Source organism: Oncorhynchus nerka, linkage group LG1 (assembly GCF_034236695.1).
Source record: "Oncorhynchus nerka isolate Pitt River linkage group LG1, Oner_Uvic_2.0, whole genome shotgun sequence".
Classification (NCBI taxonomy): domain Eukaryota; kingdom Metazoa; phylum Chordata; class Actinopteri; order Salmoniformes; family Salmonidae; genus Oncorhynchus; species Oncorhynchus nerka.
Window position 1 is genome coordinate 11879316 of NC_088396.1, and position 118625 is coordinate 11997940.

The 118625-nt window shown below is 42.8% G+C and overlaps 1 protein-coding gene across 2 annotated transcripts; it reads left to right on the forward strand.

Moving 5' to 3' along the window:
- Positions 1–17531: 17531 nt before the first annotated feature.
- Positions 17532–96157, forward strand: LOC115140396 (polypeptide N-acetylgalactosaminyltransferase 13). 2 transcript variants are annotated; one of them, XM_029678761.2, is made up of 13 exons: positions 17532–18008; positions 25767–26025; positions 43644–43812; positions 48032–48198; positions 48646–48853; positions 51694–51864; positions 52941–53058; positions 53210–53390; positions 73667–73806; positions 74811–74909; positions 75112–75246; positions 78526–78740; positions 91156–91242. In XM_029678761.2, exons 2-12 carry the CDS (start codon positions 25884–25886, stop codon positions 78709–78711), a joined length of 1716 nt encoding a protein of 571 aa, XP_029534621.1. In that variant the 5' UTR covers positions 17532–18008; positions 25767–25883; the 3' UTR covers positions 78712–78740; positions 91156–91242. The 2 variants fall into 2 exon arrangements, with proteins under 2 accessions (XP_029534621.1, XP_029534690.1); XM_029678830.2 differs by lacking the exon at positions 78526–78740 and having other exon boundaries at positions 91156–96157.
- Positions 96158–118625: the final 22468 nt, after the last annotated feature.

Sequence of the window (118625 nt, forward strand, 5' to 3'; positions counted from 1 at the left end):
GGAGCTCTTAACCACAAGACACTTTGCTCAAATGGCAAATCAAAGTGTCTATGCTATAGCCTTTGTACTGTTGGCATGGTGTGCAGTGCCTTCGGAAAGTATTCAGACCCCTTGACTTTTCCCACATTTTGTTACGTTACCGCCTTATTCTAAAAGGGATTAAATAAAACAATAAAACAACAATCTACACACAATACCCCATGATGACAAAACAAAAATCCAGGAATATCGTATTTACATAAATATTCAGACCCTTTGTTATGCGACTCGAAATTGAGCTCAGGTGCGTCCTGTTTCCGTTGATCGTCCTTGAGATGTTTCTACATCTCTACATGGTAAATTAAATTGATTGGCATGATTTGGAAAGGCACACACCTGTCTATATAAGGTCCCACCGTTGACAGTGCATGTCAGAGCAAAAACCATGCCATGAGGTCAAAGGAATTGTCTGTAGAGCTCCGAGACAGGATTGTGTCGAGGCACAGATCTGGGGAAGGGTACCAAAACATTTCTGTAGCACTGAAGGTCCCCAAGAACACAGTTGCCTCCATCATTCTTAAATGGAAGAAGTTTGGAACCACCAAGACCCTTCCTAGAGCTGGCCGCCCAGCCAAACTGAGCAATTGGGAGAGAAGGGCCTTGGTCAGGGAGGTGACCAAGAACCCAATGGTCACTCTGACATAGCTTTAGAGTTCCTCTGTGGAGATGGGAGAACCTTCCAGAAGGACAACCATCTCTGCAGCACACCACCAATCAGGCCTTTATGGTAGAGTGGCCAAACGGAAGCCACTCCTCAGTAAAAGGCACATGACAGCACACTTGGAGTTTGCCAAAAGGCACCTAAAGACTCTCAGGCCATGAAAAACAAGATTATCTTGTCTGATAAAACCAAGAGTGAACTCTTTGGCCTGAATGCCAAGCGTAACGTCTGGTGGAAACCTGGCATCATCGCTACGGTGAGCATGATGCTGGCACCATCATGCCGTAGGGCTGTTTTTCAGCGGCAGGATCGAGACAAATATGAATGGAGCAAAGTACAGAGAGATTCTTGATGAAAACCTGCTCCAAAGCATTCAGGACCTGAATGCTCATTATGGGGTAATTGTGTGTAGATTGATGAGGGGAAAAAACGATTTCATCAATGTTAGAATACGGCTGTAACCTACCAAAATGTGGGAAAAGTCAACGGGTCTGATTACTTTCCGAAGGCACTGTACGTTGACAACTTCTTATTTTTGCCCCTGTTGAGCTGCTGCCTGTAGCCACACCCTACTGGAGCCCTATAAGTATTATGGGTAATACTTTCATATCAAGTACATATGTATAATGCTTTACAACGTACTTTATGACTATGTATCATCTTTTGCAATTATTTTCTCCCTTATACTAACATGTAAATGGTTATTATTTGGGTGCAGCATGACACCAACCATATCAATTGAGACTACAATCTCCTGACTGAATCTGAACTGTAAACCGATCCAGTTTTCTAGCTTTTTGCCAAATTTACCTAACTTGTTCTTAACTGGCCTACCTGGTTAAATTAAGGTAAAATAAATCAAAAATGTTCACCGAATATAGGGTACTGAAAGCAGTGAGTCTGACGTGTTTTTAAATGTTCGGAGTCCAACTGTTGTCCTCTTAGGAGGTTAGGTTTTTGCCAAAGGTTGCATATTACTTGTACAGTGTGCTGAGTGCAGCTGACAGCTGGGGACCACTGGAGTGCACTGAAGAGCCAGCCAGGACACCGTTGGTTTTCAGCCAGGTCCGATCTGTCACTAGAGATTTCCAAGGCGAGGTCTGAGCAGAACACAATTCGTTATTGTAACATTGCTCATCCTTGAGTTCATTGGCGGCGATGTGTGGAAATATGACATTTTAGTCTTTTTTCGGGATCAAGCTGTTACTAATGTTTATTACACTTTGTTTCTGGTTCTGTTGACTTGTTTTGTTTGTCCTGGTTTGACTCCTGTCTGAGTTCAGCCACGCTTGTGAACCACCTGTTTGTGGTTCATAAGAAATGCATCACAGACAATGGATTCATACTGTGCAGGTTGTTTATATGCCATGGGCTGTTACACTGTGCTGAGAGATTTATACAGTAATGCGCATTGCATTATACTATACGCTATACGGAAGACCTTATACATTGTTACACACAGCTGGCTCATAGCACTATCCTTTGCACATTGTTCTTTCAGTTACAAATATAATATCCATGAGCAAGAATCAAAACAACATTTCGAATGTTAGATGGACAGCATGGAATAACAATGGTCATCTACAATACCTTTATAGGTAATATAATGTCTAGGCACAGTATGTATTTTACCTGAAAGAGATGCTTCTGTGAAAGGACTAATGTATTCTAGGACCTGCAGCATCTTTAGTAACGTTTCACCTTACGCTGAACTGATCGGAGTGTCTTTTGCTAGGAAAAAAAAAAAGTTTTCCTTCTGTCTAGACAGGGGCTGGATGGATGACATGTGGTGCGTGAGTGAGTTCTGCATTTCTGATGCCACGATGCACCTGTAGATGAATGAAGGTCTCCTGGAGGGGCCTCATCACTGCTACCCAGACTGAGATGGCCCTGTCAGAGCACCACTGTGCTCGGCACAGAGTGAGCTCCAGGCAGTACCAGTACCATCTCAGAGCGGAGCCTTTTGAACCGTTTGCTAAAAAAAATCCATGTTCCCAACACACTTGCGTCATGGTGACAGCTCGGAAGTCGATGAGCGAGAGAGAGAGGGAGACGGGGAGGCAAGGATAGAAAGAAAGAGGAGGGAGGGACTTCAGGCCTGCCCAAGTAACAGTCATCTTGGCTTGACCATAGTTTGTAAAAATAACTACTGTATTGGAACAAAATGTATTTTATCAGCTCCCAGTTGTAAAGTTTATGCACTGAAATGTGTTGGAGTACGTGCTAGCACAGGATTGGGTCAGAGAAGGGATTGCTTTCCATGGAATCCCTCTCCTGAGAGAGAATAGAATGCCTGAAGTCCTACTACTGGGTCTGCAGTATACCCCCACCAACACAACAGGTTAATTATACTGTCAGGTCCAAAATGTTTCCCACCCTTGATAAAGATGAGCAAAAAAGAAAAATCGTAATAAAACACAAATATTAATAGAAACATTTTGGGGGGAAATACATTTTTTCACAAATTTAGTGCATTGGACTTTTATTAGCAGACCAATTTATTTATTTAACTAGGCAAGTCAGTTAAGAACAAATTCTTATTTACAATGACGGCCTACCCTGACCAAACCCAGAAGACACTGGGCCAATTGTGCGCCGCCCTATGGGACTCCCAATCACGGCTGGTTGTGATACAGCCTGGAGTCACACCAGGGTCTGTAGTGACCCCTCTAGCACTGAGATGCAGTGCCTTAGACCGCTCCGCCATTCGGGAACCAGACATCTGTAACGCAAGTTTAAAAAAATGTTTGCTGCTTTGGCAGGAAAGGTACTTGTATAGTTTAGAACAGTATCTTGCAGGATTCAATAGTCGGAATTGTAAGAGCTGTTGCCCTGTCCTTTTCTCTGTGATCTTCATTCTAATGGAATCTAGAAAGAACAAAACCCTGTCCTTTTCTCTGTGATCTTCATTCTAATATGTAATTCATGCTCAAAAGAATGAAAGGAAACATTTCAGTTTTCACATAGAAATAAGTTCCATTTGCAAAGTATTTCCAGAAGCTGGAAAATGTATATCAAGCAAGTATTTTTTATATTACACAAGTATTATCAGATTAACTGTTTTGTACAGATAATTATCAGACTCAAGTTACAAATGCTCCCCTTTTGCGAACCTGTATGTGGGACAATTCGAGGAAGCCCTCATTTACAAAACAGAGACATACCCCCTACTTTCTAAAATCCCACAATGGAAGAGAAACATCTATTTATTTAACCTTTATTTAACTAGGCAAGTCAGTTAAGAACACATTCTTATTTACAATGACAGCCTAAAAATGTACATAGATGTTGTCTTTGTGCTCTGGGGAGGAAGTCAGCAGGAACGAAAAGAATTCCAAACTCTACTCAACGAGAGGTCTGAATATCTCAAATTCACCATGCAGACTGATGAGAGAAAAACAAATGGACTTATGGATCATCACAGAGAATGACGCGTTACACACAGACTTATACACAAAGCCCACAGACCGACCGCAACACCCTGCATAATATATGAGAATAATATTCATCCCCTTCCCCTCAAGAATGGTCTACCATATAGCCAGTTATGCAGGGTTAAACAAATCTGTGGCCACCAGTCAGACTGACAGCAATGCTAAGAAAATGACAGATCAATTCAAAATGAGAGGCTACAAGGACAAAACTCTTAACGCTGCGATGACGGCAATATCTCAAAAACCAAGAGAGGAATTGCTAAAAACTAAACCAAAGAATAAAAAACAACGCAACAGTGTTTTGCACTTATTAGTACACCGAGTGTTCAGAGAAAATGAAAGCAATCCTGAAAAAGCACTGCCATATTCTGCAAAATAATTGCCCACCTCTTCAAGGAGCCCCCACTGGTGGTCTATAAGCATGGTCGCAATATTGGGGATAGCTTAGTGAGATCTGACCTGCCCCCTGAGCCCACTCAGACACTCTTGACACCCATTCCAAATGGGAACTACAAATGTGGCTCATGCGCACAGTGCAATAGCACTACAAAAACATCTTTCTTCAGACACCTACATACAGGTTTTTAAAAAATCCCTGTTTTGGGTATCATTTCATGCAAGACCATGGGAGTAATCTATCTGTTCCACCTGTTCATGTGGAAAAGCCTTCGTCAGACAAACGAAAAGACAATTAAAACAACGCATAGCTGAACACCACAGCTCAATCAGGTGCAAGAACACAGACTATCCAATCGCAACTCACTTTGTTGAAGCTAACCATCCCATCTCCTCCTTCAAATACACAGGCATTGAGCATGTTGCTCTACCAAGGAGAGGAGGTAACATTGAGATCCTACTACTACAAAGGGAGGCGTACTGGATATCCTATTTTAAAAAATGGACCCCTAGTGGTCTGAATATTGACTTTGATCTCAGGCCGTTCTTAGGACCAATTCTATTATCTGTGATCAGGTCTTGTAAATGAAGATATTCTTTCTACAGCATATCAGAGTACACCCAATATGTTCCCCCAGTTGATGATGCTTATTATGCATTATGGTTGAACCAAAAGATGTAACAAAAGTGTTTAATGAAATTGGAAATATTTAAATATATAGGTTCAAATTAAAAGAAAGAATAATGTATGTTGACGCTAACGTTATGCTAATGCTAACGATAACAATGGCATAATATGTTCAATGTGCTGTGGGCTATTGTCTTTTAACAGTTTCGCTCAATTCTTTCTGATCAACCTACGTAGCAATTACGACACACCCTCACTATTGTCATTGGTTGCACTAATTGCACTGTTTGTCTACATAACCTGGTTCAACATTCATGACATTACCCTGAAGAAGGCACAGTGATGCCGAAACATTTTTTTTTTTTTACCAAATAAGTTATTGGGAGGTTATATTATATGGAGTTAGCGACTCTCTTCGTTTTTATAGCTTACACTCAAATATAAACTTTTTTCCAAAAATGTATTTTTCCAACAGCGCCCCACCCCCTCCCCCTTCTCTGAGCAAATGTATTAGTAAAAAAGTATAGATTTGTCCCAAAAAATGTTGCGTACAATAGAGCTCAAAACAAATTTGTTGGGAAGAGATTTTTGAAATACTGTACCGATTCCATGGCGCATTGTTTATGAACTGATACGCAAAATGACCATGGATTCCAAACTTATTATTCAAAATTCTTGCAACCAATAGAATGTTATTTACAGTTGAAGTCGGAAGTTTACATACACCTCAGCCAAATACCTTCTCAGTTTCACAATTCCTGACATTTCATCCTAGTAAAAATTCCCTGTCTTAGGTCAGTTAGGATCAACCACTTTATTTTAAGAATGTGAAATGTCAGAATAATAGTAGAGAGAAATATTTTATAACCCTAACCCTGTTTGGTAAAAGACCAAGTCCATATTATGTCAAGAACAGCTCAAAGAAGCAAAGGGAAACGACAGTCCATCATTACTTTAAGGCATGAAGGTCAGTCAATACGGAACATTTCAAGAACTTTTCAAATTTCTTAAAGTGCATTCGCTAAAACCATCAAGCGTTATGATGAAACTGGCTCTCGTGAGGGCTGCCACAGGAATGGAAGTCCCAGAGTTACCTCTTCTGCAGAGAGTAAGTTCATTAGAGTTACCAGCCTCAGAAATTGCAGCCCAAATAAATGCTTCACATAGTTCAAGTAACAGACACATCTCATCATCAACCGTTTAGAAGAGAATGTTTGAATCAGGCCTTCATGGTTGAATTGCTGCAAAGAAACCAGTACTAAAGGACACCAATAATAAGAAGAGACTTGCTTGTGCCAAGAAACACGAGCAATGGACATTAGACCAGTGGAAATGTGTCCTTTGGTCTGGAGTCCAAATTGGAGATTTTTGGTTCCAACCACTGTGTCTTTGTGAGACGCGGTGTGGGTGAACGGATGTTCTCTGCATGTGTATTTCCCACCGTAAAGCATGTAGGAGGTGTTATGGTGTAGGGGTGCTTTGCTGGTGACACTGTCTGATTTATTTAGAATTCAAGGCACACTTTAACCAGCATGGCTACCACAGCATTCTGCAGTGATACGCCATCCCATCTGGTTTGGGCTTAATGGAGCTATCATTTGTTTTTAAACAGGACAATGACCCAACACACCTTCAGGCTGTGAAAGGCTATTTGATGAAGGAGAGTGATGGAGTGCTGCATCAGATGACCAGCCACAATCCCTCGACCTCAATCAAATTGAGATGGTTTGGGATGAGTCGGACCGCAGAGTGAAGGAAAAGAGGCCAATAAGTGCTCCGCATATGTGGGAACTCCTTGGAAAAGCATTCCAGGTGAAGCTGGTTGAGAGAATGCCAAGAGTGTGCAAAGCTGTCCTCAAGGCAAAGGGTGGCTATTTAAAGAATACAAAATATAAAATAAATTTGTATTTGTTTAAAACTTTTTTGGGCTACTACATGATTCCATATGTGTTATTTAATAGTTTTGATGTCTTATTCTATAATGTCGAAAATAGTAAAAAATAAAGAAAAACCCTTGAAAGAGTAGGTGTTCTAAAACTGTTGACCGGTAGTGTATATATATGCATGTATTTATATGTGTATGTAAATGTGTGTATGAATGTATGTGTATATTTGAAAAATAAATAAATATATATATTTGCAAAAAAATATATGGGGGATTGGAAGTTATGCAGACAATTTAATTGATGGAAGCTACAATCTATCTACAATATTAAAGCTGATTTACCCCCTAAGAAATAACAAAATAAAAACATGGCTCAGTATTTGTATTATTCATTTTATACATCATTTTTTACTTATCTTTATCAAGGGCGCCAATAATGTTGGACCCGCTACGCTTCTTAGGTGTTGGACAATACAGGTGATTAAATATAAATGAGCGAATGTATAAACAGTAGAAAGACGATGATCATGTGCACTGAAACAAGCCGTGGATAAATAATTCATATTTCTATTAAACACCTTGTTTGATGAGGATTCCCTCAGTCACACCATTTATTATTGATGCCGCTACTGTTGGTAAAACCCCAAAAGGGATCGCAAACCGAAGCTTTTCTGTTCAATCATTGTTCTATTGTGTAACTCTAGATCAGTAAAATGATGGATTTTTATAGAAGTATTATGAACGTCATGGAAAATCTGTAGAAGTAGACTATGCGTAAACAGTGCTCCGGTGTTCCCTAAAAACTATAAACACGTTAGTGTTTAGACAGAATAAACACTGCTATGCATTCAATCAACTGGGTGGCCTCCATGTTCAAAAAGGGGTTTCAAAAGTTTAGCTGAAGATCATCAGCAAGCGAAGAGGCTGTAGATCCTCTCAAACTGCCAGCTGTGCTCAAAGTTATGTCCGGAAAAGGAGATACTTTAAAGCTGTGTCCGGAAAAGGAATTACTATGTAGAAGTGTTTATCTCAAAGCAAGAGTAGTAGAATATAGCAATAATTCATTCTCTGTGATGAGTTTATGATAAAAGTGAAAACTAACTGGCACAGAGTTGGATGATCATCATGAGATCGATACACCCACAAACACTCTTACTCTAGAATTGAAATGGATTTCAAGATCAATATCGCATTGGCATAATAGAACAGACTTTTAAAGCAACATGCACTGATTGCTGTGTGTGATATAGTGAGGAATGGGTGGTATACTGCATAGTACGCACTGTAAATGGGGTGGGGGGGGGGGTGCTGAGAATGTTTTGGAGGGTGCTGATTGTTCAGGGGTTGCTGCAGCACCCTCGGCTCCCTTACTTCCCGTGGCTATGCTTAAGGACGGTTTCCCGGGCACAGTTTCAGTCCATCGGAAATGATTTTGAGTCTATGAGGACTAGGCTTGATCTGTGTCTGTGAAACAGACTTGAAAAGGGATATCTGTATAGCTCCGCAAAAATCTACATGGAGTGCAATCACGTTGTATCTATGAACTTCAGTAGGCTACAGTATTATTATTTTGAATGCTTCCATGGGTGAAATGCATTATTTTCAATATTCTACGCTAGTCAATTTCATTTTTTCTAATTTTGTGACACCTAAGACCAAGAAGTTACACACACTAAATCCCTTTGATATTTCGGTGGGAAACAATGTGGGAAACAATCCTCCCATCGCTGGCACCCAGCTGAGATGAGATATAATGGAATTGCCCAAAAGCCAGTCCAAAGGGATTTGTCACCCTCGCCCACAATTACTGATGTTGGTGAATCATTACGCAAGGAGGCAAGGAGACATTACCCAGTGCTTATTTTAGACTTAGGTTAGATTACTCGTTGGATATTACTGCATTGTCGGAACTAGAAGCACAAGCATTTCACTACACTCGCATTAACATCTGCTAACCATGTGTATGTGACAAATTCAATTTGATTTAATTTGACTCACTACCTTGTCTCCGTGTGACAGGAGTCTCTGTGTGTTTCTTTCTTCGACTCAGACTCAGACTCATGATATGGCCTTTTGAAGTTAGTGGGAGAAGGGGATCCACTGCCAATTAGGTGGAAGGAGTGAACAGGGGAGATGATTGTGTCTGTCTTGCCGCAATTTGGAGCTGTCAGTGGCGATCGAGATCATTGACTACCTCCACCAATCATCAGAGCTCTGCACCAATCAGCAGGTCTATTGCAGGCTCAGACCTGAGGCATTTTTTTTTTTGCCATAATCAACACCCTGGAGATGCCCTGTCCCTCAACACTAGTCATGGGCTGCGTCCCAAATGGCTCCCTATTCCCCTCAAATTGAACTCTGAACCTCGAAGCCAGTTCCACTGCTTTTTTTCATTGTTCACCTCTCACCGGGGACTGGTTTAGACGTGGGACACCAGTTGGGTGCAATTAATTATTGGGTAGAACAGAGATTACAGCTGGCTCCAGACATCGTAGGATAAGAGTTGAATACCCCTGCCCTATACTGTATACTGTATACTGTATACATCAGCAGCAGCTGTACATTAAGGTCTGGGAGGGGCACTTTGGTGATTTGATGTACAACACCATGGGCTATAAATAGCTCTCTGAAACCAGACTGGGGATTCACTGTTTCTGGGTGTAAAGGCGTCAGTCATTGATTCCTATTGCTGCAATTCTTCATGGCAATGTTTTTTTTTGACAGACAGCCAGGCCGTGAAGCAAGAATCCTTAATGTGCATGGATTCTACATTTTGCTCTGTGTATACCACCATACCATCAGATCCTCCATAAACCACTGTCTCAAAACAGAAAACTGTCAGAGATTCAGGATGAGATGGGATGCTCTCATGCCACGCTCCAGAGTATTGCTGTACTCCAGAGTATAGCTGTAACAATTCAACATGTCATTTCATCAAATCATGATCTACAAGACAACCAATACTCAGTACGATTATCTGTAGCTACTATCCTTCTGTTAATGATGATCATCACCACCCTATAATTATGAATTATCACCGAACACATTACAATTATTAGTTGCATTTCTAGCCCGAATCAGTCTTTGTGAATGAAACCATCAAATGTGTCGGCAAAAGTATAGTACTACAGACCGTCTGCAACACAGTGTGAGATCCCCCCACTAGCTCAGTGACATCATTACAGTGGTGCTTCAGCAGACTGAAAATTGTTCTCTGCTGGATATTAAACTGCTCCACAACATTCTCCTGCGAGCGATTCACAGCAACTCGTTCATGAAACAATCACACTGCGCTGAAGGGGAGGTTCAGTATTATATCCAGAAAAACATACGGCCTACTATTGTGATCTAAATTAGACATCTCAACAAAGTCGCCGCATGATTATGTTTTTTTGTTGGAGGAATGAGGCTCCTCTAAAATGGTGTGTGTGTGTGTGGATGTGTTTAACTATACTATTATAGTAAACAAACAAATGTGATCAACTGGGGACATTTTGTTAGTCCCCACAAGGTCAAATGCTATTTTGTAGGGGGTTTAAGGTTAAGGTTAGAATTAGGTTTAGGGTAAGGAGCTAGGCTTAGGGTTAGGTTAAGGGTTAGGGAAAATATGATTTTGAATAGGACTGAATTGTGTGTCCCCACAAGGTTAGTTATACAAGACTGTGTGTGTGTGTGTGAGAGAGAGAGAGAGAGAGAGAGAGAGAGAGAGAGAGAGAGAGAGAGAGAGAGAGAGAGAGAGAGAGAGAGAGTGCGCACGCATGTCTGTGTGAGATGCGGTTAATTCAAGGATTGGACTATAAAGCCACACTAAGACTCGTCAATAGGCAGAAATGGAACGTATTATCAAAAGCAATGGACTACCTTAATCAAGTAGGTAAACATCTAGGTGTGCTTTTAGTTTCTTTAGTGGAAAGTCAGGTATAGCAGGGGCACTATTCAATCAAAACCGGCACCCGGTAATTGCCGTTTTCCCATTAATTATATTTTTCTCATGACTCATGATCTACAATTTGAATGTGGCTCCTCACCAATTAGTTATTCAGTGGGAGCTTTACACACACACACACACACACACTTTCAAAGGCAGTTATAAATAGGTGTGGCGTACTACAGCTGCCTTTTCTTTAATCAACCCAGTCTGTTGAGCCAGTACCTTACCTATTCTCAGCCCTACAAGTTACAGATGCATACGCCCCAATTTATAAAGGAAATGACCAAGTATTGCAATCATTCAAATAAATGAAATAAATGTTTAATAATGCAATAAATGATTAGAATACAATACAATTAAATACAGGAAGAGAGAAGATGCTTTGATGAAAGTAACAAAAATGATACAATCTTAAATCCGCTTTAATAACTGGATGATGCTAAACATAGTTTAGGTTATATCAGTTTTCACAACTCATAGTCTACCACAAATGTATTCAGGGTAATCTAATCATCCATCTCTATACTACTGGCTGACCATTTCAACTAATGGGTAACACTTCATTGGGTTAACTCAACTTCATTGAGTTACTCAGAGTATAGTGTTGAATGTATACTCACATTCAACCAAATTGACACTTATGTATGAGATACTATTAACATTTTTGTGCTTAGAAGATTTTATCTAGGGAAAATGGCAATATCATGAATTTCTCTGTAATGACTGCCCATAAAATGCTTAATGACATATTATTAGTTTTAAAGACCATTTAACAAACAAAATGTCCTATTTGTAATTAATATGTGAGATAGTGGCTGGGGACTTTGGCCGGAGACGCGTCCCGTAGGCTAAGCTGCCGTCCATCAATCATAACACATCATAATGGGCCATGTCAAATGCAATTCAGTTAACTCTGATGGGTCGCCAGATTGATTTGTCCTCAACCACCAGGCAGGCAGGAAGCATGATTTTGGAGGAAGTAAAACGACTGTAGTCGCTTTTTAGTTTTAACTCTGTCCATAGAGCACAGGGACACAGGTGGCCTATCAGAATGCAGCAGATTGTGCTGTGGCTTCGTCCTCCTTGGTCTGGGTTGACAAGACAAATCATTTTGTGGAGGTGCTGTTTGGTTCCCCCTGGGGAGCTGGGGGTGGTGCTGATGCCCAGATGAGGTGAGCCAGGAGCAGAACAACAGATGCTTTCACTGAGGGGAGAGAAGCCGCACAATGGTCTATACAGGAACAACTTTATAATGCAGACAGAAAATGAGAAAATGTCAGTCACTGCAGTGCAATAAATAATAGTGTGCGTAAAATTACATGTATTTTAAAACATCTACACATGTATGTTTATATAATGAATGTAAATAATGTGCATATATGCCTATGTCTAAGACAGTAAGACTAATAAAAAAATATCAGTCCATCACTTCAGAGAGAATGAATTGACCAAAGCATGATAAGTCCTAGCGGATTAACACCATACATTTGTCAACTGATCATGTTTAAGGTCCCCAGACAAATGGTGGTCTAAATTCTAATTTTGGTCATAATGCATATCCTACACCCTACGAATAGTTGGGTTGCTTTTTAACCCAGCATTTAGAGTGTATATATTTCCTGAGCATCTGATATGGAACAAACACAGTCAGGCAGGTTTCCATTAAAACCCAGAATGATCAATGGGACCAGGACGTCACACATCAATTGTGGAAAAACCAACCCTTATCATCACATTGGTTTCAGTGGTCTACCATTAGGCTGCAAGACAACAAGGTGCAAATGTCACACATTCTCTTTCAATGTGCCCTGTCAAATGAATGCCATTTGCACACTTTGAATAAGATATATAAAAATGTTTAGTTTGCGATATGAGAATAATAAATAATATATATATTTTTTTTTATATATGTTGGTGTTGAAGAATTGTTATATTTTGAAAGGCTTTGTAATAAGAATGACCTCAATTCAATTTAGCAGATGCTTTTATCCAACTTAGCCATACATGCATACATTTTACGAATAGGTGGTCCCGGGAAACGAACCCACTACCTTAGCATTACAAGCGCCACGCTCTAACAACTAGCCCTACTGTAGCCATGATTTTCATAAATTAACACTGAGAATAGATTGATGGAAATACTGAATCAATCAAAATGAAAAAATCTTGAACATAATTAGGTGATTCATTTATTCTAATAAACAAAGCTAGTGTTGTTGTTGTATTGTTATATCTCAAACGTTCATACATTTAACCAATCATTATCTACAATTGTTCAATAGGAAACGAGTTAGGCACTCTGATCAAATCATTATACTGTCTTGCATGTATGCAAAAAAACATACAATATGCATTTTTCAAACATTCATTTATCCCCATTGCTTTAGCAATATGAGACAGTATTTGAAGTTTAAAAAAATGATTGTCACTTTGACAAAAGGGCTATAACAATTAGAGAGCGTCTAGATATTAAATTACGTGAGTGTTTGTCAAAAAAGTGAGAGCTAATTTCTTCTAATTATTGGAGATGTGCGTGTCTACAGTGTCTAAGTATAGGCCTGTTCTGTCCTACATTTTCGCAAACTGTCGAGAACAGAACAATAGAAACTGGTTCTTATGTGGATACTTGACCATTCATGTATCTCTGTCCCTGTCTCTGCTGTTGGTGAAAAGTGGATTCATCATCTGGGCATCAGTGGTAGGACAAGTCATTTTGACAAAGTCTCCCAAGGCGCCCTTTAGGCTACTAATATGCCCCAATAATGCCTGCTTCTACCTCTTTGGATGGTCTTCTGTCCGTCACCAAAAAGTTGATCATTCCCTCCGACTTGATGAGAAGATTGCAGCCCAAAAAGAAAATACCGAAAACCACCGTGAGCGATAACACGCACATAACTGCTATCTGGACAACTCTCATGAGAAAGAGACTTCTCTCATCCGGAGTCGCCGCCACGAAGCCATTATCAGTCACCACTGATGAAAAGTTACAGCAAAATATATCTTCAGTCTTATTGAAAAGTCCTGCACTGTCCGTTTGATTGAAAGCGGTAGAATTCATCTCCACTTTTTAATTTTCAGTTGGCACAACCAAAAAGAGCCAAAAGAGCACTTGATTTAAAAAAATCCAGAGAAATTCCCCACAACTGCAGAAAAATATGGTTAGTGAGTAAACACCTTTAAATCAGGTAGGACTATATTTGTTCTGGTGTCTATCAGTCTGCTTTGGCGTCGCATTACTAGACGTTTCCAAGTTCCCTCTTCACAGCCTCAGTGCATTTATGATGTTACTTACAGCAACCCGTGGTTATTATACCTGGTTGGGTGAAACCATTTCAGAAAGCACAGGAGACTGCTGTTTTACAAGAGCATACAGCAATAGCGCCGCCATGAGCATGAACCATGCGTAATTGTATGGCTGAAAACCATTTATTTAAAAAGAATGTAACTAGGCAAGTCAGTTAAGAAAACATTCTTATTTACAATGAGGGCCTATCCCGGAAGACGCTGGGCCAATTGTGGGTCGCCCAATCACGGCTGGATGTGATACAGCCTGGATTCGAACCAGGGACTGTAGTGACACCACTGAGATGCAGTGCCTTAGACCGCTGTGGCACTCGGGAGCCCATGCAACTACCCATCCCATCCATCCCATTCAGGGAAAAAGACATGCAATTTGGTGAAAACTTGAACCTTTGGATTACATTTCCAATAGCACTATGATTTTTCACAATGTAGTTGAGCAAATATTTATTGTTGCCTACCATCACAGTCTTTACCACTGTCGAACCCGCATTCTTAAACTCTAATTTCAGATGTGGGTACAATGTGCTTGAACTAGCTCGCACGACGCGTCGGGTAGTCAGGGTTGCTTTTATTTCGGAATCATTCCATTGGTCCTAATGGACGTGAAGGCCAAACTCTGTCGTCCCCGCACTTTTGGCACGCTAAATCAAGTGCACGTTATATTCAATACTTTTATTGACATCTAGTGGATGTCATGTAGGATATCTAACATCAATTAATTAATTAAATGTATAAATGTAAATGATTTATAAATCATTTAAGGATTATATGCATGCATTTTCGTTTTCCAATTACATCCAAACGCATCAATTCAAATCAAATCAAATAAATCAAATAGTTATTTGTCACATGCCCCGAATACAACAGGTGTAGAGGGGTATAGACCTTACAGTGAAATTCTTACTTACAAGCCCTTAACCAACAATGCAGTTTTTAAGAAAAATAAGAGTTAAGAAAGTATTTACTAAAATAAACTGAGGTAAAATAATAAATAAAAAAAAGAATAATAATAAAAAGAAGCAAATAGAAAAATAACAAATAATTAAAGAGCAACAATAAAATAACAGTAAAGAGGTCATATACAGGAACTGGCATGTAGGTAAAGTTACTATGCATAGAAAATAAAAAGAGAGTAGAAGCAGTGTAAAAAGGGGGGGGGGGCAGATAGTCCGGGCAGCCACCTGACCAGCTGTTCAGGAGTCTTAGGGGGGGGGGGGGGGGAGAGAAGCTGTTAAGAAGCCTTTTGGACCTAGACTTGGCGCTCCGGTACCACTTGCCATGCGGTAGCAGAGAGAACTGTCTATGACTAGGGTGGCTGGAGTCTGGCAATTTTTAGGGCCTTCCTCTGACAATGCCTGGTATTGAGGTCCTGAATGGCAGGAAACTTGGCCCCAGTGATGTACTGGGCTGTACGCACTACCTACTGTAGTGCCTTGTGGGCGGAGGCCTAGCAGTTGCCATATCAGGCGGTGATGCAACAGGTCAGGATGCTCACGATGGTCCAGCTGTCAAACTTTTTGAGGATCTGGGGACCCATGCCAAATCTTTTCAGTCTCCTGAGGGGGAATAGGCTTTGTTGTGCCCTCTTCACAACTGTCTTGGTGTGTTTGGACCATGATAGTTCGCTGGTGATGTGGACACCAAGGAACTTGAAGCTCTCAACCTGCTGCACTACAGCCCCATCGATGAGAATGGGGGCTCGCTCTGCCCTCCTTTTCCTGTAGTCCATGATCATCTCATTTGTCTTGATCACATTGAGGGAGAGGTTGTTATCCTGGCACCACACTGCCACGTCTCTGACCTCCTCCCTGTAGGCTGTCTCATTGTTGTTAGTGATCAGGCCAACCACAGTTGTGTCGTCAGCAAACTTAATGATGGTGTTGGAGTTGTGCGTGGCCATGCAGTCATGTGTGAACAGGGAGTACAGGAGGGGACTGAGCACGCACCCCTGAGGGGCCTCCATTTTGAGGATCAGCATGGCAGATGTGTTGTTACCTACCCTTACCACCTGGGGGGCGGTCCGTCAGGAAGTCAAGGATCCAGTTGCAGAGGGAGGTGTTTAATCCTAGGGTCCATAGCTTAGTGATGAGCTTTGTGGGCACTATGGTGTTGAATGCTGAGCTGTAGTCAATGAATAGAATTCTAAAGTAGGTGTTCCTTTTGTCCAGGTGGTAAAGTGCAGTGTGGAGTGCAATAGAGATTGCGTTATCTGTGAATCTGTTGGGGCGGTATGCAAATTGGAGTGGGTCTAGGGTTTCTGGGATAATGGTGTTGATCAGCCTTTCAAAGCACTTCATGGCTACAGATGTGAGTGCTACGGGTTGACAGCCATTTAGGCAGGTTACCTTGGTGTTCTTGGGCAAAGGGACCATTCTGGTCTGGGCTATGCATATCTTTTAAATTATTATTATGCCCAATGTTTGGACAGAACTATAGCTCTAAGACCTAGCCTACTGTACATTTCCTGTATTGATATGAATGCCTAACTTTTAAAATACTTATAAATGTAATGCGTTTCGGAAGCTGAAAGATTACTAAATGTTCCATTATTGGGATAATAGACATGAACATTATTAGGCATATTTTAGGCTACACCTCTGGCCATCCCTGGCTCGCAACTACCGGTAAATCATCAGCAGATGGCAGTGTTTTATACTATTTGATGTAGAAAAGTGACACCACTGTTTGTGAACAGAGCTGTGCCAAGAAAGTCTAGGTTGCAAAGCTGGCATACTCAACACATTATCTGTGTATCAGTTCAGTTTGGTTGTGATCATAATCAATGCCAGCATGAGAAATTATTAATTATTCTGGGTAATATTGGTTTGTAATGTACAAAATGTGTTATATTTATCTAGGTTGAACTGGCATATAATAATTAATATTATTATTCATATAGGGTATATTGACCCGTTACTCAGGAAGCACCAAACTACAGTCACACAATTTCAACCAACGGGTTATAACTATTTATTCATGATTTACACAGCCTACATTTTTACAAATAATGAACTGTGTAAAAACTACAGTACTTACATTGTCATATAGCCAACATATCATTCATATTAAACTCAAAATTAGGAAGGTGTATGTACAGTATTTGAGTATTGTGCGTAGGCTATTTCCCATGTGATGGACACGGAGAAAAATACATTTACCATACGCCCTTGGTGCTATGAGCATGGCTTTATGATCGACAAGACTTACAGCCAACCACGGATGAGAAAAATTACATTTGCCTGTACTGCTTTCACGTTAGATTGTACCAGAACGTATCGCTTGTTCGTCTGCGGTTACCCGGCTATATATGATTCTTTCGGAGAATAGGTGGATCCAAAGACATCATTTGCGCTGCATATCAAATAGAATGCAAGGGAACTCGTTTACAATGTATCGGTACGGGTCGGGTCGTGACTACTGCAATGCATTCTGAAGAGGGACCAGGAGAAACGTTAATAGGTATCACGCAATAACGGTTGCCAACCAGCAACATCATAGGGACGTGAAATTATGCTCTTCGTTCATATATAGGTTTCCTGTCTGCGGGACCTTTGGATTGATTCTTTGATGTAAATAGAATAATATCGAAGTAGCCTAATAGGCCGATCATTTCAAGCAATCAAACATTATTTGTGAATTAGGCTATTAGTATTGTTAACCCAATGCAACATGTTGTTGGCAGTAGAGACTTCCATCATTGCATTTATTGATTCACAGAATACGTATTTTCTGTAAGTATTGAAGTTTTGTTATTTCTACTGTAGCCTACAAAATTACATTTTATGAATGACGTGTTTTCATCTTTCAGCATTCGTTTGGGACAGTGTTCCATTTATATATTCAGTCTAGACTGTCTATTAGATATTACAAGACATGTAGGTATTCTTGTTTGATTGAATACTAATACATATTTACAACATTTGTTGTAATATTGTTACTAGCATTCCAATTAGAATATCTTAGTCTTGGCAGAGAAAGCAGGCCAAAGTTGTAGCCTGGATATAGGCTACACCTTTACTTCTGCAGCGTTTTGAAGTCAATAGCCTACTCATCCATCATAATGACTGGATTATCGTGGAGGTCAGATATCATGGATAAAATGTAGTCATACAATATGGTAGTATTTTACCTCTAGAGATATAGGTGTGACTTAGGGTTGGGGTCCATTTGAAGTCAGGCAATTCAAGAAGTGATTTGAATTTTAAAACCCGAAAATGGAAAAATCTTGAACATACAGCGCTTCTCTTTTTGAGCTTATTGAACAGTAATTGAAAGTATATGGCCTTTAATTATTTAATTGGAATTTCAGTTTACTTCCTGAATAGACTGCCTTGTATTAACATTGAACCAAACCCCCTTGAGGCATTGGTAACAGTAAAGGAGTTGCAGAGCCGGCGCCAGAACGAATCAGTTGGATGGACATTTGATTTCTATGGGCAGGCATGTATTCTTCAAGTGACCTCTTATGTGTCTCACATTTTTTTATGTGTGTTATGGTAAAGACTCAAAGCGGCTCTTGAGTTTCAAGTTTGGGGAAGCTTACAATTTATCCTACCATTTATACCTATCTGCATGCCAGTTATGATTATATTCATATGCGCATTTCTGTGGAACAGTTTCATTTCATTAATAACATTTTCCGTTCTCAAAATCATTGTCACGTGGTGAATCATAAAAATCTGAATTAAAATTATACAAATCTGAAGGTTAAAATTCAACTAATGTAAGAGCACCAGCCTCTACCATATTGATATACCCTGATCCATTGGCGACAAAAGAAATGAGCGCCTGGAACTCAGAGATAGCCTATAGCCCAGGCCAATACAGCAGTAGGCCTATAACTTAGTCAACTAAGCAAAATACACAGGCCTAAAGCAGACAAATAAAAACAGTAGAAAATATCCTGATGAAAATGAAGGTTCTTTCAATCGCATTAATCTCTCTACTCCGCCTGTCTGCCTCCCTTTCTGTCGGGTTTCTTGAGCTAGCACTATGTGAAGTGCTACATTGTATCAACCAGCCTATTTTTGTTCCTCAGAGTTTCCTGCGCCAGTGAGCTCGGGACAGACAGCTGTTTTTTTTACGACGTTCCACTGAATATAAAGAGACTTCATTGACTTACTGTGCGAGTTGAAGAAAACATCCATGAGAAGCAAAGCATATTAGTTATGGACGTGGTGAGTTAATTAAGACAATCAGGAACCAAATCAAAACTCGTAAATTATGGTTATGAATAAACCCTTCAAACAGCATTTCCACTCCGAGAATGAGAATGGTAACATTAAATGACTGTCATTAATACATGTATCAACATAAATTAGTGGAACCAAATTATGGAGATTAATGGTACATTTAGTAAGCCTACTGGTGACATATGTAATGGGGAATTGATCAAAAATAAACAATCAAGGGGCAAACGATTCACACAATGAATGCTCAAGAATTGGTGGGAGACAGCTGAGACAATTCTGGAGAGCTGAGTGCATGCAATCTGGAGAGAGACAGGCCATATCCTTTTCTTCTTGTCTCAACATTTAAAATTAAATTCAAAGACACATTATCTTCACACATTAGAGATGCTTTTCACTGACAGCAGCAACTCAATAATCAGCTAGACATATTGCCACGCACACTGCCCAAATTGCATGCTTCCCAAATAGGCATAGACCTATGCACTTGTGATTTGAAACAATACATAGCAAAAAAACAAACATTTGTATTTAAAAAAAATGTCTCTCCAATTTTGATCTTGCCTCATCGTTGTAACTCTTGTAACTCCCCAAGAGGTGAAGGTCAAGTCATGCATTCTCTGAAACATAGCCCGGAAGCCAGCCGTACCAATCTGTCGGCGGAAACACCGTTCACCTGACGACTGAGGTCAGCCTGCAGGTGCCCAGCCCACCACAAGGAGTCACTAGAGCGCAATGAGCCAAGTAAAGCCTACCCGGCCAAGCACTCCCCTTACCCAGACGACGCTGGGCCAATTGTGCGCCTCCCTATGGGACTTCCGATCACGGTCGGTTGTGATACAGCCCGGGATTGAACCCTGGTCTGTAGTGTCGCCTTTAGCACAGCTGTGGATGCCCCACAGCTTTATAAGAAGCTAATGATCCTCCATGGCTAAATCATGCTCTCTGGTGAAGTACTTTAATTATTTTATTTAGACAGGAGTAATTCTATAATTTTGCCTGAAACCAGAGATCTGTGGGCCTATATAATGCCATTCCATTTTCTGCGTTCCGTCCATTATTATGAGCCATTCTCCCCTCAGCAGCCTCCACTGGTGTACATATATCTTATGCCCATAGAAACGCATTGGACTCAGTCTGGACAGATTTTACGAAACAGCGCAAGTCAGTTAAGAACACATTTTTATTTTCAATACCGCCTAGGAACAGTGGGTTAAATGCCTGTTCAGGGGCAGAACGACAGATTTGTACCTTGTTAGCTCGGGGATTTGAACTAACGCTCTAACCACTAGGCTACCCTGCCGCCCAAGGAGTGTGTTCTTGGCCATATCACACCCTGTGGGTTGTCTCTCACTTTATAATGGTCTTAATCAATAGTGATACTATATTTACGTTACACCAGGGTTGACCAACCCTCTTCCTAGAGATTTACGGTCCTGTAGGTTTTAAGTACAACTCTAATAAAGCATAGCCTTGTATGATCATGCTGATCTCACGAGATTTCATACATGTCTTTGGCTACAATTTCAACTGTTTTACTGAGTTACAGTTCATATAAGGAAATCAGTAAATTGAAATAAATAAATTAGGCCCTAATCTATGGATTTCACATGACTGGGCAGGGGGCGCAGCCAAGGGTGGGCCTGGGAGAGCATAGGCCCACCCACTGGGGAGCCAGGCCCACCCACTGGGGAACCAGGCCCAACAAATCAGAATGAGTTTTTCCCCACAAAAGGGCTTTATTGAAGACATAAATAATCCTCAGTTTCATCATTTGTCCAGGTGGCTGGTCTCAGATGATCCCAAGTGATGAAGCCGGATGTGAAGTCCTGGGCTGGCGTGGTTACACGTAACATGGTTACACGTGGCGTGGTTACACATGGGCTTAATGAAAAATTCTCTGAAATGACGTTGGAGGCGGCTTATGGTAGAGAAATGATCAATCAATTATCTGGCAACGGCTCTAGTGGACATCCCTGCAGTCAGCATGCCAATTGCATGCTCCCTCAAAACTTGAGACTTCTATGGTATTGTGTTATGTAACAAAACTGCACATTTCATTAACCCCAGCACCAGCTTTTATTGTACCTTTGTAATGATCATGATATTTAATTAGCTTCTTGATATGCACACCTGTCAGGTGGATGGATTATCTTGGCAAAGGAGAAATGCTCACTTAACAGGGATGTAAACAAATTTGTGCACAAAATTTGAGAGAAATAAGCTTTTTGTGAGTATTTAAAATTACTGGGATATTTTATTTCAGCTCATGAAACATGGGACCAACACTTCACATGTTGCATTTATATTTTTGTTCACAGTATATATACGCTCACCAGATCAGGATCCAGGCGTGCGATAGAACAGCAAAATATACTGCAATTATTTTTTACCATGCTGCTCACCTCAGTTTAGCCAACAAAACAAAAACAATTACAAATGCACCTGGGGCGACCAGTGGCGCTGTTTCACCTTTCGCCGATCTCAGCTTTAACTAGCTGTTTCGGGTATGTTGGATTAGGGTTTGACTGAACCTACAGGACAGTAGAACTCCAGGATAGGGTTTTGGCAGCCCTGCATACACTGAAGAAGTGTTTCCAATAGATATGACACTAGTGTTCCCTCATGTACTTTAGTAGCACAGCACACCTCTTCCCTTTGTTATTTAAGCTGTCACAGCAACCCATTGGATTGGAGCGATGGACAGATTTAAGAGTATCAGCCCTATAGTCCATCCTGATAATCATTTCCTGTATCCTGAAGGCCCAACGCTGGATGATTTGTGCTGATTTCTCATATTCTGAATATTGAGAAAGATTGGGCTCAAAGTGCTCTCTGTCATAATTGCTGACATCAGATCCCTCCCTGTACACGAGAGAAGTTCAGTCTGCTTCTGGATTGTACTCAAGTACTTCAGATAACTGTGTTTGTGATCTAAGAATAAACCAGTCAGAAATGGTAGAGAGTATTAGACCTTAATTGACCCTTCGCTAAGCCCCACCCCCCTTGGTTACTGTTGCAACCTCAGACAACAACAGGAAGCCCAATTCCCCTTTCTAACCACTGGCGAAATCCCCTCACAATGATCTCAAACTGTGTTTTTAATACACAATGAAATTAAACACAGACTACCCCTGGTATGTTGTGGTGGACTGTCATTACAGTTGCTACACAGGAACCTGGTAAAATGAAGGTTGTAGTGTGGCTAGCCACTGGATGGCTCTGAATGCACTGTCAGAATGCAGCCAAAGTTACTAACCACTTTTGGAGCTAAATAGTGCTCTTAAATCATATCCCGAGGTCGACAGCAGATTAATGTTGTTTTCATAACATTCTAACATACATTTAGAAAAAACAAGTTATATTAACTGGCTAGCTAGCGTTAGCAAGGTTGGGTGGTCAAGAAGACTGAGAACTAGCTAGCTAACTAGCTGAGCTAGCAAACAATGAAAGTGTTTCAGCTGAATTGTGTGCTGTAATGAAGGGCGAGTCTAGAGGCGAAAGAAACGCACGCCTATTTAGACGAGGTGCTGGCTAGCGGAGTAGAACAGTTCAAAAAATGAAAGGAGAGCCGCACACTCTAGTAATGAAGGAGAGACCTTGTTGCAGTGCACTGCTCAACAGACAGGAAATATTAATCTGTGCAGATGGTTGGACTAATGACCCAGCCGCTTCAGAGGGGACTGCTATCGTCACCTCCAGCGTAGTTGGTGGCACCAGACCCAAACATAGCACTTGACAGTACCAAGCAGATGGTCGAGCAGGGACGCAGCAGACATGATCAGATTTTTTGTTAGCAGAAATTACCATCAAATTAAATATGGTGAAGGTAGTGTAAGGTTCCATGCCCAGTGTTACTAGGTGTTGGTGTCTTGGATATCAAGCAGAGTCATGGAGTTTTTGAAATACATGATTAGATTTAGATCTGAATACCTTCTCACCAAAATCGATACATGGGTATACATTTGTATGGTTTGGGAAAGTCCTTTGCGACTGATGACAACATTGCACACAAGGGAGTCTTTATTTTTTTGGACTGTCATTCTCGAAGCCTTTTGGGGGTAGTGTCCAACCTTACATAGCCTACACATCTGGTTAAGCTTTGTAGGCCTACTTATGACAGTTCAACCAGAAGTACTTTGACATTTTCGGTAACATACTGTACTTTTGTTTTTGTTTACGGTAACTTAAATGTAACTTGCTGCCAGTAAGTTCTGGCAGCAGGTTACAGACACCCTGGCTTGTTTTTGGATGAGGCAACAGTTAGCCCAGGGCAGGCTAGTCATCTACTGTGATGGACATAGACAGAGATCAGAGATGATGCTGGTAGTACAAAGACAACACTACACTGCCCTATGCTGCAGGAGAATGATACGGACATGAAATCAGTCAGATGTCGTGGGGAGGAGCCTAGAAGGGTGTTACAAGAATCCCCCATTGGCACGGGGCCTTGAGCATATTGGAGAATGCGGGTAAACAAAAACGCAATGACATGCACGCACGTGCAAACACACATGCAAAAACACACAAACACGCGCATGCTCACACACACACACACATACACAGTCTTGTCTCGGTTTACATGTATTATTTTTGCGTGGTTAGATGATCGAGTTTCTAGAAACTTAATGCACCACAGAACAGTCCAATACTAGATTTTGTGTGTAAGATACAAAATATTTGATAGCCTATTATGTCATTTATGGCCTCCTTGCCTCACCAAAATAAAAATGTAAGACTTTGGCATCATAGATATTACTTCTTTACAATAATGCAAATGTTTCAGTCACACAAGCCTTACTGTACATCATTAAATTGGATTGGAGATTGACATTTTTAGAAGGAAAATATAGCATGCTCTATTTGAGTTGTGATCTAATCAATCACTATCTTGCCGGAGTTGTTGTCAGGTAGCTATGTAATGGTTCATATTACGAGTAATGTCTCCATGTTGTTGTCTTCTGACTGACAGCTGCTTCTTATAGACCTGTCTTTTCCTTTGCCATTTGACATGCACACGGTTTCATACAGGCTGAATTGAATGCAGCTTGTTGCCTCTGACTGTAAGCCTATAATTCCAGTCAGAGAAAGTCATATTCCAGAGGAAATGGTGTTTGTCATGTTGAATACTAGTGAGGCATTCATTTAATTCCATTGAGATTTCTGTTCCCCACAAACATTCTCATTGGACTGAAATCTATCTGCCTGGTCCAGGCAAAGCAGCCAATAACACCAGAGAGGATAAGCAGACTCTGAGGGAGGAATTAGCTTGCTGCTTTCCTCTGAACTGGAAAAATACCAAGTCATCGTCAACAGCTATGTTCCATACAAAATGTACAGGTAACTTCCCAAATAATGTAAACACTTGTGTAAATGAGGGATACAAAGTATATTGAAAGCAGTTGCTTCCCGTCACGGCTGCTCCTTCTCTCTCTTCTAAGGCACCCAGGCTGCTCGTTATGGCGCAAACCTGTCACCATCGTTATGCGCACCTGCGCCTGATCAGACTCACCTGGACTCCATCACCTCCCTGATTACCTTCCCTATATATGTCACTCCCTTTGGTACCTTCCCCAGGCATTATTGTTTCTGTTTCCTGTCTGCGTTTCTTGTTTTGGTCATTAAATGATGCACTCCCTGAACTTGCTACCCAGCGCACTCATTACACTTCCACACAGGTGTGGCTCCTGAGATAATTAAGCAATTAACATCCCATCAGGCTTAGGGTCATGTATAAAAATGCTGGTCAGGCCATTATTTTGGCTACCATGGTTATGCCCCCATAGGATAACAATGCCCCCATCCACAGGGCACGAATGGTCACTGAATGGTTTGATGAGCAAACGATGTAAACCATATGCCCTGGCTGTCTCAGTCACCAGATCTCAGTCCAACTGAACATTTATGGGAGAATCTGGAGCGGTGCCTGAGATAGCGTTTTCCACCACCATCAACAAAACACCAAATGATGGAATTTCTCTGGAAGAATGGCGTTACATCCCTCCAATAGAGTTCCAGCCACTTGTAGAATCTATGCCAAGGTGCACTGAAGCTGTTCTGGCTCAACACCCTATTAAAACACGCTGTTTCCTTTATTTTGGCAATTAACTGTACATCTTCAAAGGAAGTAAGCGGTGGAAGCTGTATGGTGGAATCACTAAATTGAACAAGTCTTGTTCACTTCAGTGTCATTCTCCCAATGTTCAATATTAACATTCCATAAGTGAAGTTGACTTTTGTATGGTTGTTAAAGTTCTCTATCTAACCATGTTGTTTGGTTTTGCTCTCATCTCTATGTAGCGGGATGCTGTCCCTGTGTGCCCCACGCTCAATCTCCCCTCCGCTGGTTTGAGTTCCTGCTCTCTGTCAGGGGCCCGCCTGCTGATTCCTCCCCGACACCACGTCACGTAGAGAGCGATGCGGCGGTTTGTTTACTGTAAGGTGGTGCTGACCACTTCGCTGGTCTGGGTGCTGGTGGATGTCTTCCTGTTGCTCTACTTCAGTGAATGTAACAAATGTGACGACAGGAAGGATCGCTCAATGCTGCCTGCTCTGAGAGGTGAGCCCTGAATTGAATAAACTGTATTAATACCACAGGGGGAAATTGGATTTGTCACCAGCAAGACACAACAATGCATACTTCAGACACACACAGACAGAGCACTGATGGTTGGTGAAACAAGCACAACTCATAACTTCTATAGAAGCCAATGGATTCAATAGAATATACTTTCCTCTGTAGATATGGGTTGGTGGCCCTGCGAAGCAGTCACCATGACAGATTTGCCAACTCCACACGGTAGTCCAATACAAATTAACATTATTCTTGTGTTATTACATTGCTATTACATTTGGGGAAAGTTTAGAGAACAAATACCACAGTAAACTTCAAAGAAAAGCAACGGAGTTACTTGTTGAATCTCAGACTGAGTGCAGAATTAAGATACCTTATGTTTTTTTTCTTGAGAGTGAAAACCATGGTTAAGTCTCAAATCCCTGGTTCAGGGCCGTTTCTAGCATTTTTTTAAGCTAATTTCTTGCAGTTCTATACATTTTGCCATGGGATGGTTAGAAAATGTTGCAGTTTAATGCTGATTTCCTGCAGTTCTACACATTTTGACATGGGATGGAGTGGCATTTTTTTCAGTTCTAAAGTAAATGTTCTGCCATTCTACACATTTTGCCATGACTTATGCCATGTTCCTATGATATTTGAGTGAGAGTAACTAACAAAATCATTGGGGGCCCCCTGGCTGTCAGGGCCCTTGGGCAGGTGCCTTGCATGTAATTCGGGCCATGATTATTACAAGGTTTAGATAGTAGGGTAGACTAACTTATAAAATGTTAGCTGACATGGACTAATTGAGTGACTGTCAATACCTGACATAACAAGAGGGAAACTGATGAAGCACTACCACATTTTACATTTACATTTACATTTAAGTCATTTAGCAGACGCTCTTATCCAGAGCGAATTACAAATTGGTGCATTCACCTTATGACATCCAGTGGAACAGCCACTTTACAATAGTGCATCTAAATCTTTTAAGGGGGGTGAGAAGGATTACTTTATCTTATCCTAGGTATTCCTTAAAGAGGTGGGGTTTCAGGTGTCTCCGGAAGGTGGTGATTAACTCCGCTGTCCTGGTGTCGTGAGGGAGTTTGTTCCACCATTGGGGGGCCAGAGCAGCGAACAGTTTTGACTGGGCTGAGCGGGAACTGTACTTCCTCAGTGGTAGGGAGGCGAGCAGGCCAGAGGTGGATGAACGCAGTGCCCTTGTTTGGGTGTAGGGCCTGATCAGAGCCTGGAGGTACTGAGGTGCCGTTCCCCTCACAGCTCCGTAGGCAAGCACCATGGTTTTGTAGCGGATGCGAGCTTCAACTGGAAGCCAGTGGAGAGAGCGGAGGAGCGGGGTGACGTGAGAGAACTTGGGAAGGTTGAACACCAGACGGGCTGCGGCGTTCTGGATGAGTTGTAGGGGTTTAATGGCACAGGCAGGGAGCCCAGCCAACAGCGAGTTGCAGTAATCCAGACGGGAGATGACAAGTGCCTGGATTAGGACCTGCGCCGCTTCCTGTGTGAGGCAGGGTCGTACTCTGCGGATGTTGTAGAGCATGAACCTACAGGAACGGGCCACCGCCTTGATGTTAGTTGAGAACGACAGGGTGTTGTCCAGGATCATGCCAAGGTTCTTAGCGCTCTGGGAGGAGGACACAATGGAGTTGTCAACCGTGATGGCGAGATCATGGAACGGGCAGTCCTTCCCCGGGAGGAAGAGCAGCTCCGTCTTGCCGAGGTTCAGCTTGAGGTGGTGATCCGTCATCCACACTGATATGTCTGCCAGACATGCAGAGATGCGATTCGCCACCTGGTCATCAGAAGGGGGAAAGGAGAAGATTAATTGTGTGTCGTCTGCATAGCAATGATAGGAGAGACCATGTGAGGTTATGACAGAGCCAAGTGACTTGGTGTATAGCGAGAATAGGAGAGGGCCTCTCTCTCATTTTGAAATCGCTCGTTGTGTATTCCACTATCCTCACTAACAGTAAGTTGAGGCCCTTACTTCCTGGTTGGGGGTCCCTAGTGGCAGCGGTGCCTTAAGTGTATATTTATGTCACTTGTGCCTAGAAAAAGCACTGCCCTAGTTAATCAACCTTATCCACAGGAGTGTCCTTTCCTTCTTTGGCCCAGCATTTCCTTACATGCCCTTTCCAATAAGCAAGTTTACAAATGGCCCGCTAAGCTGCTTTCAAGGTTAGAATGGGGAGAGAAACTCCAGAAAGAAGCTAAAAATCTATGTGGCCTTCTGGATTCCAGACTAATTTCCATCACAACAGTGCCTGACGTTACATACGATTTACTTATGCTCTTAGTTCAATTTAAATGGTGTTAGCCGATTTGATACATGTGCTCGGCATTGAGTTCTTTTCAGACTCTAAATATATCAGTGTAAGCTTTTGGGGGAATGGATGGCTTAGTCCTTTGGCAGTCTGTCACCCATTCTCTGATTTACTGTTGCTTTAAGAGTCTCCAATGAACATCGTCAAATTGATTTGGTTGGCTAATGGTTTTTGATCCTTGTATCACAATGTTAATTTTATTTAGCTTAGGCCTTTTTTGCCATTCTTAAAGGGATAGTTCACCAACATGTAATTTTATAATTTGATTGAATCCCTTTAACCCAGTACACTTATGACTAGTAGATACTAGTAAATACTACAGTTTCTGTGTAGTATTGTATATTTGATATTCCCTCGTTATGTTGAGATCACAACTTATTTATCTCATGATCACGACATAACAAAAGTTGCTTTGTCGTTATCACAAGATAATTATTTCATGATCATGACACAACAAAAGCTGTTCCCTTTCAGTCAGTCAACTTAGTACAACATACAATGGGGAGTCGCACTCTTGCGACCTTGGTTGAAAGATCTACCATCATGCCTGACAAGGCCAATGAAATCCGCACCTCGCTGGAAGCCCCGCCTTCCACAGTTGATAAGCTCTGATTAATTCCTTCAATTATTCCGCTCTTCCCCTCAGCGTGAACCGGAGTGATTCACGCTACTAAAACAAACAATTGGAAGACGAGACTGTCTTAGGTTGTGCCACCTAAACTGTCCCATAGTGGTAGAGCGGGCTCACCCTCTGGGCGTTGTGTGCTAAAGGTTGAACTTGTTCTCATACATTTTCTAATCACAAACAATGAGTTATTCTTCAATTTGCTGTTGCAATGAGTAAGATGTCTAAGAAAACGACCAAGACGACAATGGCTAAGCCGGGGTCGAGATCATGCCCCCAGCCATCGGTTGTCGTGGCATTTACCACGGACTCCAAGTCAAAGTTAAATGAACAGATGCGGTGGCTGCCTGGGCGTGCGGTATGCGGTGGCTGCCTGGGCGTGGGGTATGCGGTGGCTGCCTGGGCGTGGGGTATGCGGTGGCTGCCTGGGCGTGGGGTATGCGGTGGCTGCCTGGGCGTGGGGTATGCGGTGGCTGTCTGGGCGTGGGGTATGCGGTGGCTGCCTGGCTCCTGTGCACTCTGTCGCCAGTTACGGGAGGCTACTCGAGGTGCACAGGGTTTGCGTGCACCTTCGATGAAAAAGCAGCCCCCCGAGCACTTGGCTGGAGTAACCCCCAGAGCGAGGGTCCTTGGCACGGGTCTGAATGACCAGTGCTCCCCTCCGCAAAAACAGTACACTGACAACAGTGCCGCCACATTTGTTAAACGGGGTACTACATCAGCCATTGCCAGAGCCCCCTGTGCCCGTAAAGGAGGGGGTTTCATGCAGGCTATACAGTTACCCTCGTTCCAGTGTTCACAGGGTTCAAGGTCACTGTCCACAAGGGGGTGCACCTCCCGCATTAGTGGCTCATTACTGGAATTCATTGCTGATTCCTGCCTTTACCTCACTAGTCCCTATGTGATACAGGTTATGGACGATTAGTTGTTGGAAGCGGAGTCGAGGGAACGAGCAGGGTTAGACATCATCACGCTATTATCCTACATGTAGTCTCTCTGGTTCATATGAGCACCCAAATGAGCTGCCTGTCTCCAGCTCAACACTTGTCATTCCTAGGAATAAGATAAAATTTCAAAGAGATGGGGTCCATTTTTCAGAGCTGTCTGTCCCATTCCCAGCTAGGTTACAAGGTGCTTTATCGCCAGTACCTATGTACAGGTCGGCAGGGTAACCCCATGTTAAAAATAAATTCCCTGGCTCGCAGTTGGCGTTCCAATTCATCCCAAAGGTGTTTGATGGGGTTGAGGTTAAGGCTCTGTGCAGGCCAGTCAAGTTCTTTCACACCAATCTTGACAAACCATTTCTGTATGGACCTCACTTTGTGCATGGGGGCATTGTCATGCTGAAACAGGAAAGGGCCTTCCCCAAACGGTTACCACAGAGTTGGAAGCACAGAATCATCTAGAATGTCATTGTACTTTACTGGAACTAAGGGGCCTTGCCTTAACCATGAAAAACAGCCCCAGACCATTATTCCTCCTCCTCCAAACTTTACAGTTGGCATTATGCATTCGGGCAGGTAGCGTTCCCCTGGCATCCGCCAAACCCAGATTCATCAGTCGGACTGCCAGATGGTGAAGCATAATTCATCACTCCAGAGCACGCGTATCCACTGCTCCAGAGTCCAATGGCGACGAGCTTTACACCACTCCAGCCGACGCATGGCATTACCCATGGTGATCTTTGGCTTGTGTGCGGCTGCTCGGCCATGGAAACCCATTTCATGAAGCTCCCGATGAACAGTTATTGTGCTGATCCAGAGGAAGTTTGGAACTCAGTAGTGAGTGTTGCAACCGAGGACACTTGGCGGTCCCGTTCTGTGAGCTTGTGTGGCCTACCACTTTGCGGATGAGCTGTTCTTGCTCCTAGATGCTTCCACTTCACAATAACAGCACTTACAGTTGACCAGGGCAGCTCTAGCATGGCAGACATTTTTCAAACTGACTTGTTGGAAAGTTGTCATCCTATGACGGTGCCACGTTGAAAGTGACAGCTTTTTAGTAAGGCCATTTTACTGCCAATGTTTGTCTATGGTGATTGCATGGCTGTGTGCTCGATTTTATTCACCTGTCAGCAACGGGTGTGGCTGAAATAGCCGAATCCACTAATTTGAAGGTGTGTTCGCATATGTATGTATAGTGTATCTGCCGTCTCAAGAAGCAGGCAATCTGAGTGGTCCCTATGTCAAAGTCTCGTCGTTGTTGATCAAACCTACTACTGTTGTGTCGTCTGCAAACTTGATGATTGAGTTGGAGGTGTGCATGGCCACGAAGTCATGGGTGAACAGGGAGTACAGGAGAGGGCTGAACATGCACCCTTATGGGGCCCCAGTGTTGAGGATCAGCAAAGTTGAGAGGTTGTTTCCTACCTTCACCACCTGGGGGCGGCCCATCAGGAAGTCCAGGACCCAATCGCACAGGGCGGGGTTGAGACCCAGGGCCTGAAGCTTAATGATGAGTTTGGAGATTGCATCGTCTGCATCGTCTGTGGACCTATTGGGGCGGTATGCAAATTGCAGTGGGTCTAGGGTGACACGTAAGGTGGTGATATGATCCTTGATTAGTCTCTCAAAGCACTTCATGATGACAGAAGTAGTCACAGAAGATAGTCATTAACTCCAGTTACCTTTGCCTTCTTGGGTATAGGAACAATGGTGGCCATCTTGAAGCATATGGGGACAACAGACTGGGATAGAGAGAGATTGAATATGTCCGTAAACACACCAGCCAGCTGGTCTGCGCATGCTCTAAGGATGTGGCTAGGATGCTGTCTGGGCTGGCAGCCTTGCGAGGGTTAACACGTTTATATGTCTTACTCACGTTGGCGCCACTGAGAAGGGAGTCCTTGGTAGTGGGCCGCGTCGGTGGCACTGTATTATCCTCAAAGCAGGCAAAGAAGATGTTTAGTTCGTCTGGAAGCAAGATTTCGGTGTCCGTGATGTGGCTGGGTTTTTTTTTGTAGTCCGTGATTGCCTGTAGACCTGCAACATACGTCTCGTGTCTGAGCCGTTGAATTGCGACTCCACTTTGTCCCTATACTGACACTTCACTTGTTTGATTGCCTTGCGGAGGGAATAACTACACTGTTTGTATTCGCCCGTATTCCCAGTCATCTTTCCATGGTTAAATGCGTTGGTTTGCACTTTCTGTTTTGTGTGAATGCCACCATCTATCCACAGTTTCTGGTTATTTATTTAACCTTTATTTAACTAGGCAAGTCAGTTAAGAACAAATTCTTATTTACAATGACGGCCTACCCCGGTCAAACCCGGACAACGATGAGCCAATTGTGCGCCACCCTATGGGACTCCCAATCACAGCCGGATGTGATGCAGCCTTTATTCGAACCAGGGACTGCAGTGACGCCTCTTGCACTGAGATGCAGTGTCTTAGACTGCTGCTCCACTCGGGAACCCTAGGGTAGGTTTTAATAGTCACAGTGTGAACAACATCTCCTATGCACTTCTTTATAAACTCACTCACTGAATCAGCGTATAAATCTATATTATTCTCTGAGGTTACCCGGAACATGTCCCAGTGCGCGTGATCAAAACAATCTTGAAGCATGGATTCCGATTGGTCAGACCAGCGTTGAACGGTCCTTGTCATGGGTACATCCTGTTTGAGTTTCTGCCTATAGGAGGGGAGAAGCAAAATGGAGTCCTGGTCGTATTTGCCGAACGTAGGGTGAGGGAGGGCCTTGTATGCATCTCGGAAGTTAGAGTAGCAATGATCCAGTGTTTTGTCAGCCCGAGTACTACAATCGATATGCTGATAGAATTTAGGTAGCCTTGTTCTCAAATTTGCTTTGTTAAAATCCCCAGCTACAATAAATGCAGCCCCGGATATATGGTTTCCAGTTTGCATAGAGAAGTGGAGTTCCTTGAAGGCGGTCATCGTGTCGGCTTGGGGAGTATATACACCACAGTGACAATAACCGACGAGAATTCTCATGGGAGAAAATAAGGACGGCATTTGATTGTGAGGTATTCTAGGTCCAGTGAACAGGACTTGAGTTCCTGTATGTTGTTACAATTACACTGTAGCGGTATTTATTTGAGAGGGGTAAAGAAAGATTTTGTTCGGGTGCCAGGCAGGTATTAACCATGCCGAAAGGAAAAAGAGTAGAATAGAGAGAGTACCACTACCAGACCCACACACATCAGCAGAAGAGACTGCCTAGAGTGTAGCCTGTTTACCAGATAGCCAGTGGAGAGAAAAAAGAATACACACCATATAAAACCCACATCACAGCACAGGGGTAACCCAAACACGAATACCTCATACAATAATACTAATACTAATAATGGCAGAGCAATTCAACAGCAACTTCATACAAGAACGAACCCAGTCATCAACATAGGATTTGCAATAATCGGTATTATTTTCTAGTGGATGAGTGCAGAGGGTATGAATGTGGGGGGTGTTCATCGACACAACAAAGGCCTTAAAAATGTCCACAGTCTTCTCGGCCACATGTCATTAGTACACCCCACCTCAATACAGTTCACATAATATACAACTTGCAAGCAACCTACTAAAATGTCCATCCAAATACTTCTGGCAGGGAAATAATAGTCCAGCTCTAATGAACTTCAATGGGAAGTGCATTTGGAAAATAGAGAGTCTGTTGCAGGGTAAAGCACTGGAATGAGAGGGAAGAGAAAGAGAGAGAAAAAGATAAATCTTAGCTGTGATCTTCAGGCCTGCCGGTGTCTGACTGTCCGATGGTTTGTTGGTTTGTTTGTTAAAGCTTCGCAACAATGTTGCTACTAATCCATGCGATCCATAACGGGCGCGGTCCCAAACAAAAACAACCACGATCTAAAGCGATCACACTGATGATTGAGTTAAATACTTTATAAACTACAAACGCTGAAAACAAACAACTTCTGCAGCACAGCACACACAATCAAACTGTCGCGCCACCCAAGAGCCCCTCCCCAAAGAGCTGAACGAGCTCTCTTTATTTCCTCCTTCCTTACTGCTCATGCACTCTTAAAGTGGCAGCGCACGGTGAAGGCTCCGTGCAGATTTCGCCACAACACCATGAGTCATTAATCATGAAAAAATACACCCCCACCCTTCTTCCCTGAGAGATGTTTATTCCCGTTGGTGTGACGCACAAAGAATCTCAGTGGCTGTACCAACTGCGACAGCATGTCCCAGAGAGCCATGCTTCCGTGAAACAGAGTATGTTACAATCCCGGATGTCTGTCTGTAAAGCAACCCTCGCCCTAATTTCGTCTACCTTGTTATCTAGAGACTGGACATTACGAGTAAAATACTCGGAAGTGGTGGGTGGTGTGCGCACCTCTGAAGTTTGACCAGAAGGCCGCTCCGTCTACCTCTCCTGTGGCGACATTGTTTTGGTTCAGCCTCTGGAAACAGTTCAAATGCCTTGGGTGGTTCAAACAAAGGATCCACTTCGGGAAAGTCGTATTCCCGGTCATAGTGCTGGTAAGTTGATGTCTCGCTGATATCCAATAGTTCTTCCTAGCTGTATGTAATAATACTTAAGATTTTCTGGGCTAACAATGTAAAAATTAATATATAAAAAAACTAAATACTGCATAGTTTCCTAAGGAATAGAAGCGAGGCGACCCTCTCTGTCGGTGCCATCTTGCTCCAGACTTCATAAGAAACAAGAAAAAGAGCTGTCTGACTCCATCTCAGTGCATTCTGTTTCTGGGTCTCGAGCTAGACTCAACTCAACTCACTCGCATAGCACGCTTTTCTATCCCCACGGAGCGTGTTTGGGTTCCGGCTCTGCTTAGACAAATTTTGTCTGGGTCACAAAGTGTTTTTGCCAGTGCCTATGCCTACTGGGGATGATGATGGTTGTTCCTGTGGGGCTATTGTTGATATGGCCTTTCCAGCGCTGAGTGGTAGCCGCTTACCTGAACGCATCTCACAGCCTAAGCCGGTTGCTTCGGGTGTCCCTGTTAAGGCTACGGGCCATGGCCCAGTGTTGGGACCCTCTGCTATTGTTAGGGGGCACCCATGGAATGAGTTGTATCCCGCAAAGTGATCACGACAGCCACATCCCCCCATGGGTGGGGTGCGCTGTACGAAGGCACCTCGATTCGAGGGTATGAACACTGGTGCGGCGCTCACTGAATGTCAATTACCAGGAGTATCTGACGCTCAGGCGCATCCCACTGTTTTTGTTGGGCCGGCTTGTTAATGTTAGTGAAATGTAGGAATTAATAAATTGGGTACATTTCTTTAAATTGACAATTCTGTGAACTGTCTTGTGCATGATTTAAATGAACACCTGTTAGCAAAGGTGTCAGTTAGGCCAGCAGCATACCACCCTGCATCCCACTGCTGGCTTGCTTCTGAAGCTAAACTGATCCTGGTTGGTCCAATGGGAGACCAGATGCTGCTGGAAGTAGTGTTGGAGGATCAGTAGGAGGCACTCTTTCCTCCAGAACATTTCCCTGTGTAGGGTGCTGTCTTTTGGATGGGATGTTAAATGGGTGTCCTGACTCTCTGTGGTCACTAAAGAGCCCATGGCACTTATTGTAAGAGTAGGGGTGTTAACCCTGGTGTCCTGGCTAAATTCCCAATCTGGCCTCATACCATTACGGTCACCTAATCATCCCCAGTTTACAATGGGCTCATTCATCTCCTCTCCCCTTTAATTATTCCCCAGGTCGTTGCTGTAAATGAGAATGTGTTCTCAGTCGACTTACCTGGTAAAATAAGGGTTAAATGAAATAAAACATGGCTTGCAGGGATTAGTAGCCTTGCATTATGTCTACTTTGATGCTAATTAGCATTTTCGGATCAGAGTAAATAGAGCCGAATATATTCCGAGAGAGATTTACATCGTCACGCTAGATTAAGCCTACACAAACCACAGACCTTATTTGAAGTGTTTCTAAAATCCGCTATGTGAAAAATAAATGGTGGGAAAAGGATTGGAACCATTTCCCTGTTTGATCGCTAGGTTTGCCTTGCCTGGTTCACCAACTACTTTGCAGACAGAGTTCAGTGTGTCAAATCGGAGGGCATGTTGTCCGGTCCTCTGGCAGGCTCTATGGGGGTGCCACAGGGTTCAATTCTCGGGCCGACTCTTTTCTCTTTATATATCAATGATGTTGCTCTTGCTGCGGGCATTTCCCTGATCCACCTCTACGCAGACGACACCATTCTGTATACTTCTGGCCCTTCCTTGAACACTGTGCTATCTAACCTCCAAACGAGCTTCAATGCCATACAACACTCCTTCCATGGCCTCCAACTGCTCTTAAACGCTAGTAAAACCAAATGCATGCTTTTCAACCGTTCGCTGCCTGCACCCGCACGCCCGACTAGCATCACCACCCTGGATGGTTCCGACCTAGAATATGTGGACATCTATAAGTACCTAGGTGTCTGGCTAGACTGTAGACTTCCAGACTCATATCAAACATCTCCAAACTAAAATCAAATCTAGAGTCGGCTTTCTATTTCGCAACCAAGCCTCCTTCACTCACACCGCCAAACTTACCCTAGTAAAACTGATTATCCTACCAATCCTCGACTTCGGCGATGTCATCTACAAAATAGCTTCCAATACTCTACTCAGCAAACTGGATGCAGTTTATCACAGTGCCATCCATTTTGTTACTAAAGCACCTTATACCACCCACCACTGCGACCTGTATGCTCGAGTCGGCTGGCCCTCGCTGCATATTCGTCGACAGACCCACTGGCTCCAGGTCATCTACAAGTCCATGCTAGGTAAAGCTCCGCCTTATCTCAGTTCACTGGTCACGGTGGCAACACCCACCCATAGTACGCGCTCCTGCAGGTGTATCTCACTGATCATCCCTAAAGCCAACACCTCATTTGGCCGCCTTTCCTTCCAGTTCTCTGCTGCCTGTGACTGGAACAAATTGCAAAAATAGTTGAAGTTGGAGACTTTTATCTCCCTCACCAACTTTAAACCCTCTGCTATCTGAGCAGCTAACCGATCACTGCATACTGTTTTTATGTATTTACTTTTCTGCTCTTTTGCACACCAGTATCTCTACCTGCACATGACCATCTGATCATTTATCACTCCAGTGTTAATCTGCTAAATTGGAATTATTCGCCTACCTCTTTTTTTCCTACTGTGCTATTGACTTGTTTAATGTTTGTTTAATTGGAATTATTCGCCTACCTTTTTTTTCCTACTGTGCTATTGACTTGTTTAATGTTTACTCCATGTGTAACTCTGTTGTTGTCTGTTCACACTGCTATGCTTTATCTTGGCCAGGTCGCAGTTGTAAATGAGAACTTGTTCTCAACTAGCCTACCTGGTTAAATAAAGGTGAAATAAAAAATACAAAAAGGTTTTATGGGTATTATGACACCTCCACTGTGGGGCTCTATTGTTGGGGACCAGTGCGCACATGCTTTCACTTTGGGTAAGCATGTCCCTGGTTGCCTCAACTCCGGTGCATATCTTTTATCCAGATGGGACCCTCTCTCTCTGGAGTGGAGTGGAGGATCTCCCAGGTATGGGCCATTTTCGTCAGTGCCGACGTAGATATTTAGATATTTGATTGGTGGTCGAATGTTCGCGGGCAAGGAATAATTAACTACATCATCTCCACCCCTCAGCCAGTATTCTACAAGAGCTCTGACACAAGGGACAACAGACACACCGGTCTCTACGTTGCAGATGAGCTGAAGGCAGTCATCAATGACCTTGGACCACAGAAGGTATATACACTGGTGACAGACAATGCTGTGAACATGAAGGCTGCTTGGTCTAAAGTGGAGGAGTCCTACCCTCACATCACACCTATTGGCTGTGCTGCTCATGCATTGAATCTGCTCCTCAAGGACATCATGGCACTGAAAACAATGGATACACTCTACAAGAGAGCCAAGGAAATGGTTAGCCATGTGAAGGGTTATAGCAGCAATCTACCTCACCAAGCAAAGTAAGAAGAATAAGAGCACCACATTGAAGCTGCCCAGCAACACCCGTTGGGGTGGTGTTGTCATCATGTTTGACAGTCTCCCAGAGAGGAAGGAGTCTATCCAAGAAATGGCCATATCACAGTCTGTCGAAATGGACAGCCCCATCAAGAGGATCCTCCTGGATGATGTATTTTGGGAGAGAGTGGTAAGCAGCCTGAATTCTATAGCAGTAGCCATTGCACGGGTTGAGGGAGACAATGCCATCCTGTCTAATGTTCAGACTCTGCTTGCAGATGTAAGAGAAGAAATCCGTACTGCCCTTCCCACTTCACCGTTGCTCCAAGCAGAGGAAACTGCAGTTCTGAAATACATCAAAAAGCGTGAAGACTTCTACCTGAAGCCCATACACGCCCCAGCATACATGTTGGACCCCAAGTATGCTGGTAAGAGCATCCTGTCTGGTGCAGAGATCAACAAGGCCTATGGTGTCATCACTACCGTGTCTCGCCACCTTGGCCTGGATGAGGGCAAGGGTCTTGGCTGTCTGTGGAAGTACACTTCCAAGCAAGGGGTTTGGGATGGAGATACAATATGGCAGTCGTGCCAACATATCTCATCAGCCACCTGGTGGAAGGGACTTTATGGATATGAGGCTCTTTCCCCTGTTGCCTCTATCATCCTGCAAATCCCACCAACATCAGCCACTTCAGAACGCAACTTGTCCATCTTTGGGAACACACACACCAGAGCACGCAACAAGCTGACCAATACAAGGGCTGAAAAATTGGTGGCCATCCTGGCAAATTTGAGGTTTTTTTTTAGCCTGACAACAAGTCATCCTCAATATTCTCCAAAATGTGCAACCATAGTCAGGAGCCCATAAGACGGCCGCTTTCCAAAGCTGCACCATTCTTTCAAACACAACATATAAAAGTTTCCATTGCGCATGGGATTCAATGAAAGTCTGGTTCATCCTTGGGAGCAATTTCCAAATGCCTTAAGGTACCACGTTCATCTGTGCCAACAATAGTACGCAAGTATAAACACCATGGGACCACGCCGCCGTGATACCACTCAGGAAGGAGATGTGTTCTGTCTCCTAGAGATGAACATACTTTGGTGCGAAAAGTGCAAATCAATCTCAGAACAACAGCAAAGGACCTTGTGAAGATGCTGGAGGAAATGGGTACAAATGTATCAATATCCACTGTAAAGAGTCCTATACCGACATAACCTGAAAGGCCGCTCAGCAAGGAAGAAGCCACTGCTCCAAAACCGCCATAAAAAAGCCAGACTATGGTTTGCAACTGCACATGGGAGCAAAGATCGTACTTTTTGGAGAAATGTCCTCTGGTTTGATGAAACAAAAATAGAACTGTTTGGCCATAATGACCATTGTTATGTTTGGAGGAAAAAGGGGGAGCCTTGCAAGCCGAAGAACACCATCCGAACCGTGAAGCCTGGAGGTGACAGCATCATGCTTGTGGGTGCTTTTCTGCAGGAGGGACTGGTGCACTTTACAAAATAGATGGCATCATGAGGGAAGAAAATTATGTGGATATATTGAAGCAACATCTCAAGACATCAGTCAGGAAGTTAAAGCTTGGTTGCAAATGGGTCTTCCAAATGGACAATGACCCCAAGCATACTTCCAAAGTTGTGGCAAAATGGCTTAAGGACAACAAAGTCAAGGTATTGGAGTGGCCTCACAAAGCCCGGACCTCAATCCTATAGAAAATGTGTTGGCTGAACTGAAAAAGTGTGTGCGAGCAAGGAGGCCTACAAACCTGACTCAGTTACACCAGCTCTGTCAGGAGGAAAGGGCCAAAATTCACCCAACTTATTGTGGAAGGCTAACCAAAACATTTGACCCAAGTTAAACTATTTAAAGGCAATGCTACCAAATACTAATTGAATGTATGTAAGCTTCTGACCCACTGGGAATGTGATGAAAGAAATAAAAGCTGAAATAAATCATTCTCTCTACTATTATTCTGACATTTCACATTATTAAAATAAAGTGGTGATCCTAACTGACCGAAGACAGGGAATTTTTACTATGATTAAATGTCAGGAGTATTGAAAAACTGAGTTTAAATGTATTTGGCTAAGGTGTATGCAAACTACCGACTTCAACTGTAGGATGAGCGATGTTGAGAAAGTGTAAGCAGTGTAAGTACTAAGCCAGCGGTGTCAAACTAAATTCCTGGAGGGCCATGTGTGTACTGGCTTTTGTTTCTTTCATTTCGTGACCAATTAAAACCTAACAACCAAGTAAGGGGAGTTCCTAACTAATCAATGACCTTAATTCATCAATCAAGTACAAGGGAGGATTGCAAACCCACAGACACTTGGCCCTCCAGGAATTGAATTTGACACCAATTGAGAGTGAGTTCACTGTAAGTGCTATCCCTGAAACAAACAGTAGAAGTGCATTGTTGTACTGTTATGCAGTGGATTTGGGCTTGGGCTCTTGTGATCCCCTGCCCAGTAGGATCTGCGTGAATACATGACCTGCCAACTGGGTCAAACAGGGAAGCAGGAGGCAAGGGAGAGAGAGGAAGGACAGGAGGAGGAGGGGAGCTGCCCCAAAAACACAGTGTCTTCATTGAGTGTCCAAAACATTATGAACACCTGCTCTTTCTATGACGTAGACTGACCAGATGAATGTTATGATCCCTTATTGATGTCACTTGTTAAATCCTCTTCAATCAGTGTAGATGAAAGGGAGGAGACAGGTTAAAGAAGGATTTTTAAGCCTTGAGACATGGATTGTGTATGTCGGCCATTCAGAGGGTGAATGGGGAAGAGAAAAGATTTAAGTGCCTTTGAGTGTGCCAGGTGCACCGGTTTGTGTCAAGAACTGCAACGATGCTGGGGTTTTCACACTCAACAGTTTCCTTTGTGTATCAAAAATGGTCCACCACTCAAAGGACATCAAGCCAATGTGGCACAACTGTGGGAAGCTTTGAAGTCAACATGGGCCTGCATCCCTGTGGAAGGCTTTCAACACCGTGTAGAGTCTATGGCCTGAAGAAGTGAGGACGTTCTTTGGGGGGTTCATGTTTTTATACTCAGTGTATGACCGAAATGGAAGCCTATTCCCTTTATATTGTGCACTACTTTTGGCCAGAGCCCTATGGTCCTTGGGGAAAAGTAGTGCACTATATAAGGACTAGGGTGCCATTTGAGATGCTCCGAGTCTCTAACTCACCAAACCTGAACAGGCCAAACTCCCCTTCCACTCTCTTTTGCGAAGTAAATTAATCATAGAAATGGCTTGAGGATGTGGGGAACTAAACTAAAATAATCAGATAATATAATCAGAGCCGGCTGCAGATCAATGTGATCTCCCACCTGGATTGAGCATTTTGCTCAACGAAGAGTAGCAAACCCTTGCTCGTAAGACTGGATACCTCTGTATCCCGGCAACATCGGTTCCATGAATAGCCTAACTAGGATATTCTATTCGCAACAGACACACTTGCGTCATTAGCGAAGAGAAAGAGCAGGCAGGCCAGCATGAGAGAGGAGAGGCAGACAGAACCATGCCCATACTGTATGTCTTGGTAGTCTGCAATGCCTTAAATTGTCTTGCATGCCTCGCAAATTCACCAAATTAGCCTACAGTTAGCCTCTTTCTCTCTGGTTTTATTTAAATTACACACCTTTCCCCAGGCCTTTATAGCCACATAGTCTACTTAAGCTATAAAATGTATAACATGGAAAATAATGTTTTGTGATAACTGCACTATGATTTTAATGTTTTTCATAACATTAAGGATTGTCATTTAAATGTTCACACCCCTAATTCATTCTTATTTTTCAATTTAAAATACATATTTAATAACTCACAGAAGTTAGGCTAATTGATCTCCATTATTTATGCCCCCCAAAAAAACTGTAAAGATATGGTTTACAGGAAACAGGATTGATAGAGCACTCTTGTTTTAGCTCAACACTATTGACCACCATGTCTCTACAGACCCATTATATATGAGGGTGAAGACCCTATAATATCATTTCAGACAAAGTCACTGGACAGGACCAGGGCATAAGACCTATGGGCCTTAGAATAGAGTTACTGTTGTCATGGCCCATGTCAGGGGATCAGTGATGTGTTTGTTGGGCTGAAGAGCCAGAGAAAGGGAAGATACCAAAGTCTTGTTATTTCTAAGCTCGAGGATACTAATTGAGGGTATGCTGCAAAGCAGAATCAGTAAGTTACAGTAGCCAGATAATTTGCCTAAATATTCTGAAATAGCTTTACATTGTTTACAAAGAAAATATGGAAATGGGCTTGTTCTAATTGACTCAACAACCAAAAACAGATTAGATTTCTTAATGAACCTGAAGATCTGTAGATATTTTTGGTTGTTTATCAATGTAAGCTGCCTAACTCATTCATTCTGCTTTGTAGTATACCCCTCCGTTCACTGTACATGTTTTCATTTAGAAATCACAAGACATTCACCTGAATATTCTCTCTCTCTCTCTCTCTCTGAATTGTCCCCCATGGAAATCATTCTGCTTGAGATTATTGGAGAGCGGAGCATAAATCCACAGAGGTTATTTACCTTTGGATCATTGTGAAGTGGTGTAGAGCGGTGTGCAACAGATGCAGCTTGGGATGGTGCCGCTGTTCTCAAAGCTTTAATGGATCCTTAGTGACGCCGAGTGATCAGATTATGAGCTGATATTTCTTAACAGCAGAGGGCAGCTGTTATAATGCTCTCTCACTCCGCCATCCCCAAGTCCCTGGACAAATATGGGATTTTCCAACAGACCTAGATGATACTTGACATTTTAGTCTTTGAGCAGACCTTATCCTCAGCGATTTACAGTTAGTGCATTCATTATAAGTCAGCTAGGTGAGATAACCACATATCAGAGTCATAGTAAGTACATTTTTCCTACATAAAGGGGTTATCAGCAAAGTCTCTGCTAGTAGGAAATGTTATGTACAAAAAAATTCAGGGGATGGAGGGCAGGGGGCATGACTGTATGGCAAGAGTAGTCAGGGTCGGACTACCGCATTTGGGGCCCCGGGGCACCGACATTTTTGGGGTAAAACGGATAACACATTTTGTGTTGATAAAAAGTGCAGTTTTATAATGCTATTCTACACATTTTGTTATGAGGTTACGACAACATTTTCAGTTTTAAAGCTAATTTCTTGCTATTCTACACATTTTGCCATGAGGCTCAGAGAGAATTGAGCAGTTTTCAAACAAATGTCCTCCAGGGGGCCCATAACCTTAAAAAATTTAATTGCTTGGGTGCCCACTGGAGGTTCGGGGGCACGGGGGCACATGCCCTGTGTGCCTGTTCGGTAATCCGGCCCTGAGAATAGCATGGTTAATGGATACAGAATACTTGGGGAAGCTGCACCAGTGTCTGACTGATCAGGATTTAATTTGCTGTTTGGGACATTTTAATGGCCTCAGCATTCGAAGACTGATAATGTGGCCATAATCTCCCACTGATCTGAGGCCAGTCTTTCTCTCTTAGGCACACTCTATACCATGGTTCATTTGCTCACGGTTCATGTTCAAGTTCATGGACTTTCCACAGTACTGTGTCTTTATTGATAGATACAATAAAATAGATCTAGCTGCATTAAACAGATTTCTTTCATCTTATTCGGTAGCTGGAATTGTATGTGTGACCTTCCGCTCCCATTGAAATAACTGTGAAATCACATCGTGAGTATTAAATATGTAACATTTCTCCCCATTGTATTGCAGCGGTCATATCGCGGACCCACGAGGGCCCAGGGGAGATGGGGAAGGCGGTGGTTATCGCAAAGGACGAGCAGGAGAAAATGAAGGAGCTCTTTAAGATTAACCAGTTCAATCTGATGGCCAGTGACATGATTGCGCTCAACAGGAGTCTGCCGGATGTGAGACTGGACGGGTGAGTGAGCTTGACCTTTTCCCAGACACGCACTCTGAATCGCACTACTGACCTCTTTACTCTGCACGGCACGCACCACCCACTTTAACAACGCTGTAACCTTCCACCACTCCCTCTCAGAAGCTTTGATACCGGTGAGACCAAGTCACTATTATTCTAGTCATAAGCAAGTCACAAGGTCTGAGTCTCAAGTCGAGTCCCAAGTAGAACGGGTCGTGTCTCGAGTCGTGTATTCTGAGAGCAAGTCGAGACAAGTTGAGTCACAAGTTTTTTCCAAGTCAAGTCTCAAGATAAGTAAAACAGAAAAATCTATGCGTGCAATGACTTGTTCAACTACAAATCTCTGTCTGATTTTTGAGGCAACCCGGCAGCCCTTTTCATTATTTTGTCTTCAACACATTTTGGTTATGTAATTGTGAAATGGGTACCTTGCAGTCGTAGTAAGGGAATTAAATCAGCAAAAGGCAGGTTGACATGCTCAGTGTAGATTTATTTACAGGTCTTGGCAGTGCAATGGTGAAAGCGAAATACCATATAAAATATGAGTAGATTTACCAATTAGGCACCGGGAATAGCCCAAAGGATATAGCCTCATTATCATTATCTTATTCTCATTATCTGTCCTAACTGAACGAACACAGGTAGAGGGCCAAACTGAACAGCATCTGCTGGAGAAACCAAATCAAATCTGTCTAGCAGGACCTCAAACAGGTACATACATGTATTAGTACTTGGCCCCTTCCCAGGACCATACAATTACCCATTACTCAAGTGGCAATTACAACCAATAAACTGGTTCTATAATGTAAAAGGCATTTTCCACATCCATTGATACATTCGTCTTAATCAGACTTACTGATTATTAATGATATTTCCTCACCATTCATACATGGAACAATCATTGTTCTCTTACTCAACGTACTGACTCAGAAAGCGTGGCGCGCAGGCCACGTAGCCTATTTCTATGTGCACTGAGGCGCACACACTCCTATTACTCGCAAACAAAATGATAGAACGATAGGACACATGCTGCGTTCAAAAATCTCAGACTTCCGATTTCAGTGCGTTCAAGACAACTGGGAACTCGGAACAAAACGAGCTTTGACTGGGAAAAGTAGTTTTGAAGGCTCATGCAAGGCTTACTTGTAAATGTATTGTATGAAACATAAATTTGTTGCAATAAACAGTGTTGCAATAAACAGTATGGAAGGGGGGATACCTAGTCAGTTGTACAACTGAATGCCTTCAACGGAAATGTGTCTTCCGCATTTAATCCAACTGAATCAGAGAGGTGCAGGGGGGCTACCTTAATCGACATCCACGGTGCCCGGGGAACAGTGGGTTAACTGCCTTGCTCGGTGGCAGAACGACAGATTTTTACCTTTGTCAGCTCGGGGATTCGATCCAGCAACCTCTCTGTTACTGGCCAAATGCTCTAACCACTTGGCTACCTGCTGCCCCCATGGGGATGGAATGATGGAACACTACCAATTATTGTAAGATGGAAAATAGATTTACCACATATGCATTTAAACGAGTGAAAGAGTTTGTTCTTAACTGACTTGCCTAGTTAAATTTAAGGTTAAATAAAAACATAAAAATCAACAGCAAACATTTCAACAAGATGGCACCTATGGTGCATCTTCACCAGAGTAATAATAGACTTTTGACATAGCAAAGACCATGATAGTAGTTGTTGTTTGATGCCCCCTTGCTGTTGAGCTTGTAAAGTAAACAGTTAATATTCTTGACCAGCACTTCTCTCCCTATTATTTGACATTTCATCTGCATCTGATTCTATAGCTGTACAGCAAATCAGCAATCTGGGCAAGGCTGCGGTTACCATCTTGGGCTGCGTGGAGAGTAATCCAGGGAGACTCTAGTCTGTTGCCGGGTTCACGTGCTAGTCGAAACTAGGAAAATCTGAAATTTCAGACTTACTAATAAGTTGACCGTGGCATGTGTATAACTACAACCAGTTAGCAAGTCAGAAATGTCAGTTTCCTAGTTCAGACTAGCACGTAAACGCGGCATGTGCCACAAAATGAATGACAGAACCTGGCTAGATAATTTCGTTATCAGTTTCAAGCCAAAGTCGAGTCCCGAGTCTTTGAGGCTTAAAGTCTTGAAGTCCAAGTCAAGTCTGAAGTTATTTTATTTTCAATCAAGTCTTAGGTCATCCAATTTGTGACTCGAGTCCATGTCATGTGACTTGAGTCATCAACTCTGTCCACTTCACATGGCAATATATTCCTGTTATCAAAGAGCTGCCATTTTGGATCTACTTTCTGCCTCTTTTTATTTTTACTCGTTGTTGTTTTAGTCTAGAGACTTCAGCAAAATTCAATGAATTCAAGAAAGCACAGCTGACAGCACAATGTTGACAATAACAGCATGGGGTTCATTTTAATGTTAGGAGCAGCCGCAAGCAGAGTATTAACAGCAATAAGAGACTATCTACCAAATAACTAAGATCCAACAGAACATTTTGATATAGTCCAGAACCAACCAATTTGTTAACTTTGATGAAAAAACCCTTTTAAGTCCTCGGATTCCTTAGGATTCATTCCATGATGCAACATGCTCTAATTCAATGATGGCTGGTGAGGGGGACGAGGGGCCATAGTTTTGCCCGGAATGGAACAGCATCTAACTCAGGGAAACCATGTGTTTGATGTTTTTCCTACCGCGCCATTCGTTCCGTTCCAGCGATTTACTATGAGCTCGTCCTCTGATTTGAAAGTGCTACCAGCCACCACTGCTCTAATTGAAGAATATTAGACTTACTCTTTAGCCGTGTTGGATCCATCACAATCTTCGTGGGTTTACATCAGCCATGACAGTCTGAATGGGAGAAGGGCTTTGTTTACTGTCACCCAAGACCTACTGGAGCTGGATAATGAAAACCCAAAGAGCAATTTGTGTGAAACATGACCCACATTCGTCTGGAGCAGCTGATCTAGAGGCAGTCTCTCCTGGCGACATCGCCGTGATTCATGTTTATTTATTTCTACAGAGCATTTCTTATCAACTGTTCTTTACAAAGTGCCCTGCGCTGCAGTCCCAAGGTCTCTCATGTTGGAGGAAAGTAGGAACATTTTCAATACAACAATATAAATAACGATGCAGAGAATATAAACATATGCCAATGCTGTCAACATGGTCTGTATGTTTAATATATTGAATGTGTATTGGTGCCTACTGCCTTGACACTCAATTGTATGACTGTCGACCATGGGTTTTTACATTGGATTCAAACTGAGTTGATAAAGACACATGTAAAACACTGCATGCACTCCATTTCACACATCTACCAGGATTGTGCTAAGCACGATGCTTTTAGTCATATCTAATGACAAATTCCACGTAAATACAAACTAGAGTCCCATATTGAAGAATTTGTACAAAATGGAGAGCAAACAAACAATACTGTAGATCTAAATAGTGATTTTATTTCACCCCAAAAGTGCCATGCTGCGTAATTGTACTAATTGCATCTCTACATTTTCCTCAAACGACTCGCCAGTACCCCTTGGAACGTTATAAAAAAAAAAACATTAAAAAGCTTGACGTGAACTTCTGTGAGAGAGTGCCGTGTGGTGTAGTAGCCAGTTGTGGAGAGAAAGAAGAGGTTTGTTCAGTTGCTAGTAGCTAGCTACCCTGGTGCCCCCATTCTGTCAGTCTGTCCTGTCACCCGTAGTGGGGCGAACAGGATACCCCTGCTTTCCGCCCCACCATATAGGGAATGTCATTTATCTCACTGTAGTCAAAGAGGTTGTTGCGGCTCTATATGTTGGAGGGATCATACTCAAATGAGCTTTGTGTTATTGTTGATGTCGTTGACGTTATTGTTGTTATTGGGAATTTTTTGTCTGACACCTGTTATTTTTGTTTTATTCTGACGTTCCCTATATGATCCCTGGTCAAAAGTAGTGCACTATGGAAGGAATAGGGTACCATTTGAGATATAGCCTGTGTGTGTGGAGCAGCATGCCGATGACCACACCATATAAAGTCTTGTCAATGTTGGTTTTGTTTTTCGAAGCCGTTTGTTTTGTTCCGGTGCTCTAATGTTCAACCACGTATAGTAGGCTATACTGTATGTACAGAAATATCACACAACTATGCTCAGTCTTGATCAAATTACAATGTAGACAAGCGTCAGGAGTAGCAGCACATTTGATCTCCTTAACCAGAGCTCTCGTTGTCTGTCCATCAGTTGCAAGACCAAGGTGTACACGGACGATCTCCCCAACACCAGTATAGTGATTGTGTTCCACAACGAGGCGTGGAGCACCCTGCTCCGCACCGTCCACAGTGTCATCAACCGCTCGCCACGCCACCTACTGCAGGAGATCCTGCTGGTGGACGACGCCAGTGAGAGAGGTACTGTAGCTGGGTCCAGCCTAAACTTAAACCTTTCGGATGGGACGTTGAAACGGGTGTCCTGACTCTCTGTGGTCACTAAAAGATCCCATGGCATTTATCATAAGAGTAGGGGTTTTAACCCTGGTGTTCTGGCTAAATTCTCAATCTGGCCCTCGTTATGGCCTCCTAATCATCTCCAGCTTCCAATTGGCTCATTCATCCCCCCTCCTCTTTTCTGTAACTATTCCACAGGTCATTTCTGTAAATGAGAACGTGTTCTCGGTCAACTTACCTAGTAAAATAAGGGTTAAATACGTGTCAAATAAATCCATCAACTCACTAGCTTTACTGGGTTTAAAGGTGCAATCTAGGATTAGTTCATGTAGTTCTTAGTATTGGGTCATAATATAACCAAATAAGGAACTCCTTCAGGAGTTTGAAGCATGTCCTCTCCTCTTCTGTCAGACTTCTTGGGAAAGAAGCTGGAGAACTATGGTCGGACCCTGGAGGTTCCCGTGCGGGTCCTGCGGATGGAGCAGCGGACGGGGCTGATCCGGGCCAGGCTGAGGGGGGCTGCGGCCACACGGGGGCAGGTAATCACCTTCCTGGATGCCCACTGTGAGTGCACCACGGGCTGGCTGGAGCCTCTGCTGGCCAGGATCAAAGAGGACCGGTAAGGAGCTCAGTGTCACTACCACCCCTCAATGTAAATGGAACAGGCAGCAATGGAGAGACATGGCGGTGCTGATGCTTGTCACAAATCATCTCCGCGCTGTTCTGCTCTTGCTGCCTCAGTGGGATGCGATTTTCTGTGTCATCTGAAAACTGATCTGATGTTAAAGGGAAAATAATCAAAAGATGTATTTTTGATGTAAGCCGGCATGTTATAGAAGGGTCCAGACATTTCTTTGTGTGATTTGGCTTGGTTTTGAGAACTTTATCTGCAACGTTATAATCCATGTTGGTCGAGTCGTGCGGTTTCCCCCCCAATCAGCTGTGCAGGCCAAGCGTGTCCCTACACGGACACAGCCCGCGCAGCATGGCTGGTGAAAGAAACGGCTCGTTCGGAATGACAAGATTTCATGTGTACAACATGGGAAGACCTACATCACTACACTGACAGCGTTTCTGTTTCTAAAAGGACGTATTTGGGTGTTTTTGGAGATTTTGTGAATGCATTTTGCACGCCCTGATACTGCACGACGAGCAATGAGAAAGTGACTGAGGTAAATTGGGGTACAGTATGTTTCTCAAAAGTAAGCCAAATCATTTTTTAAAACGTGTCATGCAGCCATAGCTGAATGGGAGACGTTGCAGCTTGTTTTGTCACGACGCTGTCTAGTAGTACATACAGTGGAATGTGATTCCACGGAATAACTTAATGATGGCTATTTTAAGTGATAGCAGGGTTTAAAATCTATTATCTGGTATCTGTGGTAATTGTTATCCTGTAATGGTGGGGTAATTCTAATCCTGTTTCAGGATTGCACTTGCTTGTTCGGTGGGTGAAGGGTTCCTTCTAAGGAAAAGGGAGACGTTGCAGGTGATGACTAAAGATGAATGCACCCCCCCCATTATCTCTGAAAACTGGGGTCAGACATTCACCCATTTTGCCTCAGGTGCCAGGCAGAAATTCATATTGTAAAACCAAATATTGTAGATTAATAAAATGTTATTGTATTACACCCTCTAAAAACTTATACCACTGTTAGAGGAATTCTAAATTCCTATATGTTTTGTAGCCAAAACCAAATTCACACTTTTATCTATTTCATGATAAGTTGTAAGTTTATCATTTTGCATGAATTAGCAAGAGATCAGTCTTAAAAACAAGTTCAGCATTTATTCTTGATGAGTACTGACCCAAAATACAAAGAACATTACATTTTAAAGAGAGAACATAAAATGACGTCATCAGTTTCACACACTCTCTCCGATCCCCACAATAGCGCAGTGTCTTCAGGTCTGGAGATCTTCTTCTACTCCCCTCATAAAACTACATTCCAAACTGTCTAAAATATATACTTTTCTCCACTAATGGAACACAAAACAAACATTCTTATCTGTCTGAAAAGATACATCATCCTTCTCCCTTAAACCCGCAAGGTACAGACAATTAATTTGTTTTACTTACATTTTCAGTAACAGCTTAACCAAGAACCCATACATTTCATACCATAACATAATAGTATTAGAATAAATGGTTCGAATTAAATAAATGTATACATAATTAATCATTTCAACTATAATTTCCTCCAACAACCACATATCCCTTTGCCAAAATTTGTTTAATCTGTTGTCAGTACTATTCATTGAAAGAATGTAATGTAAACAGGAAAAAAAAAAAACTATATATATTTTGGGATCTGGCCGCAGACACCCTGCAGTACCTTATATTGGCCTTGTCAAAAGTAGTGCACTAGGAAATAGGGTGCCATTTGGGATGCAGATTTAGGGTTATCTATCACGTTTCAGGTAAGACCCAAATTTAGACTGTGTTGAAAGTAACAGTGTTTATTACATCAACAGGGGCAGGCAAACGAAAGGTCAAGACAGGCAGAGGTCGATAATCCAGAGTAGTTGGGCAAGGGTACAGGACGGCAGGCAGGCTCAGGGTCAGGTCAGGCAGAGGACGGTAATCCAGAGCAGGGGCAAAGGCACAGGATGGCAGGCAGACTCAAGGTCAGGGGCCGGCAGAGTGGTCAGGCAGGCGGGCTCAGAGTCAGGACAGGCAACGGTCCAAACGAGGAGGGCGAGATAAAGAGAGACTGGGGAAAAGCAGGAGCTGAGACAAAACGCTGGTTATCTTTTCAAACAAGACTAACTGGCAACAGACAAACAGAGAACACATGTATAAATACACAGAGGATAATGGGGAAGATTGTCTCCACCCCCCTCCAGGTGTTGCCTATCACAAAGAAAGGTGAAACAGATCAGGGCGTGACAGTTATCCATACATTGTCAACATAATCTACATGGATATTTTCAATTTCCTTTGACTGGAAGTAGCTTCTCACTAATGCAATATGTTACCTCTGGTCATTGTTATTAACCTAATGGATATGTTTATAATGCGTATGGACCAGCCAATGATGGACTAATATTGAAATAATCTCATAATGAAGCCAGGAATAATGCCACCGCTGTAGAAATGCGTGGTCAGCAGTTAGTTAGCTACTTTCATTTTTTCTCTGTGCTCACCTGAAGAAACAACGGTTAGGGGACCATTACCTTTGTAAATGATTTATTCATTTATTATTCATTGCTTGGATGCTGTTGGCTCTGCCAGCCAATCAGTTTAATATAATCAGATGTGGAATGTTATTAACGGAAATAACAAAGTTTTAGCGTTTAAGGGAACAAAGGGAATACATTTTGGAGAGTGCATAAGAGTTCTACAAAGGGCTTTCTTCCACTATTTCCTGTAAAACTAACTCTTCTGATTTCTCCATGGTTAGTCTCTCACTGTGTTTCTTGTTAAATGAAAGCCTTATGTTCTCCATGGTTGTTTAGGAGATCTGTGGTGTGTCCTATAATCGATGTGATCAGCGACGAGACGTTTGAATATATGGCAGGCTCAGACATGACCTATGGAGGATTTAACTGGAAGCTGAATTTCCGTTGGTATCCCGTGCCTCAGAGAGAGATGGACAGGCGCAAAGGGGACAGGACACTCCCTCTCAGGTGCACACAAGATACATACCTTCATCTGTGGCCGTGTTGAAATGCATTTCTTTGTACTGAAAGAATTTGTCTACGTCCCAAATGGCACCCTATTGACTTTATAGTGCACTACTTTTGTAAAAGTAGTGCACTACAGTATATAGGGATTCGGGTACCATTTGGGATGCATGCTTTGTTATCACAGTGCTGCCAAGCCAGGGGCTGGTGGATCAGAGTCAGCAAGGAGAGGACAGTAACATTAAAGAACAGTTTGAGAATCTCATCAGACAAAACAAATGTTAGCTCTAGCGTTGTCATTTCAGCTGAGAATAGGTTGTTTGAAATGCCTGGGAAGCTGCAGAGTTGACATCATTGATGTGGATTTCTTTAGAAGCCTTTTCTTCTGATAACTGCAGCTTTGATGGCTTTCATTTGCAGATAGAAATGGATTGCATTTCTGTCCATTTGTTTTATTATTTGATACAGTAGCTATATTTGTAGTTTCATGTTGCAACTAGTTCCATTGTCAAACACGAAAATACTAAAGCAGGACTTAAATGGAGCCGGTGCTGCAAAGTATTGACTAAGTTCTCCATCGATCATATTACATTGGGTCAGAGCAACAACATGGTGTTACGATGGTGTCACTCAATGCTTCATAAATCTGATTTCTATTATCGTTAAATGACAGGATTATCTCCAAGGCCTAGCTGTGTCTGTTTGCTTTTCTTTAGCAGAATGAAAATGGCAGAGAGTGGTTCAAACAATGAGGGTGGTTTTGCACTGAGATTGTCTGTTCCACGGCATCCATGTCTTTTAACTGGGCCAGTCGAGGTCAGGCTTGTTCGTGTGAAAGAGTAGTTTCCAAAGTGCCCATTCGTTTGATGAAAACATTTAAACAATTGTGCAGAAAGGTAATTTAATCATGCCTTGCTAATCAAAACATAGTTCCTCCCCCCAGAAAGTATTATATTAATGTAATATTACTGTATGCCATAGATATTGATTATTTGCGAGCTGACATGTTTCTCACTGTAAGATACGTGTCTCTTGCAAGATGTATTTCTTTATCCACACTCATCATTTTTCTCCTACAGAACCCCTACAATGGCTGGAGGGTTATTCTCTATTGACCGGACATATTTTGAAGAAATAGGCACATATGATCCAGGGATGGACATTTGGGGCGGAGAGAACTTGGAGATGTCTTTCAGGGTGAGTGATTGATAGAGGGCTGAGCTCTGCTTGGTTATTATGACAATGAAAGTGCCGTGTGTGTGTGTGTGCGTACTTGCATGCATGCATGCATGTTTGTGTGTGTATTGTGTATGTGTGTGTGTGTGACGTCTTGCTGTTGTGTGTGCAGATCTGGCAGTGTGGCGGCTCTCTGGAGATTATCACTTGTTCCCATGTGGGTCACGTGTTCCGAAAGGCCACCCCTTACAGCTTCCCTGGGGGCACGGGTCAAGTCATCAACAAGAACAACAGGCGATTGGCCGAGGTGTGGATGGACGGCTTCAAAGACTTCTTCTATATCATATCACCAGGTACGCTACCACGCCTCCATTTTAATCTGTTGTTGTCTCTCAGCGGGTGGGAATGCATATGGACTGGACTGGGAATGCAGACCTGGGTTCAAATAGTATTTGAAATAATTTAACCTGGGTTAAAGCTGGAGTTTCTTGGCGCAATGGAACCAATAGAATTGTTGGAAAATGGTACACCCTACCCACCTGGGACTCCATGCAGACTAAAGCAAACGGTAAAGGGATTTAAAAGATTTAAAATAGTAGTTCAACACAGATCTGATGGAGTGGCAATGCCTATGGCCTCAGTGTAAATCGCTGAGTTCAAAGGATGTACTTTAAGTGTGGAATCAGTCCCTGCCTATCATGTTGGGTATAAGTGGCATGTGGGTAGTTGACGTGAGGCCCCTGTTTTTTGTCCATGATGGCAAACACAAATATAACTTCACTTAAATTGGCTAAAATTGTGATATAATAGTAAAATCTGAGTAAATTCATGCAGTTTATAATTTGTTTTCTTACGAATTTGAACCAAACGTGGCAATTGTCCAGTGGTGTGACTGTCCCAGATAAGGTTGTGGAACTTTGAACTTAAGTCATTTAATGAAAAAATGAACAAAATTCCATTCGCCTACTCTTTTAGCTATAACACAAAGTTTATTTCAAGAAACAATTTATTCATGATATTTCCAAATAGTTCTGATTGATTACATGTTGTCCCTAAAAGCAATGTCCACTTGGTGTGACCTAATTCTGTGATTAAACAACGAGCCAGCACCATGGCACTGAGGAGGGTTCTCTTGAAATGAGCACATGGCCTGAACAGATTGTAAGTGTTATCAGATTTTTTTAATCAATATATTGCACCTCTGCCATTGCCATAAAGGTGGTCAGTTTCTTAGTCCTTTGGTGTGATGCCTTTTGAATGTATACAGTGTCTTCGGAAATTATTCAGATCCCTTGACATTTTGTTACATTACAGCCTTATTCTAAATTTGATTAAATTGTTTGTTTTTTTCCGCCTCAATCTACACACAATACCCCATAATGACAAAGATAAAACAGGTTTGTAGACATTTTTGCAAATGTATTAAAAATGCAAAACTGATATGTCATATTCACATAAGTATTCAGACCCTTTACTCAGTACTTTGTTGAAGCAGAGATTGCAGCCTGGAGTCTTGGATATAACACTACAAGCTTGGCAAACCTGTATTTGTGGAGTTTCTCCCATTCCTTTCTGCATATCCTCTCAAGCTCTGTCAGGTTGGATGGGGAGCATTGCTGCACAGCTATTTTCAGGTCTCTCCAGAGATGTTAGATCGGGTTCAAGTCTGGGCTCTGGCTGGGCTACTCAAGGACATTCAGAGACTTGTCCCGAAGCCACTCCTGCGTTGTCTTGGCTATGTGCTCAGGGTCATTGTCCTGTTGGAAGGTGAACCTTCGCCCCAGTCTGAAGTCCTGAGCAGGTTTTCATCAAGGATCTCTCTGTACTTTTCTCCGTTCATCTTTGCCTCAATCCTGACTAGTCTCCCAGTCCCTGCCGCTGAAAAGCATCCCCACAGCATGATCCTGCCACCACCATGCTTCTCCATAGGTATGGTGCCAGGTTTCCTCCAGATGTGACGGCAGGCATTCAGGTCAAAGAGTTCAATCTTGGTTACATCAGACCAGAGAACTTTGTTTCTCATGGTCTGAGATTCTTTAGGTGCCTTTTGGCAAACTGTAAGCGGGCTGTCATGTGCCTTTTACTGAGGAGTGGCTTCTGTCTAGCCATTATACCATAAAGGCCTGATTTGGTGTAGTGCTGAAGAGATTGTTGTCCTTCTGGGATGTTCTCCCATATCCACAGAGGAACTCTAGAGCTCTGTCAGAGTGACCATCGGGTTCTTGGTCACCTCCCCGACCAAGGCCCTTCTCCCCCGATTGATCAGTTTGGCCAGCTCTAGGAAGAGTCTTTACAAATTTCTTCCATTTAAGAATGATGGAGGCCACTGTGTTCTTGGGGACCTTCAATGCTGCAGACATTGATACCACTGCCTCAACACAATCCTATCTCGGAGCTCTACGTACAATTCCTTTGACCTCATGGCTTGTGGGAACTTATATAGACAGGTGTGTGCCTTTCCAAATCATGTCTAATAAATTTAATTTACCACAGGTGGACTCCAGTCAAGTTGTAGAAACATCTCAAGGATGATCAATGGAAACAGGATGCACCGGAGCTCAATTTTGAGTCTCATAGCAAAGGGTCTGAATACTTATGTAAATAAGGTATTTCTGTTGATTTTTTTTTTTGAATACATTTGCAAAAAAAATTAAATATCGTTTTTTTCGCATTGTTATTGTGGGGTATTGTGTGTAGATTGCTGAGAAAAAAATAATATTAAATCAATTTTAGAATAAGGCTGTAACATAACAGAATGTGGAAAAGTCAAGGGGTCTGAATATTTTCAGAAGGCACTGTTTATCCATATATTTTGTTTATAAAGTACAAAAAGCAATGAAAACATGTTGTGGGGACATTATATAGGTTTACTGTTAACAATAAGGCCCACATTGGACCATACTGCCTGAGATTTCCAACGGTGTGACAGCTTTTTTCCCTTGGTGTTTCATGAAGATGTGTCACACCAGAGGAAATAGCGGTCATTCCAGGGGACATAACCCATTAATAAACATACAGTACCAGTCAAAAGTTTGGATACACCTACTCATTGAAGGGTTCTTCTTTATTTTTTACTCTTTTCTACATTAAATGATAGCGAAGACATATCTGTGAAATAACATACATGGTACCATGTAGTAACCAAAAAATTGTTATACGAATGAAAATATATTTTAGATTCTTCAGAATAGCCACTCATATCCTTGATGACAGCTTTGTACACTCTTTGCATTCTCTCAACCAGCTTCACCTGGAATGCTTTCACAACAGTCTTGAAGGAATTCCCACACATGCTGAGCACTTGTTGGGTGCTTTTCCTTCCCTCTGCCGTCAAACTCATCCCAAACCATCTCAATTGGGTTGAGGTTGGGTGAATGTGGAGGCCAGGTCATCTGATGCAGCACTCCATCACTCTCCTTCTTGGTCAAATAGCCCTTACACAGTCTGGAGGTGTGTTGGGTTATTGTCCTGTTGAAAAACAAATGATGGTCCCGCTAAGCGCAAACCAGATGGGATGGCGTATCGCTACAGAATGCTGTGGTAGCCATGCTACCACAAGTGTGCCTTGAATTCTAAATAAATCACCAACAGTGTCACCAGCAAAGCACCATCACACCTCATGGTGGGAACCACACATGCAGCGATCATCTGTACACCTACTCTCTCACAAAGACACGGCGGTTAGAACCAAAAATCTCAAATTTGGACCAAAGGACAGATTTCCATAGGTCTAATGTCCATTGCTCGTGTTTCTTGGCCCAAGCAAGTCTCTTCTTCTTATTTGTCTCCTTTAGTTGTAGTTTGCAGCGAAGGCCTGATTCACACAGTGTCCTCTGAACAGCTGATGTTGAGATGTGTCTGTTATTTGAACTCTGTGAAGCATTTATTTTGGCTTCAATTTCTGAGGCTGGTAACTCTAATTAACTTATCCTCTGCAGCAGAGGTAACTCTGGGTCTTCCTTTCCTGTGGTGGTCCTCATGAGAGCCGTTTCATAAGAGTGCTTGATGGTTTTTGCGACTGCACTTGAAGAAATGTTCAAAGTTATTGTAATAATTCGGATTGACTGACCTTCGTATCTTAAAGTAATGATGGACTGTCGTTTCTCTTTGCTTATTTGAGCTGTTCGTGCCATAATATGGACTTGGTCTTTTACCAAATAGGGCTGTCTTCTGTATACCACCCCTAGCTTGTCACAACCCAACTGATCGGCTCAAACACATTAAGGAAAGAAATTCCACAAATTAACCTTTAACAAGGCACACCTGTGCATTGCATTCCAGGTGACTACCTCATGAAGCTGGTTCAGAGAACGCCAAGAGTGTGCAAAGCTGTCATAAAGGGTGGCTACTATGAAGAATCTCAAATATAAAATATTTGTTTAACACTTTTTTGGTTACTACATGATTCCATATGTGTTATTTCATAGTGTTGATGTTTTCACTATTATTCTACAATGTAGAAAATCGTAAAAATAAAGAAAAACCCTTGAATGAGTAGGTGTGTCCAAACTTTTTTCTGGTACTGTATATAATGACCTTTTTAGACCTATTTTTCATGAAGTAACACTGAATTAGACTATTTGTATCCTCTTGCAATTTTGATACTTTTAAGTGATTCTGAGTGCAATATTTATGTATTCATTCTCCCACGCCTGGTTTCTCACTCTCATCATGTGAACATTGTTCTGGCGACCTCTGGGTCTGTCTCTGCCCTCTAGGGAGGGTCTAGTTATTTTACCTGGCCTAGTGACGATGCAGACACATATTGGGGGCTGGCTGTGGTGCTCCCATTCCTGGTTCTCATCCATCCCCTTAGTCCCTCTATGTCTGTCCTAACATTTTCACTCCTCCTGACTGATGGGTATACGTGATCCACCCTGGGAGGGCCCCCATTAGCCGTGCCTCTTTTGGGGACTGTTCCCCCTCCCCTGCTCTACCTGGTTGATCCTGCCATATTCTTGTCCCAAATATTAAGCCATACTAGTTTTAGTACACATGGTCGATGCAGTGAAACCGAATGGCTCATTAAATCCAGTTATGGTTTCATGAATCGCTCCAATGTTACTTTGATAACTGTGGCAATTCTAGTGCTAAAATATGCCAACAAGTCCCGACTTTTGGGCACACGTGCATTTATCAGACTCAAAACCCATACAGGTGCTCCGGACCGTGGCACTGGTGTCTCATTCGAATGTCTTCCCTATCATCTTTGGATTGTAGTTTCTGTGCCTACCATGGGTAACGGGGAATCAGAATTTGATTTCCGGAGAGTCTGAGTCTGAGAAACGGCTACCACATACAAGGAAGGCAGCAGGCACACAAATGATCAACTCCCGATTCGCGGAGGTAGTGATGTAAAATTCTGTATTTAACTAGGCAAGTCAGTTAAGAACAAATCCTTATTTACCAAAAGGCAAAGGGCCTCCTGCGAGGACGGGGGCTGGGATTAAAAAATGATAATACAGGACACTTCAAGTCCGTGTAATTAAAAGGAGTACACTTAAAATCCTTTAATGAGGATCCATTGCTGATGTATAGAACTAATGTGTTGCGACTCTAGGGGCAGTATTTTCATTTTTTGAAGAAAAAAAACATTCCCGTTTTGAATGGGATATTTTGTCAGGACAAGAATCTAGAATATGCATATAATTGACAGCTTAGGATAGAAAACACTCTAACGTTTCCAAAACTGTAAAGATATTGTCTGTGAGTATAACAGAACTGATGTTGCAGGCGAAAGCCTGAGAAAAATCCAATCCGGAAGTGCCCCATATTTTGAAAGCGCTGCGTTCTAATGAGTCCCTATTGAGCTGTGAATGGCTATCGACCAGCTTACGCTTTCTACGTATACCCCAAGGTGTCTACAGCATTGTGACGTAGTTTTACGCAGTTATGTTGAAGAATAGCTGTAGGCGGCTACATTGCATGCGTAAGTGGTCACCTGATGGCTCCCAGGGTGACTCTCGCGTAAAATACAGAGGTAGCCATTACTCCAATCGGTCCTACTGAAAAACGAATTGTCCCGACGGATATATTATCGAATAGATGTTTGAAAAACACATTGAGGATTGATTATAAACAACGTTTGCCATGTTTGTCAATATGGAGCTAATTTGGAATAGATTTTGCCGTTTTCGTGACTGCAATTTCTAGGCGATTTCTCAGCCAAACGTGAAGAACAAACGGAGCTATTTCGCCTACAAAAATAATATTTTTGGAAAAAAGGAACATTGGCTAGCTAACTGGGAATCTTGTGAGTGAAAACATCCGAAGCTCATCAAAGGTAAACGATTTAATTTGATTGCTTTTCTGATTTCCGTGACCAAGTTACCTGCTGCTAGCTGGACAAAATGCTATGCTAGGCTATCGATAAACTTACACAAATGCTTGTCTAGCTTTGGCTGTAAAGCATATTTTGAAAATCTGAGATGACAGGGTGATTAACAAAAGGCTAAGCTGTGTCTCAATATATTTCATTTGTGATTTTCATTAATAGGAATATTTTCTAGGGATATTTATGTCCGTTGCATTATGCTAATTAGTGTCAGGCGATGATTACGCGGGATGGGGAGTCAGTAGAGGTTTTAAGAAGCATTTTTAGTTAGAAACTTCTGAAAGTGTCCCATTGATTATGTTTTAACAGTCAAATTTGACTGCCTGTTGTGTATTATGCATCGGCGTGACGCCAACAAATGCAAGGGAAAAAAGTGTATTTTTATCTAGGTTTAGTGAAGTTGCTGTGAATCATACCCAAAATGTAATAGCGGGACACTTAGTTATCATCATTATACAAGGAAATTGTATTTCATTTGAAATGCAAGAATATGATCAATGATTTTTAAAGACATAAGTCTCTAAATAATGAGTCAAAATATTTTTCTTGTTTATTTTGGAATCATTAAACCTTTATAATATTAACATGAATTATAATGTCACACCAGCAGGCAAATTCAAGGCACTAATACATGAAATGGTTCATTAAATTGGATATAAACTCAAAATTGAAAGTGGCCATTTAACATTTTGAGTTGTTTAGACATAGTGACAATAAACTATGTTTTTTTAAACTTTAATTTTAAGGGATATTATTATACCCACGTATTTATGTGGGTTCTGAAAATAGACTGCTCATGTCGTTTTGCAGTCACCACATGACTTATTCCCCTGCTTACACACACAGAATATAAAATATTTGCCTATATTGGCTAGTGTATTCTCCTATGCCAATACTATGCGTGTTAGGCACCATAAGACCTATCATTATGTCTTATAGGAATATCCTCCAGAATCTTCATTCCACAGTCATTTCCTCATTACTGTATGTTCTTCAGGATAGGGTCATTTCTCCTCTGGACTGTACTGTATGCCGTGAGCTCTGTAACTAGATTATATGTAACAAATTGGTTTGAAAGGGAAGCAACCTGTACTGTATCTTGCTCTAATCTACCTCTACTCTGGTTCACGTTTCTTCTCCTCATTGTCTCACTGAGTCTCATGCCTTCACTCTACTGTTCTTTGCGTTCGTCTTCCATTGAGTTTTGATGTTGCTCTTGACGTGCAGGACAAGGCATTTGATCTTTTATTCATACGAAAGCGCTGTACTACTGTGAGTATCTCTCAAGACTGGTGCTTTTCTGAACTTGAGTTCACATATTCATGCGAGATGTTGTTTATGACATGGGTTGGAGATATCACGGGAGACTCGGAACAATGCTGTCACCACAGCTCAGTATTCATTTGGCTGCCTGAGCCAAGTAATGTACTAGGATCCTCAAAAAGTTATACAGCGGCACCATCGAGAGCATCTTGACTGGCTGTATCAACTCTTGGTATGGCAAATGCACCGCCCTCGACCGCAAAGTGCTACAGATGGTGGTGCGAACAGCCCAGTACATCACTGGGGCCGAGCTCTATACCATCCAGTACCTCTATATTAGGCGGTGTCAGAGGAAAGCCTGAGAAATTGCAAAATTCTCCAGCCACCCAAGCCGTAGATTGTTCACTCTGCTGCCGTCCAGCAAACGGTACCGGAGCATCGGCTCTTGGACCAAAAGGCTCCGAGACAGCTTCTACCCACAAGCCATAAGACTGCTAAATAGTCCGGGTAACCATTTAATTAAATATCTGCACTGACCCTATCTTGCACTGACTCTATGCACAGTCACAAGACTATACTGTACACTGAGTGTACAAAACACTAGGAACACCTACTTCGCTTCACGTTCCTAGGAAACTATGCAGTTTTTTTTTTTTTTTTACGTGTTATTTCTTACATTAGTACCCCAGGTCATCTTAGGTTTCATTACATACAGTCGAGAAGAACTACTGAACATTAGAGCAGCGTCAACTCACCATCAGTACGACCAAGAATATGACTTTCGCGAAGCGGATCCTGTGTTCTGCCTTTCACCCAGGACAACGGAATGGATCCCAGCCGGCGACCCAAAAAAAACGACTTTGTAAAAGGGGGAAATGGAGCGGTCTTCTGGTCAGACTCCAGAGACGGGCACATCGTGCACCACTCCCTAGCATTCTTCTCGCCAATGTCCAGTCTATTGACAACAAGGTTGATGAAATCCGAGCAAGGGTAGCATTCCAGAGGGACATCAGAGACTGTAACATTCTTTGCTTCACGGAAACATGGCTCACTGGAGAGACGCTAACGGAATCGGTGCAGCCAGCTGGTTTCTCCACGCATCGCGCCGACAGAAACAAACATCTTTCTGGTAAGAAGAGGGGCGGGGGCGTATGCTTCATGGTTAACGTGACGTGGTGTGATCATAACAACATACAGGTATTCAAGTCCTTCTGTTCACCTGATTTAGAATTCCTCACAATCAAATGTCGACCGCATTATCTTCCAAGGGAATTCTCTTCGATTATAATCACAGCCGTATATATTGCCCCCCAAGCAGACACATCGATGGCTCTGAACAAACTTTATTTGACTCTTTGCAAACTGGAATCCATTTATCCAGAGGCTGCATTCATTGTAGCTGGGGATTTTAACAAGGCTAATCTGAAAACAAGACTTCCTAAATTTTATCAGCATATCGATTGCGCAACCAGGGCTGGAAAAACCTTGGATCACTGCTATTCTAACTTCCGCCGCATATAAGGCCCTGCCCCGCCCTCCTTTCGGAAAAGCTGACCACGACTCCATTTTGTTGATCCCTGCCTACAGACAGAAACTAAAACAAGAAGCTCCCGCTGAGGTCTGTTCAACGCTGGTCCGACCAATCTGATTCCACACTCCAAGACTGCGTCCATCACGTGGACTGGGATATGTTTCCGTCAGACAACAACATTGACGAATACGCTGATTCGGGGTGAGCGAGTTCATTAGAACGTGCGTTGAAGATGTCGTTCCCATAGCAACGATTAAAACATTCCCAAACCAGAAACCGTGGATTGATGGCAGCATTCAAACTGAAAGCCCGAACCACTGCTTTTAATCAGGGCAAGGTGACCGAAACATGACCGAATACAAACAGTGTAACTATTCCTCCGCAAGGCAATCAAACAAGCTGCGTCAGTATAGAGACAAAGTAGAATCTCAATTCAACGGCTGAGACACAAGAAGTATGTGGCAGGGTCTACAGTCAATCACGGATTACAAAAAAGAAAACCAGCCCAGTCACGGACCAGGATGTCTTGCTCCCAGGCAGACTAAATCACTTTTTTGCCCGCTTTGAGGACAATACAGTGCCACTGACACGGCCCGCAACTAAAACATGCGGACTCTCCTTCACTGCAGCCGACGTGAGGAAAACATTTAAACGTGTCAACCCCTCGCAAGGCTGCAGGCCCAGACGGCATCCCCAACCAGAGCATGCGGAGACCAGCTGGCTGGTGTGTTTACGGACATATTCAATCAATCCCTATCCCAGTCTGTTGTTCCCACATGCTTCAAGAGGGCCACCATTGTTCCTGTTCCCAAGAAAGCTAAGGGCTAAACGACTACCGCCCCGTAGCACTCACTTCCGTCATCATGAAGTGCTTTGAGAGACTAGTCAAGGACCATATCACCTCCACCCTACCCCCACTCCAATTTGCTTACCGCCCAAATAGGTCCACAGATGATGCAATCTCAACCAACTGCACACTGCCCTAACCCATCTGGACAAGAGGAATACCTATGTGAGAATGCTGTTCATCGACTACAGCTCGGCATTTAACACCATAGTGCCCTCCAAGCTCGTCATCAAGCTCGAGACCCTGGGTCTCGACCCCGCCCTGTGCAACTGGGTACTGGACTTCCTGACGGGCCGCCCCCAGGTGGTGAGGGTAAGCAACAACATTTCCACCCCGCTGATCCTCAACACTGGGGCCCCACAAGGGTGCGTTCTGAGCCCTCTCCTGTACTCCCCGTTCACCCACGACTGCATGGCCACGCACGCCTCCAACTCAATCATCAAGATGGGGCGGCAGGGTAGCCTAGTGGTTAGAGTGTTGGACTAGTAACCAGAAGGTTGCGAGTTCAAACCCCCGAGCTGATAAGGTACAAATCTGTCGTTCTGCCCCTGAACAGGCAGTTAACCCACTGTTCCCAGGCCGTCATTGAAAATAAGAATTTGTTCTTAACTGACTTGCCTGGTTAAATAAAGGTAAAATTTAAAAAAAGAAAAAAAAAGTTTGCGGACGACACAACAGTGGTAGGCTTGATTACCAACAACGACGAGACGGCCTACAGGGAGGAGGTGAGGGCCCTCGGAGTGTGGTGTCAGGAAAATAACCTCACACTCAACGTCAACAAAACTAAGGAGATTATTGTGGACTTCAGGAAACAGCAGAGGGAACACCCCCCCTATCCACATTGATGGGACAGTAGTGGAGAGGGTAGTAAGTTTTAAGTTCCTCGGCGTACACATCACAGACAAACTGAATTGGTCCACCCACACAGACAGCATCGTGAAGAAGGCGCAGCAGCGCCTCTTCAACCTCAGGAGGCTGAAGAAATTCGGCTTGTCACCAAAAGCACTCACAAACTTCTACAGATGCACAATCGAGAGCATCCTGTCGGGCTGTATCACCGCCTGGTACGGCAACTGCTCCGCCCACAACCGTAAGGCTCTCCAGAGGGTAGTGAGGTCTGCACAACGCATCACCGGGGGCAAACTACCTGCCCTCCAGGACACCTACACCACCCGATGTCACAGGAAGGCCATAAAGATCATCAAGGACAACAACCACCCGAGCCACTGCCTGTTCACCCCGCTATCATCCAGAAGGCGAGGTCAGTACAGGTGCATCAAAGCTGGGACAGAGAGACTGAAAAACAGCTTCTATCTCAAGGCCATCAGACTGTTAAACAGCCACCACTAACATTGAGTGGCTGCTGCCAACACACTGACTCAACTCCAGCCACTTTAATAATGGGAATTGATGGGAAATGATGTAAAATATATCACTAGCCACTTTAAACAATGCTACCTAATATAATGTTTACATACCCTACATTATTCATCTCATATGTATATGTATATACTGTACTCTATATCATCTACTGCATCTTTATGTAATACATGTATCACTATGCCACTGTTTACATACTCATCTCATATGTATATACTGCACTCAATACCATCTACTGTATCTTGCCTATGCCGCTCTGTACCATCACTCACTCATATATCTTTATGTACATATTCTTATCCCCTTACACTTGTGTCTATAAGGTAGTAGTTTTGGAATTGTTAGCTAGATTACTTGTTGGTTATTACTGCATTGTCGGAACTAGAAGCACAAGCATTTCGCTACACTCGCATTAACATCTGCTAACCATGTGTATGTGACAAATAAAATTTGATTTGATTTGACCTGCTCTTTCAATGACAAACAAACCAGGTGAATCCAGGTGAAAGCTATGATCCCTTATTGACATACACTCAACGAATTGTATAAGGCCATAAGAAAACAAGAAAATGTTCATCCAGAAGCCACACTCCTAGTGGCCTGGGACTTTAATGCAGGGAAAATTAAATATTTTTTTACCTAATTTCTACCAGCATGTCACATGTGCAACCAGAGGGGAAAAAAAACTCTAGACCACCTTTACTCCACACACAGAGACGCATGCAAAGCTTTCCCTCGTCCTCCATTTGGCAAATCTGACCATAATTCAATCCTCCTGATTCCCACTTACAAGCAAAAACTAAAGCAGGAAGTAGCAGTAACTCGCTCAATGCTACACTACAGGACTGTTTTGCTAGCACAGACTGGAACAAGTTCCAGGGTTCATACAATGGCATTGAGGAGTATACCACCTGTCACTGGATTTATCAACATGTGCATTGACGACGTCATCCCCACAGTGACTACGTACATATCCCAACCAGAAGTCATGGATGACAGGCAACATCCGCACCGACCTAAAGGCTAGAGCACTAATCCAGACGGTCAAAAGAAATCCCGCTATGACCTCAGACGAACCATCAAACAGGCAAAGGGTCAATACAGGACTAAGATTGAATCCTACTACACCGGCTCTGACGCTCGTTGGATGTGACAGGGCTTGCAAATTATTCCGGATTACAAAGGGAAACCCAGCCGCAAGCTGCCCAGAGACGTGAGCCTACCAAACGAGCTAACTTCGTGGTGTTCTGGACGACTGTGTGATCACTCTCTCCGTGGCTGATGTAAGCAAAACCTTTTAAACAGGTCAACATTCACAAAGCCACAAGGGTGTGTCTCAAAGCATGCGTGGGCCAACTGGCAATAGGTCAGAGACCTGGCAGTGTGGTGCCAGGACAACAACCTCTCCTCAATGTGAGCAAGACTAAGGAGCTGGTTGTGGACTACAGGAAAAGGAGGGCCGAACAAGCCCCCATTAACATCGACAGGGCTGTAGAGGAGCGGGGAGAGAGTTTCAAGTTCCTTGGTGTCAACATCACCAACAAACTATCATGGTCCAAACACACCAAGAGAGGTGTGAAGAGTGCACTACAACACCTTTTCCCCCCTCAGGAGATTTGGCATGGGTCCCCAGATCCTCAACATTCTACAGCTGCACCATAGTATGGCAACTGCTCTGTATCTGACCGTAAGGCACTACAGAGGGTAGTGAGTACGGCCCAGTACATCACTGGGGCCAAGCTTTCTGCCATCTAGGACCTTTATACTTGGCGTGTCAGAGGAAGGCCCCAAAAATGGTTAAAGACTCCAGTCACCCAAGTCATAGGCTGTTCTCTCTGCTACCGCACGGCAAGTGGTACCGGAGTGCCAAGTCTAGGCCCTAAAGGCTCCTTAACAGCTTCTACCCCCAAGCCATAAGACTGCTGAACAATGAATCTAATGGCCACCCGGACTATTTACATTGACCCCCCCCTCCTTGTTTTTACACTGCTGTTACTCGCTGTTTATTATCTATGCATAGTCACTTTACCCCTACCCACATGTACAAATTACCCCGAATAACTTGCACCCCCACACATTGACTTGGTACCGGTACCCCCTGTATATAGCCTTCTTATTGTTATATAATTTTCTTGTGTTACTTTATTACATTTTTTACTTTAGTTTATTTAGTAAATATTTTCTTTACTCTTTTTCTTGAACTGCATTGTTGGTTAAGGGCTTGTAAGTAAGCATTTCACAGTAAGATCTACATCTGTTGTATTCGGCGCATGTGACAAACACAATTTGATATCACTTGTTAAATCCACTTCAATCACAGAAGGATTTTTAAGCCTTGAGACAATTGAGACATGGATTGTGTATGTGTGCTATTCAGAGGGTAAATGGGCAAGACAAAATATTTAAGTGCCTTTGAATGGGGTATGATACTAGATATGATACTATCATACCCCATTCAAAGGCACTTATCTATGATAATGATAGATGCCAGGCGCACCGGTTTGAGTGTGTCAAGAACTGCAACGCTCCTGGGTGTCACAGTCAACAGTTTCCTGTGTGTATCATGAATTATCCACCACCCAAAGGACATCCAGCCAACTTGACACAACTGTGGGAAGCATTGGAGTCAACATGGGCCAGCATCACTGTGGAACGCTTTCGACACCTTGTAATCAATGCCTTGACAAATTGAGGCTGTTCTGAGGGCAAAAGGTGGTGCAACTCAATATTAGGAAGGTGTTCCTAATGTTTTGTACACTCAGTGTATATACACACTACTGTGTATATACACACACTCACTCACACACACTACAATGACACTCTCACACAAAATCCACACACATTCATATACACTACATACACACACACGCACAAGTGCGCACACACAACGTATTCGCTTGTCTTTATTATCTATCCTGATGGCTAGTCACTTTACCCTGCCTTCATTTACATACTGTATCTACTTCAAATACCTCATACCCCTGCACATTGATCAAGTCTACACCTGTTGTATTCGGCGCATTTGATAAATAAAATTGTATTTTAAGTGTTTTGCATGGAAGGCAAGGCACCCTTTCTAGGTTTCCAGAATGCTCTTCAGTCTGTCTTCTGAGGGTTAGAGGCAGGCCCAGTACCTAAGTCATTTTTGGAAAAGCATGCTCGCAGTATCCTCTGAAGGCTGCAGCCAGGCAGGCAGCAGAGATAGAGAGACAGTGCTGAGGCTGTGATAGATGAGCCACCATGTCTAGTGTAGCCTGGTCGACATTCAGTCTGCCTCTCCAGGATATTAGAGGGGATGATAAGGTCAGAGCAGCTCCACTGTTAGTGTGCATTCCAAATTGCACCCTATTCCCTATATCAGGGGTGGGCAAACCTTTTGGTTCTAGGGCCACATCGGGATTTCAAAATTCAACCAAGGGTAGCTCAGATTTGTTTGTCAAAATCAATTTGCGGGCTAGAAAAAGTTATTTGAAAATATGTAGGTCCATTATACATTTCTACAGACTTTCTCTCTAGTTTTAGGCATTCAAGTGTGGCCTGGTGTATTTTTTTAACCAAAAATAATAATTTGCCCCAATCATTATTTTTTTTTACTCAAACCTCCCACAGGCCGGATTAAATGGGTTTGCGGGCCGGATCAAGCCTGCGGACCGTAGTTTGCCCACCTCTGCCCTATATATAGGTCTACAATACTTTTGTCCAGAGCTCTGGTCAAAAGTACTGCACTATTGGCCTGATTCCAATTGAGGAAATGTAAGCCTTTCCTATGCACTTCTCAGTAGTTGGTATTCAGATTTTCCTTATGCTGGTGCGTAACAGGCTTTGCAGGCGTGATTCCCTTGCGCACGCTGAAGACATTTAATTAAATCGCTGAAAACCCTCCCACTTGCTGGCCAACATATTTTGTTGTGTATTTCTCATTCAATAGGGTTTTCGGTAAATTTATCTTAAGCCATCCCTTTAAATACGGTGTACCTTTAATTAGAATTTAGTCAACAGACTAGAATACATCGAGAACACAACAAATATATTGATGAATCAAAAATAAATGTTGTAAAATTCAATCCATGAAATATTGGAAGGTGAAAGAAATATATATATAAAAAAAAAAAAAAAAATAGTACAATAAGATTTGAACAATAATCTTATAAATCTACCCTAATCCTCACTAATCATGGAACTGGATGACAATGGTACAGTCATCGTGAACCAGGCTCCAGGTTTAATCTGCTAAGCGTGGTCTGAGTTCCATATTGATTCAAATAGACTACATGTTCCAAATTCTTGCACAACATTAACCTAATATGATCCTAATGCTAGCGACCCTCAGGAACAACTATACAAACTCACTAAAGTGACAGTTATAAATGTACTGTATGTGGGTATAACTGATGGTGGCTCCCGATGGTGGCTAATATTTAACATGAAGTTAAACTCAGACATCTCAGAATTCTGACAACTCCAAGCAGACTGGCAGCACCATAGGTCCCAGAGTGGTGGGGCAATTGTTTCCCCCTGGGGCCCAGAGTTTTTCCTTATCTGTTAGCCTAACCAGAAAAACTCTGGACCCTATAAGGCATGACAGTGATTAATCAGTTGTAAAATGGTTTTATATGGGCTATGATGGGGACCAGTTTTTCCAAACAAGTCACATGTTTTTTTTTTAAATCCTGAAAAAAAATCCTGGCCCTGGGGGGGATGAAAACTCTCAAAACTGCAGCAACCTTATACTTGTTCATATTAATTTTATTTAGACCAGATTAAGAGGTTGATTTCCTCTACACAGACACAGAGGCAACAACGGATAGACAATAGAACTCACATGGCTGAGCTTGCTTTATGCATGTTAGCATCATGCAGACCTATGCAACTGTAGTTCTGATTAAACATTTACTCACAGTCTATGTCGTCACTATTATGTTGATTGATTCATTCCAGTTAATCATTTTGGATTGAAAAGGGTACGGGCAGCCTAGCCAGCCCAAGTCTGAATATAAACCACATTTCATCACATTTTTTCTCCTGACACACAAATTGATTATAAATACATAATGTTTCCAATTTGTTTACCCTGACCAGATGGACTGGGTGCATAGGCTGTTTGCAGCTGCTATTATTAGTAGCCTACAGTTGATCAGACTGAAAAATCGTCTTGTTTTTATCCCATCTTTAATGGTTAGGTGTAGCCTAAGCTGCTGCAACATTTACAGTTGAAGTCGGAAGTTTACATACACTTAGGTTGAAGTCATTAAAACTTAGTTTTCAACCACTCCACGAATGTCTTGATAACAAACTCTAATTTTTGCAAGTCGGTTAGGACATCTACTTTGTGCATGACACAAGTAATTTTTCAAAAAATTGTTTCCAGACAGATTATTTCCAGTGGGTCAGAAGTTTACATACACCAAGTTGACTGTGCCTTTAAACAGCTTGGAAAATTCCAGAAAATTATGTCATGGCTTTAGAAGCTTCTGATAGGCTAATTGACATAATTTGAGTCAATTGGAGGTGTACCTGTGGATGTAGTTCAAGGCCTACCTTCAAACTCAGTGCCTCTTTGCTTGACATCATGGGAAAAATATAAAAAAATCAGCCAAGACCTGACATAAGACAGGGAATGTTTACTAGGATAAAATGTCAGGAATTGTGAAACTGAGTTTAAATGTATTTGGCTAAGGTGTATGTAAATGTCTGACTTCAATTGTATGCAATGAGTTGTTGCTTGTGTCTGTCCGGATTGATTGTGTTATCTTTGCTAAATAAATACAGAAGGAACGTGGAAAGCCTACTTGAGCGCGTGTGAAAAGATGTGTTGCATCAACCTCTCTGTAATCTCACTTTTAATGGATGACGCGATGGAAGCTATTTAATCATTCTGAATTGATTTCGATATCCCAGAAAAGAGAGTCGAAAGTTCCATATGTTCAGAAAGTAAAGCATCGTGATGTGCAATTACCTCTGAAAGCTCCTTGTAGTTTCCCTTGTTAGCAGAATGTTCCCTCTTGTCGTGTCCTCTAAAAGCCAATACTTGCATGCCCTAAAATGCAGTGGTGTCGATAAACCACTTGAGAACATCCTTGTTTTTCTTACTTTCTCATTCGAAGACGCAGATCCTTGTATGTTACATTATCGAATAAGCTTTATCCCAGAAGCTTGAATCTGATGTGGGCATTTACCGTGCATTTGGGAAAGTATTCAGATCCCTTGTTTTGTTACAGCCTTATTGATTAAATTGTCCCTACCCCTCCTTATTCTAAAATGGATTATATTGTAAAAAACAAGAAACAACAACACGAACGTGACGCTGACTAGGGATATACAGGCCACTAACAAAGTCAACTACCCACAACTAAGGTGGCAAAACAGGCTGCCTAAGTATGATTCCCAATCAGAGACAACGATAGACAACTGTCCCTGATTGAGAACCATACCCGGCCAAAACATAGAAACAGAAAACATAGAAATAAAGAAACTAGAATTCCCACCCTAGTCACACCCTGGCCTAACCAAAATAGAGAATAAAAGCCTCTTTATGGCCAGGGCGTGACAATACCCCATAATGACAAAGCAAAAACAGGTTTTTAGAACATTTTGTCAAAAAACAAACTGAAATTTCACATTTACATAAGTATTCAGACCCTTTACTTTGTACTTTGCTGAAGCACCTTTGGCAGCAATTACAGCCTTGAGTCTTCTTGGGTATGACGCTACAAACTTGGCACACCTGTATTTGGGGAGTTTCTCCCATTCTTTTTTGCTCTCTCAAGCTCTGTCAGGTTGGATGGGGAGCATCACTGCACAGCTATTTTCAGGTTTCTCCAGAGATGTTAGTACGGGCTATGGCTGGGCCACTCAAGGACATTCAGAGACTTGTCCCGAAGCCACTCCTGCGTTGTCTTGGCTGTGTACTTAGGGTCGTTGTCCTGTTGGAAGGTGAACTTTCGCCCTCAGTCTGAGGTCCTGAGCGCTCTGGAGCAGGTTTTTATCAAGGATCTCTGTACTTTGCTCCGTTCATCTTTGCCTCAATCCTGACTAGTCCCTGCCTCCGAAAAACATCCCCACAGCATGATGCTGCCCCCACCATGCTTCACCATAGTGAATGTTTCCTCCAGATGTGATGCTTGGCATTCAGTCCAAAGAGTTCAATCTTGGTTTCATCAGACCAGAGAATATTGTTTCTCATGGTCTGAGAGTCCTTTTATAGGTGCCTTTTGGCAAACTCCAAGCGGGCTGTCATGTGCCTTTTACTGAGGAGTGGCTTCCATCTGGCCATTCTACCATAAGGCCGGATTGATGGAGTGCTGCAGAGATGGTTGTCCTTCTGGAAGGTTCTCCCATCTCCATTGAGGAACTCTGGAACTCTGTCAAAGTGATTGTAGGTTTCTTGGTCACCTCCCTGACCAAGGCCCTTCTCCCCCGATTGCTCAGTTTGGCTGGGCGGAAAGCACTAGGAAGAGTGTTGGTGGTTCCATACTTCTTCCATTTAAGAATGATGGAGGCCACTGTGTTCTTGGGGACCTTCATTCAATGCTGCAGACATTTTTTGGTACCCTTCCCCAGATCTATGCCTTGACACAATCCTGTCTCGGAGGTCTACGGACAATTCCTTCGACCTCATAGCTTGGTTTTTGCTCTGACATGTATTATCAACTGTGGGACCTTATATAGTCAGGTGTGTGGCTTTCCAAATCATATCCAATCAATTGAATTTACCACAGATGGACTCCAATCAAGTTTGAGATACATCTCAAGGATGATCAATAGAAACAGGATGCACCTGAGCTCAATTTCGAGTCTCATAGCAAAGGGTCTGAATACTTATATAAATAAGGTATTTCTGTTGATTTTATTTTTAATACATTAGCAAAAAAAGTTTTTTTTCACTTTGTCATTATGATGAGGAAAACATTTAATTTAATCAATTTTAGAATAAGGCTGGAACGTAACAAAAGGTGGAATATTCAATGTCTCTGAAAACTTTGCGAATGAACTGTATATGCTCCCATCTTTTGTTTTGCTATTTAGCTAAAAGATTGATGTTCTTCAGGTCAATGTACTCAGACTTTCCTAAAAGCAGGGAAGGCCAGCAATACAGGCGGCTTGATGAAAGGCTCCCTGTTAAGCAGCTACCCTTTTGATACCAATTGGTATTGAACGCCCTCACCTTTTCCTCCTTCTTCATGAAACTGATCTCAGGCAGAGGTCGACCCTTGGTTTTAATTCTAACCGTTTCCGTGTACTCCAGAGAATGACAGGGGTTCTTCACAAAAAGTCAACAACATTTTTGGTAGCTTCTACCATTCTACCAGCGAGAACTGCATGCTCACGCTGTTAGCTAGCTAGCTACTGCCACTTGCTACTGAATTTAGCAAGGCAAAATGAAATGCATTGCACTAACTGGACACAAAAATAAACCAAAGAAAACTATTTATGAATAATATCCTAAAAATGCTCAACTCTCACTTTTCACTCTCAATCTCTATCCAATAATGTCACCAATAATGCTCTGCTGCACAACCCCAATACAACACACTCGGTTCATTCTATGATCCCAATCCTATGATTGGATGGACATGTCAGTTCATATTGCAAAAGCTTTGATGATTGGAGGTCGTCCTCCAGAAGTTGTCATAATTACCATGTAGGCCATTGGAAGGGGGTGAGGCCTACGAGCTTCCTAGGTTTTGTATTGAAGTCAATGAAGACAGAAGCTAGAGTGTTGTTGAAGTTGCTATAGACAAATAATTGATTGTTTTAATCAATTATTTGATGACAATATATTTAGTATTTAGTATAGTTTAGTATAGTTTTTTAAATGTTTTACTATTTTTATTTTTATGAAATTTCACTGAAAAGGATGGTCCTCTCCTTCCCCTGAGGAGCAGCCTCCAGTGGTGTAGACTAGAGGCAGCCATTAAATATGTAACGATGGATAGGTCCCTCTAGTGTACAGCTTTGGCAGTGCAGTCAGACAGTACTAACGTCATTGGTGTTTCAGCCACAGCTGCCACACTCACCAATCAAACGTTGTTGCTTGTAAGCGGTAAGGGCTCTTGTTGTCTTTAGCTGATATTTCAATGCATGTGTCCCCGTACTTGCACCAGGTGCTGTATGTATCAATCATCTTAAAGTAAAGGGCTAATCTAGGATCAGGTCCCCTCTGTCCATTCATCATAATCTCAAATGTAAAAACTGATCCTAGCTCAAAAACGGATCCACTACTAGTCTGACATGCTCGATACACATGGCTCCGTGGTCTTGGTTTGTGTTGCAGGTGTGGCCCGGGTGGGCTATGGAGACGTGTCCTCTCGTAAGGCCCTGCGTGAAGCTCTGCAGTGCAAACCCTTCTCCTGGTACCTGGAGAACATCTACCCCGACTCTCAGATCCCCAGGCGATACTACTCACTTGGTGAAGTATGAAGCATTTCAAATTCTACAGCCCAATGTACCTCTCATGATTGTGTATGCATCCCAAATGGGACTCTATTCCCTATATAGTGTACTACTTCTAACAAGGGCCCATAGTGAATAGGGTGCCATTTGCCCTACTTCTCTTTAAAGTAAGTCAGGGACGATAACTGGCGTCATCGGTTTAGTTGTTGACCCAAACCCAAGCATGGGCTAGAGTTAGCTAACAACATTCTAGATAACAGGTTAGCATGAGGCAAAGAGGGGAATGTTCTTGATAACATATGCCAATAAAAGAGGAAGGCCATGATTGATAGAGAGCCTGTTAAATGATGTGACGGGTTGGGAGTTGTAATCCCCAAGTTTAATTCTGCTGAGGCTCCATGATTTTACAGCCTGCATCCAATGTACTGCAGTAAAAGCTGCCTATGGCAGGGAACTGCAGCAGTGCCCTCAGTCTTCCCTTTCCTGCCCTCCCGTCTGTTCCATGATTAACTCACTCCACAGCACACATCCCACTTTTCACAGCTCCAGTCATTAGCTTTTATATCATTTAATTATGAACGGTACCATTCCTGCATAGTAAGCACCTTATCCAACACCTAGCACATAGAGCATGCCTCTAGGAGTATATTAGTTAGACATTAGATGGCTCATTGGATTATGGAATCATTAAGTAAGAATTTGGGATGGGAACATAGATCACAACAGGTCTGATGTATGCAGCCATTTGCGTTGCTAAGCAAGGTCCCGCATCATGAGTTACATCGCCGGTGAGCTAATGAGTTTAGATTGCTAGTTTTATTGAATAGTAAATATTGAATTAGATTTGACATCTGGGCAACAGATTTTGTCACCTGGAAATGATGTGCCAGGACTTAATTTCTTCCACCTCTATAAGCAGTAGCTTTTGTCAGCTGTAAATATGCCAAGTTGGATTGAAGGATGGGAATTATGAGTAAGTATGAATCCAATGTTGAATCTCTCATTTTATTCCTTTCTACCCCTAGATCAGAAATGTTGAAACGAACCAGTGTGTGGACAACATGGGCAGAAAGGAAAACGAGAAAGTTGGCTTCTTCAACTGCCATGGCATGGGTGGGAATCAGGTAAGGAGACTGCAGTAGAGAGCAAAGAGCTATGGACTTTCCCGTATTTCCTGTTTTCCCAGAAATCCAGTTTGGAATGGAGAGAATTAGCAGGAAATCCAGAATCCTCCAGCCAGGATTTTGGAAAATTACCTGAATTTTGCAACACAAGGAGAGAGCTATGGACGAGTAGATACAGTAAATGTCTTGTTCTCTCTGCTAGGTGTTTTCCTACACAGCTGATAAGGAGATCCGGACAGATGACTTGTGTCTGGACGTGTCACGTCCCCATGGACCTGTGGTCATGCTGAAGTGTCATCAAATGAAGGGGAATCAGATGTTTGAGTATGATGCAGAGGTAAAGATCAAACTCAAGACTCCTCCTGTACTGTGTGAGTCATGACAGGAGTGCGATAACTTGTGATTATGATATTTTTTTAGATTATGTTATTGAACCTTTATTTAACCTGGCAAGTCAGTTAAGAACAAATTCTTATTTACAATGACGGCCTACCCTGGGCCAAACCCGGACGACGCTGGGCCAATTGTGCGCCGCCCTATTATGGGACTCCCAATCATGGCCGGATGTGAATCAGGGACTGTAGTGATGCCTTTTGCACTGAGATGCAGTGCCTTTAACTGCTGTGCCACTCGGGAGCCCACACACTGATTGTCCAGAGTAATTTCTGCACTATTACATAGGAAGATTTTCCATGTGAAAATGACACACCTGTACAAATACATCTATAATTCTTCAAAAATGGTCGGATTATTTTAAGCCACCAGATGGTGCTACATGTCAGGAGTCCTGTTAAATCCTGTACAGTAGCCATCATTCTGTAGCTCAGTGCACATTGCAGCCCATAATTTCCCCCATTTATTCAGATGTTCTTCTCTCATGTAGTATGTTGGCAAGTGGGAATATGATTTTGAGGTAAGCTTTCTGACCTGGCGCTCGTGAATGTCGTCATCTAGTCGACGTAGACAGTGTATAAGTCCTGTCTTTGGTAGGTAGTAGTATCTTGTTCTTAGTGGTAGTAAGGCCTGCGTGTTTTTTCTCTCTCTCAGTAGTCTACAAAGTCCTCTGTGAAATTGTGTTAGTAGTTTATAGGTTTTAATGCTCTGGGGAAGCTCGTTAGCTAGACCTGTGGACCGAACAGACTCCACTGTCCAGTTATGAGCCTAATGACATGTCGACTCAGACATAGAGTTGCAAAATTCCAGTAACTTTCCAAAATTCCCTGGCTTTCCAGAAGTCCTGGGTGGAAGATTAATGGAATTCTTGGACATTTTGGGAAAGTTGCTGGAATTTTGCAAGCATATTAGACACTACTGAATAGTCCATGATATGCCAACAGATTTAGTTTTCATTTCAATGATCCAGGACTTGATGAATTGCGTACACTTCGAGATATCTCCATAATATTTATATCATGCAAATCATCTATGCCAGTACAAGTGCCATTTTGATGTGCATCAGACTTTGAAACAAGCACAGCATACTAGCACAGCATACTAGCACAGCACATAGAATAAAGCATATACATTAACACAGGGAAACTGTAGCATACAACAATTGTGTATTCTCAAAGCAGCCTTAATATTAACAATTCATATCGTTATATTTCTTCCACTGGGACATATTCATATGTTTGAGTCCTTGGGCGTCTAAGTGTTTTATCCCAAAAAATGTGTGATGGAAAAACGCTTTCAGAGTAAAATGAAATAACTAAAACCAGATATAAACAATGTAAAAATGTTTTAAAATAATATCATCTTTGAGAACTAACAATCACCAAAATAAAAACTAGACAGTCAGAGAGAATTTAAAATTCAACAACAATTAACTTTGCATAATAACAAAATATATACTGCTAAATAACACTGCATTAGTGTAACATCTGCTTCCAACTTACACCCTCAAACAAATAGATCCCCTGAACGCAGCTCACTTTCCAGTTCACACTTTCAAACACCTAGATCCCCTGAACGCAGCTGACTCTCCAGATCCCAATCACCTGAATACTGATCACCTGTTCACACACCTGTATGCCATTATCATACACTATTTAGTTCAGCTCTGTGCATCCCATCACTGTGAGGTATTGTTTGTTTTGTGGCACACATCTTTCAGAGCGCTGTGTTTCCCGTGAGTTACTCCTCCCGTGTATGATAGTTTTTGCCTGCCTCACTAACGGTGCCTATTCCCTGCCTGTACTTTAGCCTATTGGATTTCCTGTTATCTACCTATTGCCTGATCTCTCGGTCAATGTTACTAGCCTTCTCCCTGCCTGTACTGTTGCCCTTTTGGACCCCTGTGTATGACCTTCTGCCTGCATCTGGACCCAGCTACCTGCCTCCTCCTGTGGTCCTTTGCAATAAACACCTGCTGCGCCCTGCACTTAAACCCAGCTCTCTGTCTCCCCTCATGTTCATTACAATTAGCCATGGCAAAATGTGTAGAATTGCAGAACATTTGCTTTAAAACTGCAACATTTTCTCTCAGCTCCATTGCAGAATATGTCGAATCGCATAAAATGTTCTTTGAAACTGGAACATTCTCTCTCAGCTTAATAGCAAAATGTGTAGAACTGCAGGGAATTGGCATTAAACAAAATATATCTATGGGAGCCTCTAAAATGTCCTCTACAATTCAGCCACGCAAACGCCCGATTGCGCCCCCTGCTACCTGCTCCAGTATGGTGTCACCTGTCATTGATTAAGATCTCTCATGTCACTGTCAACTTTGAAAAGCCCCCAGGCTCATCTATTCCTGTACACACCCTGGGAGAGATCCAGGTATTACACTTTGTGCTTTAGTTAAATATGTAATATGAAAACATGAATAATTCATGCGTTAGGAAATGTCCCTGACGTATACGGCAGTGGGGTTTCAATGCCTCTGTCAACGGCCTGATTATTTTTAGGAACAGTGTGACAGACGATACTACTGATCCCAGCCGTACCATTAACATTTCATATGGTCATCATTTTCAGCATCTGAGAGACAGAGAGAAATACCTGACTTTTACATCATCTCCATATTCCAGGTGGTCAGAGCCTGGGCTTGAAGTGGACTGAAATAGCTGTCGGTAGTCATTTTGGGTACCCATTTATATTTAGGTGCGGGTACTTTGCAATATTTTTAAGCCAATTTTCTTCAAGAGGTACTGGTACTCAAGCAGTAACAAATTTGAGGTGCTGGTACTCAGTACCAGTGTGTAACAGTCCAATTCAAGCACTGGTCAGAGCCATCTCTCTAGTCACCTCCTATTCTCAATCCCTCCCTGCTCTTCCTTTCATAGGACTATAGAATATCAGTGCTGATATAGAATATCAGTGCCACCATCCCACCAAGTCCCATCCACTTTTATCAAACTAGGAAATCTGGTTGAAGATTTTCTGATTGTAGGCAAAGGTGGTTCCATTCTGAGCAACACTCCAACATAGTCCATTTACCCTTTAGATGGGTTGTGTGGCATTGTGTTTTTTTGGAATATAAGTCTACAGTACTGTTGGTGATCTTGTTGTTGGGCCTGTCTGGCCTGAGTCTGGCTCTGTCCTAGCGTTTCTCACTCACCATTCCCATCTCCTCATGTCCATGCATGACATCCTCCATCTGAATGTCCATCCACAGAAGCACACGTTCCTCCACATCATCACCCAGTCGTGTCTGACCATCAGCAGGCTGGAGGATGGCAGCTGGCGCCCCACGGTGGAGTACTGTAATAATAGCCCCCTGCAAGCCTGGGTCCTGAGGAACTTCACCCGGCTGGAGGTGTTTAGGAAGCTGTACTACAGCCCCACTGATTACTTTCTGTAGGGGCTGTCTTCCTGCATGGGCCACTACAGGTCAGTAACTTACTGTACAACCAGACCTTGTGGAGGTCCTAGTGTGCAGTAGTGTAGTGTTCTAGTGTGTAGTGTGTAGTGTTCTAGTGTGTGTAGTGTTCTAATGTGTAGTAGTCTAGTGAGTAGTATGTCATCTAGTGTGTAGTGTTCTAGTGTGTAGTATGTCATATAGTGTGTAGTGTTCTAGTGTGTAGTGTTCTAATGTGTAGTAGTCTAGTGAGTAGTATGTCGTCTAGTGTGTAGTCCAGTGGTGGCTGGTGGTCGGAGATATCGGAGGAAGGGTTTATTGTAATTGAATTCCAGCCTTTGAAATTAGCCCGTCCTGCTTTATCTCTGCTCACCAGCAACCAATGGTGTAGTTGGCGAGTGTGCAATCGTCTAGTGTGTACTGTCTAGCCTGCAGAGCTGGAGTTGTATGACTGTGGCGGAATATGTGTTCAACTTTGCTTTAGTAAGTAGCTCCTTTACCTCACGGTATGTTTGTGTTCGTTTCCTTTTACCTCCGCTTTGAGATGTTTTTGGAGCTGCAGCTTGTTGCGATGCTGGACTTTTCCAACGTTAGTAAAAGTCTGCCACGCAAAGAAGTTTCAGTAGCGATTACCAGTGGCCTTTTGATGTGAATGCATAACGACAGGAACACAGAGGCACACCGGGCAATAATAAACGTCCCTCGACAGCTTTAGATGGTGCTGTAAACACGACGCTATCTGCAAGAAATGTATCCAGCCTTCCTCCTTCACCAAATTTGATCTCATTTTACATTTATTTTCATACATCAATATTTTATTTTAGATGTGAAAATTCACTGGAGGCCCTCATTGGATGAGAGCTGAGGAGGCGAGGTGGTTTTATGTTTAGCTGATTATCTATGCGATGGGCAAATTGAAATGGGCTCGCCTTTGTTTACAAGCTCTTTTGAAGTGATCCCTCATTGTGAGCTGTGCTTTCATGGCTCTGGCCTTGGGAAAGTGAGGGCTGCATTTTGAACACACTCCTATGGCCTCATAACAGCTGTGTTCAGCACACAGCGTGTTCTCAGTGTCTGAGGATTGAATTTTAATCACCACTCATTTCCATTTTACCTATATACATCTACTGAATCGAGTCTGGATGCTCGCTGCAAGAAGCTACCGGCTTCTGTTTGATATATGAACAGTATTTCTATTTGTCATTCCCTTAACTTTAGCCAGTTACCTCTTTACAGTACCTCTGTAATTCATTGGAGTTTATTTGTCTGTTAAGCAGTTGACGTTTGCCTGGTAAAGAACATATGCATTGCTGTGTGCTCTCCTTTTCGGAATACTGTTGGTTAAATTGGGTGAGTTGCGCTCAGGGTTATTGTTCTTTGTAAACCTGACGGTGCTAGAGCAGCCTGCTGTCAGATGGCCTCATTCCCTGTTCTGTTCCTACCGTAGTCTCTGTCCTTGAGATTAACACTGCACGACGCTCTCTGAACAGACAATATTGGGACCACAATTAGACAGTGGGTGTGTCCCAAATGGCATGCTATTCCCTTTATAGTGCATCACTTTTTTGCTAAAGCCCTAGGGGCCCCGATCAACAGTTGAGCACTATAAAGGCAATAGGGTGCCATTTGGGATACACACTTGGTCAATCCGTACTGAACAGCCACACTATCTAACAGCCGTGGCTCCCTCCAATGGCAGAATGCCAAGAAACACATTTCTATTGAATCTGTTGGTACTGTGTAGATTTTTTGTTACACGCCAGACTCTGTTTTTAAGCGTTGTTAGTGTCAGCACAAACACACATTTAAAAGGGATCCTGCATCTGTCAGCAAGTCAGGTTGCCGCCGACTCTTTGAGACATAGAGGATAAATGTTCCTCACCCTGTGCCGGCTCTTGGAGACCATCTTCATTTAATTAGCAGTTCTCAGCTGTGCACACACACGGCACAGAGCTCATGAGCCACACTCTGGGACTGCAACAGCTGTAATGGGAGTTTTTACTGCCACTGAGGAGCAATGAAATAATTATGAGCAGAGAGGACACGTCCCTCACATGTCTAATATTTTCATTAAATATGGATTGGTTTTCCTACTCTCTTATATTTTCTTCATTCTGTCTTTTCTGCACTGAAGTATGGCGGGATCTTTCAGGGATGGCAAAAATAGCATCTCCATTATTGCCCCAGACATGTTCTTATGATTAATAAATAAGCTTTAGTGTAGTGGAGGTTCATAGGCCTATTTACAGGTACAGGACTATAATGGCAGATACTACAATTTTGGCTTGTTAGTGTAATACTATTTGGACAGCTATAGTTTTGAGGACATAAATACATTAATTTGTTTTATACATTTTAAAAGCAGAACGTTGTATTTTTTAAAACCTTGGCACGAAAACCTGCCTAGGTGGTTGGTTTTACTGTAATGCTCAGGTCATCTCCCCCTCCAGTGAAGTAATGGTGAGTGAGTGAGTGAGTGAGTGAGTGAGTGAGTGAGTGAGTGAGTGAGAGAGAGATCTGTGTGATGCCTTTAAAAAGTATTGATACCCCCTTGAATTATTCCACTTTTTTTGTGTTGCAGCCTGAATTCAAAATTGATGAAATATTTTTTTTTTCTCACCCATCTACACACAATACCCCATAATGACAAAGTGAAAACAGACATTTTTGAAAGTGAAATACAGAAGTAACCATTTACATAAGTACTCACACCCCTGAGTCGATACATGTTAGAATCACCTTGGGCAGTGATTACAGCTGTGGGTCTTTTTGGATAAGGGACTGTACGTTATTTATAATGAGGGATACTGTACCTGGAGAAAATCGTACCTCTCTGAAATTAAAATGGGTGACCCTCCCTTCAGTACAATACATTTTTACCAACCTTCCCTGAACATTTGGAAAAAAACAAGTGACCTTCCCCTATACCCAAAATAATAATTAAAACATAAAGTGGATAGCAGAGAAAATTCCTACCCTTTACCCTTACTCCAAAGCAGTGGACATTTTAGCATGTGAATCTTGGTGGGGATGAATTCCAGCAAAGCCACTACACAACACTAAACAATACATTAATTGCACTTTCACGGTGACAAACGGTGCCCATAAACTGTTAGACCCTACATAAAGCTGTCCCAACAGCAGTTCCAACATCTTACCACTGCTACACCTGGCTATCAGCGGAGCCTTGTCTGGCAGTGAAACAGTTCATTCAACCTCATTTCCTGCCTTTAAAATAAACATACCTGATATGGCTGACTTGCTTAAACAAATGTCGTTTCTATTGACAATTGAGATGTACAAACTATGGCATAAGGGGACGATAAGAGGCCATCCGAAATTTTGATTAAGACATTAATGAGGGAGCGACGGCGGACGTAGTCAATGTAACTATTTGTTAAGAACTTTTGAAATGAACAGCGACAGAATTCAGAACATGGACACTTCTTACAGTGTTCTCCCTGTACACCAAGTCACAACCGTTGGATAAATAACGGGGGCATATAAGCTGACAATGAAAGCTCTTACATAAATCGATGATTACATTTCTAAAACAGGTTATAGGCTACATGTGCACAACCAAGTCAGTACAGTCAGAGCAGTAGTCAGAACTGTAGGCGAAATAGACCAAATTATTAGGGTGAGGCATATGGTTTACTAACAGCTTACTACACAACATACACATAGTATTATTTTCTTAGCTACAGTATACATATCTCCCTGGCATATTACATCATTTATGCAGCAGCATACAAGACATTTTTGGACTCACCTTGTTGTGATGTGCTCACTTGAACACAAAGGTGGTCCTTCGTGGGCAAATGTTGTCATCAAAGTCTGGCATTCTCTGGATTTATGGTGCTTTCAAGACAACTGGGAACTGAAAAAACAAGGTTTAATCATGATGATGTCATTGATCTTCAGGTTGTAGCTCTAGAAAGTGGCCCGAGTTCCTGATATACAATTCCGAGTTGGATGATATTTGATTAATATTTTTTATTCTATATTTATATTTTATATTCTTCAAATAGTCCCTATCTCCTTAGTTAGCATACTCTGCTTCCACTGAGCATTCCACCTATATCAAAACTCGGTCCTCCAGAAAGTGGAGAGCATTAGCAACACTTATGTAGTTCTTCGTGATATCTTTAAAAACTCTGGCCTTTTGTTTTATCTTATTGTCCTGCTGAAATGTGAATTTGTCTCCCAGTGCCTGTTGGAAAGCAGACTGAACCAGGTTTTCCTCTAGGATTTTGCCTGTACTTAGCTCTATTCCATTTGATTTTTTTTACTCCCTAGTACTTACCGATGACAAGCATACCCATAACATAATGCAGACACCACCATTTTCCCTAAACATAATGCCTTTTGCATTCAGGACATATCAAATCAAATTTAATTTGTCACATGTGCTGAATACAACAAGTGTAAACCTTACCGTGAAATGCTTACTTACAAGCCCTTAAGCAACAATGCAATGTGAAGAAAATAAGAGTAAAATAAACTAAAGTAAAACATATAAAATAACAGTAACAAGGCTATATACCAGTCTATGTACCAGTACCGAGTCAATGTGCGGAGGTACAGGTTAGTCAAGGTAATAGAGGTGATATGTACATGTAGGTAGTGGTAAATTTACTATGCATAGATAATAAACAGCGAGTAGCAGCAGTGTAAAAAAAAAAACTAAAGGGGGGTCAATGCAAATAGTCCGGGTAGCCATTTGATTAATTGTTCTGCAGTCTTATGGCTTGGGGGTAGAAGCTGTTAAGGACCCTTTTGGAACTAGACTTGGCACTCCGGTACTGCTTGCTGTGCGGTAGCAGAGAAAACAGCCTATGACTAGGATGGCTGGAGTCTTAAAAAAAAAAAGTGGGCCTTCCTCTGACACCGCCTAGTATAGAGGTCCTGGATGGCAGGAAACTTGGCCCCAGTGATGTACTGGGCCAGATGGCCAGTATCCTCTGTAGCACCTTATGGTCGGATGCCGAACGGTTGCCATACCAGGCAGTGATGCAACCGGTCATGATGCTCTCGTTGGTGCAGCTGTATAACTTTTTTAGGATCTGGGGACCCATGCCAAATCTTCTCAGTCTCCTGAGGGGGAGTAGACATTGTTGTGCCCTGTTCACGACTGTCTTGGTGTGTTTGAACCATGACAGTTTGTCGGTGATGTGGACACCAAGGAACTTGAAGCTCTCGACTCGCTACATTGCATCCCAATCGATGTGAATGGGGGTGTCTTCAGTTGTCCTTTTCCTGTAGTCCACGATCAGCTCCTTTGTCTTGCTCACATTGAAGGAGAGATTGTTGAATTATAGGCTGTCTCATCATTGTTGGTGATCAGGCCTACCACCGTTGTGTCGTCAGCAAACTTAATGATGGTCGTGCTTGGCCACACAGTCGTGGGTGAACAGGGAGTACAGGAAGGGACTAAGCACGCACCTCTGAGGGGCCCCCGTGTTGAGGATCAACGTGGCAGATGTGTTGTTGCCAACCCTTACCACCTGGGGGCGGCCTGTCAGGAAGTCCAAGATCCAGTTGCAGAGGGAGGTGTTTAGTCCCAGGGTCCTTAGCTTATTGATGAGCTTTGTGGGCGCTACGGTGTTAAACACTGAGCTGTAGTCAATGAACACATAGGTTTTCATTTTGTCCAGGTGGGAAAGGGCAGTGTGGAGTACAATTGAGATTGCATCATCTGTGGATCTGTTGGGGCAGCATGCGAATTAGTGACTAGTGTTTCCGTGATGATGTTGTTGATGTGAGCCATGACCAGCCTTTCAAAGCACTTCATGGCTACAGATGTGAGTGCTATGGGGCAGTAGTCATTTAAGGCAGGTTATCTTGGCGTTCTTGGGCACAGGGACATGTAGGTATTACAGACTCAGCCAGGGAGAGGTTGAAAATGTCAGTGAAGACACTTGCCAGTGAAGACACTTGCCAGCATGCTCTGAGTACACATCCCGGTAATCCATCTGGCTCCGCCACCTTGTGAATGTTGACCTGTTTAAAGGTCTTGCTCACATCGGCTGCGGAGAGTGTGATCACAGAGTCATCCGGAACAGCTGGTGCTTTTCCTGTTAGATGGTTTGTCTGAGGGCATAGAGAAATTTCATAAAAGCGTCCAGATTAGTGTCCCACTCCTTGAAAGCGTCATCTCTAGCCTTTAGCTCAGTGCGGATGTTGCCTGTATTCTACAGCTTCTGGTTGGGATATGTACGTACAGTACCTGTGGAGACGACGTCATCGATGCACATATTGATGAAGCCAGTGACTGATGTTGTATACTCCTCAATGCCATTGGATGAATCACAGTCTGTGCTAGCAAAACAGTCCTTTATCGTAGCATTCGTCTCATTTGACCACTTCAGTATTGAGCGAGTCACTGGTACTTCCTGCGTTAGTTTTTGCTTGTGAGCAGGAATCAGGAGGATAGAATTATGGTCAGATTTGCCAAATGCAGGGCGAAGGAGAGTTTTGTATGTGTGTCTGTGTGTGAAGTAAAGGTGGTTTTTCTTCTTCTGGTGGCACATGTGACATGCTGGTAGAAATGAGGTAAAACAGATTTAAGTTTGCCTGTGTCGTGATGTGACTTTGATTAATGTGATGATTTTTATTTATCGAATCAATCAACTATATTTAATTGTTACTTGATTAAATTAATCATGTAACAATTAACTCAGTAGGAATTTGGGGCACCACAAAAGAAGTTGTTTAATGCGTTATCATCTCCCGAATTAAACTCAAGAGGATATTTATAAGATATGTCGATAGCAGTCGTTCAGTCGTTCAGACTGCTGTCGTTCTTAAATCCGCAAGAACCCCATCCTTTTCTCATTATTCAGTTCTACACAAATGTTTTAAGGATTTATTTACTAACTAACTTAATAATAACACAGAATCCACATACAAACTTACATGAGGCAAATGTCCCTAGTGGACTCACAAGATATGACGGCTTATTATACAGAGATGGAAAAGGGGATGGGGAAAATAGAGGGAAAAAGGGACATTTATCGTACAGTTGGAAACTACGCTCACAGTAACCATAGACCTTACACACAAGCCACCGCTCATTTGGGTAAGAAATGCAATGTATTTACGTGTAGATGTCTTTGTTCGTCGTCTCTCTGTTGAAACCAATCAATCCTTCTATGGGGATTGGCTCGATAGGTGTAAGGCTTTGGTTGTCCACCAGAGGTCACAATGTCTTTCTTCTTAGTGGTCCGGTCTCCAATGATGATGATTGTAGTAGGATAGTCATTTAGATTCACTTTTCTCGATATCTGACGTAAGACAGCTAATCGGATGTACCATTGATTGTCTGAGGTGAGCTTTTCGCCTCTTTTCTGCCTCAGGTACATAGTCAAGGTTCTAGATCACTTTACATGCACAGCTGTGTGTAAAGTGAGTTTCTCTTCTACACCTAGTGTTAAATTTGAGTTTCCAACAATTTCAACGTGTAGCCACAGCTGCACGCTTTCTGGTCTGGGAGTTTCAAGCATTTGTAACGTTTAGCTCACGCTTCACGTTTGCTGGTCTGATATGTTAATTCTGAGTCCTTTTAAGCACTCTGGTCGAAAAGGACGGTTCCATCACACTGACACGCTCTTCTGACCTCATTCGGGGCGTGGCTTGTTAATGTGCAAGACACATGAAAACAATGATCTCGTTAGAAAAATAAAATCACATTCCTATCTTAATTAAAAACAGTTTCATTGTTCTTCATATTTCCTACACAACGTAAAGGATGTAAACCTGACATACAGTGTGAAAGCTCTTCAAGTTACAGTATTTTTGTTATACAGTTTTTAATGACATCTCAAAATGAACAACAATATGACATGATTATTCTTTAGATCCCCACTGACCATTCCTAACATTCCTATCTTAGAAATATTGTTCCAATATTCACTTTTTGAGTGGGTAACAGTCTCTCTAGACAAAGGCATTCCTTTGGTTGATACTGAAGAGCAGGCAAGAGTTCTCTGCTGCATAAGATTTACGATTGGCATGAGGGGTCATAAAACCGTCCCAGCCCCCCTCTCCTCTTCTGTGGGATAGAGATGGGTATGGCTATCTGTCAGCCATTTGCCAAGCTGATCTGAGGCCTTGGATCCTCAACCAGGAGAGTCATGACACCTGCATTGAAGTCCCTGGCCACTAGGAGCACCGCTTCTGGATGAGCATTTTCTTGTTTGCTTATGGCCGTATACAGCTCGTTGAGTGCAGTTTAAGTTCATAAAGTTAACTTCTATGACCATTTTTTTGCAGTTTTACTTTAGTGCCTTATTGCAAACAGGATGCATGTTTTTGAATATTTTATTCTGTACAAGCTTCCTTCTTTTCACTCTGTCATTTAGGTTAGTATTGTGGAGGTACTACAATGTTGTTGTTCCATCCTCAGTTCTCTTATCACAGCCATTAAACTGTGTAAATGTTTTAAAGTCACCATTGGCCTCATGGTTAAATCTCTGAGCGTTTTCCTTCCTCTCTGGCAACTGAGTATGGAAGAATGCCTGTATCTTTGAAGTGACTGGGTATATTGATACATCTTCCAAAGTGTAATTAATAACTTCACCGTGCTCAAAGGGATATTTAATGTCTGCCTTTTCTCTTTTTTTCTACCCTACTAATAGGTGCCCTACTTTGCTAGGCATTGGAAAAACTCCCTGGTCTTTGTGGTTGAATCTGTGTTTGAAATTCACTGCTAGACTGAGGGACCTAGGTAGTCATTCAAAACTCATGTTACGCTATTGTTGCACACAGAGTGAGTCCATGCAACTTATTATGTGACTTGTTAAGCACATTTTACATTTGAGCTTATTTAGGCTTGCCATAAAAAAGGGGTTGAATACTTATTGACTCAAGACATTTCAGCTTTTTAGTAAACATTTCTAAAAACATAATTCCACTTTGACATTATGGGGTATTGTGTGTAAGCCAGTGACATTTAATCCAGTTTAAATTCAGTCTGTAACACAACAAAATGTTGGGAAAGTCAAGGGGTGTGAATACTTTCCAAAGGCACTGTAGGTAGAGTAAATGCGGGACCCTTCTGTGTATTGTTGCATTGAAGGAAGCACAAGCTCAGATATGCACAATCACATACAAACCATCTTGGTTTGTGCTACCCATTCAAAAAATAAAGGCTGTATATGGATCTGAAAATGTCCTATATGTATTCATGGATGCCAAGGGAAGCCAGGCTTCCCCAAAAAAAGTAATTTAAAAAAAATGGGGCTTTCTCTGTCTTTCATTAAAAAAATTAAATTCACAAGAGGCTGTATGTATCTCATTGGAGAAAGCATTCGAACGAACAAAACAACGCCCCTCTGTCTCAGTATGTGTAGAGTGTCTATCTGATGCTGTCTGGTCAGAAAGTGTATGACATTGTTGCCGCCCGTAGCATTGAATGCAAGGGAAGCCAGCAAGCATTTGGCCTCACTTGATAAAAATGTATAAAATAATAGCCAATCAGCATTGAGCTAAACTACGTGAGCTCAGCTGTGTGTGGTCCTGGCCCACCAAAAAAAAAGTGTCAAGGGAAGCCAGTTTGGATTTGGTTTAAGACCAATCACATCACAAGCCAAACATCCTTATTGACAGAAAAAATGGAATTGTTGCATCTTGTTGTGTTGTTGTCCTCATCCCTTTCCTAAATTAACCACCGTTGGAGATAGGAACTTGTGGTTTTACGTAAGCCTTTACGTAAGCCTTAAATCCATACATTGTGCCCCTGGCCTGAGAAGATGGAAGTTCAACATGTAGCTAGATGTAGTAGGCTAATGTTAACTAGCTGGCGTTGACCATGAAAAGAAGTTAGGCTAGCGAGCAAGTATTTTAGCCTGGTAGCTTAGGACAACAAAAACTAAAAGTGTGTACTGTATGACAGAGTCATAGACCGTTTAGGCAACATGAAAGAGGAGGATGGCATTACCGTTTCTCTGTAAGTAGGGTGAGTCAACATGTTTTTTCTACTTGCATGCACTCACAACACACACTCACACTCACACACAAATCAGTACCATGGACAGCCACATCATATTTAGCTTATGTTGATTGGACTGAATAGTTTTTGGTATATTTTAGTTGTCACTGAATTAGACTAAAGCAGAGGTGATTAGATGTTGAAATGTTGAAGTTAAAATGGTGCTGGAGTAGTGGAGGCAGCTCCTGTTTTCTTTACGACTTGCCGTGACTCTAACTCAATAGCTGTTTAGTAGTCTGAAAATGTCGGAAACATTAACTTTCTTGACCATGCTGTAGGTCATGTAACTGTTTGTTACATGCAATATTTTTTGGGGGTGGACTTCCCCGGATAAATGTTGCTCTCCGGTTTTGTAATGAAACAAATGTGTATTATTAGAATGTATTCTGCCACTGCGTCGTCTTATTGTCTCGGCCTTAGGCCTATATATCACGGTGTTTAAGGTATAGGAACTAACAGATTATAGAGCAAACAACGCAGTTATCACAACACACAGGTTTTAATATGGCTTTTTTTGTCTGGATTGGCTTCCCTGGTGATTTTACCCACGTACCACTACTGCCTCAAAGTCAAAGACAATCATTGCTGCAAAGTCTACATATGAACCATTTTATATCGTTGAATCAGTGTGTTCTTAGTCATGTGTTGTATTCATTTATTGATTATTACTAAAACCTCATATTACTAATGATTTTTCATTTAACTTGGCGGTAACAATGCTTATGCCTCTCAGTTACACTGCAGGAAAGTGTATTAATTCATTTATTAAATAGATTTTATAAAGCCCTTTTTACATCAGAAGTTGTCGAAACAGTGCTTTACAGTAACCCAGCCTAGACCCCAAAGAGCAAAGCAGAGGTGAGAGCACAATGGGCAGGAAAAACTGCCTGGAAGGAAACTCATTGCATTTAATCAAACCCTTAAGCAATAGGAATGGGGAATAAGGATTCTAGCATTCTGTCAACCTATAATACAAAATCAATCCTCATTGGTCTCATGGTGTCACTTGGATTTAGTGTGTACCAGTCACACATTGTTTTGGAAAACACCTCCTGGGATGTGTGAATGATGTGCCAAAAGAACATAAAATAGTCTGTCTTCCTATTAAAAGTTTAGCTATTGATGCCAAACACTCTATTACCTTAAAGTTGCGAGCTCATCTGATTGCTATTCTACTGTACGGTACACAAGGAGGGACAGATTGCAGATTGAGCATTCTCTACTGTACTTCTACAATGGCTCTGCACGACGACTGGTGTCCCAACGAACACAGAGCTGTATCACATGAACACACACACACACACCTGCAGCACCTGACACCGTTCAAGTCGGTCTGATTCCCAACCATTTCCTCCCATCTCCTCTCAGTAGCCTACCTATTGATTTTCAAATCAATGGCCCCTCTCACAGAATCTGTCCGTGTGAAATTGAGTATGTGAGAAGAACAAGAGAATCAGCCTCATATACCACGGGCTTACAGGCCAGAACACAAGGTGTAAATGGGGGGGGGTGGGGTTCCCTCTCTGTTACCAATAGGTCATCTTATGAGAGAAATTGGCCTGAATTTAATTGAAATGGTGATAACAAGAAGAAAACACAACACACAATGAGCTGGAGATTCATAATGGGGAAATCTGTTCTGACGGGTTACACTACTGGTTGGGCTGTTGCCCCCCCCTCACAGACCTACATACTTTTTTGATGTCGTTTTACAATGTATGTCATGGCTCTTGGAAAGAGAATGGCATTTTCCGTCCTTAAGAAGTAAAACGCGGCCATAACGGTAAGAATTGGATTCTGCCGTCTGCACTCTGTATGGTCATTATGACAAGAGTAACGACCGCCAACGGAGGTATAAACTGGCTAAGTACATTACCTATGAGAGAGAGAGTGGCCATAAGTGGTTAATTAAGAGCTTTTATGTCTCCTCTCCTTTCCATTCGTTTTGGGGCTTAGGTATCGACGTGGGGAATACAGGCATCGTTGTGACGGCACTCAAAAGATTGATTTCTACCAAACGAATCCTCCTGAGGTGAAAGTCCTTGGGTACATTCAGGAGCATCTGTTTTTTTTAATCACAACATTTATTTTGAAAGGTTTGACACTTATTTGGCCGAACACAAGTTTGCATCATTTCAATACCCAGTGATGACGTTTCTGTAAATGAAGTGTAATCCACATACAAGCTGCTGGGGAAGATACTGCAAAATCTGTATGAGTGGGTGGACAACATCCATTTTAAAATATGTTGAAGTGGCGCTCATCTGTAATCTAATCTACCCAGAAACCATCTCTCTGGCTGCAGATGGAGCAGAGGCCAGAATCTCGGCTCACTTTTTGCAGTGCCCATGTGTTTAGTGCGTAATGCTCATTGACCCGTGTGTTTGTGTGTGTGTTTGTTTGTTTGTTTGTTTGTTTGTGTGTGTGCCTGTTTCTGCCTGTGCCTCTCTCCCCAGCGGCTGACCTTGCTGCATGTCAACAGTAACCAATGTCTGGACATGCCTACTGAGGAGGACAAGATGGTGCCCACCCTGAGAGACTGCACAGGCAGCCGCTCCCAGCAGTGGCTCCTCCGCAACATGACACTGACGCTCTGATCTGACCCAGGAGTAGGACCTCCACATTCACTCACAACCACACCGGCCAGACTCGCCCCCACCTAAACTGGCCACGACCTCACCTCGCTCCACCAGGTGTCTTTTGTCATGCACGTGTTCCTGCCTCCTTCAGCACTCGCGGGTGGGGAAGAAGCAGGCAGGCAGCCTGTAGTATTTTATTATGGGGCTTCTGAGGCTTTGCGAGGGCTTTATCTGAGATGCTGCTCCTCCCATTCAGTCAATATTACACAGTGGTTGCCTAGAGGTTGACCGGCACACTCTCAGCCAGAGCTCTCTGTATGGTTGAATCATCTGGGCGTGTCTGTAGTGACGGTGACTAACACTTTTACACGTGGAGGAAGCTGGAATCAGTGATACTGTATATGTCTGATGGCTCTCAGGGCTGGTCATGTGTGAGGTCAGAGTTCAGACTTTAGTACAGCAGAAGCACCAATTGCAGGATAGCATTTCCTAGACAGAGCGTTGTAGTATGCGTCTGTGGGGCCTCATAGACAATCTACTCTGGCTCTGTACATAAGTGTTTTGTTTAAAGTGCAACCCTGCAAGGTCGATTATTCTGTTCTGTGATTTTGGACACCCCCAATTCATATTTATGTCAGAACCACCTGTAAATCTGAGGATGAAGGGTCTAAGGGTAAGGGTTGTTGTCAGTGCCATGCACAGATCTTTCAGGGAGCAGGTGCTCAAAATGAACAAAGCCCCCCACCCAACCCCCTCTCACCCCAAATATAAGACTTTCATAATTCAGATCTCAAAATTAATAACAAACCTTTTTGAGCATAGGCCTATTTATTTCAGCAACACACTCACCCATCACAAATTGTAAGCGAGCTAGTTAGCTACAGTGCCTCCAAAAGACATGATTGACATCGGGAAAAGAGGGATGTTGATGATTGATGTAAATCTGCTAGTTAGCTACCTCAATTATTTTTTTAACAACTTGTGATTTATCTTCAATGCTCTTAAATAATAACTACATAATATATATAATCTGACTCGTGATGTACACTGAGTGTACAAAATATTAGGAACACCTTACTTATATTGAGTTGCACACATTTTGACTCAATTCGCCAGGGCTTGGACTCTACAAGGTGCCGAAAGCGTTCCACACAGATGCTGGCCCATTTTGACTCCAATGCTTCCCACAGTTGTGTCAAGTTGACTGGATGTCCTTTGGGTGGTGGACCATTCCTGATACTCACAGGAAACTGTTGAGCGTGAAAAATCCAGCGACGTTGTAGTTCTTGACACACTCAAACCGGTGCGCCTGGCACCTACTATCATATCACGTTCAAAGGCACTTAAATATTTTGTCTTGCCCACTCACCCTCTGAATGGCACACATACACCATCCATGTCTCAATTGTCTCAAGGATTAAAAATCCTTCTTTAACTTGTCTCCTTCCCTTCATCTACACTCATTGAAGTGGATGTAACAAGTGACCTCGATAAGGGATCATAGCTTTCATCTGGATTCACCTAGTCAGTCTGTCGTGGAAAGAGCAGGTGTTCCTAATATTTTATACACTCAGTGTATGGCTGGCTTGGCTGGTGGTTTGTGTGTATATTTTAGTATATGGTGGTTAGCCAGATTCTATACTACCTGTGTTCAGTAATTAATTTGTCAATCTTGAGGTGCCGGAGCAAAAAGTGAGTGCGAGAGAGAGGGGTGAACAGTGGAGCTCTGAAGTACCGGAACTCATGAGAATAAAAAAAAAAAAGTCACCTTTATAATAAAGCATTGCATTACGGAAGTCAAGAGGGGACATATTCATCCAAATAAAGAATTCCCTTCTATGTTGCGATCACAACTTACTTATCTCACGATCACTATATAACAAAAGTTGATTTGTCGAGATCACGAGATAATCGGAAGTACCACGCATCACCCATTCATTTGTTCAGCTGCACAATCAGTGGCGCCCCCAGAAATTGTTCATAGGGGTGGGTGGCTGGTTGGGGCCACTGAAAATCTTGGGGTGGCACACCAAAACCAAAAGCCGTGACTGAATTTCAGGAATTCTATTATGCTGTTGTAGTATATAGGCTAGTTGGAAACTATGTCAATATTAGAGTTAAGGAATCGCATACTGATATACTTTGGCTTCTTATTTCACAGTTAAATGTTACTATTTATCTGATGTGCATAGACTAATACCAGTACAGTTATTAACATTTTAAGTTCCACAACAATCCTGTTTTAATGTGTTATGTATCTGTATATACATGTGCTAGGCGATTGTTCTTCAAATGGGCTAGTTGCCCTTTTCCTTAGAAAGACAAATATACAGCTTTAATTTGAAATCAGTACATTGATTGCAAGGAGCAAAACATTTACTGGGAACAAGCCTACTCAGGTTTAAAAACGCCACACAGACGCCTACAATTATTTTCAATACAGATTTATTTGGCTGTTGCTGTGTCTTGTTATAAACAAAAATATGAAATATGTCCAAAAATGAAAAACAAAACAAAAAACATAATTATGGACAACAATATACATTTTACTATAGCCTACTCACAACCTATTCATATCCCTGCTTTATTAGGCTACATTATTTTCAATACAGATTTATTTGGCTGTTGCTGTGTCTTTTGGCAAACACATCCACAAAATCGTCAAGATTTATGGCCCTCGCCCTTCTTGACTCTACACCCCCAAATTGCTCAATCGCTCGTCACTCGTTGTATTTCTCAAGACGGTCTTGGAAAACTGTGCTCGCTTGCTACAGTGCTCACAATGCAAGTGTTATTTTGCAGTTTAAACATCTTGTGGAACACCTCCCTATATGGCTCAAGGAAGACTGTGAGCTCTTTTAAACGGGTTGGTGTTTCCAAGCCACTAGTTTGCTTCCTATCAAGAATTCGCTTAAGCTGAGGGATCTCATATTCCAGATCCTCAGTGCTGCAGTTGTATTGTGAGGCAAATGGAAACACTACATTTTTCTCACAAAATGTGTGACTGCAGAGATTCAAGGCTTGCATCCCTTGCATGATGATACAATTTTCTTTAGGAAATATTCTCTTCACCTCAGAGAGAAGCACATCAACAATTGGAATGAATGAACCTGTCGGAAATGACTCCTTATCTGTGTTGACCGGTCTTTGAGCTATTGGAGTGGAAATGTAATGCCCTTCAAGCCTAGAGCTTGGTGTGACCTGACGCCCTGGGATGGCCTGGAGGTGCAACATCCGATGTTGTATCAATGTTCAAGGTGTCGACAAGAGAATCAACAAGGGTAAACAGCCGTGCCCAAATTTGAGTTGTGGGGACTGTAAAATGTCTGACAGATGTTTAATCTCACCAAAAAACATTGGTGAATGTTACAAGGAGGCCAATAAACTAGATCTATTTGGGCTAATAGACCTCTTGCCTCTACGGCTCTGTCACCATTTCTCTCTTCAGATATTTCTTTCAGTAGTCTGTATGATGGCTGGCAGTCTGTGCCCTCACGGTCTTGCAAGCATTGTACCTACATGCCCACCGTGTCTCTATCAGCCTTTGTAACTCTCTCGGGGCCCCCTGAAACATCTCCCTCTTGCCACCTTTGTGGCACATATGACCCTGACCCAAAGACATACATTTTCTGCAAAAGAGAAAATAAACAATATGCTTCAGGGATGCATTTCACACCGTCAACTAATACTACAGTTAAGCAATGTGCATTGCAGTGAACATACAAAGCTAATGGGGCCTCTGATTTAATGGGTGCTGGCACACCTGTGTTGTTTCCGCTCATGACAGAGGCACCATCATATACTTGCCCTACTAGGTGGTTTCTGTAGTCAAGGCCATACTTCTGCAGTATTTGTACAAATTTCGGTGAAAGTGCTGCAGCATCCAGGCCCTCTGCTGCTTCAAAGGTGAGAAAACGTTCACATATTGACCCATTGTAATTGCAATTCGATACTAAGGACATCTGTTCCTTCTTGCTAATGTCTTTGATCTCGTCAACCATAATGCTGAAAGCCTCACTTTGTGCAACTTCACTAATTATTGAGGTGCGGACCATTTCGGGCCAGGCAATCAGTTATTTTGTTTTGTGTACTATGCCCAAAGTATGTTGTATTTCTTTGACATTTCTTTGATTTCTTTGACTTCATTTTTCTTTTGACTGTGTGATCATGCTTGGCTAGCAGTTCCATAATAGAGAGGGAATGTCCTTTATTCTGACCTTCCGTTTCTTTATGTGCTCTCTGTGTAAAGTTTTGCATAGCAGTGAGGAGCAGGGTTTCTCCAACAGTTTTAAATGTACTCTCTATTTTCCCTCACTAATTTATCATACTCTGCATTTAAGGATGGCTGAGAGAGAGCATTTGATTGCAGTCGACTTTTCATAGTCTGCCCATGTTAACATAGCATGTTATTCTGATTGGGCATGGCCTACAAATCCCTCATCTTTGTAAGTTTCTTTTTTCCAATTTCTTAACCCCTCTTCAGATGTAAACACTGAATCGCCTGAGGAGGGGAGACTGAAGTGCCGGCAGGCATAGAAGTAGACAGTCTTTAGTATGAGAGTATTCCAGCCATTTACAGTGCCTTGTAAAAGTATTCATCCCCCTTGCCGTTTGACCTATTTTGTTGCATTACAACCTGTAATGTAAATTCATTTTTATTTGGATTTCATGTAATGGACATACATAAAATAGTCCAAATTGGTGAAGTGAAATGAAAAAAAAAGACTTGTTTAAAAACCATTCAAAAATATAAAACGGAAAAGTGGTGCGTGCATATGTATTCAACCCCTTTGCTATGAAGCCCCTAAATAAGGTCTGGTGAAACCAATTACCCCCAGAAGTCACATAGTTAAATAAAGTACACCTGTGTGCAATCTAAGTGTTACATGATCTGTTACATGATCTCAGTATATATACACCTGTTCTGAAAGGCCCCACTAAGCAAGGGGCACCATGAAGACCAAGGAGCTCTCCAAACAGGTCAGGGACAAAGTTGTGGAGAGGTACAGATCAGGGTGGGGTTATAAAAAAAGAGTGCCACCCACCAAAACTCATGGACCAGGCAAGGAGGGCATTAATCAGAGAGGCAACAAAGAGACCAAAGATAACCCTGAAGGAGCTGCAAAGCTCCACAGTGGAGATGGGAGTATCTATCCATAGGACCACTTTAAGCCATACACTCCACAGAGCTGGGCTTTATGGAAGAGTGGCCAGAAAAAAAACATTGCTTAAAGAAAAAGATAAGCAAACATGTTTGGTGTTCACCAAAAGGTATGTGGGAGACTCTCCAAATATATATAAGAAGGTAATCTGGTCAGATGAGAGTAAAGGGAAACGCTATGTTTGGTGCAAACATTATGCATTATGCTGTGGGGATGTTTTTCATCTGCAGGGACTGGGAAACTGATCAGAATTGAAGGAATGATGGATGGTGCTAACTACAGGGACATTTTTGAGGGTAACCTGTTTGTCTTCCAGAGATTTGAGAGGTGTTGGGAGGTTCACCTTCCAGCAGGACAATGACCCTAATCATACTGTTAAAGCAACACTTGAGTGGTTTAAGGGGAAACATTGAAATGTCTTGGATTGGCCTAGTTAAAGCCCAGACCTCAATCCAATTTGAGAATCTGTCGTATGACTTAAAGATTGCTGTACACCAGCGGAACCCATCCACCTTGAAGGAGCTGGAGCAGTTTTGCCTTGAAGAATGGGCAAAAATCCCAGCGGCTAGATGTGCCAAGCTTATAGAGACATACCCCAAGAGACTTGCAGCTGTAATTGTTGCAAAAGGTGGCTCTACAAAGTATTGACTTGGGTAGTTATGCACGCTCAAGTTCAGTTTTTTCGTCTTATTTCTTGTTTGTTTACATTTACATTTAAGTCATTTAGCAGACGCTCTTATCCAGAGCGACTTACAAATTGGTGCTTTCACCTTATGACATCCAGTGGAACAGCCACTTTACAATAGTGCATCTAGGTCTTTTAAGGGGGGGAGGGGAGAAGGATTACTTTATCCTATCCTAGGTATTCCTTAAAGAGGTGGGGTTTCAGGTGTCTCCGGAAGGTGGTGATTGACTCCGCTGTCCTGGCGTCGTGAGGGAGTTTGTTCCACCATTGGGGGGCCAGAGCAGCGAACAGTTTTGACTGGGCTGAGCGGGAACTGTACTTCCTCAGTGGTAGGGAGGCGAGCAGGCCAGAGGTGGATGAACGCAGTGCCCTTGTTTGGGTGTAGGGCCTGATCAAAGCCTGGAGGTACTGAGGTGCCGTTTCCCTCACAGCTCCGTAGGCAAGCACCATGGTCTTGTAGCGGATGCGAGCTTCAACTGGAAGCCAGTGGAGAGAGCGGAGGAGCGGGGTGACGTGAGAGAACTTGGGAAGGTTGAACACCAGACGGGCTGCGGCGTTCTGGATGAGTTGTAGGGGTTTAATGGCACAGGCAGGGAGCCCAGCCAACAGCGAGTTGCAGTAATCCAGACGGGAGATGACAAGTGCCTGGATTAGGACCTGCGCCGCTTCCTGTGTGAGGCAGGGTCGTACTCTGCGGATGTTGTAGAGTATGAACCTACAGGAACGGGCCACCGCCTTGATGTTATTTGAGAACGACAGGGTGTTGTCCAGGATCACGCCAAGGTTCTTAGCGCTCTGGGACGAGGACACAATGGAGTTGTCAACCGTGATGGCGAGATCATGGAACGGGCAGTCCTTCCCGGGAGGAAGAGCAGCTCCGTCTTGCCGAGGTTCAGCTTGAGGTGATGATCCGTCATCCACACTGATATGTCTGCCAGACATGCAGAGATGCGATTCGCCACCTGGTCGTCAGAAGGGGAAAGGAGAAGATTAATTGTGTGTTGTCTGCATAGCAATGATAGGAGAGACCATGTGAGGTTATGACAGAGCCAAGTGACTTGGTGTATAGCGAGAATAGGAGAGGGCCTAGAACAGAGCCCTGGGGACACCAGTGGTGAGAGCACGTGGTGAGGAGACGGATTCTCGCCACGCCACCTGGTAGGAGCGACCTGTCAGGTAGGACGCAATCCAAGCGTGGGCCGCGCCGGAGATGCCCAACTCGGAGAGGGTGGAGAGGAGGATCTGATGGTTCACAGTATCGAAGGCAGCCGATAGGTCTAGAAGGATGAGAGCAGAGGAGAGAGAGTTAGCTTTAGCAGTGCGGAGCGCCTCCGTGATACAGAGAAGAGCAGTCTCAGTTGAATGACTAGTCTTGAAACCTGACTGATTTGGATCAAGAAGGTCATTCTGAGAGAGATAGCGGGAGAGCTGGCCAAGGACGGCACGTTCAAGAGTTTTGGAGAGAAAAGAAAGAAGGGATACTGGTCTGTAGTTGTTGACATCGGAGGGATCGAGTGTAGGTTTTTTCAGAAGGGTGCAACTCTCGCTCTCTTGAAGACGGGAGGGACGTAGCCAGCGGTCAGGGATGAGTTGATGAGCGAGGTGAGGTAAGGGAGAAGGTCACCGGAGATGGTCTGGAGAAGAGAGGAGGGGATAGGGTCAAGCGGGCAGGTTGTTGGGCGGCCGGCCGTCACAAGACGCGAGATGTCATCTGGAGAGAGAGGGGAGAAAGAGGTCAGAGCACAGGGTAGGGCAGTGTGAGCAGAACCAGCGGTGTCGTTTGACTTAGCAAACGAGGATCGGATGTCGTCGACCTTCTTTTCAAAATGGTTGACGAAGTCATCTGCAGAGAGGGAGGAGGGAGGGGGAGGAGGATTCAAGAGGGAGGAGAAGGTGGCAAAGAGCTTCCTAGGGTTAGAGGCAGATGCTTGGAATTTAGAGTGGTAGAAAGTGGCTTTAGCAGCAGAGACAGAGGAGGAAAATGTAGAGAGGAGGGAGTGAAAGGATGCCAGGTCCGCAGGGGGCGAGTTTTCCTCCATTTCCGCTCGGCTGCCCGGAGCCCTGTTCTGTGAGCTCGCAATGAGTCGTCGAGCCACGGAGCGGGAGGGAGGACCGAGCCGGCCTGGAGGATAGGGGACATAGAGAGTCAAAGGATGCAGAAAGGGAGGAGAGGAGGGTTGAGGAGGCAGAATCAGGAGATAGGTTGGAGAAGGTTTGAGCAGAGGGAAGAGATGATAGGATGGAAGAGGAGAGAGAGCGAAGGTTGGGACGGCGCGATACCATCCGAGTAGGGGCAGTGTGGGAAGTGTTGGATGAGAGCGAGAGGGAAAAGGATACAAGGTAGTGGTCGGAGACTTGGAGGGGAGTTGCAATGAGGTTAGTGGAGGAACAGCATCTAGTAAAGATGAGGTCGAGCGTATTGCCTGCCTTGTGAGTAGGGGGGGAAGGTGAGAGGGTGAGGTCAAAAGAGGAGAGGAGTAGAAAGAAGGAGGCAGAGAGGAATGAGTCAAAGGTAGACGTGGGGAGGTTAAAGTCGCCCAGAACTGTGAGAGGTGAGCCGTCCTCAGGAAAGGAGCTTATCAAGGCATCAAGCTCATTGATGAACTCTCCGAGGAACCTGGAGGGCGATAAATGATAAGGATGTTAAGCTTGAAAGGGCTGGTAACTGTGACAGCATGGAATTCAAAGGAGGCGATAGACAGATGGGTAAGGGAGAAAGAGAGAATGACCACTTGGGAGAGATGAGGATCCCGGTGCCACCACCCCGCTGACCAGAAGCTCTCGGGTGTGCGAGAGCACGTGGGCGGACGAAGAGAGAGCAGTAGGAGTAGCGGTGTTGTCTGTGGTGATCCATGTTTCCGTCAGAGCCAAGAAGTCGATGGACTGGAGGGAGGCATAGGCTGAGATGAACTCTGCCTTGTTGGCCGCAGATCGGCAGTTCCAGAGGCTACCGGAGACCTGGAACTCCACGTGGGTCGTGCGCTGGGACCACCAGATTAGGGTGGCTGCGGCCATGCGGTGTGGAGCGTTTGTATGGTCTGTGCAGAGAGGAGAGAACAGGGATAGACAGACACATAGTTGACAGGCTAGAGAAGAGGCTACGCTAATGCAGAGGAGATTGGAATGACAAGTGGACTACACGTCTCGAATGTTCAGAAAGTTAAGCTTACGTAGCAAGAATCTAATTGACTAAAATGATTAAAATGATAGAGTACTGCTGGGGTAGGCTAGCTGCGTTGTTGACACTACCCTAATCAAGTCGTACCGTTGAGTGTGAAGTTTCTACAATGCTGCTTTTCGGGAGCTAGCTGGCTAGCTAGCAGTGTTGGTTACGTTACGTTGCGTAATTATTGTTCCACAATAAAAAAAGATTTTGCATCTTCAAAGTGGTAGACATGTTGTGTAAATTAAATGATACAACCCCCCCAAAAATCAATTTTAATTCCAGGTTGTAAGGCAACAAAATAGCAAAAATGCCAAGGGTGGTGAATACTTTCTCAAGGCACTGTATGCTTACTGTTCCACTCTTTCATGAAGCCCCATCTTCTATCTCCCCGAAGGGTTCGAGCGAAAAACATCAGATGTGGCTGTTTGGGCCTCTCTGCTCCTGACTGGGATATATCTCGGATGAAACGAGACAAAAATCAGTTATTCTGATTTTATAACAATAATAATTATAACATGAGAAACTGTTGTTGCTGCCTGTTCTGCACTTTCGTGCCATGCTGCCGTCTGTTGTTCTTCACTGTGCTCTGTCACTGATGCTGCCTGTGCCTGTTCGTCGCTGTCATGTTCTGCCTCTGTTCTGTCATGCTCTCTCGCTGCCTCCGCCTGTTCATTGGCTTGCTCAATGATGTTATCATCATCTTCGACTGCATCCTCACTAACGTTAACCCTCTGCTGCTGCTCCCCTGTCGGCTGAGTCTCCCCTGTACTACTCTTCTTCTTTTAAAGAAAGAAGAGATATCTGTGGACTTTTTCATTGTTTGCAAGTTTATATAGCTTACTAGCTACGATTAGTCACTGTAGCTAACGCTATACCAGCCCGTAACGTCAGCTAGCTAGATGCTCTGGCAGTCCTAAGTTCATCAAGTGGTTTGACAATCATTCTAGAAAGCTACGATAACTCTTAACTGTAGAGTTAATACTCTCTCTCTATGCTGCAGAGTAACCTTAATGTATAAACTAGCTAGCTAAGCCCCCCCAATACCTAATTTAACTAGCTAACTTAGCTAGCTAACTAACATAAGCCTCAACCATACTGTCCATCTATCATCAATACGTCCACTCCTATTTATAAAGTTTCTCGTGGTCTCGACAAAACAACTTTTGTGATCATGAGAAAATGGTCTTGTGATCTCGAAAAAAAAACTACTTTTGTTATGTAGTGATCATGAGAGAAATAAGTTGTGATTCTCGACATAACGAGGAATTGTTTTTTATTCATATGTCCTCTCTGGACATTTCCCTAGTGGCATAGAGCAGTAGAGTAGAGGTGCTTACAGAAGCTGCACACATGGGGAATTTTTTTTAGTAACGTAGTGTCCGAAAACAATTGGGCCTTTTTATAAATGCATGTCATGCAACTCTATGTAAATGTACATGACTGGAGACTTTGACAGAATCTTTTTTAATTCCGCACAAATGACCAAAAGATAGGCTACTTTTGACACTGACAGAGTCTGAGCTCAATGAAAACAACTTTGTCTTGAACCCATCAATAGCCTGGGCCTAGGTGTGTGGAGACACACATATTTACAATATGAGGAGGACATTATAATCCTAAAAAAGCTTTCCAGTGTCATTGACTCACCCAATGATGCGCCGCTCACTCACCGGCGATGGCTGATGCACTCGTGCCAAAAGCTGATCCCTCTCTTGTAAATAATGTTTGCTCAAATAGCCTATTTGCAAGTTAATAAACTGTTGTGGTAGCCTACAGCAGACAGATTTCAGTATTCTCTTTTCAGCAGGAGCCATTTGCTTTCCAGCCTGTGTTTCCCACAATTGTATATGCTGTTCACAGACAGATTTGCAGTGCGTTCCTAACTGTAGACTGTGACTGGGCTACACACAATCCACAGCTAAGCAATTTTAAAAAAAATGTCCTATTGATCCTTTGTGGCTAAATTATAGGCCTACTCTTGGTGCAGTAGGCTATTCTGAATTATTTCATTTATTTCTGAACGGACAGCAGTAATTCTAGAACGTTGCCAAATGTATTTCAATTTATCAGGTGTCCTGCAGCACCTCCAGCACCCTTCCCGTGGCTATGATTCTATGAGGAAATAAATGATGAACTGCTGCTGCATATCAGCCAACCAGACCGAATATTGATGATGATGTAAATCAAGCGATATCAAGTGTTAATCAAATGTTATGCTGCTATGGTGTGGCAGTACTGTTGATATTTAAACTAGATAGCTTGCTACACCCACTCGACTGGTGAGCCGCATCACAAGCCATGCATGTTTGGATACCGGGCGTGTGCAATATCCGTACAGGGTAGACTGGGTAAAATGCACAACCAGGTGCACATGAGCTCCGTACAGGGCAGACCAACGGATGGGTGGGGGGGTGGCGAACTTGACGACTTGGGGGCAGTGGGTTCAGAACAACAACCACAAGAACTGTATACAACAAAAAAAAAGAATGAGTGACCACCCAATATTGAGTGGAAGGGCAAAGTCCCAGGGGTCTGACATAGGTATACCCCTACCTGTGCACATGCCTCGTTGTTGTTGATGGATACATTAAGAGGATGAAAAAACTCTGAACATTGGAGGTGATACAGAACTCATGTATGGATGCATGTAGCTGCCAAGAAAATCAGTTTGCTTTCCCTCAATAAGTCAAGTGGAGTATTTATCACAGAATGCAGTTATTTCTTTTGACCATTTTTACATAGAAATATTGAGGATTCTTTTTTTCTAATATCATTGTTAGCTCCCCGAAATGTTGGATTATTTATTTGTTCTATTTTATTTGGGATACATTTGTCTGTTTTAAGGTTTCCTTAAATGTATACATCATGTTCATCACTTATATTATCATAGTTTACTCATCATTAGCACGATTCTTTATGGCAAATCTTTTGCCCGATCGAAACATAAAGCAAAAATGACCCTAAGACATATAAAGGTAGTGAATTCTTTTAGAATGTTGACTGAATATCAAGTTTCTAGTTGATTGAATTAAGCTATTGTGAAAATGAGTCATATTTAGTATAAAGATCTCCGAAACATCGAGCATTAGTGAATAAATCAATATGAACGATGTCAACAGTATAATGGTATATAAACTCATCATATTATTTAACCACTTTACTGTACCATTTTGATCATCAGTCAAACATGTGTATCCTAAATCGTACCCTATTCCCTATATATCACACTACTATTGGCCAGGTCTCATAGTAGTGTACTATATAGGTAATAGGGTGCCATTTGGGACGCAACCAAATGGCTTGATATGGGCAACGTGTTAGCTCCTTTAAGAAAGTGGAACAACTATTTGTTCTTCAATGGATTGTGGACCTGGAGCAGCTGACATGTGTACTGTAAATAACTAACGCTGTCAATCATCATAGTAACTGTACATACAGAACCAATTATTTTTCTAACATGCTGTAAAACTTGAAAGCCCCATTGAAATGTAAAACGTGGCATGGTTATGTATTTGAAGGCATTGCTGTGCGCTGTTTAGAAATATCAATGAAACACATATAATGCTTTCTTGGGGTTTATGAGGTTCATCAGCTCTCCCATCAACACAAACCCACAAATGACCTAATGGACACGAGAGATTATTACTCTGTTTCATTTGTTTTTATGTTGAAACTATATCAATGCTTGAACACTGTCATATCTATGCCTATTGTTTGTTTGGCATTCAGACTCAAATTGAATGAACTTCATATATATTTATTGTTTATATTTTGACCTACTGTAGGTTATATTTATGTGCATGGTACTACAATAGGAATGTACTACAGATTGTGTTTCAACTTTGAACTGTTACACTGTACATTTATTGGTCTAAAGTGATGTATGTTACCTGTTCGTACATTTTTATAAAATAAAAAGCAGCAATAAAAAAATGTTTAAAAAAAGGCTAGATGGAAATCACGCATTTTGTTACTGGTGATGATGCGTATGAATAAAACTGTGAACAACAATAAATTTGTTGTTGATTAAACCTTTCTGTTGAAACTTTTAAGGCCCCAGTGTGTCTTCCTTCTTATCTCTAATCTACTGGGAATGCATCCACAATGGCATCCTATTCCCTATATAGTGCACCACATTTGACCAGGGCCTATAGGAATCTAGTTCCTGGTCAAAAGTAGTGCACTATATAGGGAATAGAGTGCCATTTGGGACCCAGCCCCTAATATATGCTACTAGGAAGCTGGCAGCGCTTTTAACCATGGCTCAATAATAGGCTCGTTATACTGTAGGTGTTAGGTCAGGGTTAGGGGTTAGGGGTTAGGCTATGGATGAAGTACAGATAAGACTGGGGCCGGGACAACAAATCTCTTGACAACAAACGATTTCACACTAATTTAGTTTATAGAGGCCGTACATGGCTGTATAACTGTCTCAAAGCCTATTTGCATAATTTGTATGTAACATTTTGATGCCACAACTTAATTGCTTTACGGTATATTTCTATTTTCCCCGCCCACATCAGAGAAGGGGAGTTTAAAAAAAATAAACATTAGTAAACCTCTCCAAGGCAACCACTCCAGTGTAATTAACGACTCCTCATGGGGCCCAATCTGAGTTAGGCTGAGCAACACTTCAGCACCTCTGCACAGCAGTAGGCAGCAAGGCACTCTGAGGCAGGCACACTAAGCCATCAGCAATCAGCCAGGCTCACACCTTTGGGCAGCTGCAGGGCCTGGACAGACAGATCTGGACATATGGGGATAAGATAGCCACACAGGGACCAGGGCTGCCAGTCCATTACAGGGTGAGATGGTTTAAAATAATGGCCTAATGGAAACGTTATCTGCCTGGGCTTGCTGTGGCTCTAAGAGGTAGAGCATTTTTCATTTAACTAGGCAAGTCAGTTAAGAACATATTCTTATTTTACAATGATGTCCTACCCCGGCCAAACCCTCCCCTAACCCGGACCAATTGTGCACCGCCCTATGGGACTCCCGATCACAGCCAGTTATGATACAACCAGGGATCAAACCAGGGTCTGTAGTGATGCCTCTAGCACTGAGATACAGTGCCTTAGACCGCTGCCTCACTCGGGAGCCACTGCATGATCAGTGCCCCTCACCATGGAGACAGCCATGGATTTAACACTTTTTTTTCCGTTTGTCTCCTGTACCATCAGGGACAGACTAACACAGAAAGGATTGACATGCCTGCTTTGGAAAAGCCTCAATATTCACACGATTCATGGACCATTATACACCAGCTTCCGTGGTTGTGATGATAGAGACATTTCACATCCAGTGTCCTGAATATCATATCAAAATCAAATCAAATGTTATTTGTCAAATGCTCCGTAAACAACGGGTGTAGACGAACTATGAAATGCTTACTTAGGGGTCCTTTTCCAACAATGTGTAACGCTCGTCGTCGGTGGAAGGAAGAGGGGACCGAAGCGCAGCGTGGAAAGTGTTCATGATCTTTATTTACAAGAAACACTCAAACAAAAATAACAAATCCAAAAACGAAAGCGAACAGTTCCGTCAGGCACAGACACTAAACAGAAAATAACACCCCACAAAACCCAAACGGAAAATCACAACTTATATATGATCCCCAATCATAGACAATGATAGACAGCTGCCTCTGATTGGGAACCACACTCGGGAAAACAACAAAGAAATAGAAAATGTAGATTTTCCCACCCGAGTCACACCCTAACCCAACCAAACATAGAGAATAAATAAGGATCTCTAAGGTCAGGGCGTGACAGTACCCCAGGTGGGCATCTACTCTCGGAGGGTGCTCCGGTGCGGGACGCAGACCCCGCTCCGCTTTAGGCTCCCCCCACTTCGGTGGCGCCTCCGGTGCAGGGATCGTCACCGGGACCTCCGGATCGTAGATCGTCACTGCAAGCTCTTGACTGGGGACCGTCGCTGCAGGCTCCGGACTGGGGACCGTCGCTGGAGGCTCCGTGCCCTGGATTTTCACTGCAGGCTCCGGGCCATGGATCATCACTGGAGGCTTCGTGCCAAGGATCATCACTGGAGGCTTCGTGCCAAGGATCATCACTACAGGCTCCGGGCCATGGATCATCACTACAGGCTCCGGGCCATGGATCATCACTACTGGCTCCGGGGATTTTTTTGGGGGGGGGGTTATCATTTGATTTACACAACATGCCTACCACTTTGAAGATGCAAAATAGTTTTTTATTGTGGAACAAACAAGAAATAAGACAAAAAAAACAGAAAACTTGAGCGTGCATAACTATTCACCCCAAGTCAATACTTTGTAGAGCCACCTTTTGCAGCAATTACAGCTGTTTAGGGTCACTGTCCTGCTGGAAGGTGAACCCCGTCCCAGTCTTGAATCTCTGGAAGACTGAAACAGGTTTCCATCAAGAATTTCCCTGTATTTAGTGCCATCCATCATTTCTTCAATTCTGACCAGTTTCCCAGTCACTGCCAATGAAAAACATCCTGGGGATGGTATTCTCGGGGTGGTGAGGGGTGTTAGGTTTGTGCCAGACATAGCGCTTCCCTTGATGACCAAAAAGCTCCATTTTTGTCTCATCTGACCAGAGTACCTTCTTCCATATGTTTGGGGAGTCTCCCACATACCTTTTGGCGAACACCAAATGTGTTTGCTTATTTTTTTACTTAAGCAATGGCTTTTTTCTAGCCACTCGTCCGTAAACCCCAGCTCTGTGGAGTGTTCTGCTTAAAGTGGTCCTCTGGACAGATACTCTAGTCTCCGCTGTGGAGCTTTGCAGCTCCTTCAGGGTTATCTTTGGTCTCTTTGTTGCCTCTCCGATTAATGCCCTCCTTGCCTGGTCCATGAGTTTTGGTGGGTGGCCCTCTCTTGGCAGGTTTGTTGTGGTGCCATATTCTTTCCATTTTTTAATAATGGATTTAATGGTGCTCCATGGGATGTTCAAAGTTTCTGATATTTTTTATAACCCAACCCTGATCTGTACTTTTCCACAACTTTGTCCCTGACCTGTTTGGAGAGCTCTTTGGTCTTCATGGTGCCCCTTGCTTAGTGGTGTTGCAGACTCTGGAGCCTTTCAGAACAGGTGTATACATACTGAGATCATGTAACAGATCACATGACACTTAGATTGCACACAGGTGGACTTTATTTAACTAATTATGTTACTTCTGAAGGTAATTGGTTGCACCAGATCTTATTTAGGGGCTTCATAGCAAAAGAGGGCAATACCGTACATATGCACGCACCACTTTTCTGTTTGACTTTTTTAATTTTACATTTTAAACAAGTTATTTTTTTCATTTCACTTCACCAATTTGGACTATTTTGTGTATGTCAATTACATGAAATCCAAATAAAAAATGCACTTCAATTACAGGTTGTAATGCAACAAAATAGGTAAAACGCCAAGGGGGATGAAAACTTTTGCAAGGCACTGTATGTGTTTGTCCTCTCTATCTCCTTGTGTCTGATATATGCTTGATTGTGTGTGGGTCTGCCAGCCTCTCTCTCCCTGCTGGTGCTCGATATATGGGATTCTATTCAGACAGAGAAGTGAATCCAATAATGGGGAGAGTGGAGGGATAGTCAGTGCCCTGGATGGCCCCTTTCTTCTCACAGAGGACCAGTGGAGGAAGCCTGTCCTTAATTGTTATGGGGACCTGCGCTTCCACTGTGCCCGGAATGAAAAGTAGCTTTAATTAGAGATGGTGAGGCTAGACTCTGTGGGAGACTAGGGAGACTGATCCATTGCCACAGGAGAGGTGTCTCTCTGTAGTAGTACATCAATTAAAATGTACAGAACTTGGCTGCGTCCCAATTCAAATGGCCTATAGGGCTAGTGCCATGGACCCTGGTCAAAAGTAGCACGCTATATAGGGGAATAGGGTTGCCATTTGGGACACAGCTGCTAGATAACCTGCAATTTACGTGGTTTTGCAATCCTTGGTGCAATCTGGATATTGACATGTTGAATGGAAGTGATCATAACGAGGAGCCTTGTGATCATAGCCATTTTAACAGTAAAACAGTGATTAGGAATAACCTTGGGATCATAGCCATTTAAACAGTAAAACAGGAGGAGGAGCCTTGTGATCATAGCCATTTAAACAGTAAAACAGGGGGAGCCTTGTGATCATAGCATTTAAACAGTAAAGCAATGATTAGGCAGTGAAGTCATGCTTCTAACTACAGTTATTGTGTGGTATTCAATCGTCAATCAACAGTGCCCAGTTTTTCAAAAGTTATCTGATCAGATTTTGTCATTCAAATAGGATTAAATTCATAGAAATCAAATTAAAAGAACCGGAGTCCCCATTCAAGAGAATGATGCCAAGGTATATTCATTCTATTTCTATGCATTTAATCCTATCTGACTGCTGAAATCCGAACAGATAACTAAAAAACTGGGCCCAGAAACTGCTACATTAGCAACAAGCCCTGTGCTTGTAACGGCGTTCGTCTGTTTAAAGAAGAGAGTCGGACCGAAATGCAGCGTGTAGGTTACTCATGTGCTTTAATAAAGGAAATAGCGATACATGAAATAACTGTGAGATACAAAACAACAGACGGAACGTGAAACTATACAGCACACCAACAGCCATTGATCCTCCCGGGACCCCCGTCTCAAGGATGGCCTTCAAGACTTCGAGGACCACTGGTCCAAGTATACCCCAAAACTTGAGATAAAACTCAGCCGGCAGCCCATCTATCCCAGGCACCTTCCCTTTTCCCATCCTCCTAAGAGCGCTCTCAACCTCTTCTAGTGAGATCTGGGCCTCCATCACTTCTCTAATGTCCTCCGGCAACCGCCTGGACAAGTGTTCTAAAAACACATTTCCCTGCTCTACATCTATTTCCCTTTCCTTAAATAAACCTTGGAAATGATTAGTTGTCACCCTGACCATATCCTCTGGTTCTCTAACTATACTACCATTTTCTTCCCTAACACCATGCATTACCTTCCTACTCTGTCTTGCCCTAACCAACTTAAAGAACATAGCAGAACAAGTCTCATTATGTTCTAGAAAGCCACTATGCGCTCGCTCAAGGAAAGCTTGAGCCTTCCGCTCCTGCAACTCCCTGAGCTGCGCCTTTAGGGTTGCGGATCTCTCCCAGTCAAACGACCCGCCGAGGTTGCCTGCCTCGTATTCGAGTTCAATTAACCTCTGGATACGATCCACCTCCCTCCTCTCCTCCCTTTTTTTCCTCTTGCAATACCCTATTATAAAAGCCCTAATCCTCACCTTAACTAATTCCCACCACTCTAACACCCCTCGCACATGGACCGGAGGCCCTCAAGCCTCCAAAAGAAACCATAAAACCCGTCAACAAAAGCCTGCTCCTCCAGCACATCCCGATCTAGCTTCCAGTACCCTCTACCAAAGAGGCAGACTGGCGACCCCACCTGCAGGAGCACCCCGTCGTGATCCGAAAAGAAAACAGGCAACAGCCGCCCAGACAACTTACCCAAAGACCTGGGTACAAAAATATAGTCGAGCCTCCGCTCAACCCCTGGAGTTACGCCATGTAGGACCGTCCATTTTCGGAGTAGTGTGCAGACCACCATCTACCAGACCATGGCAAGCCATTAGCCTGGCAATGGCGCCCGCACTGCTATCCCCCCTCTTCCTAAATCTGTATTAAAATCCCCCTATCACTAATTTCCTATTTGTGACACACAGGGGCGTCAGACAGTCCACCATCTCCCTTCTGTCTGCCACCACCTGTGGCCCATACACCACCACTAATCTAAATTTACAATCCCTTATCGTGACATCCACCCCTATAACCCTCCCCTGCATTACCACGAAAGAATCCTCTACTTTTACCTCCCTGTGCCCACACAAAATCCCTACCCCCCGATGAGTGCACCCCCCAACACCCCAAACCGACTCCCCCTTGTCCCACTCCCTCTTAAACCTAATAACATCCCCTCCATCCCTCAGGTGAACCTCCTGTAAAAAACAAAAATCAAACCCCACACCCTCCAAATAACTAAAAACCGCCCTCCTCTTAACAAAATCCCTTAAACCCCTTACATTTAAACTAACAAAAGTAAAATTAGACTCCATGAAAAATAAATACATGTAATACACTCAAATTCTAAACCCAGACAGAAAAAACAGAAAATAGGAGACTCACCCGATGCTCCCCTGCTCCATATCTACCGGTGAGAACACCATCCGTAATCCCGACATCCCCCCCTCTTCCTCCATCACACCCTCCCAGGATGCAGGAATAGTGTTTGGCTCCGGAGTGCCCTGCACCCTGGGTCTACCCCCACAATCCTCCCCCTCCCCAGTGTTGCAGCTGGTTTGGAAAAAAATTGGGGAGGCTGAGTCCCCAAACAAAAAACTCCCCACCTCCTCTTGTACCCAGTCCTGAGTCTTGTTATGTGTGTCCCCACCCAACAGAAGTTGAGGGCCTGGGGAAACCAGCAGCAACCCAGAGGTTTCTCCCGCCCCCATCACTCTCTTGGCCATCCCTTCCCCCTCACTGTCGGCCAATCGCCCCCTCCTCTTCATACTCTTCTTTGGTGATGGCGGCAGTGAAGAGATACCACCCTCCCCCCGCCAGCTCCTCCACCATACCCCTCATCTCTTCCACCATGGCACTTTCCCCCAGTCCACTTTCTCTTCCACCGTCTCCTTCTCCACCACTCCTCCCTCGCTTTCTTCTCTCTCATGCTCCTCCACTCGGTTGCCTTCTTCCGCCGCTTTTTCTGGTTCTCCTACTCCCGTGTCTTCCGTTTCCTTCTCTCTTCCATCCGCCGCTTCTGGCTCCTCCTCCTTCCTTGTGGCCTTCCCCTCTGGACCTGAACTCTGGTCATGAGGCGTGCTTCCTTCCCCTCCTCTTCTTCCCCCATCCCCCGCTCCTGCTCCCCCCAGCCGCAGACGCATATGACCTCTGACGGGCCGGGCACCCCTCCACAGGTGTGCTGACGAGCCACACCCATGGCACGTCTTAGGCTTGTCACAATCCCTCGCCTCGTGATCCTCAGATGCACAAAATCTGCATTTTCTTGCACTGCATGAGGCGAATATGTGACCATAGGCCATACAGCGTCTGCAAAATGGGGGCTGACGTGCATAATACAACGTCCCCCTGTCAGCCCCTAGGGAGAACATTGCAGGAGGATGGAGGTAGCCACCATGTCCCCTTGGGTCCTCTCTGAGGAGGGCCTGGAAGCCTCTCCTCCCATTCCAAAACCCAAGGGAGTCTTTGAGGTGCCTTGCTGAGGAGACGTTATCCATGTATCTCCCCAGAAAAGCCCTCACCTCTTCGTCCTTAACGTAAGGGTTGTAAATGTTTACAGTTACAACCCTAAAGTTATTCTTCGCCAGGCTTGTTATTTCGTAGTGGCACATCGGCCTCTCACCTCCCACTGCTCTTGCCCTTCTCAGGATATCATCGTGTTTCTCCTCTGTATGTAGTGCCACGTCGTTTGCTCCCTCCAACGAGTTGCCTTGGAAACAAAACACGTCCTTCACCGTCAGCTTTAGAATCCCCATCAATATTATCCTTCCAAAGGATTCCCGTCCTAAAGGCTCAAACTCCTTTTCCTTCCAAGCAAACCGAATCGTGTTGGCCAGCCCAATCCCAGGGACCGACCGTGTTGATGTATTTAGCACCATCTCCGCAAGGAGAATGGCGCTCGTTCTCTTCTCTTCCAAAACAATTGAAAAGAAAAAACCAAGTGACTGAGCCTATCTGGTGAATACACAAAGACAGGTACAATCACCCACGAATACAAAGTGAACTCAGGCTACCTAAATACGGTTCCCAATCCGAGACAACGAGAAGCACCTGACTCTTAATTGAGAACCGCCTCAGGCAGCCAAGCCTAACTAGACACACCCCTACTCAACCGCAATCCCCAATAATACAAAACCCCAATACGAAATACAACAACCTAAACCCATGTCACACCCTGGCCTACCCAAACTTATAACAAAACACAAAATACAATGACCAAGGCGTGACAGTGCTGATATTGTAGAGAATGACAAAATCCATATATGACGAGCTGTTCCATACACGACTAGCTGTTCCATATAAGACAAGCTGTTCCATATATGACTAGCTGTTCCATATATGACTAGCTGTTCCATATAAGACTAGCTGTTCCATATAAGACAAGCTGTTCCATATATGACTAGCTGTTCCATATATGACTAGCTGTTCCATATAAGACTAGCTGTTCCATATAAGACAAGCTGTTCCATATAAGACTAGCTGTTTCATATAAGACTAGCTGTTCCGTATATGACTAGCTGTTCCGTATATGACTAGCTGTTTCATATAAGACTAGCTGTTCCGTATATGACTAGCTGTTTCATATAAGACTAGCTGTTCCGTATATGACTAGCTGTTCCGTATATGACTAGCTGTTCCGTATATGACTAGCTGTTTCATATAAGACTAGCTGTTCCGTATATGACTAGCTGTTTCATATAAGACTAGCTGTTCCGTATATGACTAGCTGTTCCGTATATGACTAGCTGTTCCGTATATGACTAGCTGTTTCATATAAGACTAGCTGTTCCGTATATGACTAGCTGTTCCGTATATGACTAGCTGTTCCGTATATGACTAGCTGTTTCATATAAGACTAGCTGTTCCGTATATGACTAGCTGTTCCATATAAGACATCCCTGCAAAATGACTGTTTACTAAAGTATGATTTCCTTTAGGATCATCCAGGGTTTTCTTTGTCTTAATACAGTCTTTTTGTATGATAACTGATATATGAAATCGATATATGAAACGTATCTTATTTCAAGATATTTTTCAAGATATTTTACCTTAGTCGTCACATTAAGATAAAATATATTGAAACAGTTATTGAAATAAAATAAATGACTTGCAAAACAAAATCGTCTGCATATGATGCTAGATAATTTAGCTTTGGTAAGAAAAAACACACAAGAAACTCAAATGATAAGCTAATTATCCCTCAATATAAGATATGTAGTCTTGCTTAGATATCACTTTTTTGCAGTACAGTAATTATTCACTGTATTCAACAATGCATACTATATATAGCATATTATGCATGATGTTATGTTAATGAAGGATGGATGTTCTATATAACAAAATCCAACTCTCTCAACTCTTGGACAGATGTTATTTGATAACCACAATATGTTGACAGCTTCTTGTCTGTCTCAGTTGCTTTATCCATTTGACCCAGTTGTGATGCTCCATGGAATCACTCAGGGATACCAATAGTATCCACCACATGCTCTCATGTTACATGACAGAAGAATGTGCGATGGCCTATTATTGCTTCCATATGGAGTGGCCATGGTTGCATCCTTATTGGCACCCTATCCCAAGGTAGTTAACTACTTTTGACCCGGGTCCACAGGGCTCTGGTCAAAAGTAGTGCGCTATGGAATAGCATGACACTCGGGATGGAGATTATGTCCTAGATAATGTTAAAACGCCGTCTTCGCTGAGAAAATCACAGCCCATTTCTTTCATGGATAGAGGATTTTTGATCAACCTTGAGCTCCATTAGGAAATCAATATTGTCCCAACGAAAAATAAGGTTGTATAGTATTTCAAATAGAGGTAAATGGCATTGGTGAGAAACAAGGCTCCAAATCCATCAACCAGCGAATATTAAACCAGCAACACGGCCCATGCAGTGTCCCTGATCGGAGAGATTATGGGGTGAGATGGGAAATTAGAGAATGTCTTGTGAAGTGATTGGCTGTTCTTCCCAGCGAATGACCTCAAGTGCCATCTCTGCTGATATAAAGTGCACAATAAGTGCATCCCCCCTACGTCTCTCTGATTAGATTATTAAATCAATCCCAGCCCTCCTATCAGGCCTTGCCCAGGCTATTTTTGTTAAATGGGTTACACAAGAACATCAAAATCCCTTCAATCAAACTCTGATGGGAGACGGTATATTGGCCCCAACAAAAATCGAAGTATCTTCAGTAGCAAGAATAACATACCCTCACAGGATTCCTCAACGATGTGAATCTGAAATACAAACCCTGACATCAATCATCCTTTTTATAGGTGCCATCACAACTAGCGAATGTTGTTCTCCGTCCTTCTTGCAATGTGCATTACTCTCAACCCATCACCCATCTAGGATCATCTTGAGACGAGAACAAGTCTGCACATCTTCCAGTTAAGTGCACAATGTTGCACAGCTCAACAGCCTTTCAGTGTGTTCTGTGAAAAGACTCCGATCAACCTCTAACCCACATGTTCTAAGTACTTTTGAGTGACGTGCAATGTGAAACTTAAAATTGAAAACTAATCGTGTGTGTGTGTGTGTGTGTGTGTGTGTGTGTGTGTGTGTGTGTGTGTGTGTGTGTGTGTGTGTGTGTGTGTGTGTGTGTGTGTGTGTGTGTGTGTGAGTGTGAGGGTTCAACGGATTGCTCACAATTAAAGGGATTATTCAGACGGCATTTTCAAATTGTTCCTTGTCACTGATCTAGCCGGGGCCAGGCCATAAATAGCCATGCAATAGCAGACTCCCTTGCACCACAAAGCCAATGCTAGCTGTGTAATTGACTTGCGTTGATTCTGATGTCTGTGTGGTTAGAGTAAATCCTCATCCACGAGCAGATGTTTTATCCTAACACAGTCTGAATTGGACAGAAACAATATGACAGAAGAGGGTAACACTTCACAGTCTTCTTATTCCTGCTAATGATCATCTTACTGTGTATCTATTCTTACACAGTGCAACAAATATCATGATCACTGTTGATACACTGTACAACAACAGTTACACAGTAATAAGAACACAATAGGGTAAAATAGTGACTCAATAAACAAGGACACACATTTATCCAGTTAGGCCTATGTAGCGTGTTGTCTACTAAAAGTGTAGACATAGTCAAGACAGTGTAAGGATGTCTGGCCTAATTTTAGCTGTGTCTGAAAATATAGCAATTAAAAATCTCTAGCTCACAGCACAGAGCAGATGTTGTCAGGCCAAAGCTAATGCTTTGGTCTTTTCACAGAAAAGTATTTAAGTAGCCTATTCCTCATAATGAGGGGAAGAATATGTCACCCCGTAGTCATTATAAAATGACTGAATGCTGCAGTTAGCTTGTCTTCTTCTTTTTCTTCTTCAAATCAAATCAATTCAAATCAAATCAAGCTTTATTTGTACAGCATATTTCAGACACGGAATGCAACACAATGTGGTTTACAGGGGGGAAAAACGAATCAAAAGCAATGAAAATAAAAGCTGAAATATTTACTACACAACAAACATAAGATAAACAATCTTCTTCATCTTCTACCTTGGTATAATGAAGACATTGGTGGCTGCTGTCTAGCCTCGAGAGGCTTGAACTATTGCTTCAGACACATGCTGCTATTGTAGCCACATTCAAATCAAATCAAATTTTATTTGTCACATACACATGGTTAGCAGATGTTAATGCGAGTGTAGCGAAATGCTTGGAGTGTAGCGAAATGCTTGATACACATTATAAGTGCACTGACATACAGATCCGGCCCAGTGTTAGCTGTTACAAGTGTTACAGTGGCTTGCGAAAGTATTCACCCCACTTAGCATTTTTCCTATTTTGTTGCCTTTCAACCTGGAATTAAAATATTTTTTGTTTTGGGGGGGGTTGTATCATTTGATTTACACAACATGCCTGCCACTATGAAGATGCCAAATATGTTTGTGTATATATACTGAGATCATGTCACAGATCATGTGACACTTAGATTGCACACAGGTGGACTTTATTTAACTAATTATGTTACTTCTGAAGGTAATTGTTTGTACCATATCTTATTAAGGGGCTTCATAGCAAAGGGGGTGGATAGATATTCATGCAACACATAACATGTCCATGAAATCAAAATAAAAATCCAATTAAATGACAGGTTGTAATGCAACAAAATAGGTAAAACACCAAGGGGGATGAATCCTTTTGCAAGGCACTGCATGTTGGTGTAAGGCAGCCCCTGGCTCTGTGCTGTTTTTAGAATGTGCTCATTTGTACTATAACGAGGTGTATGGAAAGACGTGTTAACATACTGTACATTCATAGAATGTTTTATACCAGTAATAGTATTTTTGATATACAAAGGATTGTCGATATCAATAATTCAATTAATATATGTTAAAATATGTTAAAATGGCATTCAATTCAAATGATACATTTTTCAAAATCAGTGGCGATTTTAGCATGTAAATCTCGGAAAACGAACAATGTCGGATGCATGCCAGCAAAGCCACTACACAACACAACACTAAACAACACGTTAATTGCACTATAACGGTGACAAATGGTGCCCACAAACTGTTAGACCCTACATAAAGCTGTCCCAATAGCAGTCGCAACACCTTACCACTGCTACACCTGGCTATCAGCGGAGCCTTGTCTGGCATCGAAACAGTGTATTTAGACTCATTTACTGCCTTTAAAAAAATATAGCTGATATGGCTGACTTGCTGAAACAAATGTGGTTTCTACTGACAATTGAGATGTACAAACTATGGCATAAGGGGACGACGAGCGGATAAAAGGCAATCCGTTATTTTGATTAAGACAATGAGCGCGTGACGACGGATGTAGTCAATATAACTATTTGTTCGGCACTTTTGAAATGTACAGCGACAGAATTCAGAACATGGGCCGTTCTTAAAGTGTACTCCCTGTACACCAAGTCAGAACCGTAGGATAAATAAAGGGGCTAAATAAGCAGACAATGAAAACTCTTACAATATTCTATGATTACATTTATCTAAAATAGGTTATAGGCACCACCAAGTTAGAACAGCAGGCAAAATTAATAGGTGAAAATAGACCAAATTATTATGGTGAGGCACATGGGCTACTAACAGCTTACTAACAACATACTTTCTTAGCTACAGTATACATATATTCTTGGCATATTACATAATTTATGCAGCAGCATAGAATACATTTTTGTTCTGTGCTCACTTGAATAGGAAGGTGGCATTGAGGTCCTTCATCGGAAAATGTTGTCATCATACTTTGTCATCAAAGACTGGCATTCTCTGGATTTATGGTGCTTTCAAGACAACTGGGAACTCGGGGGGGAAAAAAGGTTGAATCATAATAAAGTCAGTGATCCTCAGGTTGTAGCTCAAGAAAGAGGCCAGAGTTCCCGATTTACAATTCCGAGTAGGATGAAAGTTCAAAACGTATTTTCCCAGTCGTAGCTTGTTTTTCCTGACTCCCAATTGTCTTGAACTCACTAAAGTCTGATTTTGCAGTTCCGAGTTAACAGTTGTTTTTAGCGCGTCACAAATCATGCTTCATTGACAGCATGGCCAATGTTGAATGTTTATCATTTTAAACTTGGAAAAGAGACCCTTAATCTTACACAGGCACTCCACTGAATAGCAGGCTAATGATTGCTTTGCAATGCTTGCAGTTAGCCACTGATTCCTTCCAAACCGCTCATTGTTGAATTTGCGATTTCCAACTTGTTGTGTAATGTTATTGTCCAATGGCCGATGAGCACCGATACGTTTTATCTGTAATTTCTCTTCATTATTTCTATTCTTATGACAAGGTTTAAAAAGGATTATCCAGTTGATTTTCGACTTGAGTCATGATGATGACTGCTAGCTAAGATTTTAAAATGATGTCTAATCAAAGCTAATGTAGATATACCGTGATTTGACGTCTTTTTATCTGGGTCCAATGACCTACAGCCTTCTTGGATGGGCACTTCTAATGTAAACTCTGTGGCAGCACTCAAGGGGCTAGAATTTGAAAGCTCTACCCTTAGACTTGGCCGTGACGTAGTGTCCCCATGAGTGACAGAAAACTGACCCAATTCCGGCACAACGCTCCGTATTTTCTGCTGGCTTGCCCCACCACCACAGAAAGCACTGAACTAGGCTGAATCACCTACATTTTGGAGTTGCCTGACTCAAGAAAACAAAAAAGAGATGTTGTATGTTTGTATGCGGCTTTATTAACTCAAATATTCAAGTTTTTTTTCAAACTCTCAGAGAAATCAGTATACTGCTAGGTTTTACACAGTATAATGAAACAAATAACTACAGTATTAATAAAGAAATTTACAAATGATACATATGTGACATCAATATAAAAAACAATTGTATTCCTCAATACAGCAATATGAGATCTGTATGTAAAACATTTACATTTCACATTTTAGTCAAGAAGATGCTCTTTACCAGAGCGACTTTCCATAAGTGCATTCATCTTTAAGAAAGCTAGCTGAGACACATATCACAGTCAAATATACAGGATATGAACATTCCATTCCAGCTATGTATGAACATTCCATTCCACTTTAACATGGTGTCTCTTTTTCTGAATAGCTTTTCTTTTCCAAAGGGTT

What these genes read in the sequence shown, in the direction of transcription:
- LOC115140396 (XM_029678761.2), top strand. Translation starts at nt 25,884, where the DNA reads ATGCGGCGGTTTGTTTACTGTAAGGTGGTGCTGACCACTTCGCTGGTC. An exon ending in GATACTACTCACTTGGTGAA is followed by an intron (nt 73,807 to 74,810) that starts GTATGAAGCATT and finishes TTCTACCCCTAG; the next exon opens with ATCAGAAATGTTGAAACGAA. An exon ending in TGTTTGAGTATGATGCAGAG is followed by an intron (nt 75,247 to 78,525) that starts GTAAAGATCAAA and finishes GTCCATCCACAG; the next exon opens with AAGCACACGTTCCTCCACAT.